The sequence below is a fragment of the Mastigoproctus giganteus genome, chromosome 10 (genome assembly GCF_048544385.1).
Source record: "Mastigoproctus giganteus isolate SK-2022 chromosome 10, ASM4854438v1, whole genome shotgun sequence".
NCBI lineage: Eukaryota > Metazoa > Arthropoda > Arachnida > Uropygi > Thelyphonidae > Mastigoproctus > Mastigoproctus giganteus.
Genome location: NC_143584.1, coordinates 195352841 through 195497019, shown reverse-complemented (window position 1 = coordinate 195497019; position 144179 = coordinate 195352841). Strand labels below are relative to the sequence as shown.

The following is a 144179-nucleotide window of genomic DNA, read 5'->3' as shown; positions in this document are numbered from 1 at the left end:
TCTGTTCAAACTGACCGGAAACGAGGCTCCAACGCGTCGGTTTCTTCAAAGCTATATTCTTCTTGATCAGATATCAGTCAAACTGGTAGAAACGGCGTATACTGTGGTGTTTTCGCTAGTGATATTCTAGTGAACCCTGTGGAAATTAAAAAAGAAGCTGCGTTCTTTCTGTCGGTTGAAGTTGTGTATGTGTTGTGCTTTCATACAGCTAAGTGGAAAAATGTGTTTTCTTGTTTGCTTCACAATGTGTAGCCTTGTGATACAGTTAACATGGAAATGAATATATTTCCAGTGAATAATACGAAAATCTTTAAATGTATGTGAATTATCGTTTTGTGTATTTGTCCTTTGCAAAGCAACTGCACAATTCTGCTTAAACAGTGGAGCAGTCCTGGTGAGTTTTTGATTCAGTTTGACTGTGCGATTCCAAAACAAAAGCTTTGGTGACTATACCCTTATTAAGTCGTTAAATAGTTTTTTGGCTTTTGTAAATGTTATCAGCGCCTATGTTTACTAAGAGTAAGCTAAGTACATTTGAAATTCAACTTAAACTTTCACCTTTAGGAATTTTTACCATTAAGTCGATCCGGAGATTGGGAAAAACGCAGACACGCGCTCTTGCGTTGCAGATATAGTGGAATCATACGTGAAAATGCTTTCAATCACACACACCTTGGTAATTTTCACTTAAACTCATTTAAACAAACATACTTGATGTCGCTGAATAAACACTTTTACTGTAATTGTGACAGCTAAAACGTCGAACTTAAAGTTAGTAATTTTCTCATTAACGTCTTGTGCTAACAACTAAAACGGCAAAATTAGAATCTTAAGGAAAAACTAACTGCAGTCACTGAGAAATAATTTGCGAAAAATGAACACAAACGGACGTGGGAAAAACAAAATAAATTTCATTCAGAAAAAGGGAAATAAATATCAGGTTTTATTTTCAACCAATCAGAAATCGTTTGCAGATACAGTTGAATCAACAATTAAAACGTTTTAGGCACACACACAAACGTCAACCGTTTCCCAATTTGGATCCATCAGAAATCGTATTCACGCCCTGAACATAAAACAAAGGATTCTGTTCGCTTCAGACAGGAAATATCCGTGTTCACCAAATGGATTGTTAACTCCCAAAAGCGATGTTCTGTAAAATAACTTTTTAAGAGTTTAATTTTAAATCTTACCTTGGAATAGATTTCACACATCAAGTTTATACAGAGGTCACAAAAAAAAAAAAAAAACACAATCAGTGCAGAAAAACAAGACAAGACTACAAGGAAACAGAAAAAACCTTGTAACGACTTAATCTTAAATTTTACACATACAAAGGTTACGAAAAATTACAATCATTGCTTTCAGACAAGAGTTTAAGCACACGCGCACATACACTCACAAAGTTTAATGTTCACCTTTTCAAGTATAGATGAAACTTTGGAAGGAAAACAATTGAAAAATGCGGATTTTATTTTCAGGTCTCAGCAACAGTTGGAAACTACAAGGAATTTATCTTCCAACAAATAATAAAAAATTTTCATCCAGCACAACAGTACCATGTCACCGGCATTGGTTCGGGTGGTGGTGCCCTACTGCGGTGGCGGCGGTGGTGTGGGCGGGCGACGGCCGCGGCATCCCTCCCCCCACAGCTTAAGCATCCCCAAAATACACCTTCCCTATTAATCTTTCAGAAAAAAAACGTCTTTCATCCTGCACACATGGTGCTGCAAGCTTGAGATAGATTTTACATACCAAGATTGTAAATAAACTCACAAGACTTCAAGTAAACACGGGTTTAATTTTTCAGGTCTCAGCCACAGACAGAAACAACAAGGAATTTATTTTCAGGTTTCAGCAACAGTTGGAAACAAGGAATTTTAATCTTAAAGGGAAAAAAAAGTTTTTCATCACACTTGGCTTTTTATCCTGCACACAAGATGCGGCATCTGGAAAGCAGATGTGGGGTGGGCAGAGCTGTGGCTCTCCCCACAGCCTAAATGTCCCCAAAATATACAATCCCAATTAACACCCACAATGCATTGCCAAATAATTAATGTTGAAATTTTTCACAAAAATTCACTATGATGTCACAATCGATACATTGAAAACCAACATCTAACACTAACCTAATGGGGGAGGGGGAACCCAGCACAGTCACGAGGTAGGATGCCCACTCACTAATAACAGCAACTCCAGTTCAATCCCCTAACCAAAGGTAAAAAATAATAATAATTAAATTCCGATATTACAACTAACACCATCTATTCAGAGATAAACAAAACTTTTTTATTTTCTGACTCCATCCCTGCAAGAAAAAAAGGGCAGTTCAGATTTCCACTTCTAAGCCAGAAGTATACAGCAGCTGACAAATATTCAAATGGGAGATTGACTAAATTGGGAGTTATATTCCTTCAAACACCTACTGAAATCCATTTCACAAGGTTTAAGAGATGCGGGGAAAAAGAAGGATTTAGCTAGATTTTAAATAAAGGTTTCAAAACTTTTGTCCTGTGAGAGTATATTTTTTCATTGAACATTTTTTTATATGAAATTTTTCTATATTTTTTTTCTTTTCTAGGGAGTGTATCACATATTACGAGAAACATCTCATAGTAAAGTAAAGGCTGTTAAGGAGAGCAAAATAGATCCCAAGAACTTGAATCACTAGTGAAGAAACAGTTTTAAAGAATTCACTAGGAAAATATTTAAAATAAGAGTGAAGATTTCTGATAATCGGAAAACTCGACGTAATATTAAATGACGAACTGGACACTATGCACTTAAAATCCACTGCTTTGACGGATCAAACAAGGCTTTTTTGAAAAATTTTTCTGTACACAGTGAGAAGAACTTAACTTGAAAAACAAATGGAACAATATAAGTTGCACCAATCAGGAATACTTCACAAAAGCAACGAAGCTTTATGAGTATCACCTACCATTTTATTATAATCAAATCACTTCATAATGATTTTATTCGAACAGATTTCTATACATATATGTGATATTTACAGAATATAGATGATACAAGAAAACCCCAAGAATATATTCAGGAGAAATATAAGAGATGTTCAACTTGTACTAGAAAATATCAGTAAAAAGTAAAAAAAGTTCTCTCAATGTTCACTTTGCAAAAAATTATACACCTGTCCAACTTGACTTAAAGGTTTCTCGAACAAGGTATTGCAGAAAATCACAGGTTTCATACTGCACAAATATACTTTGGTCCTCCAAACTGTGAGAATTTCACACTAATAGAAATATTAAAAAATAACCTCACAGATGATTTTAAGGAGAAAACGATCAGATACACAACCATTGAAAAGTTCTCACAGAATAAAACCTATAGACTATCTCAGAATTCATAATGGAGAAAAAGCTTGCAGCTCTCCAACCTGTGAAAAGATCTCACAGAAAAACAGTATTGAAATCCATTTAGGAGCACATACTAAGGAGAAATCTTTCAGATATCCAACACATGAGAAGTTCTCGGAAAGTGAGGACCTTAAATACTGTATCAGAATTCATAATGGGAAAAAGTCTTTCAGGTAAAATCCCCAAGACTAATATTTCCCGGAGAGGAACCATCAAAAACCATCTCAGAATTCATAATAGGGATAGACCTTTCAGCTGTCCAACCTGTGAGAAGAAGTTCTCCTGTACACGAGACCTCAGAAATCATCTCAGAATTCATAGTGGAGAAAAACCTTACAGCTGTCCAACATGTGGGAAAAGTTTTTCACAGATAGTACACCTACAAAACCATATCAGAATTCATACTGGAGAAAAACCTTTCAGTTGTCCAATCTGTGAGAAGAACTTCTCATTGAAAGGAAACCTCGAAACCCACCTCAGAATTCATAGTGGAGAAAAACCGTTCAGCTGTCCAACCTGTGAAATGAAGTTTACACAAACAGGACACCTCAATCGTCATCTCAGAATTCATACTGGAGAAAACCCTTTCAGCTGTCCAACCTGTGAAATGAAGTTTACACAGGCAGGAAACCTCAATCATCATCTCAAAATTCATACTGGGGAAAATCCTTTCAGCTGTACAACCAGTAGAAAGACGTTTTCATGGATAGGACACCTCAAAAGCTATCCCAGAATTCATACTGAAGAAAAACCTTTCAGCTGTACAACCTGTGAAAAGAAGTTCTCAAGAAGAGCAAACCTCCAAACCCACCTCAGAGTTCACACTGGTGAAAAATCTTTCAGTTGTCCAATGTGTGAGAAGAAGTTCTCATTGAAAGGCAATCTCACAACACATGTCAGAATTCATAGTGGAGAAAAGCCATTCAGCTGTCCAATCTGTGGGAAGACATTTTCAAGTAGTGGATATATCCAAACCCATCTCAGAATTCATACTGGAGAAAAACCTTTCAACTGTACAACCTGTAAAAAGAAGTTCTCAAGCAGAGCAAGCTTCCAAACCCATCTCAGAGTTCACACTGGCGAAAAATCTTTCAGTTGTCCAATGTGTGAGAGGTTGTTCTCATTGAAAGGCAACCTCACAAAGCACATCAGAATTCATAGTGGAGAAAAGCCATTCAGCTGTCCAACCTGTGGGAAGACATTTTCAAATAGTGGATATATCCGAACCCATCTCAGAATTCATAATGGAGAAAACCCTTTCAGCTGTACAACCTGTGGGAAGAGGTTTTCACAGATAGGAAACCTCCAAAGCCATCTCAGAATTCATACTGGAGAAAAACCTTTCAGCTGTACAACCTGTGAAAAGAAGTTCTCAACCAGAGCAAACCTACAAACCCATCTCAGAGTTCACACCGGCGAAAAATCTTTCAGTTGTCCAATGTGTGAGAAGAAGTTCTCACTGAAAAGCAACCTCACAACACACCTCAGAATTCACAGTGGAGAAAAGCCATTCAGCTGTCCAACCTGTGGGAAGACATTTTCAAAAAGTGGATATATCAAAGCCCATCTCAGAATTCATACTGGAGAAAAACCTTTCAGCTGTACAACCTGTGAAAAGAAGTTCTCAAGCAGAGAAGTCCTCCAAACCCATCTCAGAGTTCACACTTGCGAAAAATCTTTCAGTTGTACATCCTGTGAAAAGAAGTTCTCAAGCAGAGCAAACCTCCAAACTCATCTCAGAGTTCACACTGGCAAAAAATCTTTCATTTGTCCAATGTGTGAGAAAAAGTTCTCATTGAAAGGCAACCTCACAACACACCTCAGAATTCACAGTGGAGAAAGGCCATTCAGCTGTCCAACCTGTGGGAAGACATTTTCAAAAAGTGGATATCTGCAAATCCATCTCAGAATTCATACTGGAGAAAAACCTTTCAGCTGTCCAATCTGTGAGAAAAATTTCTCACAGATAGGACACCTCCAAAGCCATCTCAGAATTCATACTGGAGAAAAACCTTTCAGCTGTCCAACCTGTGAAAAGAATTTCTCACATAGAGGAATCCTCAGAAAGCATCTCAAAATTCATATGAGAGGAAAACCATTCGGCAGTCCAACTTGTCAGCAAAAGTTTTCACAGAGAGATGCCCTCAGAGAGCATCTTAGAATTCATTCTGGAGAAAAGTTATTAACTGTGCTAGGTTCGTGAGTTTGAGTTCTGAGACACGAGGTCCCAATCACCATCTCATTATTCATACTGTAGAAAAACCTTTGACATCTGAACCTATGGTTAGAAAGTTTCACGGACAGGACACCTCAGAGACCATCTCAGAATTCATACTGAAGGAAAACCTTTCAGCTGTCCAACCTGTGATAAGTTCTCACAGAATCGAAGCCTCAAAAAACTTCTCATTAATTCGAACAGAAAAGCATCCTTTATTATCATTTCAGAGAACATACTCTGGAGAAATATTTCCACTGTCCAAATGTCAGAAGTTTTCAGAAAGGGGGTTTCAGTTTTCAGAATCTTCCAAAATGATATCTTAGTTCACAGTACAGAAAATCTTTCCAGGTGTCGAAAATGTGAGAAATTCTCGAGGAAAAGACAACTCAAAGATCATTAAATTATTTAAGAATTCAGAACGATGAAAAACTTTCCAACTCTCCAATCTGTTAGAATCGGTTCTCAGAGAAAGATCCACAGTCACATCTAATAACACACATTGACGAATATCCTTGCAACTCTCAAGCCTATTGAGAAATTTTCATATATAGGAAGTCTCGTAGTACATACCGAGAAGAAACTTTTTAGTTATGAAAGCTCTCATAAAAGGAACTCTCAGATTTTCTATGGCAATTCATAGGAGTAAAATCCTGCTGAAAGAAATGCATAAAGCAGGAATAACAACCCATTTCTGGATTCAAAATGATTGAAACTGACCTCTTCAATTTTTCATAAAACGTTTCCTAGAAATAGACCTTTCATGAGAGTTCTTTCTGTTTGTATTGGAGGAGAACACTCGTCATTTTAAAGTGTGGATTTTTCTCAGAAATATACCGCAACAATCTCAGTGTACACACAATGGGTAAATCATTCAGCCAGTCTTCATTGTTAAGAAGCTCCCCAGAAGAAAATGTTCTAAGTAAACACTGCAGGGTTCATTACAAGGAGAAAGGAATACTAAATTGTCCAACACATCATGTACAGGTAACAAATCAGAAAATCTTCAAGGAACACTTCCATATTTACATAGTGTTTGATCAAAATTCGTGTACAGGTCACAGTTGTACAGCAATGAATCCAATTGGAAAAAGGAAAAGCATTCAGTTAAAACAAAAAATGCCTTCTATATATGATATTTTGAAGGAATATCTGTATATGTGATTATTATTATTTTTTTTTTGTATATTACTTTCAATAAATATATAAAAATAAATATATGGCTTGTATATTTTTGAAATTCTAATGACCCAGGGCCTATCTATGGGTGGCGCTGCAGCTGCCCCCTTTCGGTACAAAAATATTTATTTTCTCTTTCAATTTAAAATTAATTGAATCCAATTCAATTAAAAAATATATATATAACTGCTGCGTTTCGAAAAAAAATATTTGAAATTCGCTTTGTTCGAAATGTAATAATTGATATTTAATAACAATTAAAAAATTTAGATATTCTATCGAAATCTGAAGAAATCATTGGTGCATTGCAAGCATCCATCTTATACAACGAGTGGACGTCGAACCGAGAGTGCACAGGTCAAGTACACCAAATCATTGAAAAATTCAATTTAGGCAACGAAAGGCCCATCAACCAAGCTGCTGGAAGTGAAGAATCAATGATCTAGTTGTCGTGTGTCTATACTAATGTCACTTTTATCTGTAAAAATTCGAAAAATTGAATTGGAGCGGTGAGCCCTTAACGCAAAACTGGAATATAGAATGGTGGAAAAAGATTATGTAGCCTGGCGATTGTCGATTTGCACTTTCTTTTTTGCTTCCAATATTAGGATGAAAGTATGACGTAAATCTGCTGAGGACACGAACACTGACTTCAACCTGCGTGCTTCGGTTTTACACGGTTTTCAATGGATTCTTTCAATATAACATCACGATTACACATACTGGTCAAAAAAATACGAATCTTTGAATTATGAGAGTCACAGACAGGAAAAAATGCTAATAATTGTAAACAGATGCAAATAAAACTGAATTGGAGTAATAATATGTTTCCTCGTTAAGTATAGTAGTAGTAGTAGTGGCATGTGATGCAAGAAAGCAGGTGTATGAGCTTATGCAGCATCAGCCAAAAAATAAAAAAAAAATCACACCATTCCCTCCAAATGCCTGTCCAGTTCCTCCTTAAATTTATTCAACCTATCAACTTCCACAACGACAGATGGAAGCTTGTTCCAGCAATTAACCACCCGCTGGCTAAAGGCAAATTTCTGCACATCTATTCTACATCTGTCCTTTCTTAATTTGAATTTATGCCCCCTTAGGTTCGTAATCTGAACAAGTGGAAGGATCCCATCAGAATTCAGCGTGCTCAACCCATTCAAGGCCTTATACACCTCAATCAGATCACCGCGCAGGTGCCTAGTCTCCAGCCACTGCAAATTTGCAGAACTTAAGCCTCTCTTGGTAAGAGAATCCCTTCATTCCCCTCACCAATCGTGTTGCTCTTCTCTGTACACGCTCAAGTAAATCTACATATTTCCTAAAATGAGGCCTCCAGACCTGTATGCAGTACTCAAGGCGTGGCCTGACCATTGCCTTATACAGATGGACAATCACCTCCTTTTTCCCTGCTAGCAAAATTCCTATATATCATTGACAAAACCCCATGACCTGCCCTGGCAGCCTGTCTGCATTGCTCAGAAAACTTCATATCTGACTGCACAATTACTCCCAGGTCTTTTTCATTTTCTACCACCTTAAGTGTTGTACCACACAGTTGGTACGTTTCTCTGGCGTTACTTCATAGAAACTGCACAGGATTGTAATAATTTGTAGAATGCGGAAAACGCGTAATCTATTACACCACAAATGATCTAACAGATTATTTAATAAATTAAATAATATGATTTATATTTATAAATAATATCGATATATTTATAAACATAAATAATTGATTTGAAAAAAAAATGGTATTTCTCAATAGCATTCATTCAGGTTTTTAATTACTGAAAATCAAGTGGCTATTCCTCATCTCAAGGGAGCAGAAATATGGCAGAAAAATAATACTTCAAGAGCGAAGCTGTGTGAGTTTAATTAGGACTCTTCTGAAAAAAAAGGGCATCGCGCGTAGCAAATAACATCGGAATTAAACCAAGCGCATAACCACCCAATTTCAACCCCATGGGCAGGGAACAGAAGAAACCGGATTTTGGCAGTCATCTGCCTATACTGAAAAGTCCGATTCCAGTAGTGCCTAAAACGTTGTGATAGGACAGTGGAACAAGGAAAAAATTGCGATCAACCCATGCAAATAGGGTGGTACCATCATGAGGGGAAATGTTTTATTGGCCCCTTGATACCGGTGGAAGGTCGATTGTCATCCATAGAACAGGGAACTTGAATTTTTGTATAAGATTTACAGCACCCTGAAATGTTACACTTTTAGCCCGTAGATGATGGCGACTTTATAGACAATGCAACTACACATGGTGCAAGAATGCTTAGGAGAAAAACTTTGGTTAAAGGATGATGATGTCTGCCTTTAACGGATTGACAACTATTTTTGAGGTGAAAACATCTATAGCGACAGTAGAGTAAAACCAATTGTTAACGAAATTTTTTACTGAAATGATGCAAATTACGTCACTTCCTAAATGGCGCTAACGATGCTAACTCAGTCACTAACGTCAGTAGAGTAAGTTCATACTAAGATATGGAAATGACGTCACTTCCTAAATGACGCCAGCTCAGTCACTAACATTGAATCGGTAGAGTAAGCAGGGTAGTAATATTATGCAAGAATAAAAGCTTCAAAGCCACCGAAGAAGCCTCTCGTGTCGAAAAGGAACGAGTTGAAAAACATGGAGAACGAAAAAAAATGCAGCCTTTAATGAAATCTGCTTCTCAAGATTTTGATCAACATCAACCTTCTACATCGACTTCTCATCAAGAAGCTGGACCGTCGACATCCGGAAATTATATTCAAGAACTTCCTGAAGATTTCGTGAGGTATCGACTACTAATCATGAAACTATAAATCATGCTGACATTAATTTCAAAGACATTTATTACACTTTTTTTTGCAATCTCAAGTGTGTATCATATTTTAACTATCACAAACCTATTGTAAGTAAATTACCTATTGAACATGTATTGCGACCTCAGATTCATGAAACTGTCGAAAAAAAAAAAAAATAAAATAAATGCTTTAAAATGTTCAATACTTCAGTTCGAGTCCCGACGATTAGGTGTGGAATTTTTATGGGCCTTTTTCACAACATGGATCAGTTAATTGGTCTCAAACGAGGTTAACAAATTTTCTGTCCCGGGAATTATTATTATTATTTATTATCATTTTTTTAGGGTTTCCCGTAATTAAATACATTAACCCGTATTTGTGTCTGTAAATTGCGTGTGTTCTCTGGTCGATTTGCCTGTTTTGCTGGACGAAAAAACCCCAGTTTCTGAGGGAAAAAACCTTGCTATCTACGCCTGAGACCGGCTAACTCAGCCACAGAGTGAAAAAAGCCCACTAAAGTTCCTCCCGTCATCGACGGGATTCGAACCCGGGCCTTTTCCACCCGGTGTGGGGAGGACGGTGACGATACCACTGTGCTACCCACGCAGACTGTCCCGGGAATTAGGGATCTTCGTCCAGCGAAAAGAAAATCGATGTCAGAACACACGCAATTTACAGACAATAAACATAGATCAACATGGCCTTAGTCGCTGATGCTGTTAAACCCAATAAAACACTAATACTCTTTCCCTCATGCAATGTTAATGATTTTCTTCGATTGACTGGAAAGAGTTTCGATAGTATTCCTGATAGCACTTTGCACTCCACCTTCCAGTTTGAGAAAACTTGCCCTGTAAAACAGCTTCAACTTGTCGAATATACACTACCCATTCGTTAAATGCTGATCTCCTTTGGGGAAATTTTAACTTACTTGATTTCAAACCTTCTAAATGAGTCCTGTCTAATATCTGGAATAAGGATTCTTCTGCTCCTATGCTTATATTCGACAACACTTATATTTCTAGACAAGATCACATATCTCTATTAGCGATTACACTGACTTCTACTCTCCCTCTTGGCATAAGCTCATCACAAATATTGCTTCCTATGAATCTAAAATACAGTTTCGCCTTTCCATCTCAGCAGTTAGGCTTTTTCCAAGCAACTACTCAATCCGTACAAACCTCAAATCCGCTCTACCATGGAATATTGTTTCCACATCCTGGGTGGTGCACACGAAACCTCTCTCAGACTTTGGCTTCTATAATCCCCCCTATCTGTTACAAACTAGCACCAATTTATACAGCAACCAGTCAGCATCCTTTTACTGTCCTACTTCAAACTTGCAGAACCAAATTTTTCATTTCTTCACCTATTCCCTCAACTGCGGTTATCAGGAACTACCTCCCTTCCCACATATTTCCTGAAAATTCCAATCTTCAAAAGTTCAAATCTAATATCAATAAGTATCATCTTTCATCTTATCAACCTTCAACACACGCACTATACAAAATACTGTAGGTTCTAATACCTTTCCTGTTTTGGGGTTTTCGTTAAAAAAAAAAAAAATATATATATATATATATATATATATACATAATTCAATTTTAGGCCATTGCACACATTATTGCGAGAGATGTTGCTAATAATAAAGTCAAAGGAAATCAAAGGTTTATGGTTAAATTGGGCAACAAGTAGCCCTTACCAGATTAGTAAAATAATGGAAGAATTAAAAATTAATTCTTCTAAAATTAATTTTCTTTATTCATCACAAATAAAATGCCTCTCAACCCAATAAAATCAGTCAAAATTGATCTGGACAAATGTCAAGCTGCTTTTAAAAATATAAGAAGGCCAGAATCGACTTTCATTAAAATTAGTTACTTATGTTTCTCCAAAAGAATACGTGCCGTGTTTTGTTCCTCTGGAAGTGATTCTCTGTTTTATCAATTTAGTGTCAGCATAATAGGATCACTGAACAATATATTCAGCATATTGTAGAGAATTAGATAAATTAGGCAGCGATAAATAGGAATGGGTTCAAATGCCTGCTCGACTCATTAGAAGAGTAAATGCGAATTTAGATATCTGATTGCCTAAATTAAATGTCTGGGCGTGTAGCACAATGGTATCATCACCGTCTTCCCCACAGCGGGTGAAAAAGGCCCGGATTCGAATCCCATCAATGACGTGAGGAACTTTAATAGGCTTTTTTTACTCCATGGATGAGTTAGTCGCTCTCAGGCGTAGATAGCAAGATTATTCGTCTTGTAAAACAGACAAATTGACCATAGAACGCACGCAATTAACAGACATTAAGACACACAGCATAGCAGATGAATTTAATCATTTGGGTGGCCTAAAAAAATACCTAAATTCAATTCCTTATATGGATCTTATTCACGTGATGGCTGAACTAGTAATATGTGAGAGGTGCTATGCATCTGCGTGCCTGCACCTGCCACTCTTCACCAACGGTTGCTTGGAAAGTGTACCATATACTGAAAGTGGTTTTTTTTTTTTTTTTTCAAATTTGCTAAATTTCTTTATTGCTGCTAAGTACAGTACAGATACCAGGGACAATAACACTTGTCACGGCGAAGTGGCCATGAGTTTTTACATGAAGGCACAAAGGGGCACATGTGATTGAAATTGGGAAACAGAAAAATCAAAGGTTTATGGTTAAAAATTACCTAGGAAATTATACACTGAGTGATCACTGAATTATGACCACTCCTATGAAAATTGAATGCAACCCGTTTAATACCTGAGGTACCAGATTGCGCAGTTAGTCGACCTACGTAGCATTGATCAGGTGTCAGTGGTTCAGTTAATAGTAAAATTCCAGCGTGATAGCTAAAAGTAAGGATTTATTGTTCGAGCACCCACAATATGTCCGTTGAGGAAGGACAGATTGCGGGTATTCGACGAGCTGGTTCCTCGATTTCCCAAACGGCTGAACTGATGGGGTGTTCGAGAGCCACTGTAGTTAAAATGACAAGGACTGGCATCAAAATGATCAAACAATGACCTGACGGCAAAACAGCAAAGGTTAGCGAAAGGTTGATGTTAAAGGTGAGCACCGGGTCCGACGATTCGTACAGGCGAACAGACAGAGCACGTTTCAAGAGTTGACTACTCAATACAACATGGGCCAACACGGAACAATATCTGCATGACCAGCATCGCACGCTCGCACGTATGTCTGCGTGAGTAGCACAGTGGTATCGTCACCGTCCTCCCCACCATGGTGAAAAGGCCCGGATTCGAATCACGTCGATGACGCGAGGAACTGTAGTGATCTTTTTTCAGTCTTTTACACCCTGAGACAGACTACGGGGCTGAGTTAGTCGGTCTCAGGCGTAGATATCAAAATTCCCCCCACCCAGAAACTGCAGTTTTTTTCATCCAGCAAATCGACTAGAAAACACACGAAATTTACACAGAAAATAAATATATGTGTAGATGTAATCATTTATGGGGAACCCTAATATCATAATTTGGTTGGTTGGACATTGCAAAGGAAAACAACATCCCTTTATCTACAATACAGAAAAACCGAAAAAGACTTGAAGTGTGTGATACTGGAGCAGTGGTGAAAAACAGGAAACGAATTCGTGGTGTAAAACACGAGGAATTGGAACCAAAACTCTTCCAATGGTACCAACAAATTCGAGCGTGTAATTTGCCAATATCAGATCCGATTTTGGAAGAAAAGGTAAATTATCTAGCTCAGCAACGTGAAATTAGTACGTTATTTTTTTTTCCTAGTTCATAGTTGCATGATGTTTGTGTATTGTCGAGGTAGTATCAGCTAAACCTAAATACCTTCTGTCGGACAGGTGGAGGTGCTGGATCATCTGTTTAGATTGGTGGAATTTTTGTTTACTTGTTAGAATGGTAAAAACAGCAAGTTTTTTCTGTATGTCATTATAAATTGGCAATTTCCTGCAGGAAAAAGAATTTATAATATTGAAATGTGGAACTCCAGCTGGGAGGGTACTGGAGAACTCGGAGAGTTGAAGTTTTACTGATAACCAGAGTGAACGTTTGTCGCCTGATCGCAGTATATTTGCTAACAGTATACACTGAATGACTCAATGTCAACAAATATTAAGTGAGGAGATTAACTAAAGCCTTCGTGGTTATGACAATTGATGAAATCCTCGTTCTTCCCACACCGCGTGTAAAAGACCCGAGTTCGAGTCGCGTTGGGGAAATTTTTATGCGCCTTTTCACAACGTGGCTGAGTTAGTCAGTCTCAGGCGAGGGTAACATGATTTTTTCTCAAGAAAACTGACATTTTCGTCCAGAAACAGAAAATCGCCAGGGAACGCAAACAATTTACACTACAACTATAAACTACAACTGTAAATAAAGTCTAATTTTCCTCAAAATATCATAGAGTTGTCCATTCTCTTGAGAATAAACGAAAACAAATAAATGGAAATGAAAACTAGTTTTCGCTTCCATTTCACAGTAAACAGCATTAAATTCTTAATGTGAAAGGAAACGTGCAGACCATTAACTTTTTAATAGATTAATCTAATTTAAAGAAAGAGTCTAATGTTGTTTGGACAGTTTTTGTCGTATACTCATTTTTTAATTTCAGCACAGACATTATCAAATGCAGTAGTTGTTTCTTTATCAACGTTACTGCAGACCAACACATTCTCTATTATGCTCAATGCATTTTGGGCATCTTTTTTATACATCAATGTGTTATTTTATGTGTGTGCTTCTTTACTTTCGCTGTCGATGGTAACAAAAACCTCATCGTGTTGCTTGGTGCTCAGCAGCTCTTCTGGTTTTGGCATTGCAAATTCGCCAGCAAAATCCATATGCTCCTTCAAATTCCTCCCTTTCTCAATGTTGTTATCACATTCGTCTCCTGGACAACGTTTTTCGATGATATTCTCTCATTTTAATTAACAGTAGAATGTATAATTTATATTTCTGTTCTAAACACAACAGATATTCTAGTTTTCATAGAAAACAAACAACTTTTATTTATTTATGGCTTTCATGCCAGCAACCAGCAGTTTTGGAGAAATTTGTGATTGAAGTTTTCAACACTTTTTATTAATGAAGTTTATTTTTATTGTTATTCATATAGTTTTCTTAGGGAACACCACTAAAAGGCGAGTGAAAATTATACTTCGCTTAATAAAACGTCTTCTCCTTCAGAAAATAATGAACATAATTCAACCATGGAAGACCAACATTGAACAGAAAATCAGTGTTCCGCAAATTCTTTCCAAAATAAGAAATTGCCTGACGCCAATGAGATTTTAAAAGAAGAACTTGAATCGGAAATTAATGAAATACTTTTAACTATTTTTGCTAAAAAAGTTTAAAGCCTAGAAAATATGAACTAACATCGTCCACGATTATCTCAGTACCAGAATAGAATTCGAAAGGGCGTTTTCTGCCGCAAAACAAATACTGTATGTACCAAAATTAGATTCATATTTAACGATCATACTATTGATTGCTTATGTTTCGAGCTCGCTTTATTCGGACAGGTAGTGTGGATGTTTAAACATTACTAAACTTTACAGTAACAATATGTATTTTTTTTGTTTTTAGAATAACTGTACTTTAATGATTTTTTTTCAGAATATATATATTATCGCAATAAAATTTTATTTAAAACGTGAATTCAAGTAATTACAGTACTTGCTTTTTTCCTTACTTTATTGCACCTAATTTTCATCAAAATGTATTGAAAAAAACGTTTGTTTTTGGAATACCGGTATCCCGGTTTCATAAATTAAAAATACCGAAATACCGATATTAAGATTTTGACCGATATTGTAAGCCTTACAGTCCTATCCTAACTTTTTCGCCTCCTATCTCTCACATCCCTCTTCTCTCTTAGCATCGTCTTCTTGCCTTTCTTTGTTCTTACTTTTTCATCAATCTAATACTTCTTAAGGGTTTTTTCTTCCCTCTTATTCGTGCATCACTTGTTTCCAGCCAATAACCCTCCCATTTCATGATTCTTTCCACCGAGGTTTTGGATTTCTGTTTTTACTGAATAGCTACATGAAGTCCCTCTCTGTGGCTCTTGTTTATTTTCAAGCTTCTCCCTCTTGTTTCTTAGTTTCCGATTCCATCGCATGTTCCCCTGGAATTCCCTCTATTCCTCGCCCAACCCATACCAAAACCCCACATTTTATTTTATCTGTTGTCCCGTAATCCTATCCAGCTTGTCACTCTCCCCCGTAATTTATTTCTGTTGCTCTTTGCGCTCTTTCTATTTACTCTTCGAGGGTCAGTGTTTTATCAGGTGGCTATAGCTAGGTCCTTTCATTTTGCCACACAGCCTCTTTCTGAGCTTACCAAGTGTCTCCCTTACTTAATGTTTTTGCTTTCCCCTTAAAAATAAGATTTCTTTATTTGAATTATTTTTAATCTAAATTTCAATTCCCTCTTGTTTGTAAGATTGATTTCTTACATTTGGAAGACAAGGACGATATCACTGTGCTACTGCGCTGACTTTGCTGCTGAATTCTAACTTAAATTGATTAATCTCCCTTTCCTTTGCAAAGGCTGATCCAAGGTGTACATACGAATGTCATCGACCGCATGACCAGCGTAATTTACAGAAATCCCTTTATCGAATGAAACTTCAAATGTCCCCTTTCTCCCTCTCCAATATCACTGCTTGACACATCCATCCCGTCTGTAAAGGAGGGCATATTGTCTCCAGGTTGTCATGGGAAGAAATAAAAAAGTCACATGACATCCACCAATGCAAAGTCCACCAGTGCCGGAAAAGGAAGCAGTTCGAAAGGGAGTGTTTGTTTACACTAACGTCGACAAAGCGGTTGAGTTTCTCAAGAAAGAGTGCAGTTCACCAGTGATGGTATTCAATTCTGCTCCTTTGCATTGGCATTTCTTGAGATTTGTCAGTGTATTTTTTTCTGGATGTTCTGCGATTTGCCAATTAGTCATTCCACATTACTGTCGATGCACATGAAAGGTAAGAAATTTAAAATTTAATTGAATAAAATGGTGAATTCCAGGGTTCAATGATGAACTCGAACTTTAGTTTTTATAAATATTTTCTCAAATACATTTAGTACTTAATATAAGAGTCATTTTGAAAATTTCAAACCTTTGGACTAAAAATCCATATCATCACACGTTCTTTACGTGTTCAATCTCATTATACGTATACATATATTTATTTATTTTGTATAGTATATAGTATAATATGCAAAAATTGTACATCTCCACTTTATTAAATGAACTGAATAATAGTACCACCTATAATATTGAGACATCTAATCGTAGAATTATCATTAAGTTACATCCAGCAATATGAGAGCAGTTCGGAAGCATATTTTCCCACATTGCACAAATGATTTCTGAAGTTTCACTCTGTCAACGCTGTTAAATGGAAATAGCAAATATTGGAAGAGATCTAGACTTTGATGAAATCGGCAACAGTGATGTTCGCGAATTGCTCGAATCACATTCAGAACAATTAAGTGATTCTGCCCTATTGATCAACGAGCATATGACGATTCGGAAATTTGCGAGGAAGAAAATGTTCAAGAAAAGAAGTTAACATTAAAAGAACTTGAATATTTCGTGTAGCTGAAAATTTGAAACAAATAATCATGGGTGCAGGCTCAGATATCAAGCAAAGTATGCAAATTCTCAGGAACATTGAAAAAGATGTGTATTCATACAATCAAATTTATGATGAAAGGAAGAAAGAAAAGTCTGTGCAAACCAGCCTTTTCAAATATTTTACAAAAAAATAAAGTGAGTTATATATTGTAATTTTTTTATTTCAATAAACTTTTGATTACTGCACTGCAGATATTTATAATTATCCTTTGCTTTTATACGACTGTACATTAAATTGCCATAAAAAATGTATTTTTTTAAATATTGATTGGTATAGTGTAGGTCTTGGAACGAATTAGGCTATTTTGTATTGATTATTTACTTCGATTAGCGCGATTTCGCATAGCGCGCCATTTTCGAGGAACCAATTAATCGCGCTAATCTAGGGATTCCTGTATAGCTCTAAGTCAGTTTCATTTTTGGATGCCGAAGTTCTAATATGTCCGATTTTTGTCCGGTGAGCATTTTTCATAAAAATACCACTTTGCTTTATTGTAATTGTTATCAGGAACAATATTTTTGCGATAATCCCTCTGGAAATTTCAGTGAGTGAACTGCATTATAAATTTCAAACATCGCCGTATAGCTTGTCCTTCAATGCAAATGATTACGGTTACTTTCTTTTGAGTGACCACATTCGGCTTCTGTACAGATGTTTTTTCTTTTTTTTTTTTGTTAAAACGTCCTTCCAGTAAAATAACCAGTAGTCGTCTTTATTGGACCTAAAGCAATTCGTTATGTTGAAGGAAACGGTTTTTGTTCCTAATTGATGTAGCACTTTCGGATTTTCCCAAAGGGGATTATCTGAACACAATGTAGATTATGACAGTAAAAAGTTGATAGTTGGCACCCTTGATGGACAGCATTCCGACAAACAAATTTTGTTTCTGTCCAGAGGAGATCCCAAGATACAGAGAAAATACAAGAAACTGCACCAGATTTAGCAGTCACCAGCTTGATTTTGTGAAATTGCACTTCCGCCAAAAACCACAGTGAAACAAAAGAAGAGATAGGGAGTAAAACTATTTTTCAGTGGGGTTATCTTTTTATTGCAACTCACAACAGCATATGACCGTGGACAGTGAATTTATTCGGCTTCTGTACTAGAACAGAATTTCTCCCTTCGTCATAACATCAAAGGAAACTAAGCATATATTTTCTAATACTTTTTGAGCAGTCCATTAGCCGTAATCCGTTAGCTTTGTATTCTTCGGAAATATTACAGTTCTGTAAAGAATACACATTTCAAGAAACAAGCCGTTATTCATGGAGGATGAATTTTTTTTTCTTCTTTTACACACCAGCTTTCGAAGTTTATAACGCAGCTACAAATAGAAATATTTTCTCGAAATTTCGTTAGAAGATCAAACCCTGGAAACTGCTGTTCCGATATTGTTCCCTAAAAACAATCACAATAGAGCAAACTTTTTATTTTATCAAAAGCGCATTGCAGTGTTATCAGTTTTCACACCAGTTTTTCTGTTTCCAGTGTGGCTTCCAATAGACGAATTTCCTTGATTTTCTGTTAGTAGGTGAAAAACACATTGAAGAAAAGAAACATGATCTTTTCGTCTTTCAGAAGCAGTTATTGCTGTTTCGATTTTTTTTTTTTTATTTTTTTTTTTATTTGCCTTCTCGATATAGCTGTAGGGAATGGCGGAGTGAACCGTTCTCCCGCTTCGGTTATAAACAACTCCTCTCTGTAAACAGAGAGGCGCGTTCTCTCGAAAACAACAAACGAGTCGAGCAAGAGTATCGTGTTTCATATGCCCAGGCTAGTTAGGGAGGGGGTTAGAAAAATAACAGTAAAAGGCCTTAAAAAATGCACACTTGATGTCACATTTTTGTCGTTTGCGTGAATTTCAATAGAAATTTTTGAAAATTGAAGTGGGAAAATGGAAGAAAACAGTTCTGGCTTCAGCTATATTTCAGTTGTGTCTGTAAAGTAAAAATTACAGAATTTATTTGTTTTAGTTTGAACTGGGTTCATGGGACCCAAGAGAACAGGAATATGGTAACTTTTTGAGTGGTACCAACAAATGCGCGAGTTTAATTTGCCAAATCAGGTCCGATTTTGCAAGAAAAGGCAAATTATCTAGCCCAGAAAACGTGAAATTAGCGACTTTAAATGCAACAGTGGCTGGCTTCAATCCATTACCTTAGATTCCAGATGTTTGCGGGGAGTCTGGATTAGTTGACAAAAAAAACGCTACAGGCTGGTTGTGGTCTGTACGATCCACTCTTAAAAAATATAAGGCAAAAGATGTTTTTAATCTTGACGAGAGGTTTATTTTATAATTTGCTGCCAAACAAAACATCTGCTGTTCGAAGAGGGTCTTGTCACGGTGGAAAATTAAGTAAAGACTCACTGTTCTGTTATGCTGCAATTCAGAAGGCAGTACAAAACTACGCCCAATTATGATTGGTAAGCTTTCCAAGCCAAAATGTTTTAAAGAAGTCAATCAACTTCCGAGCACTGTTCTCTGGGCAGCCTTAGAAAACATGGTCACCTTTTAACCTTTTCTGTTCCTAAGTTTATTATTATTCTCCAACAGTTAAAGGTTGCCTCATTTACTTTTAATTATGGCATTGTAATAATTTCAATTACCGTCTTGTCGTCCTACCCTGTGATAGTCGCATATGACAAGAGACGGTAGATACTAATTTCATTACACACTCCCCTGTTTATCTCTAGGAGCCCTGTGGCTCCCTTCCGTGCCTCCTAGATAGTTTGTTATTCGTAACACTCGAAAATCCCCTATTTTTTAAATTTTAGCTTCAAATTTCACTGAACACCCGCTAAATTCCAGGAAGGGTTCGACCATAATTGAATGGTCAAAAAGGGAGATATAACCTCCCTTTCTTCGCAGAGGCTACAAAGTCCTCTCCGAAGGAAGGTGACATTTTAAAATAAAGAACACTGTACAGTACTGTATATTAAAATGTCACCTGCAAAATATATGCCATATATTTAGAGATATGTATTTTTACATGCGTTATATATGCCATAATTTATGGAAATGCGTTAATTTGAGGGAACTTCAAATTTCCTCATTCCCAATCGTTGATGTAAGCCGTGGGCACATCCACCTTGTCTGTAAGGTGCTGCAGTTTGCCTTCACGCTGTCTTTGATATAAAAAAAGTCACATGACATCCACCACTGGCAAGATCCACCAATGAAGTTAAAGGACGCGTTGGTGGAGACTGTACTGTTGTTACTACTCTGTGGGTGGAGACAAACAAACACAGCGATTCCGGTTCTCAAGAGAGAACGCATTTGTCTAGTGATATTATTCTCTTCTACTTCCTTTGCAATAGCATAGAAAGTCATTATGTGATAATTTTTTGTGGAACACGTTCGCGATTTGTCTATTTTAGGAATGCCACTTTGCTGTCGGTGGACATAAAAGGTAAGAGATTTATAATTTTATGCAATAAAATAATGAATTGCATAGTTGTTCACGTAACGTGTTATGACGAAGTAGAACTTTACTTTTTATGATTATTTTTTCGTATCGATAAGTGTCATTTTGGAAATTTTGAAACCGTTGAGGAACTGAAAATTCGTATCATCACGTTTTATACGTGTTCAAACTCGTTATTATTGTATGTACAAATTATATTTTTAGATCTTTCAGTTTAATACGTTCAGGGCTGATGCTGACCATTTAAAGAAAAATTGTCTTTTTTATTGAAAGTTTCTAGATCCATTTTTTTGCGCACATCCTTTTCCTTTTATTTTATGTCCTTTATTCGATAAATATTCAGCTAAGGGTGCATACACCACTGGGTAGTAACGTACAGAGTGGACACTGTCATAGACGACAATGTTAATTCCGGTTATATGTTAAAACGCATAGACAGTGGAGCCACCTGTTTAAGCACTTAGAAACAGGTGGTCGGAACATTGCGAAGTTCCTAGAGAATTTTCTAAACTGTTGTGATTGCTGTGGACAATAAATCGATTCACTGATTATTAATATGAGATATTCACAGTTATTATAATACAAAAAAAAAAGACTGTAGGAACGGCTAAAGAATAGCGAAATATATAACTACTTTTCTTCATTCTTCTGAGGATATTATGTGGTTTTTGTAATTTTGGCATATTGGGGATATACTGCATTCCTGAGTTATGTAAAACTAGACTTATGTAAGAAGTCCTGAAACGTATATCTTACATATGTAGGGGACTTACTCTATTTTTGGATTATCCCTGAATTTTCTTTTACCATCTATCTCGGAAAATTGAGTATACTGTATAAGTAAAGGTTTCGGCAAGTTTATATTAACGATTATAGTATAAGCATTGAACGCCAGCGTTTTGTCTTTCCTCGATTCAAATCCCTCCATTTTTAACCCCCTGTCATTTTCTTTCACCCCACTTATACTTTTAATTCATTTCTCCAGTGTAATATGGTAATTTACTTAAGTTTTCACATACTGTATGTATATAAATAATAATCAATAAGTAATACCTTAAAATATTTTTAATGGATTTTATAATATAACCCACACATTTTCTGAAAATGTTGATTGGAAATTAAGATAACAGTCATATGTGCCAGTTTCAATTAACATTGATAAATAAAGATTTTTTATATACACACTACTGGGTTCAGGTGGCTAATTACAGCAGGTTTCAGTACAATTTTGTGAGTACAATAAGGCCTGCACACCTGTCTCACTGTATTGAAACCTTTTATTATCACCCACCTGAACCCAGTAGTGGTTACATAAAATTCTGTATTTATTAATGTTTATTGCAACTGGCACACATCACTGTCATCTTAATATCTTTCTAGGCTTCATTTTAAGAAATGTCTGGCCATTATATTTTAAACTAATTACTTATTTGACCTTAAATCCACAAATTTACATCTGTCATGTTGACTAATATCAACTGTTGTTTTAGGTTCCAATGTTATGAATGAATTGAACTGCTTTTGACTTCAGCTCCAATTTTTATTTGAGCTGAAACAATATTTACTTATTGTTTTATGTCTGGCATCCTATGAACACTGCATCATTTACCTGCTAACCAGGGCCACTAGTAACTTTTTTTTTTTTTTTTAGTACTTCACAGAAATACAAATAATCTGGAATCCATGAAAAAGTTGGAAGACGATTCTCTGTGAATAAATTTTGACAGGTTTTTTTTTTTTTTGCTGAGTTGGTTATTTTCTATAACAAAAGTAATTTAGCACTCTTTGATTTAGATCATTATTTGAGTTAGCATTACAATAACAACAAAAAACCCCATTACACTATTATAATTCAAGTTCTTTTTATTTAAAAAATTTCTCATTACATATGAAAGATATTTGAATTACATGTCGTCTTCAGCAAAATGAAATAGTAATATCTTCACATGCTGTCCTTAATATATATTTATACAAAAAAGAAAGGCATGTTGATTTAATTCATAAAATTAAAAGCAAAACTAAAGACATATGCCCAGGACAAGAAACAAAAATAAATTAATTTAATAATAAAAATAATAACCCCACAGAGACGCAATAGAATCCAGACAGGCCTATCAGTTGTCTGCCAGCGATATACAAAATTATCACCAGCTGCCTAACCAAGAAGATATCATGCCACTTGGAGAGCCAGAACATAATAGCTAAACGTAGTGTAATTGTATAGTGTTAATTGTACGGTGCCAAAAACCCTAGCAGCACGAGATCTCCCAGAGAACATATACAAGGAACTCCAGAACGATGCAATCCTGAATACCTGTAAGATAGAGTTCCTGGGTCTACAGTTACATTACACATAATAACCACCCTATGCAATTGGTAGCAGTCCCTGTTGCAGGGGTGGAACCACCCAATAAGTAATTATCTCAGAACAATACTACAGATAATAAAGCAATTTGTCCCAGTCTGTTATCCAATTATTGATTTTATTATCTGTACACGTATGGCATGACATATTTTGTGAGGTATTGCACTGAGGGGATAAAAGGTTTAGAATTCACTTGGTAGATGATAACACCATGGGAATGTTGCATTATATAGCCTCAGCTTTAAGTGCAATGTAACCCTACATAACAGCCTATCAGCAATAGGTACACAGAACAGATACATACATATTCACTGAGTTGGATAAGCCGACCGGGTGGGTAAAGTGCCTGCCCGGCAACCCAAAGGTCGCGGGTTCGATTCCCGCCTCGGGCTTGGACCAGTGTACTGCAAAAACCTTGGCAGGTGCATTATGGCCACAGAAGCCTATGCGCCAACAACTACCAAAAAAAAAAAAAAAAAAGAGTTGGATAAATGGTTCAGACTTCACTTGATTGTTAATGACTTTTTTTCTTTTGGTAGTTGTTGGGGCATCAGCTTCTATGGCCATAATGCACCTCCCAAGATTTTTGCAGTACTTTGATCCAAGCCCGAGGCAGGATTCGAACCCACAACCTTTGGGTTGCCAAGCAGGCACTTTACCCACCCAGCTAGCCAGATCGGCATTGTTAATGACACTATGAGAACATTGCATATAGCTTCACACACACAAGAGCAATGTGACCCTCCATAACAACCTATCAGCAATAGGTTCACGGAGAATGCATACATATATATACACTGAGTTGGATAAATGGTTGAGACTTCACTTGATTCATAATAATACTGAGGTAATGTTGCATTATATAGCTCTTCAGCCACAAGAGCAATGTGAGCCTACATGTCAGCAATACTGCTCTCAGATAACATATACATACACGTGCACTGAGTGTAATAAAAGGTTCAGACTTCACTTGGTTGATAATGACACTGTGGAACATTCCATTATATAGCTCCTTAGCCACAAGAGCAATGTGTCGCAGATAGCAAAAATTTTATGTTTTCAATGAGTTGTTCTCTAGATACTTTATCAAATTGCTTAGTGATGTCAGTAGTGTCTAATTTAAGATGGCTGTAGAGAGTTTTGGATGTACATTGCCAGAAGGGTATCAAATTAGTGATTGCTGACTTTCCACGACCAAAGCCATGTTGAATTCTGATGTATGTAAGACTTGAAAAAATTGAAGTGTTGTTTATGCACTACTATGTCCAATAGTTTAAAAAGGCTTTTTTTTGCTGGGGAGTGGTCTGAAATCTTATACAGCACACTTGTCACCTTTTTTGAATACCAGAAGTAGTTGCAGCTAATTGTGAGACAATCCCCCAAGTTTCATCTCATACTGACCTAGGGCTAACGTGGATAGAGACTTAAATTTCAAGGAACACTTCCTAAAGGCAAAGAAGAAGACCCATGCTGGTTTCTGGGCTATCTGCCAGGAACTTGCAGGCTGTCACAACATCCAACTGATCGGACAATACATTAATAGATGTCTCACTCCTATACCACTATACTATAGGCATCAGAAATCTGTTTCTCTGCATCTACCTCTTGATGTAACAAATTTCTGTTAGTCTCAGACGGTAGCTGAACCGTCTGAGAGTAAACCCGTTCACCATCTCGAAATCCATTCTCCTAGTGGACCTAGGCATAACCTCCTGGAAGGTCACTATCCTCAAAAAAAATCTGTCAACACTCACGAAGCTGCTAACTTGCCAGACTGATGCTCCACTGGTAGACAATATTGCACTAACAAAAGCAAGAAATAGAAGCCATCGCTCACTTAGGATGAAGCTTGGTCTCCCTAAAAGGAATGTTCCCATGTAACACCATTGAACAGTTCAACACCTTCTCCATTGATAAGGTAAAGTTTGAAGTCAATAAAACATACAGAACCAAAATTATAGAGCAAATCTGGACAAAGTCACCAGGACTGCTGTGAAAATTGAGCAGATTTTTTTTATCAGAAATTTGTATGATATAAACAATTTAATGCAATAATATAATGAAAAATAAATAGATCTGTTAAGTTAGTTGCTGAAGAAAAGATATGTCAACCTGTGTATTTATCTCTCAATTATTAAGATCTATTTTATCTCAAAGTGAATACAATTAAGTAAATGTGATTACAATTAAGTAAATGTATTTATCTACTAATAATTTTTACAATACAATAATTATATTGTAAGCCCACCCACCAGCTTCGAAATGATCATCTGGGTTGTGGTATCCTCTGAAAATAAATAACAGTAGTCTTCTCTGCTACAGAAGCGTTATTTATTTGAAGTAGCGCAATACCAGCTGTCTCATTGTGAAGGCAGCCACAATATGAGATACAATTAAAACGATGCCTTTTACACTACGTACGTAGTTCAAATTTATGGGTAAACTATGTTGTATCTACACCGATATCATATAATTGTAAAGATCTGAAAATTTGTACAAAAGTGTATTTCAAAATATCTGTACATCATCCTAGCCCACTAGCTGTACAGGGGGTGAACCTTGAGTTAATAAACTGATAATAATAATGTTAATTTGATTGAAATGCCCAGTCTCAAAGATAAGTTGCAAATATGAAGCATGGTAGGATTTAGAGTGGTGACAGACTTTGTCCAAAATATGGTTGGTATGTCATCTTTCATATTGTCATTTTTCATATTCTTCAATGCTGAGTTTTGGTCATCCTCATTGATCAACAGATCTCAACCAGGAAAGAAAACCAAAGGATCTGTATGAAATTCATCAGACAATAGAATTCAAGCCGAATTATGGAGCTATATGTTATTTATTATTAAGGTATATGTAGTTCAGAATGGTCAGTTAATCCAGTATTGAGCAGTTGTAATTGCTTTGATACAAATGATCTCTAAAAAAGAAAAATCATGACATAATTTTCCTCTCTATCTTTCTTAGCACATGCTTAACACTTTCCCATTTATGTGGTTAACATGTTTCAATAGTTTTTGAAGGGAAACTGATGTTTGACTGGACAGGTAAGCCAAATTCATATTTTTCATTTTGTTTTTACATAATTTACAAGATAGACTGAATAAGCATTTTTTGGCCATGTGCTTGGTACCCAAATCTATAAAACTGGTTTTAACATGAAATGGACCACCAAATACCAAAAAAAGCAAAATATTTGATTCACTTCTCATTATATTCAGCAAGTCCTTTAATGACCATGTTAATCCATTCTCTCTCTCACATTAACATCTTTAATACAACAATAATTTGTCCATATCATGATCTTTTGGGCCTAATAATAAATCTTTACATGTTTCACAATTATTGCTGTTTAAAATATTTCTAGCTAGGTACGTTGAGGCATTTGCCAATACATTTTCATCATAAATATCCATATCCTCACAGTACCTGGGCAATTATAATTCTTTCACTTTGTCATTAAGACTTTTGCTATGACTTGACTTGATTGCAGAAACAGTAAAGATGCTATGACATATTTCATGAAGTTTTTTATGGAATAATTTAATTGTTCCATTAACTATGACTTCATTTATTATCAATATACTATTCATAAAGTAATAAATTATGAATTAGTTATTAATTAGTTATTCAGTTTTTTTTTTAATGTTTCATTAAACATTTCCTGGTTCTATCACTTCTGATAAATTACCTTAAGTGTTCTTTTGGAAATTGGTACAATCACACTCCAAATTTATCAAACACAAAACGCTTATTTCTATGCATGATGACAGCAGATAATTAAAATAATAGAAAAAAAAAGCTACTTAAAAAAAATATCTAAGTTTGACGAAAACTAGAACTCAAAAACAGTAGCAACTTTATAAGTGTCGGGCATGCACGTTATTACTCTGTGGGTTTTGATTGCCAGAGATCGCCACATTAGTTTCACGTTCTCAAACTGAGGTCAGGGCGCTGGGAGTAATTGAGCAAGTGTCCACTTTGTATCTTACTTCTCTGTGGAGTACACCATCCAAAATGGCAGCAAGGATATGGGGGGAGAAGCAGTGATTAATGGGTTGTGATCTACCAACTCCTGCATTTCCCCTCTTCTCAACTGCACATTACAGGCAGATGTAATGTGATATAACAATATGGCAGGGCTGAAAATAAAGAAAAAGGAATTAGAAAACGACAGTTTTTTTTTTTAAATTAAATAAGGCAACAAAATGAATGTAATTTGGGATCACAATATGTCATGTGAATGGAGCTAAAAAGAAGAAAATGAAAAGGCAAAGTGACAATTTTTTTTTAAAAAACAAAATAAAACTTCACACCACGTGCAACCACTGATTCTTTTCGCCCGTATATTTAAATATGATTTAAAAATTAACAGTGAGAATTGCTGATGCATAAACAACATAAATGCTTTTTTTATTTTTTTTATTTCATTTTTTGGTGGGGCTGCCTCTTCCTACTCCCCACTATTTTTTTTAAAATTTTAAACATAAAATTTTGAATTTTGTTTTGAGAAAACGTAGTGGTCACACACACACACAGGGAAAGATGCATATATATATATATATGGGTCCACATACTTTTTTGATTTTTGAAAGGGTCCGTATATCTGTAGTTCGGGAACCACTGATTTAAGAGATCATCCAGGTCAACGTAGCTCTACATGAACTCATTGGTAAGAACCCCTCTGTACATTAATACATTTTGACAAAGCCGTGTAGATAACAACACCAAATAAATTCCGATATGAGGTTTCTATGATGAGAGAAAAAAATGTGCTGGTCCCAAGGGAACTAGTTTGTTGGTGACTCAAGGGGTAGAATTTTTTTCAGCCTGGTCTGAGCTTGTTGCCAGGAGAGACTGTTTCTACATGGATGGGGTAAATTTAAATAAAAAGGGTGCAAGAATATTTGCTGATGCTATGTAGGCAGTGTTAGGTGGGTTGGAAAACTGCTAGCTTGGGGAATACACAGACTAAAAAGGTTAACAGTGGTTGCTGGCAGAGGCAAAAGTGATTCTTGCACTGCTTCTATTAGAATGAGCAGCAGTTTGGAAAGCAAGGCAATGGAGATTGAGGACTGCTGGAAGTTATAGTGGAACAAATAAATACCTGGGCTGTGTAAGGTTAACTAAGAGTAGAAACAGGTGCATGTACACAAATGCTAGGAGCATAATTAATAAATTTGATGAGCTTGAAGTATTAGTCAAGACATCAAAGGCAGATATTGTTGGGATATCAGAGATATGGTGTCACACAGATATAAGCACAGAATTGGAATTTGGGGAGTACAATCTGTACAGAAAGAATAGACAGGACAGGACGGGAGAAGGGGTTATCTAAGGAAGTGCATTCAATTGATGTTGGTTGACAAGACAATATTTAGTCTGTTTAGTGTGACATATGAACTGGGAAAAGAAAAATGAGAGTATGTGTGTAGTAGTCGTAGTAGTGGCATGTGATGCAAGAAAGCAAGTGTATGAGCTTATGCCGCATCAGCCAAAAAAAAAAAAAAATCCACACCATTCCCTCCAAATGCCTGTCCAGTTCCTCCATAAATTTATTTAACCTATCAACTTCCACAACGACAGATGGAAGTTTGTTCCAGCAATTAACCACCCGCTGACTAAAGGCAAATTTCCGCACATCTATTCTACATCTGTCTTTTCTTAATTTGAATTTATGTCCCCTTAGGTTCGTAATCTGAACGTGGAAGGCTCCCATCAGAATTCAGTGTGCTCAACCCATTCAAGGCCTTACAGACCTCAATCAGATCACCGCACAGGTGCCTAGTCTCCAGCCACTGCAATTTGCAGAACTTAAGCCTCTCTTGGTAAGAGGATCCCTTCATTCCCCTCACCAATCGTGTTGCTCTTCTCTGTACACACTCAAGCAAATCTACATCCTTCCTAAAATGAGGCCTCCAGACCTGTATGCAGTACTCAAGGCGTGGCCTGACCAGTGCCTTATACAGAGGGACAATCACCTCCTTTACCCTGCTAGCAAAATTCCTATATATCAATGACAAAACCCCAATAGGGGTTTTGTCAATGATATTAGCCCAATAGTGTGCTATAGGCCAAATGAATCTCATGAGTATAATGAGCAATTGAGTGGGCTAGTAAATCAGAATGTCTTATAATGGGGGATTTTAACTTTCCAGATATTGACTGGAAATTGTGGATTGGTTACTAGCAACACTAGCAAGACTTTTGTGGATTTATTGGATGACTGTTTTCTACAGCAACATGTTCAAGAGGCAACCAGAGGGAGTAATACTCTTGATCTGATTATCAACAGTGATTATTCATGCATTAAGAATTTGCAGATAAAGGAACCACTGGGTGACAATGATCACAATGTACTGATGTGGGAATTACTTAAACATGTAACTACCATTAAGGCTAAACGGAAGGGATTCTGCTTTCATAAAGGTGACTACAGGGGTCTCAGATAACTTTTAAATTCTGTACAGTGGGATCAACTGATGTTACCTTTGTCGAATTCAAAATGGGAAGCCTTCAGGGACTTAATTTTGGAGGCTACTCAGCTTTTCATTCCAACTAAGAAATACTATTTAAGGTTTAGGCCTAAATGGATGTCAGATGAACTAATGAGACTCATGGCAGAGAAGTAAAATGTATGGGATGCATATAAAATATCAAGAGACACAGAGGCCTATGACAGATATAAAGTAGTCGGTAATCAAGTCATAAAGGAGGTTAGGCAGGTGAAGGCAGATTACGAGAAATCCTTGGCAAAGGATGCAAAGAGTTCTTTACTTATGTAAACTCTAGAAGGAAAGGGTTAAATCAGATTGGACTACTTAACATAGATGGGTTGACTATTGATGGTAATGCTCAGGTAGCTGATAAACTGAATGAGTATTTTGCATCTACATTAACATATGAGGAGTTATTCAACGAATGGGGTACCAGAAGTTTATCAAACTCTAACAGGGAGCTAAGTGATTTTGTAATATCTGAGAGCAAAATGGAAGAGAAATTGCTGAAGTTAAACATAAAAAAGGCACCTTGGGTAGACGGGATCTATCCAGTTATATTAAAGGAGGCAGCAAAGGAAGTAAGTAAACCTTAGCCATAATTATGAGAGCTTACTTGGAATAAGGGGAGGTCCCCATGGACTAGGGATGTGCAAATGTATCACCAATTCACAAAGGAGTTCAAAAGGTGACCCAAGTAACTATAGACCTGTTAGTTTCACTTGTGTTCTGGGGAAAATAATGGAATTACTGGTTAAAGAAGCATTGCAAGGTCATCTAGACAAGACTTCAGTAATAGTTAAGACACAGCATGAGTTTGTTAAATGGAGGTCTTGTCTGACCAATTTGATTGGATATTATGATGTGGTCACAAAGGAAGTGAATGCCAAAAATAATTTTGATACCATATACATGTACTTGAATTTCAGGAAAGCTTTTGATACTGTTGCACATGGAAGACTGCTGTACAAATTGGAGAGGTATGGAATTAAGGGTAAGTTGCTACAATGGATAAAGGAATGGTTGTATGGGAGATGACAAAGAGTGGTAATCAATGGACACTGCTCTTCGTGGACAAATGTTATTAGTGGAGTTCCCCAGGGTTCAGTGTTGGGGCCATTATTGTTTTGTATATTTATCAATGATATTGATGAAGGTATATCTGGTTTAATGTCCAAGTTTGCAGATAACACAAAGGTCGGCAGGGTTGTTAACAACCAAAAAGACAGTATGCTACTCCAACTGGATCTAGATAAGTTGGGCAAATGGGCTGAGAAGTGGCAACTGAAGTTTAACATTGACAAATGCAAAGTACTGTATATGGGTATAAATACCCCAAGAGAAACATACCAACTGTGCAGTACTACACTCGGGGGTAATTGTGCAGTCAAATATGAAGTTCGATGAGCACTGTACATGGGCTGCCAGGGCAGGTCATGGTGTCTTGTCAATGATATATAGGAGTTTTGCTAGCAGAGACAGGGAGGTGATTATTTTGTTATACAAGGCAATGGTCAGGCTACACCTAGAGTACTGTGTACAGGTCTGGAGGTCTCATTTTAGGAAGTATGTAGATTTGCTGGAACGAGTACAAAGAAGCACAATGATTGGTGAGGGGAGCTAAGCAGTGCTCTTACCAAGAAAGGCTTAAATTGAAGTGCCTGGAGAATAGGCACCTGCAAGGTGATCTGATTGATGTGTATAAGGCCTTGAATGGGTTGAGCAAACTGAATGCTGATGGGATTCTTCCTCTTGCCCAGATTAAGAAGTTGAAGGGGCACAGATTCAAACTGAGGAAAGACAGTTGTAGAAGAGATGAACAGAAATTTGCCATTAGCCAGTGGGTAGTTGATTGGTGGAACAGATTTCCACCTTTTGTTGTGACAGTTGATAGCCTAAATAAATTTAAGCTGAGCTGGACAGTCATTTGGAACGAATGGAGGGGTGATATGGGAGAGTTTTCTTTTTCTTTTTTGACTGATGCTGCATAAGCTTGCTTTCTTGCATCGTATGTCTCTACTAATGCTAATACTAAATATAAAATTTATATATAATATTTTGGAACAAGATTATGTGCTCAGTATATGTGATCAGCACCCTCCTGGCAGCTTGCCTTCCCGGGGTGGTTTGCCTCTGTGTTGCCTGATGCACAGGAGTGAGCTCTGCCATTGAGCTGGGCAGCTGAGAGTTTGATGGGATCCTCACATTACACTCTTCCTTATTGACTATAATATGGTGGCTAGTTCAACAATACTGGCGGCAACACAGGGAGTCGTAACTTCCAAAAATCACTAGTTAAATTCAAAATAAGAAGCTAATATATATTTAAACATAAATAAATAATTCTGCATATACATTATGCAGTTATGCATTTACAAATCAGTAATTCCATATATAAATTATTATTAGTTATTATTTTTACTAGCCACATAGTGCAAGGAAGCTTGAGGCTTATGCTGCAACAGCCAAAACAATTTCCAAGTTACCTTGAGAGAGAGAAGGAAGTAGAAAGGAATCACCAAGAAAGAGAAGAATAATGATATCCAGCTCAGGACCATCTGTGTACCAAGCCCATACTCACCAGATGTAACCCCCTTGGGGGTAAATATTTACACAATTGCTAAAGAGGGTATGTTTCCAGTTAATAGCTTACCAAATATTACCTTTTTTTAAATTAGAAAGTTCAATTATGATACAGCAAACACAGATTATTTAGTCAAAACTCTTTGGTATGTTGTCACATTACAGCTGATTCATATTTTAGGAAGTCCATAACAATTTTTGAAGACGTTTCTGGTTTTATCAATTGTTGTAACATACCCTTAATACCATACTCCTCCAATTTGTACAGTACTCTTCCATGCACAACAGTGCCAAAAGCTTGCCTGAAATCCAAATATATGATATCAAAATTATTTTTTGCAACCAGTTCCCTAGAAACCATAGAATAGTATCCAATCAAATTTGTCAGACAAGACTTACCCTTAACCAACCTGTGCTGTTTCTGAATTATTAGCGCAGACTTGTCTAAATCAGCCTGCAATGCATCTTTAACCAGCAACTTAACCCTCCTCAGAGCACTGCATATGGGTACAAGTAACCCCAGAGAAACGTACCAACTGTGTGGTACTACACTTAAGGTGGTAGAAAATGAAAAAGACCTGGGAGTAATTGTGCAGTCAGATATGAAGTTTTCTGAGCAATGCAGACAGGCTGCCAGGGCAGGTCATGGGGTTTTGTCAATGATATATAGGAATTTTGCTAGCAGGGAAAAGGAGGTGATTGTCCTTCTGTATAAGGCAATGGTCAGGCCACGCCCTGAGTACTGCATAGAGGTCTGGTGGCCTCATTTTAGGAAGGATGTAGATTTGCTTGAGCGTGTACAGAGAAGAGCAACACGATTGGTGAGGGGAATGAAGGGATCCTCTTACCAAGAGAGGCTTAAGTTCTGCATTTGCAGTGGCTGGAGACTAGGCACCTGTGCGGTGATCTGATTGAGGTCTATAAGGCCTTGAATGGGTTGAGCACGCAGAATTCTGATGGGATCCTTCCACTTGTTCAGATTACGAACTTACGGGGGCATAAATTCAAATTAAGAAAGGACAGATATAGAATAGATGTGCGGAAATTTGCCTTTAGTCAGCGGGTGGTTAATTGCTGGAACAAACTTCCATCTGTCGTTGTGGAAGTTGATAGGTTAAATAAATTTAAGGAGGAACTGGACAGGCATTTGGGGGGAATGGTGTGATTTTTTTTTTTTTTTTTTTTTTTTGGCTGATGCTGCACAAGCTCATATACTTGCTTTCTTGCATCACGTGCCACTACTACTACTACAAAATTTCCTAGAAGAGTTATTAATCATATGTAGGAAGGAATAGGATGGAATTGATATTTATTATTAATGTATTTAGATGATGCAGTATAAAACATATGTAGAAAGGGATAGAATGGAATCGATATTTCTTACTAATAGTATTTAAATGATGCAGGATTAAATATATCTAGAAAGGAGAGGACTGATATCAGCTAGTATTGGTTTTAACTGATGTATGATTATGATATATATACACATGTAGGTGAGACTAAATCATGTTGTCTTATGTATGAGTTAATTATTTTGATTTTAATCCACTCATGTAAATATGTATAATAAACTGATTTTTATATACAACATTTGTGTGCTTTTTTTGTTGTTCTGAGCGCAAGCCTATCTGAAGGGAATTAAACACATCTAAGAGCTTTTCCCCTTGAACTTAGAATTTTCTGTGAAGTTGTTGTTATTTGGTTTTTAGGAGCATTAGCAACTAAGGCCATATTGCTCCGGGAATATGCGGTGGTTATTTCCTGACCTTTCCGCATCCTCCGTATTTGGTGGTGACGGGCTCGAACCCTGGTCTAATCAAGAAGTGTGTGCTACGCACCGCTGCTCCTTCCCACCTGGCTACGGAGGCGCCTTCTGTGAAGTTAATAGTCAGATGCGCAAGTGGGGAGTTGTTTAAAAAGGGGAACTAAACTATAAAGGATATACAATATAAAGTAAATTAATATATATATATATTAACAATCCTTAATTTCCCACCCCCCACACACACATAGAGGCTATTTTGCCCTGACTATTAACTTCGATATTACCGCGATTTCGCAAACGCCCATATTTCCGGAAATCGAGGGATTCCTGTATAGCTCTTAAGTAGCTTCATCCTTGAATACCGAAGTTCTAATGAGTCCGGTTTTTGTCCGGTGCCCAATTCATAAGAAAACCTAATTGTCTTCAGGAACAAAATTTCGAATAATCCCTCTGGAAATATTATTGAGTGAACTGATTATAAATTCCGAACACCGCTGTATAGCTTGTGATTGAATGCAAATGACTACAGTTAGTTTCATTCGAGTGACAGCATGTTTTCGCCTTGTACAGATTTTTTATTTTCGAAACTCCCAGTAAAATCATCAGTAGTAGTTCTTTTTTGTACCTAAAGTAATTCGTTATGTTGAGGGAAACTGTTTTTGCTCCTGATTGATGGAGCACTTTCGGATTTTCCCAAAGGGGATTATTCCAACCCAATGTAGATTAGGACAGTAAAAGAGTTGATAGTTGGTGCCCTTGGTGGGCAGCATTTGGACAAACAAAATTTTCTGTTTCTGGTCATGGGAGTTCCCAAGAGAGAGAGAGAGAATACTATAAACTATACCCCATTTAGCAGTCACCAGCTTGATGGTGAGAAATTGCACAGTTGCCAAAAACCAAGATAAAACAAAGAAAAAGGTAGGGAGTAAAACTATTTTTCACAGGGGTTATCTTTTTATTGCAGCTCAGAACAGCATATGACCATGGATGGTGAATATTTCGGCTTCTGTACTAAAACAGAATTTCTCCTTTTGTGATAACATCAAAGCATACCAAGCAAATATTTTCTAATAATTTTTGAGCAGTCCGTTAGCTTTGTATTCTTCGGAAACATTGCAGTTTTGTGAAGAATACACATTTCAAGAAATAATCCGTTATTCACTGAGGATGACTTTTTTCCTTCTTTTGCACACCAGTTTCCGAAATTTTAAACGCAGCTATAAATACAAATATTCCCTTGGAAACTGCTGTTCCGATATTGTTCCCTAAAAGCAATTACAAATCGCATCAATCTTTTCCCGTTTCCAATAGATGAATTTTCTTCATTTTCTGTTAGTACATGCATGACACATTGAAATAAGGAGATGACGATCTTTTAGCCTTTCAGAGGCAGTTATTGCTGTTTCGCTTTTTTGCTTCTTATGTCAACTAAGAGTAGCTTGCGTTTCTCTTTTTGCCTTCTCCATATAGCTATACGGAATGGTGGAGTGAAGCGTTCTCACGCTTCGGTTATAAACAACTCCTTTCTGTAAACAGAGAGCTGCGTTCTCTCAAAAACAACAAATGAGTCATGTATCCTGTTTCATAAGCCCCAGGCTAGTTAGGGAGGTGGTTAGAAAAATAACTAAAAAAAGGCATAAAAAATGCGTACAAAGTTACATTTTTGTCGTTTGCGTGAAATTCAATAGAAATTTTTGACAATTGAAGTAGGAAAATGTATAGCGAATTTCAGCTGTGTCCATTGAGGAAAAATTATAAAATTTATTAATCGAACTTTGAACGGATCCAATTGTACAGAAAAATGGTAACTTTTCGAGTAGTACTAACAAATGCGCGAGTCTAATTTGCCAATATCAGATCCGGTTTTGCAAGAATAGGCAGTTTATATAGCTCAGAAACGCGAAATTAGCGAATTTAAATGCAGCATTGCTGGCTTCAAAGATTACTTTGGATTCGAGATGTTTACGGGGAATCTGGATTAGTTGACAAAGAAAACGCTACAGGCTGGTTATGGTCTGTACGATCCACACTTGAAAAATATGAGTCAAAAGTTGTTTTTAATCTTAACGAGACTGGTTTATTTTATAATTTGCTGCCAGACAAAATATTTGATGTTCGAGGAGAGTCGTGTCACGGTGGAAAAATTAAGTAAACAAAGAGCCACTGTTCGGTTATACTGCAATTAAGATGGGAGTATAAAACTGCGCCCAGTTGTGATTGGTAAGTTTTCCAAGCCGGAATGTTTTTTAATTCCGAGCACTGTTCTCTGGTGAGCGTTAGAAAACATGGTCACTATTTAATCTTTTCTGTTGCTAAGTTTATTATTATTAACCAACAGTTAAAGTTTGCCTCATTTACTTTTAATTACGGCATTGTAATAATTTCAATGACCGTCTTATCTTCCTATCCTGTGATAGTCCTATATCACAAAAGACGGTAGATATTAATTTCATTACGCACTTCCATGTTTATGTCTAGGAGCCCTGTAGTTCTCTTCCGTGCCTTCTCGATAGTTTTCTTATTCGTAACACTGGAAAATCCCAAATTTTGAAAATTTGGCTTCGGTCCTGGGGTGTCATCTCCCTTTGTACGGCCTTGCTCTTGAAAACCTTTTACCTGAAAATCTCTGAACACAAGAACACTGTAGTGTACATTAAAATGTCATGCAAAATATATGCCATATATTTATAGCCGTAAATTTTTACTCTCGCTAAATATGTGCCATAATTTATAGAAATGCGTTAATTTGATAGAACTTCAAATTTCCCCTTTCCCAAACTTTGATATAATCTGTGGGCTGATCCAACCTGTCTGTAACGTGCTGCAGATTGCCTTCACGCTGTCTTGTATATAAAAAGTCACATGACATCCACCACAGACAAGGTCCACCAATTACGTTAAAGGATGCGTTGGTGGAGAAGTAAGATACTGTATGTCACAGAGTAGTAACATAGAAATATCTTACTTCTCTGTGAGTTCACCATTTCTGACTTGCTAAATTTAAATCACTGTCAAATTTTGTTGGATAGATATTGAGCTATTTATTTAAGAAATTAATTTAGGTTGAGATCAAATTTCATTAGAGCTGATCGTGTATTTATGGGGATAAACAAGGTTATCCATAATCCCAAGATCGATTTTTGGTTTAATATAGTTGTTGCTAGGTGTTCAGTATAATAATTGGATGTTTTCACTTGTGTAAACTGCTTTCTTGATGGCTGTGGAAATCCCCATTAGTTAGTATTTTAACCATGTCTTTTGTTCACTGCATGATCATGTGTTAATGTTAAGAATTTTAATCATAATATCAAGGGTTTCAATGTTAATTCAGTGGTTTTTACCAAATCAATTGAAAATTATATATCTTTGTATCTGATTGTTGTAGCTGTGACATGTTAATTGTCTTGGCACTGCTGCCAGCTACACGGTTATTGTTCTACAAGATTAATCTAAAAGATTAATTTTCTTAGTTTACAAATTGATTGTCTTTTACACTAATACATTTACTCTTTTCTTCCTACTTTCCTTCTTTTCACGGGTTGCTTTTTTCTCTCATCCCCTTACTTTCTATCCACTTTCCTTCCCCTCCATTTTTTCCATAATACATGTACTTTGTCAATATCCCATTTCCTTTCTTTGAATACCTTGGGGCCCCCAGGCATGCCTGATAGCCACAGTAAGAGTCTCAGCTAGAAAACAAACATCATTAAAGAGGCCTGACGTAGCCCAGTGGACAGGAGCGAGAGTGCATAGCACGCGTTCCTTGAGTGAACCGGGGTGACTACTAAATACGATAAATATCTGTATTGATGATTTATTGTAAACTCTACTGACTTGGTTATCATTCTGGAGTAAACAGAACATTTATTTTTTTTTTTAAAGTGGACCCTGGTGCACTTCCACATGGCCAAGGTTGGGAGTTAGGAGTCATGTTGCCATGCCGCCTGGCTGCAAAGTGGCCAGATGCCACCCTTCAACATAACAAGCCGCACACTAACACACCTACATACATACACTTCCTGGCCTGGCCTGACCTTTGCCTTTTCAGATACTGCAGCAGTATATAGGAGAAACCCTGGAGACCGCAATTAAAACATACCTTGACGCCTTCTGGAAAGTAATCACGGATAAAGGAGGATATATCCAATAATAGATCATGATATTTTGACTGGACAGTGTATAATATTGGCATTATTTACTCATTTTCTTTGAATCAGTATTATGAAATCTCGATTTTCAGTTGAGCTTTTCTTTTATCACTATTATATTTAATGATTAAGCCGTTTAGTTTGTAAGTAGCAAGCCCTTAAATTTTTTACGTAGTCAGCAAATAATAGATTCTTGATAAGTTTTAACAAATACATGTAGATACAACAGCAAGTAAATGGTGGAATATACTGTTATAGATAATGTAACAGGTTAATTGGTGACGTCAAGTATTTCCAGTTTATGTAGAGACATTTAAAAGTAGTTTAATTTTGTACATGCATGAATACAGACCATGTTTAGTAAAAGGATAACGGAATTTAAACATAAATTAGTTTCAATATACAAAACCAAATATATTATATTAAATATGGTAAAAAGGAAATACAGAAAATTTTCACTCATTGACCAAAATATTAGAAATCTTTTGCAACTGGTATCAGTAGAGGATTAAACGTAAGTTATGAGAATGTAAATTGCCGCATGGCGTGAACAAGAGTTCCTTGTATCAGATAAATACTGTAATTACGCTTTCCTGGGGTCGCATAGTCATTCCTGGCATGCACAAGTCAAATGATGTTTCCAATTTTCAGAGAGCTGTTTTTCATGAAGGGCATTTAGCAAGAGTCACACTTCAGAAAAAGTAAGAAATCATGGGGGGTGTTGAAGGCAATCATCTCAAAAAAATTAATTGAATGGAAGACAAAAGCAAAAAATCATCTCTAAAAGTGGGACCGAAATAGAGTAGTCAAATAAAGAGAACACAGTAATTTTAAGCGAGTTGTTTCCCAGAATAGAAAGTCCATGGCAGAAAATGTTAGAAAAATTCCAATGTTCAAGTAAAATGGTCCATTTCCAATTGAACTATGTGGCGTGAGTTAAAACATTCTGCGATTTGGTTGATATATGCTTATACAAAATCGATTTCTTTCTTTTAAAATTCGAACGATTTGACTTGCCGCCAAAACCTAAACTGCTGTGAGGATCAGTAGATAAACATCATGCTATTTGCTGAGTGTTAATTTATACTTATTTACACCAGTGGTCAAGTTAAAGTATGGCGCGAATCAGTGTCGTAACTATGAAAAGTAGTCCCCGAATGCAACGTTTACTGTGGACTCCTTAAAATATTGAGTAATAATATAGGCAAGAATTGTTACCCCTATAAGTGGGCCACTGTTTTGACTTTGTCCCCTGCAGCCAAAAGTCCTTAATTGCCCTGGAAGCATAAGCTAGGTTAATAGCATTTCACAACTATTCACTGCAGTTTCGCTTGTGCTGTGCAGATGGCTAACAATAAACATGCTTCATGTGAAGATAAATATTGTTCATGAACATGACAAATTTTCTCATAAACATAACTGAAAAACTTTTCACATTGTTTCTATTTTGGGCAGGAGGGCAGTTGAGGCCCCTTTCAGAGCTAGACCACTTCTTGTTGAAAACTGGGTACAGTGATAAAATTAGCAAGTGGTGTAAATTCATATATACAAATTTGTATATAACTTATTTTAATTATTTTATTTATTTATTTATTTTCTTGTTTTTGTTTCGACCCGGTTTCAACCTGCAGTCCCACAATTTTGCCCGATTCTTATAGATTCTTTCAACACAACAATGCAACTCTCCAACATATAAAAACTGAAAATGAACTGTCTGAGTGATTCCAATATATAATATCCATTCTGACCACTCCACATCTAGCTCAAATTTAAAATTTAAAATGTACAGGATATATTAGATAGGGCAATTCAGCCTGGCAGTTCCGTGTAAATCACAATACAACAATTATTCTGATGAAAGTGTGGTCAGAGTCAGGAAGACTGGTCTCCATAAAAGATTTAGTATTAGTATTAGTATTAGTATTAGTAACGGCCGCATGGTGCAAGAAAGCCTATGGCTTATGCTGCACCAGCCAAAAAAAAAAAAAAAAAATTAAAAAAAAATAAATCCGATAAAAACAAAAAAATAAATAACTAAATAATAATAATTAATAAAATAAAAAATAAATAAAAAGGAAATTAAACCTATCATCCTATGTGCTTCCCTTACCCGAAAGTACTATCCAGATGACCTTTGAATTTCCCCAAACTGTCGGCCTCTACCACCCATGAAGGCAACTTATTCCAGTAATTTATAACTCGCTGGCTAAAATAGAACTTCCTGCAATCCAATCTAAACATTTCCCCCCGTAACTTGAATTTATGTCCCCTAGTTCTAGCATCATTTATAATCTTGAAAATTTTGTCCTCATTCATTTTACTGATGCCTCTCAGAGCCTTAAACACCTCAAACATGGATTTATTGAAATCCATGCCACTAAGTTTACAGCCTCATGTTTGGGAAAAAGGTAGCTCTATCTAGATATTGAATAAAGGTTTCTAAGTTTATTGGCTGGTGAGTGTACAATTCTTTATTGAAAATGCCTTTTATATGACTTATTTATTATTATTTTTTTCTTTTTTAGGAAACATAGCATATTAATAGAAACATCCCACCCGAAACCTGTTAATAGAAAGAACACCGGATCACGATAACATGAATAACTATTGAAGAGACACTTTTGAAGAATTCAATCAGAAAGAATTTAAAACAGAGGAAAGATTTCTAATAATCGAAAAACTCCATAAAATACTAAAGAAGAGATTCAAAACTAAGCATCTGCTTTGCATATTCTAATAAGGTTTCTGTATACCACACGGCCTGCAGAACCTGACATAAATAAATATAAATGGTACAATGTAAGTAGCACTAATCAAGAATATTACACAACAGTTTGACACATTGTGTCAAACTGCAATATAATTATAATCAAATTATTTCATTATCTGGGTGATAAAAGACATTTATAAATATTTTCTTCCAGAGAATCAATCCTTATGAAAAAATAAGAAGGTATTCAACTTGAACACATACGTCCAGGCAGTAAAATCAAATACTGCTTTATTCTGATGCTTGCTATAAGGATTAATTTACATTTAATCTGAACACAGTTTTGAGTCCAAATTCCTAGTATACATATTTCCAGAAAATAAAATTTCCACAGATATGTTCGTAAGAGAGTGAAAACATTAACCAGTATGAATATTTCTTCCCAGATATTCTCACACAACGTAGTTAAAGGAATTCTCATCAGCGAAAGAGTTTTACCAGAAAAACGTTTCAACAAACCTCAGAATTCATAGTGGAGAAATACATTTTTCTTGTCAAATGTGTGATAAGAATTTTTCAGAGCGAGGAACCCTTACAGCACAACACAAAATTCATAGTGGAGAAAATCCCTTCAGTTGTCCAACCTGTGAGAAGAAGTTCTCACAAAGCAAAGACCTTACTAAACACCTCAGATTTCATATTATAGAAAAATATCTCAGCTGTCCAACCTGTGAGAAGAAGTTCTCACGTAGTGGAACTCTCAAAGCACACCTCCGAATTCATAGTGGTGAAAAACTTTTCAGCTGTGCAACCTGTGAGAAAAAATTCACAAAGAGACATGACCTCATAAGTCACCTCAGAACACATAGTGGAGAAAAACCTTACAGCTGTCCAACCTGTGAGAAGAAGTTCTCATATAGTGGAACTCTCAAAGCACACCTCCGAATTCATAGTGGAGAAAAACCTTACAGCTGTTCAACCTGTGACAAGAAGTTCTCAGGTAGAGGAACTCTCATATCACACCTCCGAATTCATACTGGAGAGAAACCTTTCAGCTGTACAACCTGTGAGAAGAAGTTCTCATATAGACTACAACTTAGAAGACACCTCATAATTCATAGTGGTGAAAATCCTTTCACCTGTCCAACCTGTGAGAAGAAGTTTTCATGTAAAAACGAACTACAAGTCCATCTCAGAGTTCATACCAAAGAACAATCTTTTCACTGTCCAATCTGTGAGAAGAAATTCTCAGAGAGACTAGACCTCTCAAGACACCTCCTCAGATTTCATAGCGGAGAAAAACCTTTTAACTGTCCAATCTGTGAGAAGAAATTCACAGAGAGACAATACCTCTCAAGACACCTCCTCAGAATTCATATTGGAGGGAAACCTTTCAGCTGTCCAACCTGTGAGAAGAAGTTCTCAGATACATACACTTTCAAAACACACCTTCAAATTCATAGTGGAGAAAATGCTTTCAGCTGTACAATGTGTGAGAAGACGTTTTCAAGTAAGTACGCTCTCAAAACACACCTCCAGTTTCATAGTGGAGAAAACCCGTTCAGCTGTCCAACCTGTGAGAAGAAGTTGTCAAATGAGCGCACTTTCAAAAGACACCTCAAAATTCATAGTGGAGAAAAACCTTTCAGCTGTGCAACCTGTGAGAAGAAATTCTCAGTGAGAGAACAACTCTCAAGACACCTCAGAATACATAGTGAAGAAAAACCTTTCAGATGTCCAACCTGTCAGAAGAAGTTCTCACAGAGAGAATACCTTACAAAACACCTCAGAATTCATAGTGAAAATCCTTTCAACTGTCCAACCTGTGAGAAAAAGTTCTCACATAAGTACTCACTTAAATTACACCTCCAACGTCATAGTGGAGAAAAACCTTTCAGCTGTCCAACCTGTGAAAAGAAGTTCTCACATAAGCACAATTTCAAAGTACACCTCCTAATTCATAGTGAAGAAAAACCTTTCAGCTGTGCAACCTGTGAGAAGAAATTCTCAGTGAGAGAACAACTCTCAAGACACATCCTCAGAGTTCATACCAAAGAAAAACCTTTCAGCTGTGCAACCTGTGAGAAGAAATTCTCATTGAGAGAACAACTCTCAAGACACATCCTCAGAGTTCATACCAAAGAAAAACCTTTTCACTGTCCTACCTCTGAGAAGAAGGTCTTATAAAGCAAAGACCTTACGAAACACCTCAGATTTCATATTAGAGAAAATTCTTTCAGCTGTCCAACCTCTGATAAGTTCGCAAGAAGAGCACACCTTAAAAAACATCTGAGAATTCATAGTGAACAAAACCTTTCAGCCGTTCAACCTGTGAGATAAAGTGATCACGGAGACACCAACTTCAAATCCATCTCAGCATTTATACCAAATAAAAATCTTTCAGCTATCCATCCTGTAAGAAAAAAATTCTCACAGAGTGCAGACCTTACCAAATACCTCAGGACTCTTACTGAAGAAAACCTTTGACCTGTGCAACGTGTGAAATATTCTCACCTAGGTGAAACCTTAAAATTCATCTCACTATTCGTATTGGAGAAAAACCTGCAAACTGTCCAACCTGTGAGGATGAAGTTGTCATTTGGTGAAAACCTTAAATACCATCTGGAGGATAATTCTTGAGAAAACCTTAAATACCATCTGGAGGATAATTCTTGAGAAAACCTTGTAGTTGTCCAGTCTACCTGAAAAAGTTCTCAAAGAAAGGACAACCCATGAATCATTTGATAATACATACTTAGTAGAAACCATTCAGATGTTTAACTTGTATGACGTTTTCACGAAATAAAGTTTTATAGTACATTTCAAGGTTTATGCTAGAGAAAAACTTTCAGCTGTCCAATCCGTGAACAGTTTTCAGAAAGAGGGAAGTTCAAAATCAATCCGAGTTCGTGCTGGAGAAAACTTCTGTTGAACTACCTGTGAGAGGGCGTTTTCAGGAAGAAAGCAACTCAATATTTATTTAGAGCTTCATTCAAAATATTTTCAGCTCTCCAATCTTTAATAATCAGTTCCCCCAGAAAATTCAACCATCACATGTAAGGATACACACAAAATAGCCTTCAACTATTAAATTAAACCTGATAAGACCTTTATATAAACAATCTCAAAGTCTTCTCATTGTACATATCAAGAACAAATCTTTTGAGTAATGAATGTTTTGATTAAATGAAAATCACAATTTCTGTGGCAACACATTGTTATCATCAGATCTTGCCGTTCTGAAACATGCAAAAGATGTGCCTGATAAATAAAACTAACAATCCGTGTCTGGATTGGTAATGAGAAAATCATTCATCTGTCCAATTTTTCTTGAAAAGTTTTCAAGAAATGGGCCTCTGATGAGAAATATTTATGTTCATACTAGAGACAACCATTCATCATGACAGCAAGTGGAGTGCACTAACAAATACAGCACAAACCCTCTCAGGATTTTAACACCCTTAAATTTCAAACTTTTACAATAATTACTAAATGTTACTTATGACAGGAATATATAGCTTTGAAAAAATCTCGTTCGCATTTGCAGAACTCTCCTTACTGAGGTACGAGTGTCCATATGTTTCGGAAACGTCTGTATACAGATGAGGGGCCGTGTTGTGTCAACTGTAACATGAGAAAGGGCGATTTTCTCAACATTCAGGGTGCAAGGCATCATGCCCTGAATATCAGTTGTTGTTGTTGTTTTTGTTTGTTTGTTTAGGAGCATTAGCAACTACGGACATATTGCTCCAGGGATATGCGGTGGTTATTCCCTGACCTTTCCGCATCCTCTATATTTGGTGGTCACGGGCTCGAACCCCAGTCTAATCAAGAAGCCTGTGCTATGCACTGCTGCTCCTGCCCACCTGGCTACAGAGACGCCTCTGAATATCAGAGAACTCTGGAAGTATTAATTACTGGAAATGTCATTGTTTTTAGGAGAATCAGCAACTAAGTCCATACAGCCCCGTGTATATTGATTGTAAATTGTGTGTGTTGTGAGGTCAATTTTCTGTTTGCTGGAAAAGAAATCCGAGTTTTCATTGGAAAGTCAATGCTCCCTTCGCATGAGAGCAACTAGTTCTGCCCCATTTAAAGAAGACCCATAAAAATTCCTCCACTAACGGGATTCAAACTCAGGCTTTTCCGCCCTGTGGGGAAGATACGATCTTATCAACTATTCTACCCATGAGTGCCCTGGCACTGTTGAGTAATAACCCTCAATATCATGTATATAGTATGCTGATGCACGGGGTGTCTGCACAAGTATCACTATGGTATCCTCACTGTCCTCCCGACTCCTGGCACAATAGGGCCATGTTCGTATCCCGTTGATGATACCAGGATGCTTTTGGGGGCTTTTATTAGTCTGTGACTGTCTTCATTGATCCGTCTTGGATAGCAATGTTTCCCCCAGAAACCTGTTTTTTCATCCAACAAAACGGAATAAGCCTCTCAATACACCTAAAGTCCAAACAGATCAATGCTGTCACCCTTCACGCCACTACCAAGACCGATACAAATTCCCCGTGCTCCACAGGGTGGCGGCCTCCCCAACTCAACAAAGTTTCCACTGCGACCTATCACAAAATGGCAAATGGAAAGCTGCTGTTTGTGTCCATGATCGCATTGCATTTCCAGAGCTTTTGGGAGGATGGAACATATAAATTAATGGAAATTAGTGAGCATTTTGGAAGAACTCTGAAAAGGGTGAAACCATTCTACAAAACAAAGGCTAGGTTATCAAAGTTATTGCTTCTCGCAGTAACATCGATCTCGTTGATTAGGTCAACTACATTGTCAGATTTGCCAAAGAGCCTCCAGCTCTACCAAACCTAACATATTTCAGTTACTCTCATCCCACTGATTGACTAGAAGATTACCTGAAGTAACCAAAAGTGGCTTGTATTATTGACTTAAAAAGGGTCTACCCACATTTTCTGGTGATAACTCTTCAGACAGCTAACATCATCATGACTGAAAGAAAACGAATAGCCCTAAAGCTCCATGAACTATGACAAACAAAATGGTAGCGGAAAACCAGAGGTCTAGTTACAAACAGGCTTCTGCCATGGGTTGCAATGGTCAAGCCAAAGCCGCCTAAGTGGTAAGACCCCCTCACTTTTTACCACATTCATATTGAGAGGTCTTGGCTCCCCAGAGGCAAAACTAACCTCATTAGGGCTGACTAAGACTCAAATTACACTTCTGCGGAGAGGGAACTCTGAACAATTTATGACATCTGCAGAACACAGCTAATGGCACAAATTGGCCCTCTTCCAAGCAGAGAAGAGCATCTAATCATAGAAGCAGAAAATTATAAAGCGTTTACAACCTTCATGCAGAAGGTATTCTGAATGTACAGTAGTATCCAAAGAATTGCAATTCAGCCCCAGCAATTAAATAATAATCAATAGTTAAAATCATCCGTGTCTCCCACCATGCTCAATCGATAACCTAATTACTCTCAGGACAACAGTATTCTACCCTCTGACATAATAAAACCTGTGTCCCCCTCCCCAGGACTACCCTGCCATGAGTAGAACCCGGGGCCCCACAGATAGTGAAAACTATGTGGGGAGGAAGATGTACAGGTAGCCAGGGAAGCAGATTATCTGAAAAATATCCGTAAGCTTGTGCCAAGGCGATGCAAAGTAGAATGAAAGGCAGAATAAATAGGCTGGTCATTGAGTGAGTTAGGAATTATAGTAAAATGGAATAAATGTAAGTTTTGGTGTAGGAAAGAGGGATTCATTGCGACGGAAAGAGAGTGAATGAGTGTTATGGTGAATGGGAATGAGTGGAAGAGCAAATATAATTTGCTATCAATATTAAACTTGTCATTCTTTTTTCTGTCTCCATTTCACTCTGTGTCACGCAGTAATCCACAATAATAATAAACATTAGTATTTAAATTACATTACACACCATTGCATCCCCCCTGGGGTGGAGAAAGATGAGTAAGTGAAAAAAAAAAAACTATATATATATATATATATATATATATATATATCTTCTAAACTCTAAGGTGGAAAAAGAAAAGTATAAAAATTTGGATCCAAGTGGACTGATAATGGCATTATGAATGAAATACATGTATGTGTCTCCCACAATCTTCGTATGGGGGTTTCCCCACTTCCAGCTAACACATCCCACCCCCACTCTGGGGTTGGTCTGACCTTCCTACCGGATTCAACAGGATATGGAACTGACAACCATCACCGATTAAGACATACTGCAGCTTTGCTGCCAATGCACAATTTGGCGATATGACCTGGGTACTCTAAAACTGGTTCTCTTTAAAACCCCAAGCCCAGGCAGGTGAGGGAGGAGACAGGTCTCTGCCTGCTCCCCACACTGCCTCCATATTCCCCTGCTGCGGCTTGTCCCCACTGACCTCTTTGGGAATGGCTACTCTATCGTCCCCATCCTTCTGTTTCGCTCCACCTCCCTCCCCACCCAAATGAACTAAACCTACAGAGTACAACCCTAACAATACCGCCAAATTCAAATGAGCTCCAAAACATTAAATTCCTTTCTCATAGACCTCTTTTGGCCTTTCCAAATTCTAGTGTTCGTCCTCCCCCTCTTTTAAATAAATATATATAAAAAGGAACTCCCTGTATATATACAGGGAGTTTCAAAAATAAACCAGCCTCAGTAGGTGGTAGTTCCAGGCCTGGATAAATGGTGAGGGTTGGCATCCGGCTGTAAAAACTATGCCAAAATAAAAGACAATCATAGATTGACAGAAAATGGATGTGGAGCACTTAGGGCAAACCCCATACGCGACGCGCAGTCACATTGCCCAGAAACTATGAGAAAAGAGTCAGGGCTACCAACAAAGGACTGGTTCGTTTAAAGAAGTTAGTCTAACTAGAGAGGGAGAAGAAAATAATGAAAAGTGTTAGAATAAGAATATTGAACATCGGGATAATGAATGTAAAAAGTAAAGAGATTGTGTATTTGATGCAAAGAAGAAGAGTGGAGATTCTGTCTACAAGAGACAAGGTGGAAGGGAAATAAAGCAAAAAAGCTCAGTGAAGGGTAAAAGTTGTTCTTTAAGGGAGCAGATGATAGAGGAAGAAATGGAGCAGGTATTCAAGAATGATAAGGAGTTAAAGGATGGAGTGTGTGAGGTTAACAAGAGTGACAGCATTGTAAGCGTCACAATAGTATGTGTGCATGCCCAGAGAGTAGGATGTTGGGAAGAAGAAATGGGACGGTTTTCGGATAGAAATAGATCAAATGGTCAAGGCAATACCTGAGAAAGGGAGGTTGATTGTCATAGGTGATTTAAATGGACATTTAGGAAGAAGCAAAAGAGAGGAAGGAAGTATCGAAGGTGGAGTATTGGGGAAAGAAATGGAGAGGGGGAGAGGATAGTAGAAGACGCAGTGGCATCCGACCTGGCGATGGTTAGCACCTACTTCGAAAAGATAGAAAGCCTGCTGATAACATACAAGAGTGGGGAAAGGATAAGCAAGACAGACAAAGCAAGAGACTGCATCCAAGGACTTCTCATCAATAAAACAGATAAAAGAGGAGAATGGTGACAGAGGACCGGGAGAAGGTTAATGAAAGGTGGAAAGGTTATTTTTAAGAAGTTATTAAATGAAAAAAACCCAATAGCATTATGAGAGGATGGAGAGACGAATGAAAGAGTAGTGGAAGGCATAAGCAGAAAAGAAGTGGAAAGCACTCAGAAAATGAAGAGGGGAAAGCTGTAGGTGCTGATCAGATACCTGTAGAGGTATGGAGAAGTATGGGCGAGAACGTTTTCGACATGGGAAAACTGGCAGCAGGACAGTATACCAGATGAGTAGAGGGGAGGTATTCTTGTGGCAATCTATAAAGGAAAAGTGATTTGCAAGCATGTGGAAACTATAGGGGAATAAAATTAATGCCTCATTTCATGAAGATCTGAGAAAGAATTGTGGAATGGAAGAAGACAGAAATAACAGAGGTAGAGTTCAGTTTCATGCTGGGAAGAGCAACAACAACAGATGTGATCTTTGCTTTAAGGCAAGTGATGGAAAGGTATAGGGAGATGCAAGTAGAGTTGCACGTGATGTTCATAGACCTGGAAAAAGCATATGATAGATTCCCAGACAAGGGGTATGGAGGTGGATGAGGGAGAAGGGTGCATCAGAAATGTACGCGGGAGCGGTGATCAGGAGTTCTCTGTAGTAGTTCGACTGCACCAATGATCAGCCCTCAGCCCATATCTGTTCGATCTGGTAATGGATGTGTTGGTGAGAGATGTGAAGAGTAGAGCACCATGGAGTGTGCTGTTGGTGGACAATATCGCATTGTGCAAACCATCCCAAGGAAAGGTAGAGAGGAATTTGGAGGTAACCGTTTGAAGAGAGAGGTATGGGGATAAGTAGAACAAAGGTAGAATATATGGCATTGAATGGAGAAGATCAGCGTTCTTTAAAACTGCACGAAGAGAATATCTGGAATTGAACGCTGAGAAGCATGGAGGATTGAGTGCAGAAATATAGCATAGAATGCAATGTGGACGGTTGGACTGGATAAAAATAAGTGAGTGGGGGATATTTAATCAGAAAGTAAATTGCAGAATGAAGGGAAGATTATTTAAAACTGCTTAGACCCGAATTGATGTATAGTGCTGAGACATGGGCGATTACAAGGACCCAGGAGTGGAAGATAGAAGTGGCTGGTGAGGATGCTAAGATAGATGTGTGGTGTGAAGAAGAAAAGCAGCATAAGAAATTACCACATCAAAGGTACGGTTAAGGTGGCCCTTTTGAGTTAAAAAATGCAGAAATCTAGGTTGTGGTGGCTTGGATATGTGGAACGAAGAAGTAAGGAATATGAGTAAAAGTGTAGAGGTGATAGGGAAGAGAAAGAGGGGGAGACCTAAGCTCAGATGGAAGGACAAGGTGGCAGAGAATTTAAAAGAGAGAGATGGAGGAAAGAGGAAGCCCAGGATAGGGAGGAATAGAGGAAAAGAAATAAGGATGGAAATGCCGACCACATATGATTTAAAGGTAAAAAGTACGAACTAAAATAAGCAAAGAAGTCCCACTGAACATCGGGCCGCAAATGGACCGTTTTCGAGATACTGTAAGTCACATTTTCTGTTAAATCTTCCATTGACTATATGTATGTATGTATGTATTTAACTGTCGAAGGGTGGCACCCGGACATACATCCATCTCCACCAATTTATCATATAACATATTCTCATAATGGCCTGTTAGTGTAAGTGTGTGTGCACGTGTGTGTAATGTGTTATAAGTCAAACAGGCTACTCTGCCACCAGGTGATAGTCCATTGGGGAATTACCACCTGGTGCCCATCCCTGGCACGAGGAGCTATCCCTGGATCTATTAGCTCTGGCTGTGCATATTGCACCTAAATCCCGCACCCACCAGTAAGGGTGCAAGACTGGTGGGTGCCAGCAGTCCTGCTCCTGGGGTGCCCACACCCAAGAGCCAGCAAAAAAAAATGCACCAACTAGGAGAATACATCTTACTAGTGAGTGCAACAATCCCTCATGGTCATTCCACAAGGCCAGCCAAAAAAAAAAAAAAAAAATTTTTCTCCCTGCCTCCAAGACAGAATGCCTATCCATCCAGAGAAGGATTAAAAAAAAAAAAAAAAACAGGTCTTTACTCAGTATTAGTATACACAGGTATACGTCTCCTGTTATTAAATGTCAACCTGCAAAACCGTTGAAATTCTACAAAATTCCTTTCATTAGACAGCCAAATTAATTCAGAACCCCTAATAAAATTAGGTACCAAATTAAATAAGTCTAATCTAAATTCGTCATACAAATCGCATTCATATAAGATATGATCCCATGTTTCCAACCTTCCACAAACACAGTAAGGATCCTCCACTAAACTAAACTGATGCAACTTACTTTTTAAGGAACCATGCCCCGTAATCAAATATGAGCATTCCATACTTGGATAAAACCAGCGATGCAATTTGTTATTAAAATTAAATTCAACACTAGGTATAAATAAATAAGTTACTCTACCAGTACTACTGGAATCCCAACGGTCCTGCCATAATTTAATTAATTTCACCAAAATTTCTTTCTTCTGTTTGTTGACTGCAGAAGAAACTTCATTAGTAATCCCCAGAAATGTAATTTGTATTCCTTTTCTTATAAAATAACAAAAAGCTCTATACACGACTGTTAAATCCAAAGGCAACACCCCCGCAATCACCTGTAGAGCATTAGTCGAAACAGTCTTACAAACACGCAAAATAGTTAACAGCATTATTCTTTGTATTGATAATAGTTTTTGTTTAAATTTTACATTGACAGTACGAACATACCAAATTGATGCAGCATACGACACAATCGGAATAAAAATAGCCTTATAATATAGATACAAAATGCGTTTACCTAATCCCCAATCTTTTCTGGTAACCCTAACTATAGAAGCAGTGTAATTTTTTATTTTCCTACTTAAATAATTCAAATGTTGGGAAAATAATAACTTGTCATCCAAGATAACCCCTAAATATTTTACCTGGGAAACAAGAGGAATTTGTTTACTGTTTACTAATAATCGAGGTGGTCTGTTGTAGTCTAATTTTCCTTTTAATAACATCATGACAGTTTTAGAAGATGAAATTTTTAGTTTATTTAATGTAGCCCAATCAGTCAAATCCTGAACAATAACCTCCATTCTACTTCCTAATACTGCTCTAGATCTTCCTGTCACGCACAAAACCAAATCATCAGCATAAGCCACCTTATAACAATTAGGGACTGTTCTACTTAACCACTGGTTTAAGACCAGATTCCATAAAATAGGACCCAACACAGATCCTTGTGGACAACCGCGATCAATAATTCTATTAAAAGTTAAATGTTGGGATCTTATAATAATCTGTCTATCCATTAAATAACTTTTAATAATTTGGTATAACAAATTGGGACAATTTAATTCTCTTAATGAAAAAAGCACACTTTGATACCATACAGTATCAAATGCTCCTTCAAAATCTATGAATAATGCTAACACATATTTCTCACCAGAATTTACACTAAAATTAATCAAATCGTGTAGGGCATCCTCTGTTGAACTATTTCTCTTAAAACCATATTGATATTTAAAATGAAGATTTTGTTCGTTGAACAATTTCTCTAGCCTTAACAACAACAATCTTTCCAATATTTTACCCAAATTTGCTAACAAAGAAATGGGTCTATAACCCCTAGGATCAGTCAACAATTTTCCAGGTTTTTGTAATAATTTTAACAGAGCAATTTTCCAAAATCCTGGAAAAACTCCTTTCAATAAACACTTATTATACATATTAACCATTATTTCTGGACACAAGTCAACAAACTTTTAACACAATTATTTTCAATCAAGTCCAAACCTGGTGTTTTATTATCCCCAACCTTAGAACATACAAATTTCACTTCATCAATATTAAACAATTCCATCTCAGATGATCCAGTGTATTGTTCATTCCCCTGTCTAATTTGTCGCTGCTGTACACTATCTTCCCCACAATTGTCATTCAAAAATAAAGTGCTAGTAATAGTAGCAATTGTAGAATACCAATCAGTAGACTCAGCATCATTTGAATACACAGTATTAATTAAATTATTAACATTCAACTTGTTTCTAGTTAACTTAAACAACAATCCCCATGGCTCACTATTTCCAGTAGTACAAACCAATTCTTTCCATGCATTAAATTTGTGTTCAGAGATTGCCTTATGGTATTCTCTCCTCTTAATTTTATACATTTCTTTATACCTTAATGCTTCATTATTACTTCTACTCCTAACCCTCTGAAAAAGCTTCCTCATTCTAAACACTTCCCTCCTTAATACTGATAGCTCCAAAGACCACCAAGGTACTTTATGACCTCTCTGTTTTCTTCTCTTAGCAGCCAAATTTAAAGCATTAAAAATAGAGGATTGAACAAAAAATGCATATTCAGAATGCCATTGACTATAGGAGCACTCTGGGAGTGTAGTCTATTGCTGAGAACTTGTACACGCTGGATATGGTAGGGATGCATTAATTGGCAATGTAGAACTCGCCACACTGCTGTGGCTCAATGCACGCACGCTTTTGCAGAGCAAACTTCCTTGTCGAAAATTCTGGATTTTGTTCTATTCTTTCTAACACCCTTTCCTCAACATCAGGTGTTATGTTTCTGGGCCTGCGTGCTCGTACTCCATGTGCGAAGCGTCCATGTTCACTATGGCGTTGATGTACCCTGATGTTCGGCGAAGAAATGCTTCTTCCTTCAAACGTTCAACCTCGAGTGCGCTGTCGTTGGCTTTACCATACATGAATTGCATGTCCGCGTACTCTGTACCATACATGATAGACAAACAGTTTGATATCCTTGGCCTACAGGAGCCCTATAATTACAGGGACAAGGTCAAAGGACTGCCACACAACGCAAGGATAGTCCAATCAGAACCCTCAACTGACGGAGTTGGGAGAGGGGCTGTAACAAGGGTGTGGGCTGCACTTGCGGTGATGAACCCGACCATAACAGTAACCAAAATAAACAGCCTATGCACAAAGTATGCAGCAACAGCCTGCTTGGAGGGCCCGTGTGGGCAGATATATGCCACCACAATTTACATGAGATGCCCAGGCAGAAACCAGGATATTGCCCCATACTTAAATTTCATGGAGGCTCTCCTAAATACTCTTCCAGGGAAAAGAATAATAATAATGGCGGATGCCAATGCATCATCGCCATTGTGGAACAGCCCCAACCGAGATACAAAAGGAGAACTACTGGAGGAATTAATTATCTCACAAAACTTGACAGTACATAATATTCCAGGACACCCGCCAACCTTCTCCTCGGCCTCAGGAGAATCATATATAGATGTGACCCTCACCAGTAGCTCCCTTGCAAATGCGATAAAAAATTGGGCAGTACACCTATCCTGGTCAACAAGTGACCATGCAGTGATCACTTTCACCTATACAACAATGCAGAACCCTCATGGTAACAGAATCCCCCAGGAGTCTCCCAGATACAAAACAAAAAATGTAAACTGGGACAAGTTTGACAAGCAGGTCTCAGATAAATTCACCAGTAGTCTCATAGATACATTGAAACAACTGCCCGCAGAACAACTAGAGAAAAAAGTAAGGTTACTCCTAACAGAAATATGTGACGTCACATTAAAGAAAACAAAGAGAAGAGGAAACCAGGTGCCTTGGTGGACTAATGATTTGACATCCTTAAGGAGATCAGTTAAAATATCTAGGAAAGATTTAAAGAAAGCCAGGAGAACACACAGACCACAAGACCAAATTGACAGACTTCAAGATATATACAAAGAGACAAGACGCAGGTACTGCAACGAAATACACAGGGAAAAACAACTAGCCTGGAAAAGACTGGTCGAAGACACAATGGGAAAAGACCCATGGGGCCTGGTCTATAGGCTGGTATTTGAGAAAATACGCCCGGGAGAAGTATTCTCCTCAATCATAAGCTCCCCAAACAATGAAACACTGACATGGGAACAGACAATAAATGAAATCCTGGATGGGTTAATAAAGCAGGACATAACAAACCCTGAGAGCCCCACACAGACAACCATCCGAATTCAGCACCTGACTTACAAAGCAACAGATAGAGAGGATGACTTCACACATGAGGAAATAAATGCAGCAATACTCTCCTTCACAGATGGAAAATGCCCAGGATTAGATCTGATAGAGGTAGCAATAATGAAGAGACTGTGGAAAACAAATAGCACAGTACTGGAAATCCTCTTCAACACATGTCTACATGAGGGCACCTTCCCTGCCCCCTGGAAAACAGCAAACCTTAAAGTCCTCATTAAACACCCTGATAAGCCCCCCAACTTAGCTTCCTCCTACCGCCCCATTGCCCTACTTCCTGTCATAGGCAAAGTCCTAGAAAAACTAATAGTAGGCAGATTCCTACAATACTATACCAAAAAAAATCTTTCCTCACACTGCCAATTCGGCTTCACCCCTGGCAAGTCAGCTGTGGGAGCTATCAAACAAGTTCTTAATACTATCACTTCATCGGAATTTAAATATGTCCTAGGTCTCTTTGTAGACTTCAAAGGTGCCTTTGACACCTTATGGTGGCAAAGTGTGCTGGCAAGGTTTCGAGAGGCAGAGGTCTCAATTCCGATCTATCGTCTAATTACAGACTACTTCTCAAACAGGCACCTTGTGGTCTCAAGTGGAGCATGCTCCGTAACAAGACCGGTGACCCGCGGCTGCCCACAGGGATCTGTTCTTGGCCCAGTTTGCTGGAACGTGGTCCTTGATGAGTGGCTCGCAAAAGATTTCCCCCAAATAACTAAAATAGGGTATGCAGACGACCTTGTTCTGCTCCTACAGGGTAACTCACGGCTTGAGCTGGAAACCAGAGCAAAAGAGGCCTTAAATGATCTAATCTCCTGGTGTGCAACAAACAAACTAGAATTGTCTGCAGAAAAAACAAAACAAGTCCTTTTTAAGGGAAAACTCAACAGAAACAGGCCCCCATTAATAAAAATCAATGAACAGAGTATAGGTAGGGAATCCACTTACAAGTATTTAGGAGTCATACTAGATGAGAAACTAAACTTTGTAGAGCACGCAAAATATCTAAGAAATAAAACCCAACAATTAACAGGAAAATTATTGAGAATTGCCCGGAAAAAGTGGAACATAAAATCATCTACACTGGCAATGTATTACAAATGTCTATTCCTACCCATTATATGCTACGGAGCAGGTGCTTGGGCACCCAGCATTAAACACAGCCTAGTAAAAAAATTCTTAATGCAGGCACAGAGAATTTTCCTGCTGGCCTCCTCCAGAGCATGTAGAACCATCTCTACATCAGCACTCCAGATAATATGTGGTAAAATACCAATAACATATGAAATTATACAGGTATATCTAAAATACTATAGAAGACAAGGAACCCCACATTCCCTAGGAGAATATACAACAGATCCAAATGAGACAGATAAGGAAGAAAAAAGAAGATTAAGAGAAATGTTCATTACAGACTGGCAAAGAGAATGGAGAGAAGACACCAAAGGGAGAACAACATACCAGTTCATCCCCCTGGCACAGGAAATAAATAAAAACAATAAACCCTGGTTGAGCCCAGATTTATATACTACCTTCCTCCTGTCGGGTCAGGGAAGCATAAATGCAAGACTGCATGCTCTGGGGCTGGCTGATTCCCCCAACTGCAGATGCGGGTCACTGGAAACCGTACAACATATAATGCTCGAATGCATAAACTACACAGACCTGAGACAACCATTCCAGCTTGTAACAGAAGTGTATCACACTGAGGATTTCCCCAAAGTGCTGGAATCACCAGATAACTTTCAAGCATTAGTAAACTTTGCAACAAGTGCATTCAAAAGAAGAAGAACCCTCCTCGGTATGCCGGAGTAAAGCAAGAGGCAACACACAAGCCCATACCTAAAATTGGGAGAGAGGACACAGCATGGATGGAGACTAACCTACGGAAAGGGACTGATATATATTCTCAGTACCCATGCTAAAAATACCACAATAAAAAGGAATACATGCTGACTGCAGCACTGTCATTTCAGATAGTCATAACAATGGACATAAACTGTACATGTACCATAATAAACAGTACCAGGAACAAAAGACCAGTCAACCCCAACATGGCAAAAGTCTAAGACACAACAAGTGAGTAAGGGAAATGGAGAGTATACCCTATGCCACAGAAATATGACAATAACAAGAAGTAATGATTGCAACATGGAAATCAACAAAAATAAATTCAAGGGCATGGTACTGAACTACATCCTCAGTGCCCATGTTTCAGACAACACGGTGCACTTACCACACAAGTAGTTTAGCACCATTAAGAAAATACATGTTGACTACAATAGTACCTTCCTAGGGAACCTTATATGTACCACAAATTATCAGTACCAGGCTCACTCAGACCAGTTAACCCTGTCAGTGCCTGGGCCTAGGGCACATCTGGTAGGTATAGGTAGCAGTGAATAATTGTCCTAGATCATGGTAGTAGTGAATAAGTGTCCTAGATCACAGTATGAACCACAAACTATTAGTGCCAAGCTCACTAAGACCAGTTAACCCTGCCAGTGCCTGGGCCCAAGGCTCATCTGGTAGGTATAGGAAGTAGTGAATATTTGTCCCAGATCACAGTAGCACTGCAAGAACAAGAAGGAATGATTGAGGCATAGAAGACAACAAGAAGGGAGGAAAGGGAAGGAAAGAGAGTAGAAGGAAAAGGGGAAGAAGAGAGACAGAATAAAATCAAGGGGCAGGTCACTGAATCACATTCCCAGTGCCCATGCCTCAGACATCTCACCCTGCAAGCAGTTAAGTGCCAATGAGAACAAAGCAGGTTGACTGCAACACTGACATCACAAATTACACCAAGGGCCAAAAACTTTGTACCTCACATCAACAGTACCAGGCACAATAAGGCCAGTTAACCCTAACATTGCCAAAGCCAAAGGCACATCAAGTGAGCAGAGGTAATGGGGTGAAATTCCCAGGTCACAATAGGATGACATGGACAACAAGCAAAGATTGAGACATGAACAACAACAAAGAAGAAGGGAAGGGGAAGAGAAGGAGAAAAGAGGAAGAAGGGAAGAGAAGGAAGAAGGGGAAAGGAGGGAAAGGGAAAGAAGAAGAACAAGAGGAAAAGGGAAAGAAAAGACTAATACCAAGGGGCATAACACTAAACAACATACCCAGTGCCCATGCTGAAGACTGCATAGGAAAAGGTACACACAAGGACATATCCAGGAGGAAAGAAAAGAGAGGGGGGAAGAAGGGAAGAAAGAAGAAGAAGGAAAATGGAATAGAGGGGAAAAAGAAAGACAAGAAGAAATGAACACTACCATGCCAGATTGCGTACCAATATGAACTGATCACATCATTCCCACTCTTGGTCAGGATTGAGCCCTGCAAGAGATGGAATAGTACATCCCTCCCACTCTTGGCCAGGACTGAGCCCTGTGAGAGATGGGGTATAGGGATATCGAAAAGTAAATGATAGTCCTTATATTATTATAGTTTAATTTATTTTATTTTATTTATTTTATTTTAATATATTTTACTTTATTTTATTTATTTTAATTATCTTATTTTATTTTACTTTACTTTATTTTAATTGTTTTATTTATTTTATTTTACTTTACTTTATTTTAATTGTTTTATTTATTTTATTTTATTTTATTTCATATCTAAGGGGAAATAAAACCAAAAAGTGTGCCCTGGTAATTCTGAGGGGACCTTCCCTGATGCATTACCCGGCCACACAGGATTAACTTGATGGGACATCAGACGTCCAAAAACTTAACCACAGGACCGGATCAGTCCGTGTCCTCTTAAGATAAAGTAGATCCTGGCTGCCTCCATGTGGCTAGGGATGGGAGTGAGGGGCTGTGACACAAACCTGCCACAGCCCCCTACTGCTAAATGCCAGGTGCCGGCTAACATACAACGCAAACACAAGACTAATGCACACCTAATTACATATTTCATCTATCAGATGCATTTTTTTTTTTTTTTTCTTCTCAAAATTCAAAAACTTAAAAAATTTGAAGAAATTTTTTTTTTTTTTTTTTTTTTGGTGTTAAATATATACGTGAAATTTTGATGCTCTTTTAAGTTCTTTTCTGAGCCGGCAACTTGGCAAAAAGCCTAACAAACGGCGGATATAGGGGGAACCCTGGAAGCCGCTAATAACTTACAAATACACTTTATCTGTATAGACCCATAATATACTTTATCTGTACCATACATGACTATGACAAGATGCGTTCACCGGGGTTGCCCCAGGGCTCTTGGGCCATTCCTCTGGTCCATTGTTCTGGACGAGTTCCTGGGGTTTGACCTGGGTGGAGCCAGACCCTTAGCCTTCGCTGATGATCTTGTTCTGGTGGTGCAAGGTGACACAAGAGCGACACTGGAAGCAAAAGCAAATACAGCTCTGGAAAAGCTCCAAAACTGGGCAGCACTCCACAACCTCTCAATTTCTGGTGAGAAAACAAAATCGATTCGCCTCAAGGGAAAGCTACAAATACGCAGGCCTCCAACAGTGAAGATAAATAACATCCCTATACGTCTCTACACAGAAGTCAAATACCTGGGAATCTACATTGACACCGGTCTTACCTTTCACTCTCATCTGAAGTACTTATCCACAAAAATCCGAAAGTATACGGCTATGATAAGAAGAGTCAGCAGAGCGGACTGGGATTTGAAGCATAAAGCTTTGTCTCTCATCTATAAAGCGGCGTTTCTCCCAATTGTGTGTTATGGAGCCTCAGTTTGGTGTACAAAGGCTATCCTGGAAAAGAACAAGCATAAACTTGACTCAATACAAAGATTCATGCTGTTGTCTATCTGCTGGGCATGTCGCACTGTCAGCACCCCTGCCCTACAGGTTATTACTGAATACTTGCCACTCTATCTGGAGGTGATTAAAAGGGGACTTTACCATCGATTAAAGCAGGGGAATTCCGACACAGTTGTTAAAGCTTCAACTGCAGCTTACCAATGACCTGAAACAAGAAAGAAAACGTATCTTCAAACACCTTCAAGGACTTTGGCAGCATTCATGGGAAACCATGCCCAAAGGAGAAATTACCAGAAGATTCCTCCCATCCATTGACGTGACTTTCCCAAAGTCTCCTTCCTGGTTTACACCTGGTCTGCAAGTTACATTCCTGATCACAGGACATGGGCCCTTTCAACAGAAATTAACAGCAATGGGAATGAAAAGCAATCCATTCTGCCACTGTGGCGAAGAGGAGTCATGGGGACATCTCATGTATGAGTGCCCTGCTTACAATGATTGTAGGCTCAAATTTTTTCCTGAAATCCAGAACCCCCGTAACCATGAAACATACCTGCTTCAGAATGAAACAACATACAAAGCCTTAACGAGTTATGCACAAGCTGTCTTTACCATCAGACGGGCAAAGTTTGCTGAACTTAGAGCTGCTCAGAACAACGACCCTCAAGTGCAAACACAAACTGGGGTCGAATAGCATTTTCCCAACTGATAAAAGAGTAAGACTGAAGATTAAAATACTATGCTGGCATCATCATGGTTGGCACTCCTTGAAAAGCTGACTCCCAGAGAGTGCTTGGCCTTTGGCACTCGCACAGTGGCGTCTGCCCCTGTGACTTTTGATCCCTCTACCCATCCCCTAAGGAGACCACCACAAATTAAGATTGAGAACAAAACAGTTAAGCTGTGCGAACAGATTAAATACCTAGGAATAATCCTGGACAGAAAATTAAATTTCAAGCCACACCTAGAATATATTAAACAAAAGATAAGAAGATATGCGGCCCTCCTCGCTAGAGTCACTCGCAGGGACTGGGGACTCAGACGTACTACCCTGTCTTTGTACTACAAAGCTCTCTTCATCCCTGCCATCACATATGGCTCCCCTGTCTGGTACGCGAGGGCGGCACTAGAAGTGAATAAACGGATCCTCGAAACCATTCAGAGGACCATCCTCCTTACCATGTCGAGAGCAACTAGAATGACTAGCACGGCTGCCCTCCAAGTCCTGGTAGGAGTTCTACCCCTGGATCTCGAAGCTACCCGCTGTGGTCTGCTCTACCATCTTGCCAGAAACACATCGGCTACGATGTATGACCTCACCACTGACATCACTAATGACCGCAACTATGAGAAGAGAAGAATCACCGACCACCTCATCCAGATTTGGCAGAGGAGATGGAGCAACACAGAAAAAGGTGCAGTGATCAGAAGATTCCTCCCCACTGTCACCAAGCTGTACCCTAAGGCGCCAGTGTGGTTTCACCCTGGTCGAAAGACCACCTTCCTCCTTACAGGACACGGCCCGTTTAAAGCTAAACTTCACCAACTTGGTATCATAAATAACGCGGACTGTCCCTGTGGCAACCCGGAGTCCTGGAGACACTTAATGTTTGAGTGCGATTTGTATGACGACCTGCGACTACAGCTAATAACGTCAATCCAATATATCCCAGACAACCAAGAACCCAGACTGCTAGACACTCAAGAGGACTACAAGGCACTCAGTCAATATGCCCAGGATCTATTTTCTAGAAGGAAAACAATGATAGAAATATACCAAAGGCAACCCAACTAGAAAGAATGCAGGAGGTCAAACAAGTAAAAAAAAAAAAAAAAAAAAAACACAAGCAAAAAAACTCACCATACCACAGAAAGACAAGACTTTAGGATGATTTGAATGGCCTACTGTCGACCCAAAACTGCACTCCCTTGTGCGGTTTTTTTTTTTTTTTTTTTTTTTTTCGGGGAGGGGGAGGGGGTATTTGCTCTTCTCCTCTCCTCGCCTCCCCATGTTTTCACTCTGGTGGGGCATGGGCATGCCCCACTGAAAATGGGGGGTCACCTCTCTATCCGACCCCTCTTCTTCCTATTTCATCCCCCCAGTCTTCACCTTCCCCTCCCAACACTTTCTCTTGTACAGCGACTGCCCCACATGTCCAAATTTAAATCACATCAAATTTTGCCCGACCTTTTAGGCTCTCTAGAAATAGTTCTTTCAGCGTAAAACCCCACACAGCGCTTTCTAAATGCAATTTTACTTAAACCGATAACTCCAACTTAGCGATAACTCCAACCTTTATTTTAGGTCCTCGTCACCGAAATCCCAGGAAAGTAAGTGGCAGGACCTGCCAGAGTATAATTAGTCTCTTGGTACACCCGGCCGGCGTCCCCGTCGCTAGGTATGGTAACGCCGGGTCCCACTGGGGGCCCGGCGGCCAACAGGCCGGATGAACAATGGGCACAACAAACTACATACCACATGACCCATACATTATTCTTAAACCTCTGGCATAGGCAGGGTACTGTCACTCGATACAAAGAACATACGCGGAGATGGGAGAAATCCCCGGAGCCGTCAGACCCTCAACATACCTATACCCATCCCCTATTTCTCCTTACTCGGGTGGACTGCCTTCTCTTTCTGTCCACTTTAGCTTGTTCCTCACATTCAGATCCTCCTTCCTCTTGTTCTCCAGGCCTTCTCACCTCTTCTCTTCTCTTTCTCTTTTTTTTTTTTTTTAAACTTGGTCTTCGTCCAGGACGCTCAGGCGACCCTGGCGGAGACCAGCCCAGAAAATAAAGGGCAGCCTGGATACCTCCTAGTGGTGTGTGCGGGCAACGTGAGGTCCAACCAGGGGCCCTGTGGCCAAATACCAGGACACCCAACAGTACCTAACGCCATATGTCATATACAACAGACAACACTTCTCTGGCATTTACAGTAGTTCTGTATTTCTTCACAGCGTACATATGGCGCAGATGTGAGAAATCACAGGTGGTGCCTGACCCTAACACTATGCATAGTATGTACCATACATGACTAGTGGACTGTTCCTCAGTGTGGCTAGACGTCTCTTAGTGTGCTCCAGGATTTATCAATATTTTATGTGTCTTAAGCCATCCCCCCCAAAGTCAAAATGTGTGTCCTTTGAAGATAAGAGCTTCGTGAGTGAATAGATTCCTCTTTTGTCACTGACAGTGAGGGGGGTTGCGCCCTGCTAAGCGTAATTAGAATCAGACGATTTCAGCGATAAAACGATTATTTTTAACAGTAAAACATGGCTGCCACTTTTTTTTACTTACTTACTATCAGTTTATTAACACAAGGTTCACCCCCGGTACAGCAAGTGGGCTAGGAGGGTGTACAGAAATTTTAAAATATACATTATACACTTTTGTACAAATTTTCAGATCTTTACAATACAATTATTGTATAATAATAACTATTAAATAGATATATACATTTGGTTAATTGTATTCACTTTGAAATAACATGGATCTTGATAATTGAAGAGTTAAATACATAGGTTGACTTCTTAATCAGCAACTAACATAACAGATTTATTTATATTCATTACATTATTGCATTTAATTGTTCATATCATCAAATTTCTAATAAAAACTACTCAATTTTTACAGCAATCCTGGTGATTTAGTCCAGATTTGGTCTATAATTTGATTTCTGTAATTTTTATTGACTTCAAACTTTATAGTTTATTCAAACTTTATAGTTCATTATAGTTTATAGTTTATCAAACTATTATATTTTAATAGACTTTGTCAGTGTCAGTAGATTTTGTCTGTTGTGTTTGGTCTCTGTACCCCTAAAACAGTGGTGACAGCGACCTTTGGATCCTTATGGAACATAAGGGTGGCTGCTTGTGACTCTGGGGTTTTTATTTTTATTTATTTTTTTTTTTATGAGAACCCCAAACACGAAAGATATCAAAACCTATAGTACTTAGTACCGTGCATGGGTTGAAGGAGAAGTATGGGGAGAGGGGAGGGGGATGCCGGAAACTTTGCTCTAGAGACTAAACATGGGTTTCACCACTTCAAGCCTCCAATAAGCAAAGTGGTGGTATTTCACCGGTTGATGAAAGTCATCTACCACCTATCAATGGATATGTTTTGTGGGTCAATACCCAGCCGTAAAGAAAATAATGTAAAACTTTGGCATTGCCTCTAAAAAATAACTGAAGTTTCTCCTTGCTGCCATATTGTCTTCCTCGTTCTCGACGACTAATCAGCATCGAGGGCGGGAAATTTTGGCGCATTCTACTTTTACGAGCGCTGCCATTTTAGAGTATTATGGCTTCCTACAGTGGGGGCCACCATTTTGAATGAACAGTTATACAGTGAATTCTATTTAGTGACCAAGGGGTGCTACAATATCAAATTGCAATATTAACTTTACTTGTTACTATGGTAACTGCCCAAGTGTAGCTCATTATACGTACACTAAAGTGCAAAAATTAACGGTCACCTTTGGTTTTGTCTCACAACTGGTAACAATGTGTTCCAAGGATAGTTATATTGTTTTGTATAATATATTGAGTGTACTCTATCACTCAATGGTAATGATATAGTTATTGGGCATTTTTAGGCTATTTTCTTATTATTGGAATTTCTCAGCAACTATGGGTCACTTCAACCTGATCTTAGTTTCTATAATCTTCTGAGGACCCCCTTCAACCTTAGGTTTGGAAAACAGCGCCATCTAATAGGTTTTGAGACCGTTAATATCTCAACAGTTTGTGTTCCCATTCTTTTGGAAACAGTGTATAAATATTCCTTACAGAGAACTCCACCTTGTGACTAAGTTTCATCTTGATTGGATAATAAACCTTCTAGATATAACCAATAACGTAAAACCAGATTTTCATCCAGGTAAAAATTGTTACTTTTAGCGAAATATTCAAAGTTGAATATCTTCACTTCTATTTATCCGTTTTGGCTGAAATTTGTTTTCTGACCTTCTCTCCATCTAACCTTTACTTTGAGTGCCACCTGGTGGCAAAACTGTGTATTTAAACTTGTAATTTCAAAATAAATGCTGCAACTAAATTCAAACAATATGAATAGTGATTCTTCTAGCCAGTGTGGCTCAACAAAAAACTACAATTCTATCATGTGAAACAAATCGAGAAAAACTCCCAAATCCATATGTTAAGTTGACAGATTTCCGTCGTGCGGACAAATCTACTACTAATGTTCCCTCTTGTGTTTCTGACAAAGATAATATGGACTCTCCCTCACAGTTGAATTCACCTTCTGCTCCTGACTCAAGCAAGAAAATTACGCTTGACCTTAGTTCTCCTGAAAACATCATAACTTCCTTCAACTTTCTACAGAACCAGTTTTCTTGTGTTTTATCAAAAGACCTCTCTAATGTACCGGAATTTATTGATATTGCCTGGACCTTCTGGCGCAATGTTGAAAGTGTTGGCCAGGGTCTAGCTACTCACGTTGGGGATTATATTCACAGTAACAAGATACTGAATTCTACTGTACAAACAATGAATGCTCAAATCCTAGAACTTCAGATTGAAACTAACTTAAAAAGTAGCGAAATTATTACACAACTCCAGCAAATAAAAGATTAAAGCATTAAAGTTGAAAACAAAACCACTGAAATTAATACACAATCCCAGCAAATAAAAGATTTAATCATTGAACTTGAAAACCAAACCACTGAAATACTGGACCTAAATGCAACGTTAACTTCTTCTTCGGCTGCTTCTGCCAGGGAACTGACCTACCTGTCGGAGATGTTAAACTCTAAAGAGAATCAGTTAGCTGAATCGGAGTCACAATTAAAACTTTTGGAAAATATCAGTAGACATGATAGTCTAGTAGATTCATTAAATGCAAAAGACAACAAACTAACTGAAATTCAATCTAAACTAACCTCTTTAACGGACTAAATTGAAATTTTAAACATTCAAGTACATACACTTCCTGAACTTTCAGCTTCAGTTTCTCCTGTGATCTTAGGCCCAGATATAACTGCTTCTCGACCACCACTGCTTCCAGTCTCCTCTTCTTCTTCAGAGTTTTGTAAGTACGTGGTTCTTATTAAACCGGACGAAAATTGTCCATTACTCTCTAGTCAAGAAATCGAAACACCTCTTACTAAAGATTTTAAAACAGACTTCAAACATATAAGAATAAAAGCAATTAGGACTCTTCAGGATAGGGGCATCGCTGTTGAAACAGCTTCTTCACAGGAAGCAAACACTATTAAGAATTGTCAGAAACTTAGTGACCTTCACTTAAAAGTCAATTTTCCCAAATTCCATCTCCCTCTGTTTAACTAGTCACATAAGTTATTGTATAATACTTCTTGCCTTCCACTAGTATGGTGGACACATCTGTTGTTCTCTCTTTATTCTTTTCCTCCCGTTTCTAATCGCTTCTCACAACAGTTTCTTCTTTTTCCAGATGCATCAATATAAAGCTAGTAGTCCCTGGCCACCTCCACTTGGTTAGGGGTGGGAGTCTGGGGGTAGAAGAAAATTGCTTCTACCTCCAGACTGTGAAGTGCCAGGAGCCGGCTTACAACATACAACATAACACACACTAACACGACACTAAAGAGTTCATACATTCTATTAGATGCTCTAAACTTTTTTTTTTTTTTTTTCCTTGCCGGCTCAGCAAAATTGCTATTAGAAGACACTGCGGCGTATAGGGGAAACCCTGGATACCGCATATTACACAATAATACTTTGAATACTTTGTACCATATATGAAGGGTCTGCGTGGGTAGCACAGTGGTATCGTCACCGTCCTCCCCACACCGGGTGGAAAAGGCCAGGGTTCGAATCCCATCGATGACGCGAGGAACTTTAATGGACTTTTTTCACTCCGTGGCTGAGTTAGTCGGTCTCAAGCGTAGATAGCAAGGTTTTTTTCCTCAGAAACGGGTTTTTTCGTCCAGCAAAACAGGCAAATCGACCAGAGAACACACGCAATTTACAGACACGAATACAGGTTAATGTAGTCATTTACAGGTAACCCTAATATAATAATAAAGTGCATGTCCCCAGAACCCTGCTGCCAGGAGCCCCTATACCCCCGTATTACTCAAACTTTTCCAAAATCAAAGAACTTGTCTTTTTGTTTTTAATTACGCATCCAAAAAATTAAATAATCGGCTAATCAAATATTAACACCACGTGACATTTTGAACAGCGAAATTCATAACACGCCACGTGGTGCCGGCTTGGTCCCAGTGCCAGGGTGACACGGTTGGAATGCTGTGTGTATCACACATGCCAAGTGATTCCGTGTGTTAACAAATCACGTGACACTGGGCGGAGTCAGCGTACGTCAATCACAGCAGTATCTCTAGCAATCAGAAAGGGTTTCTGAATCTTCAACTAAGAGTGAAGTCGGAAATTATTGAACTATCACTGTGACTTCAGTGGTAGGGAAAATCATGGAGGCAATGATCATGGTTGGAATTCAGGATCATTTGGATAGAATTGAAATTCTCAAGGATACTCAGCATGGTTTTGTAAAGGGAAAATCATGTTTAACAAATCTGGTTCGCTGTTTTGAAAGGGTCACTCACGAGTTGGATTTAGGGAATAATTTCGACATTGTTTATTTATATTTCAGCAAAGCTTTTGACTCAGTCCCACACGAGTGGTTGCTTTATAAGCAGGGTCAGGTTGGAATCAGTGGGAAAATCCTTAGATGGATAGCAGGATGGCTTCAGGGCAGGAGGCAAAGGGTTGTGGTAAATGGCTGTTCCTCAGATTGGGTTGATGTAAGCAGTGGGGTTCCCCAAGGATCAGTATTAGGACCACTGTTGTTTTTAATTTTCATAAACGACATCGATGAAGAGATAGAGGGCGTGATGTCTAAATTTGTAGATGTTAAAATTGGTAGGGTAGTTATTGATCACTGTCAAGCTAAGCTTCTTCAGAGAGACCTAGATAGACTTCAGGAATGGTGAGAAAAATGGCAGCTATGCTTTAATCCAACAAAATGTAAGGTATTACACCTGGGAAACAGTAATCCCAAAATAACTTATTCACTTGGTGGAGTTCAACTAAACCCAGTACTGGAGGAAAGGGACTTGGGTGTTACGATACGGTTGGACATGAAATTCTCTGAGCATTGTAAACAGGTCGCAAGGAAGGCTCATGGTGTCCTATCGATGATCTATCGAACTTTTGCAAGTAGAGATAGGGACGTGATAATCTCATTATATAAGGCTTTTGTTAGACCACACTTGGAATACTGTGTTCAAGTATGGAGACCGCACCTAAAGAAAGACATCGAGCTTCTCGAAAGGGTGCAAAGACGGGTAACTCACCTGGTGATTTCGGCAAAAGGGCGTCCTCATGAAGAAAGACTTCGAATATGTGGGTTGCAGAGTTTGGAAACAAGATACCTTAGAGGAGATTTGATTGAGGTGTTTAAGGTTCTGAGAGGCATCAGTAAAATGAATGAGGACGAAATTTTCAAGATTATAAATGATACCAGAACTAGGGGACATAAATTCAAGTTTATATTGGACTGCAGGAAGTTTTATTTTAGCCAGCGAGTTATAAATTACCGGAATAAGTTTCATGCATGGGTGGCAGAGGCTGACCATTTGGGGAAATTCAAAGGTCATCTGGATAGTACCTTCGGGTGAGGGAAAAGCATAGGATAATAGGTTTAATTTCCTTTTCTTTTATTAATTATTATTATTTTTTGTCATTGTTTTATTCGGTTTTTTTTTTTTTTTTTTTGGCTAAGCATAAGCCAAAGGCTTTCTTGCACCATGCGGCCATTACTAATACTAATACTAATACTAAGGCGTCAGCAATTAGTTATGGCGCAGACCCATTACTGCATTTGCGATGACTCTGCGTGCGTAGCACAGTGGTATTGTCACCGTTCTCCCCACACAGGGTGAGAAGGCCCGGGTTCGAATCCCGTCCATGACGTGAGGAACTTTAATGGGCTTTTTCGCTCTGTGGCTGAGTTATTCAGTCTCTGGTGTAGATAGCAAGGTTTTTTCTGCAGAAACTGGGGATTTTCGTCCAGCAAACAGACAAATCGACCAGAGAACACACGCAATTAACAGACATAAAACACAGCACGGCAGATGAGTTTAATTATTCGGGTGGTCTAAAAATAATAGTTTGGTTAGTTTTTTGCATTTGTGATGAAATGAATTGTGACATGTCACTCAGCACCAGCCGCTTAACCTTCGCAACCATATCACTGTCTATGGATGTTGATGAGCTTGACACTTGTACGACAGCGCTAGAACTGCCATTTCCACTTTTTTACAGTGTCATAGGATGGACAATTCTGCCCATACACAGCTTTCATTTCTTCGTAAATTTCTTGAGCTTTCTTGCCTTGGAAATGCAGCAACTTGATCACTGCTCGACAGTCCACTTTGTCAACCATAGAATCCTTCCTCAGATTCCGGGCTCCACCTCTGGTGTACGATCTCCTAAGAGAATGAAATTTAGCATGTTAGTTATTGAATATGTAGACAACTAATATTAAAAATGGCATCTTCCTACTGTTTTATCTAGTCAGGATACGAACTTTTTGATACTCCCTCGTAATTCCCAATTTACGATCGAAGCATGCCTAATCTATAGAAAAAAGATCACTTGCGGATATATAAATAAATATATGTGGTATTTTATGTGTTTCTAAACGTAAACCAATCTCAACCTGTGAATGGAGAAAGAAAACATTTTTGCCACAATGAAGTATCAAACATTTGTTAAGCATTGAGAATGCTAAAAATAACAATGCATCGACCGGGAATCGAACCCGGGCCACCCGCGTGGCAGGCGAGTATTCTACCACTGAACCACCGATGCTGGTTGTGGAAATACTTTTTAAGTGACTTCTTTAACTGAAGCTGAAATATGTTTTATAGGTCACTGCATATTCCTTTATACTACAGTTCCCCCGAATAATAGTAATGATAGTGGCTCCATCTTGCGTGCATCTTCCACATTTTCCCCTGATAAAACTACTACTTATTGATTAATATAATTATCGATATCCTTGGACATCTTACTGTCTGATAGAAGACTTTTTTCCATTCTTGCTACAGTTTGTACGCTTAACTGATACTCGAAAGTTTGTTCTGCTGCATTTATATCCACAACCATGGTCATGTGACTTGCAACGTTGTGGGACAAACCATTTGTATGCACAGCAGGGGTGTATCTAATAAAGTGGCATCACAGTGTATATCTAAAGCAAAGGATTGTTTATTTTGATTTTCATATTATTTTAAGGAAAACTCAAGAACCAGAGGTATTAGAACCAATACTCCTTAGTACCTTGCAAGGGGTGAAACTTAAAAAGACGAGATGAAATACTTGTTGACATTAGACTTGAATTTTTGTAGATTGTAATTTTCAGGAAATACGTGTGAAGTAGGATGTTCCAGAAAATCAAAGTTGAAGGAATAAATGAGTTGGACAGTAAAATGATTTCCGCTAGTTGTGGCATGTGTCCCTACTGCTTTAGGAGAGCGGGAATTATAGACGCCAATTCAGAAGAACAGTGCCCATTGAAGTATCTGTAGAAAAGGCATGCACAGAAACAGAACGTCTCTGAGGCAGAGAGACTCTATTAGAGATGAGTCATTAATGAGCCTAAGTGGCCTCTTTTGAATGGAATCTAGAAGTCTGAAAAGTGGTTTTGGGGTGGCACTGTCCCAGGTGTGGGAAACAATATTCCATAGTAGGACGAATTTGAAATTTTTACAGAGTGAACAGCTGTTTTGAAGAAAAGTAACGCTGAGAGCGAAAAAGAAAATCCAGTTTTTTAAATGCAGAGGAAGCAATATGTGCTATGTGCACACGACAAGGAGATTAGAACTCAGGATAATCCCAAATACAGATAAAAATGGTATGTGATGTTATCTAGATATCTAAGTGTCATCGAAGACAAGCATAAGAACAAAATACAGTAATCTTTTTTTGTGAGATATAAGAGAGGACTGAGTTTTAAAAGGATTGAAGTCAACTAAGTTATCTTTGACCCTGGAGAATAACTTTTTTCTAAAATATTCATTAATTAATATTTTATCAGCACGGCCTTCTTACTCTTTTCTGTAAGGAATATTTTATATTTTAGGATGAAGTAAGTTATTATTATCGCTCTTTTATATTTTTTCTCCCTGATTGGGGGTTCCATCTCGTTATGTCTTGTTATGTCTGGTGTTATTGTTGGTCGAGGAACTCTCTGACTATCCTACAGGTGTTCAGGATGTATTTTCTATAGTTTCTGGTGCTGGTTACCTGGTCTTCGATGGCGAGAATAAATCCTTCAGTCTCATAGAAGAGCGTCCACTCGTGAGCCATACATTGGAAGCAATTTTATCTATGTAATCTTTATGGAGATCACTGCATACCAGGCAGGTGAAGGTTTTTACTAGAAACAAATGAGAAAGAAATCCTGGATGATTTACAAGATTGGTCTAGAATAAACATATATTAAAAATTTCTGAGACGAAAACTAAAATTATGTTATTCAATAATAAACTGGATTATAAACAGACCTAAACTTCATATCAACAATGCCCAAATTCCTATGTTTCTCAAAATAAATATCTTGTTCTCTTAACTGATGATAAATTTTCTTTTATTCCCCAAGTAAAGAACTTAGCTGACGAGATTAAGAAGTTTACTGTCAATGTGATTATACTTTCCAGAGCCGAATGGGGTATAAAGCATAAACTTTGACATTATATTATAAAGCTATATTTTTGCCAATTGTAGTATACACCCATGAGCCAAAGGATTATGATCAGCGAGTCGTTATGCAAATTTCTGCAACTGCAGCTGAACTACGGCGCGTGTGGAGGGTTCGGACATGGTATAAAAAACACCTGATACTAAGCTCCGTTAATCACTGTTATGCTTTTTCTTCAGATGGGAAAGGCAGCGACTTAAGAGAGTTTGACAAAGGCCAAATTGTAATGGCCAGACGAATGGGTCAGAGCATTTCCGAAATGTTGGACGACCACGGCTCCTCGATGCTCGAGGTGGACGAAGGTTCTCCCGGATGGTACGTGGCAAGAGAAAGGCGACTGTGGCACAACTCGCCGGAAATTGGAATGCTGGTGACGGGAGTAATGTGTCCCAACACACAATACATCGATCCCTGCTGAAAATGGGGCTGCATAGCCGCAGGCCACTCCCAGTGCCCATGCTAACCACGACTCACTCGTGACAGAGCCTACAATGGGGACACGTGCATCGAAACTGGACCTCGAGTGATTGGAAGAAGGTAGTCTGGTCTGATGAATCACTTTTCCTGTTGCACCATGTGGACGGCCGGGTACGTGTGCGTCGTTTACCTGGGGAAGTGATGGCTCCTGGATGCACTGTGGGACGAAATTAAGCCGGTTGCGGCGGTGTCATGCTTTGGGCGATGTTCTGCTGGCATACCCTGGGTACAGTCATCCATGTGCCAGGCACGCTGATGTCTACCACCTACCTAAACATCATTCCTGACGAGGTACACCCTTTCATGGCAACGGCCTTCCCTCTGGTAATGCCGTCTTTCAGCAGGATATTGCGCCATGCCACACTGCCCGTATTGTTCTAGACTGGTTTACGGAACATGAGGAAGACTTCCAGATATTGCCCTGGCCTCCAAACTCCCCAGACATCAATTCCATTCAGCATGCATGGTTTGTGTTGGAACAGCAACTCCGATCTGCGGCGTCACAACCACTGACCTTACAGGAATTAAAGGATCTGCTGGTTATGTGTTGGTACCAGATACCACAAGACACATTTAGAAATCTTGTAGCGCCCATGCCTCGCCGGGTACGAGCTCTTTTGGCTGCATGTGGAGGACCAACATCATGTTAAGTAGGTAGTCATGACGTTTTGGCTCATCGGTGTATGCGGCTGCCATAAGGTGTCCTACATTTACTCACGACACAGTGAAGGCCAAACTTTTATCATTGCAGAAAAAGATTATATTGGCAACACACATGTGCAGCAGAACAACATCAACCAATGCATTACAAGTGATCTCAGGTTGTATTCCGATTAACCCTTTAAGTTAGAATTCATACCAAGGCATGATTTCTAACTTAAAGAAAGGTTTGCAACTCAAATCGTCGACATTGTAAATAATCCGGCCATGGACATTCGGCAGGAGAAAATTAATATTTGGACAATTTCACTGACAAGTGAAAATGCAGATGGCAACCAGCCAAGCAGGACCCACTACCAGGGAGTTTATTGATGATGCAACATTTGCTGTAAATAAGAAAGTTATGGGATGGTTTTGCCTTTCAATGACAACGTCACATTTAATTACTGGACATGGTTCACTGTGGGATAAATTGTGTAAATTTGGACTTGAACCTGAACCTTTGTGTTTCTGTGGGGCAGTAAAAGATTGAAGGCATGTTCTGCTTTTCTGCCCCTTAAATGCAGTACAAATAGCAATACGGTTGTTCAACATTAGATTATCTGCTGTACATCAAAAATCTTCTGGCCCGCCGTTCTTCCTTCCAAAGCTTTGCAAAATAGAAAATCCTCCAAAATAGCTCCCTCGTAGCAGTATCTAACACACGAGTATACAATAAGTTGAGCAAGGTTTGAAATATCTGTGGATTCATCTAACTGTATTGCAAAATTTAGACATTCTCTCAATCGATTTAATCAATTGAATTTGAATTTGTCCGCTATAACTGTAACGCGCCCCGAGACTGTGTCTCTAGACAGAGAATGGTTTTTAAATCGTTGCTGTACTTTTCTCCATGCATAATTGAAATCATTTTTATTGCAGCAGGGAATAAAAGATATTCAGGAACGGTATGTGATTTAAATTTTTTTCATATTAAAAATATGAAACTTCGAATGGTGCTCTTAAAGCTTTATAAGGAACTGTCGTATGTTTCTTCGTGAAAGACGTCTTTTAAAAAAGATTCGTTTTTTTTACCCAATTGTTCCTAGTAAAATATACTGTTTTTTCTTCTAAAAAACAACGATAATATAAAAAATAGCAGAAGAAAAAAAAACACATTCAAGTTGACATGAAAGCCGAATCAAGAAGCAGAATAAAGCGTGCGTGCAAAACACGCATATTCTCACCTCTGGCCTTCAGGCAATTTGTGCTGTTGGAAGCACGAATTAAGAGCTAAAGGAAATACCGTCCAGCGATTAAGTAGTACTGTACTGAGAAGTGGTACTAGTCAGCTGCATTCTCTGTGTATATATTAATTGGCCAGTGAGAAAATTAAGGAGTCTTCCCTACATGGAGTAAGAAAGCCACCTGCGACACACATTTAACCATCCTAAAAAAAATGAAGTGGCAGTAGGGTTCATAGTAACTCAGACCTCGTTCGAGTCTACACCTATAGTATTGAAAAAGAAATTTTTACAACAGGTTTTTTTTTTATTTTTATGTACACCTAAACTAATTTTATTCAAAAATTGCCACTACCCCGTTAATTTATCCCTGAACCCCTCCTGAGGGTCGCGCCCCACATTTTTCGCGCCACCACCCTATTACACCACCTTGATAAATTTTAACCTGAAAATCACTGATACCCGCTGAATTCCAGGACGTGTTGGTCCTCAATTGAGTGCTCAATTTTAAAGCGACAGGCCTCTCTTTCAATTTTTATTTCGAATCAAACAAAAAATAAAGTACTTTTATTAGGGTTTCTCTGAAAGTTATTTCGTGTACCCATTTGTATTGTGTCCATAGCTTGTTCTCTGGTCGATTTGCTGGACGAAAAACCCCGGGTTCCCGTGCTGTATTCTCGCCGAGATCCGAGAAAGGAACGGCATGTCACATGACCAGCTTATGTGTATTGGCGTCACGTGACTAGCTTTCAAAACGAGTCGGTTCTGTGGACATGTGTGTGGCAGGCACGCGGCCGGTGGAAAAAATGTATTCACTTTAGCGCTACTTCGCATGTAAACAAGAGGGCGCCCGCATTTTGTCAGACTATTGGTTGGATAACAGTGGAACAGCGAAATTGATGTACATGCTGTAAGACTGCCGGTTGCTGAGTTCGAAGAAAATCACGGGCATAACGCCATTGTGTGATGTGTCCAGGTTACTACGGGAATGCGCAGTCTGGTCAGTTGTTTCCGCACATAGTCACATGACCAATTTACGCAAATTACGTCACAAGCGACGTCATACACATCACGTGACCTCTTTGGAGAAGCAGCTCCTGTCAAACACGGCAATTAGGCCACATCCTCAAAAAATTCAAGGTAAGTGTACCCAATTGTAAACTTTAACCGATTTGGTTCAGTACAATTCTATGAGTACACCTGTCTCACTGTATTGAAACCTTTCATTTTCACCCACCTCAATCTAGTAGTGTTTACATAAAATTCTGTATTTATTAATGTTTATTGCAAATGGCACACATCACTGTCATCTTGATATCCTGGTAGGCTGCATTTTAGGCAATTTCTGGCCATTATATTTTTAAATATTACTTTTTTGACCTTAACTCCATAAATTAACATCTCTCATTTTGACTGATCTCAACTGTTGTTTTAGGATTCGATGTAATGAATGAATTGAACTGCTTTCAACTTTGGCTCTAATTTTTATTCAAATCTTTTCCTTTATTTATTTATTGTTTTATATGTCTGGCATCCTATGAACACTGCATCATTTCTGTGCTAACCAGAGCCACTAATACATTTTTTGTTTTTTTTGTTTTTTTATACTTCACAGAAATACAAAAAATCTGGAATGAATGAAAATTTTGGAAGATAATTCTCTGTGACTAAATTTTTACTGTTTTTTTTGCTGTGTTAGTTTTTTATTTAACAAAAGAATTTAGCATTCTTTCATTTAGATCACTATTTGAGTTAGCATTACAATAACAAAAAAAAAAAAAATCGCATTATATAATTGAAATTCTTTTTATATATGAGTTTTCTCATTTCATATGAAAGGTATTTGAATTAAGTGTAGCCCGATGCAAATTGAATTAGTAATATTTTCACATGAAATATCCTGTAATATATATATAAAAAGGGCATGCTGACTTAATTCATAAAATTAAAAGCAAGCCTAAAGACTTATATGCCCAGTACAAGAAACAAAAATAAATTAATTATTAATAAAAATAATAACCCCACAGAGACCCAATGCAATCCAGATAGGCATATCAATTGTATCCCAACAATATTCAACATTATGACCAGATGCATAACCAAGAAGATATCACACCACTTGGAGAGCCAGTACATAATAGCTAAACATAGTGTATAATGTTAATTGTATGGTGCCAAAGACCCTAGCAGCACTAGGTCTCCCAGAGAACATATACAAGGAATTCCAGAAAGCTGCAATCCTGAATCCCTGTAGGATAGTCAAAGTTCCTGGATCTACAGTAACGTGACACATAACAGCTATCCTGTGCACCTGGAAGTAATACTCGTCGTGGTGCGGATCTACCCAATCAGTAATAATGTAAGAACAACAATACTATTACTAATAAAGCACTGTGCCCCAGTCCATAATCCAGTCATTGATTTCATAACCTGTAGAGATGGCATCACATATTTCGTGAAGTATTGCACTGAGTGGGATAAAAGGTTTAGAAATAACTTGGTAGAAGATGACACTATGGAAACGTTGCATTATATAGTTTCAACATTAAGAGCAATGTGACCCTACATAACAGCCTAGCAGCAATAAGTACACACAGAACAGATACATACAAATACACTGAGTTAGATAAATGGTTCAGACTTCACTTGATTGATAATGACATTGTGGTAACATTACATTATGTGGCTCCTGAGTAACAAAAGCAATGTGACCATTCATGACAGCAATAGGGCTCACTCCCAGAGAACACATACATACCTATACACTGAGTTGAATAAAAGGTTCAGACTTCAATTGATTGTTAATGACAATGTGGGAACATTGCATTATATAGTTCCTGAGACTCCAGAGATCAATGTGACCCAACCTAACAGCAATAGGGCCTGAGACTCCAGAGATCAATGTGACACAACCTAACAGCAATAGGGCTCCTAGAGAACACATACGAACATATACACTGAATTCGATAAAAAGTTGACTTCATTTGATTATTAATGACACTGGGAACATTGCTTTATATAGCTTCTCAGACACAAGAGCAATGTGACACAACCTAACAGCAATATGTTCCCAGAGAACACATACATATACATAGAGTTGAAAAAATGGTTCAGGCTTCACTTGGTGGATGATGACACTGTTGGAACATTGTATTATACAGCTCCTTAGCCACAACAGCAATGTGACTCTAGATAACAGCGATAGGACTCCCAGAGAAAACGTACATACACATGCTGACTTTCCATGATGAAAGCCATGTTGATTTTGATATATGTAAGGCTTGAAAAAATTGAAAAGTTGTTTATGCACTACTGTGTCAAATAGTTTAGAAAGGGTTTTTTTGCTGGGGAGTGGTCTGAAATCTTATACAGACCACTTGTCACCTTTTTTGAATACCAGAAATATGTTAATCTGATTGAAATGCTTTGGTAAATGCCCAGTCTCAGAGATAAGTTGCAAATATGAAGCATGATAGGATTAAGAGTAGTGACGGACTTTTTCCAAAATATGGTTGGTGAGTCATCTGGATCATTTGTATTGTCATTTTTCATATTCTTCAATGCTGAGTTTTGGTCATTCTTATTTCATTTCATTTCACTTCCTGGTTGAGTTCTGTTGATCTCAACCAGGAAATGAAACCAAACGCTCCATATCTATAGTTTCAATCCTTCACAAATGTTTGTGAAGGATTTCACAAACATTTGTGAAGGATTGAAACTTTTTCCACTGCACAATCTAAGGGCAGTGCAAATGTCGGCAGCAGTTAAGAGAAGATCTGTTGCTCAGGGTCTTGTTGTTGTCTGGAAGTTCTTTTGCACATGTGATGGCTAGTTGGACTGGCTTTGAAGTGAAGAGAGACACCACATCAAACAAGGCCATTGTCTGATCATCTGAAAGGGATAAGCTGCTAAGTTGGTCCAATAATTCCCCACTGTTTGAACTGGTATGGGCAGTTTTCCCCACCAGGGGCGACATCAGACCAGGAACATATTTAAATAGTTTCTGTGTCATGGCACCAAAACAGGAGACAATAGGTCAAAAGGGTACACTTTCCTTGTTCACCTTTGAAGTCTGCGTGGGGAGCACAGTGGTATGGTCACCGTCCTCCCCACACCGGGTGGAAAAGGCCCGGGTTCGAATCCCGTCGATGACATGACGAACTTTAGTGGGCTTTTTTCACTCCGTGGCTGCGTTAGTCGGTCTCAGGCGTAGATAGCAAGGTTTTTTTCCCTCAGAAACTGGGGTTTTTTCGTCCAGCAAAACAGGCAAATCGACCAGAGAACACACGCAGTTTACAGACATGAATACCGGTTAATGTAATCATTTACGAGTAACCCTAATATAGTAATTTTTTTTTGTTCACCTTTGAAAGCCATCAGAACTGTGGAATTTGGTACCTGGTAGCATGTAGATACTAATGTATGGACACAGTGATCTTCTCTGATCAAATTCAACTGGAAATAATGCTGTTTACTCCAGACTCCCATCATCCTAGAATCCTTGCGAGGGAGGAAAGCATGGCTTCATAGATGAAATGTCTTGTAGAAGTTATTGGGCTTTTGTGTTGTCGGAAAGGTTCAAAATGACCATTCGACAGATGGTCCATTGCAGTACTGCAACGTGCCCATCCTTTGATCTCTAATCTCAGTCAGCATCAAATCTGTGCCCTCAATTCGTTGAGGACGCCTCTGTAGCCAGGTGGGCAGGAGCAGCAGTGCATAGCACACACTTCTTGATTAGATCGGGGTTTGAGCCCATGACCACCAAATCCGAACGATGCGAAAAGGTCAGAGAATGACCACCGCATATCCCCAGAGCAATATGGCCTTAGTTACTAACGCTCCTAAAAACCAAAATAAATCAACTCATTGAAATGAAATGAGTCAATTATCACTTTGCAGGCAGAAAAGGGCCATTGAACAGTCACTTTGAACGATTTCAACTACAACATGAAAGCTGTATCACTTCTACAAAACACCTCCATCTATGAAGCCATGCTTGTCTCCCCCATCAGGATTCTAGAATGATGGGAGTCCAAAGTGAACAGCCTTGTCTACAAAAAAAAACAAATTATGATATTAGGGTCCCCTGTAAATGATTACATCTACCCATAATTATTTTATATGCAAATGGAGTGTGTTCTCTGGCAATTTGCCTGTTTCCAGGACGAACAACCTTGCTCTCTTTGCACGAGACAGATCAAATCAGCCAGGGAGTGAAAAAGGCCCACTAAAGTTCCTCGTGTCATCAACGGTTCGAACTCGGGCCTTTTCCACCCGGTGTGAGGAGGACGGTGACCATACCACTGTGCTACCCATGCAGACAAACCTTGTCTACAGTTGGTTTTTCGATCGGGGAAGATCACCAACTTCCTATGCTAGTGCCTATTGACACTAGGGGTAAAATTTCATAGCTCAAATGCTGCCAATGGTCCACAAGGAGGTTGCACCCTTGTGACTTATCATCTCCTGTTGTGGTTCCCTGACATACAAACTATCCAACTTTGTTTCCAGTCTGCTCTCGCCCTTAGTGGGCAAAACTGCTCTTACCATTTCATTTCAGATGATCAGGTGATGGCCTCGTTTGATGTGATGTCTCTCTTCACTTCAATCCCAGTCCAACTAGCCATCACATATGCACAGGAGCCTCTAAAAATTAGCAGACCACGAGCAGCAGACCTTCTCTAACTGCCAGTGACATTTGCACCGACCTTAGATTGCACCTGACTGGTGTTGCCATTATGTTTTGGTGAGTCCATTTACCAGCAAATACATGCTACAGCCATGGATTCACCAGTTAATTCAGTCATGGCAAACATTGCATGAAATAGCTGGAGGGTGGTGCATTAGTGGGTTTACCAGATCCCATAGCCTTTTATGTGCTGCTACATGGACAATGTGTTCGTAGTCATTCGTCAGTAGCCGGGAGATCAGCTCTTATGTTACCTCAACTCTCTGTCACCCTTCATTCAATTCAGAATTGAACTGGAGTCAGGCAATGCCCTTCCTTTCTTGGATACCATTGTCACGAGGGTTCGCATTTAATGACTTCTGTCTTCCACAAGCTGATGTGTGCTGGACAATTCGCCAACTAGCAGTCACCACATGCACACGGCACATCCGTAGCCAGGTGGGAAGGAGCAGCCGTGCGGAGCACACGCTTCTTGATTAGACCGGGGTTCGGGCCCGTCACCACCAAATACGGAAAGGTCAGGGAATGACCACTGCATATTCCCGGAGCAATATAGCGTTAGTTGCTAATGCTCCTAAAAAGTAAACAACAAACAAACAAACCACATGCACGCAAGTGTCTTTTCAGCATGGCAAGAGCCATACTAACCTGCACCTGGGCCCAATCCAGTTCTAAGGATGAGAAGTACACTGAGATTATTAAGATTAAGGCAGATATAGCAAAGTGTGGATACCCTCCAGTGCCCTGAATAGATGTGACCTACAGGCATATAACAATATTGCAAACCACAGGGCTAGATGCAGTGAGGACCCCACCTCGACTGCATTTATCCTGTACTACCTGAACTTGCCACAACAAATTTCTAGGGTCTTATGGGCTCATGGTATAAAATGTTTACAACTTCCAGGGAGAAAGTTATGCTCCCTTGTTTCAAGGGTTAAGAAACCAATTCCTTCCCCATTTCAGAGTGGATTAGTGTACCGTATTTCCTGCCATTTTTTGCACTGGCTGCTGCATTGGGGAAACTGGCGAAGACTTTGTAATCGGATCTCTGAGCAGGAGAAATCCATCCATTTGGCAGATGTGGATCGCTCAAGAATTGGTGAGCACTTCTGGTCTACCCAGCACAACATTGACCTACACCGCAATGTCGAGATTATTGACTGATCCTGCCACTTCATTTAAAAGTCTATCAGATTAAAAATACTGATAGACTTTTAAATGAAGCCGATTCATATCGGCCGATAGCACTCTTATCAGTGATAGGAAAAACTTATGAGAGATTGTGTATGAACCGTCTAATGATGAAGGATCAATATAAGAATATGACCTCAGAAAACCAATTTGGTTTCAAAAAAGGGGTTTCAACTGAAGATGCTATTTATAAAATAGTACAAACGGCTGAATTAAGTAATGATAAATATGTTTTGGGAGTTTTTATAGACTTTAAAGGAGCATTCGACCACCTTTGCTGGGAAAGTATTTTGTCTAGAATTTATAAAATTAGTAATACAACATTATATAATGTGTTTAAAGATTATTTTTCTGAAAGGAAGGTAGTTGTTAAAAATAAGTATAATCAGATTGTCAAAATAGTAACAAGAGGATGTCCTCAAGGTTCGGTGATTGGCCCCTTTGCCTGGAATATGGTATTCGATGAATTTTTAAACATGGACATGCCTAGCATAATACGGATAGCATATGCAGATGATTTAGCTATAATAGTACAAGGTAATGCTAGATCAAATATAGAGAGTAAGGCTAAAGAAGCTTTAAGAATGTTGGAAGAGTGGACAAGAAAACATAAGTTACAGATTTCTAAGGATAAGACAGTACAGATGCTGTTGAAAGGAAGACTGAGTAGGAATAGGGCCCCGACTGTAAGGCTGGATGGGGGTGCTGTCCGATATGCCAGAGTAACTAAATACTTGGGAATAATGATAGAGGAACGCCTCTTTTTTGTAGAGCATGTAAAATATTTAAAAAATAAAGTTAGAACCTTGTACGCCAAGCTCCGGCGAGTAATTAGGAGAGACTGGGGAATCAAAGGAAGATCCCTTAATTTATTATATCAATGTCTCTTTGTACCTATTATAAGTTATGGTGCTGGAGCTTGGGTGCATAGAGTTGATAAAGTAATTGTGCAAAAATATTTATTACAAGCGCAAAGGTTCGCTCTTTTAGGAATTACGAGGGCATGTCGGACAGTGTCCACTGAGGCCTTGCAGGTGGTGTCTGGGAGGATTCCTGCGTATTATGCGGTCTTAGTCTCTGGGCTGTCTTATCTAACTAAAAGAGATATCAGGAAAACTGTACTTGGTGTTAGTACATGTCAAGATGAAAATAGGATATATTCTGGGGTTGATGTGAGAAATGAGAAGAAAAGATTTTATGATGAGATCAAGATCATGTGGCAAGAAAGTTGGGACAATACCGGAAAAGGTAGACAAACTTATATGTTCTTACCAAATGTAGAGATAGTTAATCCTAAAAAGAAAACATGGCTGCAATTTGGGCTACAGGCCATGTTCTTAATGACAGGGCATGGCTTGGCGTTAAGGTTATTTCAGCTGGGATTACGAGATACTGGTATGTGCCCATGTGGAGGGTTAGAAACCTCAGAACATATAATGCTTGAATGTAGTCTATATGTTGACATAAGGACAGAATTAGAACTCTCTATAGGCTTCCTGGAGAGGGAGGCCCTCTATGTTTTGTTCACTGATAAATGTACATTCTCATACTTTAATAGATTTGTAGAAAGAGTTTTTAAAAGAAGATGTCAAATTCAGATGACTGATGGTAGAGCCACACCTCCTCGAGGTAGGGATGGTAACTCGGGCAATTAAGATTTATGGATTAACATCTAGATAAATTCCTTCTTGCACGAGGCTAAGTGGCAAACGTGAAAAGTTCAAATTTTGTTTAAAATTAATGTTGTCGTTCGTTTCATTACTAAAATCGATTTTGAATTTCATATTAGGACACTATACCCATTTTAGAATATTGCCACGGATAGGCCTAGGCCTAGGGAGTGGATTCTCAAATGGATGCCAAAATGGAATGATCCTGCCACTATTGTCACCGTGTCTTGTTGGAATCGGTCCGCATCTTGTGGTGTAGTGGTTCCTTTAACTGGAACAGAGGATATCGCATCAACCCCATCACTGAGACAACCATCCTCCTAGCTGTCAAACGTTGGTGATCAGAGCATTCCCAAATATTGCAGCTACAACCTAAAGCCTCCACTTCAACTAGCTAATTGTTGCAAGCAACTGTAGCATGTGAATTTCACCATGCATGACCACCATGGCAAACAGATGATATTCTGTATTTTTCCAATAACAGTCACAGATGAAAGAAGGATATCGTCCCTCCGAGAGCTTTTCTGTTTATTTCTTTTGTTTTTTGTTCCTAACCTAGTTTATTAAACAAATTTTAACTACAATCTGTTTTTTTTCCTAGTGGCACAATATTGTTCCTTTAATAATAAATCCTGGGTACGTAGGCCTTTTTTCACATAGAGTTAAAAGTAGTTAATTACTGTACACCAATGAATAGCCCTTGTTTTGAGAATGAGAAAACAAATGTAACTAAAAATCATTTTGTATGTACAAAACATATACTATGTAATATAGGAACAGAGAAAATTTTCAATAACTGGCCAAAAAATTAGAAATGTTTTGCATCTGGTATCTGTAGCTAATTAAATGTAAGCTATGAAAATGCATGTTGCCACATGGCATGAACAAAATTTCCTTGCTATCAGATAAAAAAAATATACACTTTTGGGGGATGCATAGTCAATTCGTACATGAACAAGTCTGGTAATCTTTCTGAATTTTAGAAATCTGTATTTCTTGGAACACGTTTAGCAGAAGTCATAATTCAGAAACAAGAAATTTCTTGTGCATCAGAAGCAACCATTTCAGAAGAATAAAATAAGTGGAAGACAAGTAGAAAGCAAATCTAAAACGAATTCATGTGACAGCAATTCGATATTCTAAGAAAGAGACCACAGGAATTACAAGTGAATTGTATGTCAGAATAGAATGCAGTGCAGAAAATGGAAGGGAAATTCAAATTAGTCAAATAAAATGGCCCATTTCCAATGAGCAGGGTGTTTAAGAATTAAAAGAATAGCAAGTGATTTCTTTCTTTTAAAATTGACTGATTTCGCTTGCCGCCGACGGCAACAATAGAATGATGAGCAGTAGAAAAGGCCATGCGGTGTGCTGAGTGTTAATTTACACCTTCATCGAACAAATGGTACTGTGAAAGCATGGCATGTTCATCATGAAGCTAAGCAACCTGACTTTAACTTGTCCATCATTCAAGCAGATGAATGTGGTATTATAATATTGAGATAGGTTCTGTTGTTAAGAACTGGGACCAGTCATACCGTTACTATATTATGTAACCTCAAATATACAGGGTGAATCACTACCAGTTCGATAAACTTGCAGGAGGTGTAGAGGGTACAAAGACGAATCAGAATCACATACCATTGCAGGGTCCAAAATGCCTTTATCATGCGGTAGAGGACATTGAATGGGAGATCGTGTGAACAACGATCCCGCTAGAAGTCAGCATTTGCGAACCGGTTCCCGAGGCAGTAGGATGGACGAATATTCAAACGTTGAACTGGCCGACATGCACCTCACATATGAAGCTGCGGACTGTAACGGGCGTGCCGCTCTGCGCTTGTACCAGGAACGTTTCCCGCACGATTTTCGAACGCATGCACAGAAGGTTATGTGAGACTGGTTGTTTCACAAGAGGTACCATGAATCGAGAGTAAACGACGAGGATGCCAGACAATGAGAAGAATGTCCTATGTCTTGCAGAAGGCAATCCAAGTACGAGTACTCGGGCAATAGGCCAACGATTGGGTATTTCCCAATCCGCTGTATGGAGGATACTGTCAACAAATGAAATGAATTCATACCATCTGCAACGCGTCCAATCATTGGAGCCTGCAGATTATCCGCTCTGGAGGACTTTTGCTACTTGGTTTATTCAACAGAAATGGTTCGCAAATGCTGACTTCCAGCGGGATCGCTGTTCACGCAACCTCCCGTTCAATGTCCTCTACTGCATGACGAAGGCATTTCGGACCCTTTCAAATTTTTTGGCTGGTGACAGTATATCACTTCATTGAACATGTCATTTATATGACTATTTTCCATTTTATTTATTTATTTATTTATTTTTTTAAGTAGGAAGAATAAAGCATATGAAGAGAAACATCCAAAGTGAATGCTGTGAATGGAAAGAACAACATTGCAAGGACATGTAAAAATTACTAGTAAAGAAACAAAATTAATGAATTCAATAAGAAATTATTGAAAGTGTAAATTAAAAACATTGTGACAATTTCTAATAATCGAAAAACTGCATAAAATTCGAAAGGAGAGATTCAAAATTTAGCATCCGCTTTGCCTATTTGTGTGAAGATTTTTCTGTGGACAGTCCTACAGCCAGCAGAACCTAACATGCATGAAAAATAAATGGTACTATACAAGAAGCACCAACCAAGAATATTACACAAAAGACACTTTGAGTCCAACAACCATTTGTTTATAATTGTCACTTCATAAAGAATGTGGGCAAGCAGAGATTATACAAGAATACCACATTCTTGTAGAATCTTGTATACAAGATTATACAAGAATGTGGACAAGAAGAGTTTTATACAAATTTTCATCCACAAAAGAAACTGATTTGAATCATGCAATAAGATGAACCAATATTTCTTCATTTATGTGTAGACAATAACTTTAAAAGCTTATTCACTAGTCAAAATAGGTTCTCAAGTGTTTCCCATAACTAGCCAGCCTTTTAGTCCTGTTATGTTTTAGAATGTCTCACTCAACACATTTGGCAGTTAGCAATATTGACCAATTCACTTGCAGTGAAGCTTGTGGTAAGAAAGATCAAAGGAAGAATGCTTGAAACGCATTTTTAACTTCATAATAAGGGGAGGGGAGATATTTTTGTTGCAAAATTTGCTGGAAGAAGTTTTCACTGAGAATAAATTTTGAAACACTCCTCAGAGAATATAATGAGAAGAACCTTTCGGTCTTCCAAGCTGTGAGAAGTTCCCATAGAGAGAAAAGATCAAAAATAATCTCAGATATGATACTAACTTAAACATTTAAGCTTTCAAAACTATGAGAAGTTATGACGGAGAGAAGACCTACGATTCTGTCGTAGAATTTCTAAGGGAGAAAAATTTTCCAATGTGTGAAATGTTCTAACTCGCAGAGAGGAACTCAAAAACACCTCAAAATTCATAGTGGACAAAAAGGTTTCAGCTGTCCAACCTGTGAGAAGAAGTTCTCACATAGAAAAACCTTAAAACACATCAGAATTCATAGTCTAGTGAATAAAAACTTTTCAGCTGTGCAAACTGTGCGAAGAAGTTTTCACAGAGAAGATACCTTACAAAACAAATCAGAAATCATACTGGAGAAAAACCTTTCAACTGACCAACCTGTGAGAAAAAGTTCTTATGGAGAGCAGACTCCAAATCTGTCTCAGAATTCATAGCGGAGAAAAACCTTTCAGCTGTCAAATCTGTGAGAAGAGGTTCTCCTCAAAATATGAGCTCCAAATCCATCTCAGAGTTCATACTGGAGAAAAACCTTTTAACTGTCCAACCTGTGAGAAGAAATTCTCACAGAGAGGAAACCTAATAACACACCTCAGAATTCATAATGGAAAAAAAAATTTCAGCTGTCCAACATGTAAGAAGACGTTCACACAGAGAGGAACCCTCACAAGACACCTCACCACTCATAGCGAAGAAAAACCCTTCAGCTGTCCAACCTGTGAGAAGAAGTTCTCACAAAGAGGAAACCTAATAACGCACCTCAGAATTCATAATGGAAAAAAAAATTTCAGCTGTCCAACATGTAAGAAGACATTCTTACTGAGAGGAACCCTCAAAAGACACCTTACTACTCATAGTGAAGAAAAACCTTTCTGCTGTCCAACCTGTGAGAAGAAGTACTCAACGAGAGCAGACTTCAAAAAACATCTCAGAATTCATAGTGGCGAAAAACCTTTCTGCTGTCCAATCTGTGAGAGGAGGTTCTCATATAGTAGAGTCCTCAAAACACACCTGACATTTCATACTGGAGAAAAACCTTTCAGCTGTCCGACTTGTGAGAAGAAGTTCTCACAGAGAGGATGCCTCATGAGACATGCCAGAATTCATACTGGAGAAAAACCTTTCAGCTGTCCGACCTGTGAGAAGCAGTTCTCAGAGAGAGCATACCTCACGAAACATGCCAGAATTCATACTGGAGAAAAATTTTTAGCTGTCCAACCTGTGAAAAGTTGTCGGGAAGACGACATTTCGCAACACACACACAAGAATTTATAGTGACGAAAAACCTTTCTGCTGTCCAATCTGTGAGAGAAAGTTCTCAGTTAGAGGAATCCTCAAAAGCCATCCCAAGAATTCATACTAGAGAAAAACCTTTGAGCTGTCCAATCTGCGAGAAGAAATTCTCGCAGACAAGCCAACTTACAACACACCTTACAATTCGTAGTGGAGAAAACCATTTTCTGTCCAATCTGTAAAAAGAAGCTCTCAGAGAGGAGACCTCACAAGGCACCCAGAATTCATCGTGGAAAAACATTTCAACTGTGAGAAAAAAATTCTTACTTTGTGGAGACCTGTCAAGACATCTCTGAATTCAGAGTGGAGAAAAACATTTTTGCTCTTGAACTTGTGAGAAAGCGTTCTCAAGGAGAGGATACCTTAAAGCACAACTTAGAATTCATTGCACAGAAAAACTTTTCAGCTGTCTAACCTGTGAGAAGTTCTTGAGGAACCGCCCACCCAATCCAACTCAGAGTTTGTACCAAAGAAAAAGTTTCCAGCTGTCCAACCTGCATGAAGGATTTCTCAAACTCAATTTCTGTTGTAGTTATTAACTATCAGATCTTGCTGTTCTGAAACCTGCAGAATTCATAGTGGAGAAGAAACTGTCAACCTGAGAGTTCAGTTTGAGTAAAAACCTCAAATACCTTATGGGCGTTCATTCTGGAGAAAATGAGCTTTTCAATTGTCCAATCTGCGTGAAAACGTTCTGAAAGAAAGGACACCTCAAGAATCACCCGATCATACTTATTTAGGAGAAACCATTCAGATGTATTCCATGTAGTAACACGTTTTCGTGAAAAGAAAGTTTCATGAGACATCTCAGGGTTCATGCTGGGGGAACCTTTCAAATGTCCAATCTGTGTGAAATTTTCTGTGAGAAAAAGTTCAAAAATCATCTGAGTTCACACTAGCGATAACTCTCTTGACCTACCTGTGAGAGGACGTTTTCGACAAGAAGGCGTGTCAAAATTTGTTTATTGCTTTAAAATTAAGAAACTTTCCAGCTCTCCAATCTGTAAGAATCAGTTCCCTACGAAAATTAACAATATACATAAGAGCACACGCTAATGAATAAACTTGCAAATATCAAAACTACTAAGACGTTTAAACAAATAATCTCAAGGTCATCTCATTGCACATATCAAGACGAAACCTTTGAGATATTAAAGGTCTCATTAAACGAAACTCAATTTCTGTTGCAGTTATTAACTATCAGATCTTGCTGTTCTGAAACCTGCAGAAAAAAGTGCAGGATAATTAGAACTAAAAACCCATGTCTGCATTCGTAATGAAAAAAACCTTTTCAGCTGTCTAATTTGCCCTGAAACGTTTTCAAGAAATAGGAGTCTCATAAGAGATCTTTGAGTTCATACTGGAGAAAACCATTCATCACGAGAAACAGCAGAGAGTGCTGAGTAATATCTCAAACCATCTCACTGTGTGTACAAGAGAAATCCTTGACCCATTGCTAAAGCAGGATAATTGACTCAATCGATAAGGAAAATCATATCGAAAATTACTGGATAAAATGTATGAATTTTATAAATAAATATCAACAAATAATTTAAATCCTTCTCTTTATAATACATAATGGTATAAATATATAACTATAGTTGTATTTTGGGTAAAAATCTAATAATCAGACGAATAATGATTAAAACTGCTTTCACAATTGGTTTGAAATTTGAGCTTGATTTACCTTTAAAAAAATGTAGCGAAAACTTCTTTCACGTTGTTAAATATAATCAGTTCTTATTCTTTAATAATAATATTTATGTCCACTTTCCAAAAATTAATAAACTGAATGAATTATAATCAATAATCTAATTAATATTTTAAGTGTGATAATTTTTTAATCATGACATTCTGATAAAATGAAGACATTTTATAGTTAACTATTTCATTATATTTTGAATGTTTTTCATGTAATTTGTAATCCAACTAACCCATACATTTATTCATCTAATCTAATAATTTTATGCTATAGTAGAACAGAAATTATTTTACTTTAAATTTGGCTCATTTTCAATGTTTGAAGTTTACGTTTATGTGTTGCTTTTAATACATCAGTTTTCTTTTTACAATAATTATTGAGCAAAATATTGATAATGGTATTAATTAGCAAATTTAAACTTATTTTTCAAAAATTACCATTTTTGCAAACATCATTCGTTGAAAATTCAATAGTTTCAAAGAAATTTGGCATAAGTAATGATAAGAAATTACTTATTTCCAGATGACCAGCAAGATTCTCTTTGCTGGTAATCTGGAATTTCGCTCATTCAAGAGCCTACGAATAGTAGGCTCTTGAATGAGCGAAAAGTAGGAATGCAGAATGCTGCAGAAACTTGTAGGCATATTTGAGATATCGAAAACACCAAAGACGAAAATATTAACACTTTGGTGGAATATCTGTATGCATTCTTTTCACATTCTAACAACTGTAATGGTTCCCATTGCACACCGATGCTCTCTCGCTATTAATGTTTCCTGCAATTGAATTCAGTAAAGTACAAACAGCGTTTTTGGCAGTTAATGGTATCTGTTCTAAGATGTCAGTAATCTGATTGAAACTATTCACCTTCACAGGAAGTTCAATAGGCTTTGACTTTCCTCAATTATGAATTTTAGCACTCTGTACAAATACCGACAACATCAAATCTTCCCTGATCACGACTGAATAGGGAATGGAAGGTGTTGATTGAAATATTAAATATAAAAACAGAATACCGTTATTTTTTGATTTTTTGAAATAATTTGCCATCACTCAGGTACTGTATGTCTATTCAGGCACTCTTCTAGTTGTGGGAACTTATGAAATTCTTCAGTTTTTCCTAATCATCTTTACTCTTAATACTATTTTCCAAGGCCTTCTCAAAGTTTTTTTTTCTTCTGATCTTCGCTTCTTTTCGGGACTGTCTTGTAAATGCCTGTGATGACAAATAGTTTGGACAGTCGGAAATTGTGATGGAACAGCTCCTTGAATTAATTTTGATGCTTGAAATCTACGGTGATTCTCTTATTTTTTCAAATTTAGATGCCTATCTAACTATCTGGGATGGCTTGAAATGGATTTTACATACCTGTAACGATATGAATAATATAAATAAAATGTTACGCTCTCTTCCAAATTTCACTTTACTTATCTCAGAGTCTTAGACGATTATTATTTGCTTTTACAACTAAGAATACTTCAATCTGCTTACACAGGGTTATAGTTTATCAGAGGTTGCGTATAATTACATTTCGTATATTTATCTGCACTAAAAGTTTCAATAAATAAAATTAATATTACGTATCGTACAAATATTGAGATTTTTTGATTTCTTAAACAAGCATGCACGCACTCTTCTTCAGTTTATCCAATCCATGAAAGGAATATTTTATTTATAAATGAAACCATATAACCCGAAATTCTGAAAAAGATTATTCTATATTCTGATAAGAATATATCTGTTTCATATTCTTATATATTATCGTTTCATTATTGTTAAAATATTCCTATTTAAGATTAACGTACCACAAACTTACCTTTGTTCAGATGGCACAAAGTCTTTCCTTGGATGATATTTGAATTTGGGGAAGGTTGAATAAAACCGGGGGTGTGGGGGCAGGAACCCCTACACAACTGGGAGTCTGGAAGCAGAGCCCCCAGAAAAAAAAAAAAAATTTAATTTTCAAATGCCAACTGATGAAAGTGACTTGGCCACTTTCCCCCTGTCCTGAGCAACTCATTGGCTGATTAGGAATACCTAATTTCCGTATTTTCTTGAGTATAAATGTTTCTTCTGTGAAAGTAAGATGAGCTTGGCTGAGCTCAAGGATCGTTCAGATGGTTATAAGTGGGTCTACAGAACGAAAGGTGGGGTGGAGCAACACTCATTACATTAAAAGATCAATGCGAAGGGGGTCGTGGTTTTCTGAGAGCAAGCTCGGTATCATCGATGTGCTTCAAATTTATTGTTGGGTTATGAAGGCGCCCGTCGATCTTATCAACAATGAGCTTGGTGTCGGATCCGCGACCATGAGTAATTGGAGAAGTTTTTGCCATGAAGTATGTGTGCTTTTCTTTCGAGAAATTTCCTTTTAAATTACCTTTCTTTTTCGGCTTTTCAGCTCTATCCGACTTATTCAAATGTCACGTGACATTTGTGATCCAGAAAACCGTGCATTTTTATAATTGGATTTTTAAATTTATTGGATTTATCCTTTTTATTCAGCCGCCATATTTGTTTCTGTGCTACATGCCATCTGCGTGTCACTTGACATCCGCGGAGCGAGAAGAGGAGGAGGAACGCAGTGGGTGCGTAGAGTCACAACCCGTCAATCGCTGCTTTCCCCCTCTTCTCCTCCACACCATTTTTTGGCAGCTGTAACCGATATTTAATCTCTACCAATACATTTTATGAAATGAAATAGCACAAGACACAGCCACCTTGAAACAGCAATGCTCATAGGAGCTTAGCTCTGTCTCCTAGAATTACTGTAGTTCTTGAACTTTACCCCTTGGCCCATTTAGAACAACGTTTATCCACTGATGGCGTAGTGATAAGACATTATTATTACGTCGGGACGGGAGAAGCACAGTAGAAAAAAGAAGTTCATTTTCTCAAGAAAGAGTGCAGATCACAAGCGGTGTTATTCACTTCTGCTGCCTTAGTAACGGCCTTTCTCGAGATTAATCAGTGAATTTTTCTGAAATAATTTTACAATTTGCCAGTTATAGTGACGCCACATTGCTGTCGATGAATAGGTAAGAAATTTATAATTTATTGGAATGAAATAGTGAATTAAAGAGATGTTCTTGTGAAGGGTTAGGGCGAAATCTAACTTTTATTTATTTTTTAATTATTTTCTGTGATGATAATTGTTATTTTAGAAATTTTAAACCTTCGTGGAACTGAAAATCCATATTATCAAGTCTATGTGTGTTCAAATTCGTTATTATATGTAGATTCGTTATTATATGTAGATTATATATTTAGATATTTAGAGTTTCTTATTGAGGTGGCCTCCGTAGCCGAGAAGTTGGGAGCGGCAGTGCAGTGGCCTTTGAGTAGACCTGGTTTCAACCCTCTGAATGGTAAATTCGCCCAATCTTCCAACCTCCACTGGTCCAGCAGGGCACATTATGGTCCATTTCCCTCATAACGATTCGTTGAGGTGGCTTCCATTCTAAAGTGAATTTTTCATGTTCACAGTTTGCCATTTTACCTTTTCGTTAATTTCTGTAGCTGACCAGACCGAGTGGCTTTTCATTGATTGTTTCTAGATTTCTTTTTTACGTACACATCGTTTTCCTATATCTTTCTTCTTTTCTTTTTTATTTTATGTTATTTTTTTCTTTTCCCTTTTTCTTCTTTCCCATTTTGCTTCTTTTATAGAGCGAATAGAGACTCGAAGATTTTAATTAATATTATTTTAGGTATTAACTGCAGTTTATTTTTATCACAGCTCAGTTAGATTAATAGTAAATTTTCCATATGTTTCACGGTTAAATATATTTCTCGGAATAAATATCAATGGACAATTGTCATCTTTTATGGACAAATCTACTTTTTTCCAGTTAATTTCTGATTGTAATAATGATGTACTGCACAATACGCACCAGGATACAAATTTCGTTATGTTCATTAATCATCAGATTTGGTAATCCTACAGTATGGTCACAGTCTTAATTGCAGGTTTGGTGACAAGTCAGAATACGATTCACATCAGGTTAGAGCTGACCATGACCATGACCCTGTACAGAAGGATTACCAGACAATGAATGGCCATATGGGGCAAGCAAGCCTAAGAGTCATGCTATTACACAGTATAGTATTTCAAGTGTATTCCAAGTGTGGTTTTATTACCAAAATTGAAACGGATTATTTGCTGTGGGACTCAACTTGACCAACATAAAAAATGGTAAAATGTACCACTCTAAAAATGCATATTCAACAAATTTCCAAGCAACTTCTAAATAAAACACAATGTAGAGAAAACACGGTATTATTTTCGCTCTCATTTAGAAGGCCAGATGGAAGAAGCTCCGAATATGTCTGCGAAGGGCAAAAGACAAAGACCTTGTAGAGCAGTAATCACTTAGAACAGAAATGGTGATTTCTTTGTACATGTTGGTATCGTATCCTCCAGTTGGGCACAGGATGATAATAGAGGGCGTGGTTAAGTAGGCACTTCTGTTCTCTTAAATAGTGGTCAACAGGAGGGCATGCAGCTAGTCAAAAGAATAATACATTTTAGTAGTTATTTCTTTCTATAAATGTATTATAATGCTCGATTAGTGAAATACAATCATAATATTCAAAAATAAATGTTGACAAACAAATAAATAACTTTCATAAATAATTAATATTTAATAAATATTTAATCATTACATACCTGTTTCCACTGCGGTGTCATTTTAGCTAAACAAATTCATTTTGACTAATCAATAAACACAGTAAATTCTTCAATAATGCAATTAATATCGCAATACTTTTATTTTCTCTTGAAGACATCAGATTTTCCATCTTGCTTAAGTTATGAGAGATATTCCTTGTTTCTTGTATTCTGTCAGATAAGTCATATTCAAATCTTGAATATTTTTATTTTTCAAATAAAATTTTTCATTTCCACCGTTATATTAATTCAATAGGAATTAAATTCCAATGGTATGGCAGTAATTCTAAGTGCTCATGGAGTATTCTATCCACTGAGTATGTACTTGGAATGTTTAAATGACTAATAATTCACATTTAAGCATAATAGGTTGAAATTGCTGCGCCGGTAGCACAGTGGTTTCGTGACCGTCCTTCCCACACGGGTTGGAAAAGGCTTTGTTCGAATGCTGTCGATGACCGGAGGGCCTACACGGAGTGAAAAACGCCTATAGTGGGCTTTTTTCACTCCGTGGCTGAGTTAGTCGATCTCAGTCGTAGATAACAAGGTTTCCGCCCCAGGTACTCGAGGTTATTCGGCCAGGAGAACAGGCAAATCGATCAGAGAACGCGCGCCGAGATGTCGTCTGTACATTAAAATTGTTCGCACTTCTGTGTAGATCAAATAGTAAGAAAATTTCGGAATATACTGTTGTGGTAATGTAAGGTAACTGCATTTTCTGTTTACTAGCTGATAGTTAATATTAGTTCAGTTTTATGGTTGAATGATTTAGACCTTGTTTTTAAGAAGTTTGACATAAATATAAATTTAGATAATTTTGAATACACAGATCTTTAAATATTGTATTGTGTATTTAAAAAAAAAAGGAATAGAGAATTTTCGCTCACTGTATAACAAAATATAAACCTTATGCAATTGGCAATAGTAGCTCCTTTAAAGTAGGCAATGTGAATGTTCCCATATAGAATGATTACATCTACTTTATCAGGTAAATACTGAATGCTTTCCTGGAGATTTTTCATCAATCAGTTCATGAGATGGAACGACAAGGTGGAAATGACTTGAGTTCAAGTACCATTGATGACGTGAGAGGAATTTGTATTGGACTTGTAGTAGTAGTAGTAGTAGTAGTAGTAGTAGTAGTAGTGGCACATGATGCAAGAAAGCAAGTGTAGGAGCTTATGCAGCATCAGCCAAAAAAAAAAAAAAAAAATCACACCATTCCCTCCAAATGCCTGTCCAGTTCCTCCTTAAATTTATTTAACCTATCAACTTCCACAACGACAGATGGAAGTTTGTTCCAGCAATTAACCACCCGCTGGCTAAAGGCAAATTAGTCCATCCCAGGCGAGGACGGGTTGTTCTTTTCTCAACGAAACTTTGGTTTTCGTCCAGGAAGAGAGAAAATCGACCACAGAACACGCAATTTACAGACAGTACACAAGGTGCAATATAGTTTTAGTCGTTGATTCCCCTAAAACTTACTACAACAACAACCAAGCATGTAGAAATCAGATGAAATTTCCGATTTTCAGAAATCTATTGCCCTTAGAGCACATTTCACAGGAGTCACAATTGAGAAACCCACAAAATGATTGGAGAGTCTGTAGCAATAATCTCAAAAGTATACATTGAGTGGAAGAGAAAATCAGAATGCAACTGTAAAAGGAAGAGTTAAGGCAAAAAATTGATATTCCCTAGAAAAAGACCGCAGAAATTGAAATCGAATTTAGCGTCAGAGCAGAAGTCCAGTTTACGGCCAGTATAGATTGCAGAGCGATAGTCTCCAATGGATTTGTAGTGTACTTTTCCAATCTTTTACTTTAAAAGCTCATAATCCCTATGAGCTTTTCAAAATTCTTGAAGAAACTTAATACAGGAAGAAATCACACGGGGCTAAGTCCGATAAAAAAGGGGAAAGTGACAGAACTGTGGCACCCATGGCAGTAATTACTGCCTGCACCATATAATAGATCTATAGTGCCTGGCATTATCTTGATGGGGAACCACTCCACACCAGAAAGTTCGGTCATACCGGAATATGGCTGTTCTACCAAGACACTCATTACCACACGGTTCAATCATCTCTTTAACTGTTTCCGATGCATTTAAGACCCCCGTCTGACACAATACGGAATCACATAACATGTTCAATCTGTTTATCCGACATGATAGTTACTTCAAAAGGATCGTCAGTGTCACAAAGCTAAAAAAAAATCTCTTCAAGCTACAATAGCTCTACAAGTGAACATTCTCTGTCCAGAGGATGTTCAAACAGTACAACAACAGTAAATTAACAAGTATAATACGTGAAATATTTGAAGCATACAATAAAGGTCTCAAGATATCAGTGATCAGAAATAGGGAATTAAGAAAGAAACAAAGAATTGCTCCAAGAAGAACCAGCATTATGGAATTCTAGCTTCAGGCAAAAGGTACAGAAAGAATTCTACTAGCAAGATTATGCCTAGCGCATATACGCCAATGCCATACGTTTTTTTTTCTACTGGGGGAATGGCCCACTTCTATGCATGCATTGTTTGTCATCACTTACTGTTAAACATACCTGTTAGATTATACATAATGTTCCAATATCAAAAAACAATCTTTTGCTCTCTCTCTCTCTCTCTCACGTTTCCAAGAACCATTACCACTCTCCCATATTGTTGCAAATAATGGAAATCTAAATGAACTATTTACCATTCTTAAGCCTTCCTCTGTTTCCAGATTGAAGATTCACTACATGAAATTATAAGATAGGAACATGCATATTTTGGCGGAAGTTGCCCTTACGACCTATCAACTTCGATACTAATATTCACATTCACTCCTCAACAATTTACGTTACGAATGTCAAAGTTTAATTTTCTATCCAACTAGAAGGAAACTTTAACTATATCAAATATTCTTGACACTGATGTCGGTTTCGAAGAAATGTTTATTTATTTGAAACGCATAGATTTCTTTAATTATCTCTGATCGTAATATCATGTACAAACAATCATAAAGAAATCATGAACAGTCACAATATGGTAAGAAGTCCTTGTGCTAACGGAAAAATTCCATTTTGCCGCCAAACAAAAAGCTCCGTTTTTAATCGAAGAATGTGCCAAAAGTTGAAGAATCTGCAATTTATTCTTCGTGTGTTTTTCTAAATGCAATTCTTTCCTTAGAAAACTGGAAAGATTCGACAGGAGTCTTTTGCCAATGGCAAGACTGAATTCTGAACACAAGAAAAAGAACACGTGATCTAAAAAGTTTAAAAATACCAATTTTTTGGCACCAGCAACCGTGCCTAGGCCTCCTAAAGCGATGCTTATAGACTGTCTTTGTAGAGATAGTGAGGAAGCATGGTGTGGGGACAGGTGAACGTGGTGGCCATGCAATGGTAAACAAATGACTCTTTTTGCAATAAAGTGATGCCGGAGAAGCTGCTCCACTGGTCATGAGATATGAAGAGGAGCCCCACTTGCATAAAATTGTCGCATCTAGGCATCTTCTTTGCTGCAGTTGAGCAATAATGTTAACAGAAAAGTTACAGAATACGCTTTCGATGTTCGCGTTCTGCCTTTATAGCTCTCTGCTGCTGGGAAAATTAAATTAACTCAGATTTATGCAAATTTTCTGCTCTCTTAGGCGTTTTATTTTTTTAGTTTGGATTTAAAACTTTAGTGTAATTCAGTTTTGTTCTGTTTTTTTTCCAAAGAGTACCATTAAAAGTTTATAATTTCATTACGGTTTGACTTATTTTTTGTTGGTACTTTTCATGTCTTTCCTCTTGTACAAGGCCGTATTATTCCCTATCGGTATATTTTGGAACTAATATTTTTTTCAAGGGATCCCTCTTCCCATTCCTTGAATAGTTTACGTACTAATTTTGGTAGCATTCCGCCTGTAACTTAGAGCTACAGAGAGTTCTGAACAGGGATACTTAAATTATGGCCAACCTGTATATATATATATATATACCTTTCTCTCTTGATGTTATTTATAATTGCCAATTTTTTTTTTTTTGTTTTTTTATGTAACCTCGAAATAACAGCTTCTTGATTTTTCTGTATTTTAATGTCAGGACATAGAAACACGCCACATAACAGAACTGCCATGTCAGGCCACAAAACGTTTTCTCTTAATTAAATTATTTAAAGGTTCATCCACGTCAACAAAGCTCTACCTGAGTTTATTCGTAAGACCCCTTATGTACATTAATAAATATTGACAAATACATTTAAATTACAACAACAGGTGTATAGCAGTTCGCTTGTATAGCAGGATATACCATTCTGGATAACGAAACAAAGTTAAAAATAACAACGTTGTGTTACTGGGAAAAAACAGATTAAACAAGCTGTGGTTAAAATTTCTTTAATAAATTAGTTTAGGATCAAAAAACGAAAGTAATAAACAGAAAAGCTTTCAGATGGAGGACATCCGTCTTCGCTTGTAATTGTGACCGTTATTATGAAAACGCAGAATATGATGTGTGTGGCACGGTGGTCAAAATTGTATGTTACAATTACCTTACAATTCTTTGCCACAATTACCTGGTTGAAGTTGAGGCTTGAGATTGTAGTTGCAACACTTGGGAATGATATGAGTGCCAACGTTTGTCAGCTAGGAGGATGATTGCCTCAATGATCGGGGTTGATTCGTCATCCTCTGTTTCGATTAAAGGAACTGCTACTACACAAGAAGTGCAAATGTTCCAACAAGACACGGCGACGGTAGTGGCGAGTTCAATCAATAATCTGCGTTGGGGAAACTGACAGACGACTCAGAAATCGGGTCTCTGAGTAGGAGAAAGCTAATCGTTTGGCAGACCTCGATGAATCAACGATTGCTGTGTCCTGTTGGAATCGGCCCACATCTTGTGTTGTTGTCAATCCCGGCCTTATGCATAGGTCAGCTAGGCAGCTCCCTAGGGCCTTCAATTCAAGGCGCCCTCCAGTCACAGATGCAAATGCAAGTTCTTGGGTTAAATAATAATGATCGAGTAATAATAGAGTTCCGATGAATGGAATTGCTGTTAACTTAAAAGGTAACTGTTTTAAGAGTTCTTCGTCATCGATAAATTTCTCTTCCTGGCAACTTTTCTAAAAACACCACTTTCTACGCCACCCTATTAGCAGTATTTGGTAAGTGAATCTAATTTTTATGTTACAAAATTTTGTTTAATTTTCGTACTTTGGTAATCAGGGCCGCATTTATACTTTTGGAGACTTTAAGCGCAATGTTATTGAGCGCTTTAAAACGAGGCCCCGTCGAGAGTGAGGACCCCAGCTTGAACCTTACGGTAAATGTGGCTCTGTTGGTAATTCGAGATGATACAATCATCTAGGAATGACGAGCTATTCGTATGGTTAAAATAAAATTAATGATTCAGTCTTCTTTTTGAGGCACAATTTTTTAAATAAATCGAATTACATTTCAATCGCAAATCCGCATTCATCAGTGGCGAGATACTCCTCGAAAGATGCAGAAAAAAAATTGTAATAGAATTTTTTGGACGTGAATATTTACCATTTATATTCTTATAAAAACAGTAACTACGGAAAAAAGGTTAGGAATTCAACATATTCGTATAATATCCTGTTTTAAAACAATTTTACTGGATTTTGAAATGAATTAAGTTTATTAGCAAGGAAAAGTAAAGAAATATTTCAATAATATTTAATTAAAAAATGGGGATAAAATAATTATAAACAAGACTTCTTGCAAGTAAACATTGGTATTAGTTGAAATGTTTTTATTATATAAATTTTAACAAAAGTATATTTTAATTTTAATTTTATTAGATTAAACATGCTTTCTTTTCAGGATTCCTTTAATTGATTTGATTTAACACACCCTTAAATGTCTTACATCGGAGGAAGAAAGTTTGAATCAGAAACGAAAGAGAAAAATGTTGCAGGAAGCACTGATTTCAAGACAAAAAGGCTTTGAAGTATTTGCCAGCAACAACAGAAGATATTGGATCCGAAAAAAAAACACCATTGAAGCTCCACGATTTGAAGAACGCTTGGAAACAACTCCACTTACAAAACCACCAGTAATGACATTAGTTCCCTCTACATCCTTAACAGAACCTCAGTTTGAAAAATCAGAATCATGTGCACTTGACTGGAGTGATATTGGTAGGTGGCCAGTAACTCTGAATAATAGTCAACTAGTCTCTGTGATTGATAAAGGTCCATGCATGCTCGTAACAACGGGAATTTTTTGGGACTGGTGGAATTAGTTGCGAAATTTGATCCTGTTTTAGGTGAACACATCGGGAGAATCAACAGTTCTGGAACTCATGATCATTACTTATGTAAAAGTATGCAAAATGAATTTATTCATCTAATTATCAAGAACGTCTTAGAAAAAAATAACAGCTAGTATAAATAAATCAAAATATTACTTCGTGATTTTAGAGTGCACTCCGGATGTTAGCCATCAAGAGCGAATGACTGTAGTAATACGTTTCGTTGAAATAATTGGGAAATCATTGAACGGTTTGTAGGATTTTTACCTGTTGATGAGACAACGGGATCTGTCTTAACAGAAGTTTCCTTGGAAAAGTTGAATAAACTACGTTTACCAATTTCCGATTGTCGCGGTCAAGCTTTTGATAATGATTCTAATATGAAAGGTTGTAACAATCGGAGGGCATTTTATGTTTCTTGTGGATGCCACAATTTGAATTTGATTTTATGTGACATGGCTGGGTCATCAAATTCTGCGAAGTCATTATTTGGTGTTATACAACAAATCTACGTATTATTTTCCGCATCTACACAAAGATGGAATCTTTTAAAGGTACAGGTAAAACATCTTACAATCAAGGAACTATCAGATACAAGATGGGAATGCAGGATTCAAAGTGTTAAAGCTCTTAGATTCCAAATAGGTGACATTTATGACGCACTAATTGATGTTTCTGAAACAACCGTCGATTTCAAATGCCGAACAGAAGCTCTTTCTGCCGAACAGAAGCAAGAAAACTTAAAAGTTTTAAAGTTCTCGTGATGCTATGCATTTGGTATGATATTCTAATTCAGGTGAGTCTTGTGAGCAAAGTTTTTCAAGGGGAACACGTGCAATTACAGACAGTATTGGTACTTTTGGAAAGAACAAAGACATTTTTAATATGTTATAAGGAAAATGGGTTTCAAACTTCGCAGAGAATAGCCAATAATGTTCTGTTAGATCAAGCAATAATGTCAATTACTGAACGATTTCAAGAGCTGGAAAAATTTAAAGAATCATTCGGATTTTTATTTGATATTCATAGTTTAAACGTTTTAAGCGACAAAGAACTGCTAAAAAGTTTTGTAATCATTTGCAATTGTTTCTATCTGATCCAGAAAATGGAGCTGAGAGTGACTTGGATAGCCAAAATCTTCTTACTAAGCGTAGGACCATGTCAAATGTTTTACCTTCACAATTATCACCTTTAGAGGTAGTGAAATACATACATAACAATAGATTGAATGAGGTATTGCCAAATACCTCTATCACTCTACGAATTCCAGTGACCATTCCTATGAGAGTAGCTTCAGGTGATCGTAGTTTTTCTAAGTTAAAATTAATAAAAATCTAAGGTCTACAATGACTCAAGAAAGATTGGTAGACCTATCAGTCATTTCAATTGAAAGTGAAATTTGTCAAAATTTAGACTAAAGTGAAATAATAGCAGAATTTGCAAACAAAACAGCAATACAGCTGTTTATTTAAAATTAATTATATTGACATTTACATTATAGAATTGTTTTTTATAAAACATTTCAATAAATTTTTAATAAATTCAATCCTAACTGTATTATTTATTTTATACAATAAGTGAAAATATAAAAAATGTTACAACTCATAGATAATGCCCAAAAATAACTTTTGTCTCGGTCTCCAAAACTGTAAGGCCGGCCCTGGTTGTCGTTGTTCCTTTAACCGAAACAGATGATGTCGCATCAACACCATCACCGAGACTACCATCCTAGCTGTAATCAGATCATTCCAAAATATTGCAACTACAACCGCAAGCCACCACTTCAACCAGCTAAGTGTTGCAAGCACCTGTAGCATGCGATTTGAGCCTTGCATGACCACCATGACACACACATGATCTTCTGTATTTTACAATAACAGTCAGTCACAAATGAAAGAAGGAGATCATCCGTCCGAAAGATTTTTGTGTTTATTACTTTTGTTTTTTGTTCCTAATCAAATTTATTAAACGAATTTTAACTGCAACTTGTTTGTTTAATCTGTTTTTTTTTTTTTTTCATAGTGGCACAATATTGTTACTTTAAGAATGAAACCTGGTACATAGGTCTTTTATAAAATACAGTTAAAAGGAATTAATTACTGTAAACCCAAGAACAGCCCTTGTTTTGAGGAGTACACAAATGTAATCATAAATTATTTTGTATAAACTAAACGTAATATGGGAATACAGAAAACTTTCAGTGACTGGCCAAAAAATTCGAAAGGTTTTGCTTCTGTTATCTTTATCTGATTAAATGTAAGTTATTAAAATACATGTTGTCACATGGCAAGAAAAAAAGTTCCTTGCTATCAAATAAAAAAAATATACCCTTTCTTCGGGCACACAGCCGATTCGGACATGAATAAGTGTGGTGATCGTTCACATTTTTACAAAGCAGTTGCTCATGGAGAACGTTTAATTGGCATCAAAACTGTGTTCCTCAAACTATTCCTGCACAACAAGTGCCTGATTGCTCGAAGCAATGTCATCTTGGAAGGCACCATCGCCAAACGGAAAAAAAGTGTAACATAGCGGCGTCTACACATCAGCAAGCAGTTGGCGATAGCGGAGAACACTGATACTTTTGCATTTGTTCCACATGCAAAAGAGGTCCAAGTTCCTGCCAGTGAAACATGAGACACACCATACAACCGCGTCCACTAGCCTGCACATTTGATACCATGCATGATGGATCAAGAGCCTCATGTTGTTGACGACAAATCCGTACACGACCATCCACGGTGTGGAGTAAATAACGTGACTCATCCGACCAGCACACCTTCTTCCAGGCTTTTAACGTCCAACTTGCATGCTCTTTGCACCAGGCGAGTCATTTACGCTGATGGACCTTGGATAGGGGAGGATGCCGTAGGGTTCGTCTGCTGAACTTAGACAATAAGTGCAAGCGTGCGATGCATGATCACGCCAGATATTGTTCCAAGTTGTACTGGGTAGTCAACTCTTCAACAGTGCTTTGGCGTTCGCCGGTACGTGTCGTCAGACCCGGCGCTCAAATCTAACATCAACCTTTGAAGTTTTGCCGTACCATTTTACTATTTGTTTTACCATTTTGATGCCAGTCCGGGCACACTTCAACTACGGCTGCTTTCGAACCCCCAACCAGTTCATCCGTTTGAGAAATCGAGCACCCACAAACTCTACTTATTCAAAGTCTGATAAATCCTTCCTTTTGCCCATTACGCTCTGAATTTTATTACCTACTGAACCACTGACACCTTATCTATGCTACGTAGGTCAACTAACTCCGCATTCTCATACCTCACGTGGTCAACGGGTCGCTGTCAGTTTTCATAGGGATGGTCATAATTCAGCGATCAAGCACATTGAAATCCATGCCACAAAGATTTAAATTTTGCAGTTCGGAAAATATAAATATCGAATAAAATTTTCAAATTTTTTTGCCGATGAGTGTATATTCACTTCATTGAACTTATACGACTATATTCTATGTTTTTTTTTTTTTTTTTTTTCCATAGGAACAATATAGAATATGAACAGAAACAACCAAAGCAAATGCTTTGAGTGGAAATAAGAACAACATAACAAGGACATGTATCACTAGGAGAGAAATAAGAAGAAACACCACAAGAACAGGTATCACAAGTTACGAAACAATTTTAAAGAATTCAATAAGAAATTATTTAAACCAGAGTGACAATTTCTAATAATTGACAAACTCCATAATATTTGAAAGGAAAGATTCTAAATTTAGCATCTGCTTTGCCTATCTATGTGAAGCATTTTCTGTGGACAGCCTGCAGAACCTAACATATATGAAAAATAAATGGTACTATATAGTTAGCACCAACCAAGAATATTACACAAAAGAAGACATTTTATGAGACCAACACCATTTGGTTATAATTAAGCCACTTCATAAAGAATGTAGGCAAGCAGAGAGTTTTATACAAATTTTATTCCATAAAAGAAACCGATTCAGAAGGTATTTGGATTGATTCATGCAATAAGCTGAAGTAAAACAATAATGTCTAGATAATAATGTTAAAAACGTATTCTCTAATCAAAACAGGTACCAAAAGTGTTTGCCATAACTAGCCTTGCCTCTTAGTTCTGTCGTGTTTGAGAATTTTTCAATCAACACATTTGGCATTTAGCAATATTAGCAAACACATTTCTAATGAAACTTGGGCTGAGAAAGTAGAAAGAAAGAACGCTTGAAACGCATTTTTCAAGAAATGGGAGATAGTATAGTTGCGAACTTTGTTGGAAGAATTTTCCACAGAGAATAAATTTGGAAACACACCTCAGAGAACATTATGAGAAGAAACTTTAGATCGTGCAAGTTGCAAAAAGTTCCAATATACAAAAAAGATCAAAAATCATGTCAGATATGATATTAAGGTAAACGTTTCAGCTGTCAAAACTCTGAGAAGTTGTCATGGAGAGAAGTCCTACGATTCCATAGCAGCGTTCCTAAGGGGGAAAAAATGTTCTCACTCATGAACAGGAACTCTCACAACACACCTCAGAATTCATAATGGAGAAAATGCTTTCAGCTATCCAACCTCTGAGAAGAAGTTCTCACATAGTAGAAACCTTAAAACACACCTCAGAATTCATAATGAAGAAAAACTTTTCTTCTCTCAAAATTGTGGGAAACATTTTTCACAGAGGGGACACCTTACAAAACACATCAGAAATCATACTGGAGTGAAAGCTTTCAGCAGTCCAACCTGGGCAAAAAAAAGTTCTTATGGAGAACAGATTAAAAATTCACAGTGGAGAAAAACCTTTCAGCTCTGAAACCTGTGAGAAGAGGTTCTCGTCAATGGAAGACCTCCAAATCCACCTCAGACTTCATAATGGGAAAAAAACTTTCATCTGTCCAACATGCGAGAAGGCCTTCTCAACCAAAGGAAGCCTCACAACACACCTCAGAATTCATAATGGACAAAAACCTTTCAACTGCCCAACATGTGAGAAGGCGTTCTCAACCAGAGCAAAACTCACAATGCACCTGAGAATTCATACTGGAGAAAAACCCTTTAGCTGTCCAACATGTGAGAAAACGTTTTCATAAAGAGGACACCTCACAGCACACCTCAGAATTCATACAAGAGAAAAACCCTTCAGCTGTCCAACCTATGAGAAAACGTTTTCACAGAGAGGATACATCAAAAAACACCTGAGAATTCACAATGGAATAAAACCTTTCAGCTGTCCAACTTGTGAGAAAAAGTTCTCTTTCAAGGTTCTCCTCAAAAATCACCTAAGAGTTCATAATGGAGAAAAACCTTTCAACTGTCCAAAATGTAAGAAGAAGTTCTCAATTAGATCAAACCTCTCAACACACCTGAGAATTCATACTGGAGAAAAACCTTTCAGCTGTGAAATCTGTGAAAGGAAGTGTCCGTCAAAGAATCATCTCGAAATCCATCTCAGAGTTCATAATGGAGAAAAACCTTTCAACTGTACAACATGTGAGAAGGCGTTCTCAACTAGAGGAAGCCTCACAACACACCTGAGAATTCATAATGGAGAAAAACCTTTCAAATGTCCAACATGTGAAATGGCGTTCTCATACAGAGAAGGCATCACAACACACCTCAGAATTCATACTGGAGAAAAACCTTTCTGCTGCCCAACCTGTGAGAAAGAATTCTCAGATAGATCAACCTTCACACGACATCTCAGAATTCATAGTGGTGAAAAACCTTTCTGCTGTCCAATCTGCGAGAGGAAGTTTTCAGATAGCGAAATCCTCAAAATGCACCTCAGAATTCATACTGGAGAAAAACCTTTCTGCTGTCCAACCTGTGAGAAGAACTTCTCAACTAGATCAGACCTTACAAGACATCTCAAAATTCATAGCGGTGAAGAACCTTTCTGCTGTCCAATCTGCAAGAGGAAGTTCTCAGATAGAGAAATCCTCAAAACACACCGCAGAATTCATAGTGGAGAAAACCTTTCAGCTGTCTGATGTGTGAAGAGTAGTTCTCGTGGAAATGCCACTCGAAATCCGGGTTTGTACCAAATAAAAAATTTCGAACCTGCGAGAAAAATTCTCAGAGAAAGGATTCCTGACACAAACAAACCTCAGAAATCATAGTGGTGAAAAACCTGTCAGCCTGGAAACCTTTGAGTTCTCTTTGAATGAAAACCTCAAATACCATATGTGCGTTCATTCTGGAGAAAAGCCTTTCATTTGTCCAATCTCCATGAAGAAGTACTAAAGGAAAGGCCACCTCAAGAACCATCTGAAATACATAATTAGGAGCAAGCATTCAGATGTATTCCATGTGTTAACATGTTTTCGCAAAAACGAAGTTTGACGAGACATTTCAGGATTCATGCTGGAGAAAAACCTTTCAAATGGTCAATCTGTCATAAATTTTCGGAAAGGAAAAGTTCAAAATTCATCAGACTGCACATTACAGATAACTGTTTTCTTGACCTACCTGTGAGAGAACGTTTTCCGCAAGAAGGTGTGTCAAAATTTATTTATTGGTTTGAAATGAAGAAACTTTTCAGCCCTCCAATCTGCAAGAATCAGTTCAATCGGAAAATTCAACAAATAGATGTAAGAGTAGAAGCTAGTGAATAACCTTGCAAATATCAAAAGTGTTAACACTTCAAATAAATAATCTCATGGATTTTTCGTTGTACATATCAAGAAGAAAACTTTGAGGTATGAGAAGTGTCATTTAACGAAACTCACGATTTCTGTATAGAACTAACAACCCATGTCTGGATTCATGAGAAAAACTCTTTCGCCTGTGCAATTTTTCATTAAACCTTTTTAAGAAATAGGATTCTTATTAGAGATCTTTGAGTACATGCTGGGCAAAAACCATTCATCACGACCGCCTGTGGACACTGCTGAGAAATATATCTCAAACCATATCAGTGTGCGTACAAGAGAGAAATCCTTCAGGCATTTCCATTCCTAAATCGGGATAATTGAATCAATTGTCCCGATATTTTTTATGTTAAAGCGGGACAATTATAACTAAAAAAAGAAACCTACATTTAATACTGTTTATTAAAATGAAATAAAAAATAAAAATATGTAAATAAAGAACATATCGAAAATTACTGGTTAAAATGTATGAATTTTATAAATAAATATCAACAAATAATTTGAATCCTCGTTATAAATATATAACTATAGTTGTATTTTGGGTAAAAACGTAATAATCAGATGAATAATGGTTAAAACATTTGATTTGAAATTTCAGCTTGAATTACCTTTAAATATATCTAGTGAACACTCCTTTCCCGTTATTACTCCTTAAACCATCTTATGCAAGAACAAATTACGGATACCAGAACTACTATAATTAGGACTGTAAAATTAATGAACATGTAGATATTCGATTCCCCTCGAATATCACTTTTTGCACATTTATTTTTCTTTTCCTTAGGAATTAATAGTGAAAATTAATAGAGAAAATCGGGGAGGTCGAAAACTTAAATAAGTTGAAGGAATAACAAGACAAGCATTTGAGTGAATGGATGGGTGAAATCACAGCACAATGGGAAGGAGAACACATAAGTCAAAGGCTTTTTAGGGGGTCAGTACCAATAACAACATACAGTTTTGAAGTTGTACAGGTATTATACAACAGATAAATCTTAAAAATAAATCGGAAATTTTAAATTTCAAGAGTTCAGGAAAGTTATTCGAATCAGTCATCTCTGGCGATGTTTTCAAATAGGAGCTTCTTGTGGAATGTCACCAAAATTATTAAATAAACTAGTCAAGTCATGTGGGAGAAGGATCGCATGAAAAAAAAAAGTAATTCGAAGACCTACCGACAGGAGATAATATGGCGCATTACAAAGTATCATCAAATAAATAACAAAAAACTTAATGAAATTAAAATTTTTATTTGCGCTCCTTAAATAAAACAGAAATAAACCAAAGGAACTTTCTTTATTTTCCTCAATCCGTTTGGATACAAATAGTTTTTCTACGATTTACCCTTTCCACTTAATTTTTTAAGATCTGATACCAACTAGTAATAACTGAGATAAAGTGCAATTTTCCATCGCAATCCTCGATCAGCAACAATATAGAAGCTTAAAATTGTCCTGAATTAAGAATAGTAAAGTTTAGGGCTACATTGCTTCAGAAACGTAGCTTCAGAAAGACTCTACAGTAGTATAGAAAATGGCAAAAGTGCAAAACACTTCCTATTTGGGCACTTTCCTTTATGCTTAATTCAACTATAGAGGCGGTTCATAACAAACAACTTTCGTTTTCTTTTGTTGTCCATTCCTCACGGAGGCTGCATGATGTTGACCATTTCCCATGTTAGAAGCTCCTGACAAACATACTTTTAACATAGTTGAGCACGCGTTATATTCTGGTTGTAGACTGCCAAAGCAGTCAGGGCTCAAACCTGGGGATCTCCTCTATTGCTAAGCTGGTGCTACGATAACATCTTCAGATTCTTAAGCAAACACTAACCGAAAGAACCAATCAGCCAAATTCTATTTATATTACCACCATTCTACACGTAATATTTCCTTTCGGTGGGTGTCTAAATATTCTAGTAAAAATAAACATTTGTCTGCAATTAGACATTCAAAGTATAAAATCAAAACAACGAGAAATAATGCAATGTTATTTATTTTAGAAAAATTGAATATATATATGAACATGCATAAAGAGGAATCTAGAAATTCAAGTAAGGCCATATTATCTTGATATTAAAAACAATAGCTCTCTGATTAGCAGCTTTTCTCTAGGCACCATTAATTACAGACCTGTTAGTCTGACTTCTGTTCTTAGGGGAAAAGATAGTCGGTGGTTAAAGAAGCAATGTAGGTTCATCTAGACAAGACAGCTGTAAGCGTTCAGATCAGCATGGGTTTGTTAAGGGGAAATCTCGTCAGACTAATTTGATTGGATACTACGATGTGGTCACAACGGAACTGAATGCAAAAAATAATTTTGATATCATATACTTGGATTTCAAGAAAAATTTTGATACTGCTGTGCATTAAACTCTGCTGTTCAAATTGGTGCAGTATGACATTTTGAGCTAGTTGCTGCAATGGACGAAAGGGATGGATGAATGGCAGAGACCGGTAATCAGTGGACAATGCCCTTCATGAACTAAGGTGATTACTGTACACCTGCAGAGTCCAGCGTTGAGCCCTTTGTGGTTTCCTATATTTATCAATGATACTGATGAAGGTATAATGTCAAAGTTTGCAGATGACCCATTGGTTACCAGGGTGGGAATGATAGTGCGATTTCTAACAGAATGTTCCATTTTTCAGTACTCGTGCTAGCAAAAAAGACTTGTGGGTAATTTTTCAGTCAGATATGAAGTTTTCTGAACAGTGCAGACGGGCTGCCAGAGTAGCCCATGGGGCCTTTCAATGATACACAGGAGCTTTGCTAGCAGGGATAAGGATGTGATTATCCTTTTGTACAACACAATGGTCAGGTCACACCTTGAGTACTGCATACAGGTCTAGAGTCTTCATTTTAGGAAGGATGTAAAGCTTCTGGAACGAGTACAGAGAAGCGCAATGAGATTGGTGAGGGGAAAAAAGGGATGCTCATAGCAAGAAACGCTCCATTTCTGCAAACTGTATCGTTTGAACACTAGGCACTTACGACGCGATCTGTATGAGGTGTTTAAGGATTGGAATGGTTTCAGCAACCACAATGCTGATGGGATTCTTCAGCTTGCCCAGATTACGCCACTGCAGGGCATAAATTCAAATTGGGGAAAGATAGTTGAAGAGTAGATGTCCGGAAATTCACAAAAGTCTGACTAGTGTGAGTGACCAACCCACAAGTTCCAGTCGATATCTGGGAAGTTAAAATCTCCCATTATAAGACATTCTGATTTATTAGCCCACTCTATTTCTCTGTACAATTGTTCATTGTACTCATTCGAGTCCTTAGGCCTATAACAGACTCCTACATTTATTTTTGCTTTCACAATGCTTATCTCACACCAAACTGACTCAACTGTGCACTGTTCATCTATATCATAGGTTCCCAAAGTGGGCGGTAACGCTCCTCAATGGGTGATGAAGCCTTCTAGGCGGTCTATAGTGGGTTCAGAAGCAATTGGGGGGCGTTCAGGCGATCTAAGGGTCGGTGGCTACTTATCGGTATTTTTATCTCCTCGGGACCACTGGACTCAGTTCAAAGGTCAATTAATAAGTTCTATAATTTTTACCCTATGGATACAGCTGAAATTCGCTATAGGTGAAGCCAGAACTGTTTTCTTCGATTTTCCCACTTCAATTTTCAAAACGTTCTATTGAATTTCACGCAAATGACGAAAATGTAACATCAGGTGTGTATTTTTTTTTGGCCTTTTACTGTTAATTTTCTAAACCCACCCTAAGTACCTAGGGCCTTTCAAACGCGACAACTCGAGCTACTGTGAGTTGAAGAAGCAATAAAGCGAAACAGTAGCAACAACTGCTTTTGAAGGTGAACAGATCGTATTTCCTAGGGAGTTTTTTCCTCCCAAGTGAATGAAAGGAACTGGAAATTTCAGGAAAATGAACCCTGTTTTCCTTCATTCGGCAAACAGCTACTCTGTCAGCGCAAGAGTAGTGAAATTACATTTGCAGCTCAGAATGGCATTTAAGCAAGCAAACACTTTACCGAATTTTTCGGGCGTGTGTTTGAGAATGAAAATTCCAATTTTCCCTGAAATTTTTTGATGCTATCAAATGCATATAAAACAATCCGTTACTCTTAGCATATGTAAATATATACATTTTTTTTTCGTTTGCACACCAGGTAAGATGCATGCGAAGTTCCTTGGACATCAGTTTTCGAAGTTTATAACGCAGCTATGAATAGAAATACTTTCCTGAAAGTTCGTAAGAAGATCAAATATACATCCATGAAACTGCTGTTCCGATTTAGCCCTCTAAAAACAATTACAATAAAGCGAACTTTTTTTTTATGAAATGCGCATTGTAGTGATCAATTTTATGACACTCTTTTTTTTTTTTTTTCCATCCGTTTCCAGTATGGCTTCCAATAGATGAATTTCCTTCATTTTTTGTTAGTAGATACAATACAGTATTTGAAATACGGCTTTATTCAGTCCCCGAGGAACCAATTCTTACCTATGTGCTTGATTTGCCAAAAAGTATTTTGAATGAATCGTTCTAGACTAAAACAGCATTTGACTAAAATGCATGCTGACGAAAAGGATAAAGATTTGTCCTATTTTCAAGTACTAGAAGAAAAATATTTTAAATGTCCAACTATATCAAAACTTTTTGCGTCGTCCACTAAACAAGATAATGAGGGATTACAAGCTTCTTATAATTCATTATTAATCGCAAAAGTGGGAAAACCACACACAGTTGGTGAGGAATTAATCTTGCCGGCAGCAAAAAGAAGTAATAAACACTGTGGTTCCTAAGCCAGTGTCAGATATCATCAGGAAAATTCCTTTGAGCAATAATTCAGTGCAAAGAAGAATCGATGAAATGGCTGAAGACGTTGAAATATCATTGCGCGATTATTTGAAGAGATGGCAATTTTCCATTCAACTTGATGAATCAACTCTCCCAAATAATGAAGCACTACTCTTATCATACGTACGATTCATAAAAGAAGAAGAAGTTTGTCAAGAACTATTATTTGCTAAACATTTGGAAACAAAACAATTTTGGTACAAAGGGAGAATCTATATTTAATACCATGAATAAGTTTAATCAAAAGAAAGACATTCCTATTCGTAATATTTGTAGCAATATAGTTCTGTAATATAGTTTCTGAAGCCAGAACTATATTTGTAACATAGTTCTGGCTCCAAAAATCAATACCGACACTGTACCCTGGAATATGGGAAATAGTGCAGAAATTTTGAATTGCATTTCCATATTCTTATTTGGCTGAGCGTGGGTTTAGTGCTGTAGCGAATTTACTATCTAAGGAAAGGAACCGATTGCATGTAACTGAGCGTGACGATTTACAACTGTTTTTAACGAAAGTTGAACCCGATATTACAAACTTTTAAAAATGCATCAGGCTCACCCTTCACATTAATTTGTTATTTTTTCTTTCTATTTTTACTTTCAAATAAACAATTTAGAAATATACACTTTTCGAATTCATTTGATGGTGTTTTAATAATTACAATTAGATTCTTACTAACGCATTTGCAATCTCTTAATATCTATTCCGAATTTTCATGTTTAAACCATTGTATGAAACGGTGCATAATGTTATTCGAGCACACACTTTACAATCTTTACATATGGGCTGTTTCATCAAAATCGGAATAGCAATAACTGATTTCAAGAGGAAGCACATATTGGCCACTACTGTTTCAATAATTTAACGGCATAAGCGGTAATGTATCATTAGTTGCTATTTACGTCGAAAATATCAAATGGCTTGAACGCGGAAAACTATTATAATGGGGGGCGTTAAAAAATTTGTCTTGCAAAGTGGGTGGTGGCCCGAAAAAGTTTGGGAAACTATGCTCTAAAAACAGAGTAGTAACACATCTTACTTCTCTGTGACTCTAAAGTAGGGAAGATTGCCCTTCAGGCTCTCTTCAGTAAACAAATCCACATGACGTCCACCAATGGGAAGAAGGTCTACCAATAGCAGAAAAGGACGGAGTGCGGGAGAAACACAGTAGACAAAGCGGTTTATTTTCTCAAGAAAGAGTGTAGATCACAGTGGTGTTATTCACTTCTGCTGCCTTAGTAACGGCCCTTCTCGAGATTAATCAGTGAATTTTTCTGAAACAATTTCACAATCGGCCAGTTATAGTGAAGCAAAATTGCTGTCTGTGAATAGGTAAGAAATTTATAATTTATTGGAATGAAAAAGTGAATTTCAGAGGTGTTCATGTGAAGTGTTATGGCGAAGTCGATCTTTATTTTTTTTTAATTATTTTGTCACGTGCTGTTAATATTTGAATAGCAGATTATTTAATTTTATCGATGCGTAATTAAAACCAAAAAAAGAAAAGTTGTTTTGTTTTCGAAAAGGTTGAATAATACGGATATCGGGGGTGTGGAGAAAAAAAATAATAATAATCCCCCTATTTGCGTATTCGATTGTTAGTGACTTACTTTTGGGTTTCCCTTGGTTGAGACGGGTGTCTGTTGTATTGGCTGATTTTTTTTCCTGCGAAATATTAGTTCGAAAATGTTGGGTTATTTAGAAAATATAATTCGATTGATCAGATGAGTGGTTTTCTGTCGTTTTAGTTTCTGTTGATGGGCATTGGCAATTTTCATTGTCGCCGCCATTTTGTAGGGTGCACCATCAACTAAATCTTTACCTAAAAGCAGCAATGCAGGGCACACACACCCTTTGAGTAGACCGGGTTTTACCTTCTCAATGGTAAATTCGGTGATCTACAACCCTGCCCTGGAACAGCGATGCAATTTCTGGTCCCTTTCCCTCAACAGGAATTACTGAGGAGGCTTCCATTCTACAGTTGCTTTTTAATGGTTGCAATTTGTCTTTCTTCCTTCTCATTCATTGCTGATGCTGTCTAGGCAGGGTGGCTTTTCATTATTTTTTATTATTTTTTTTTTGGTTTTGGTACTTGTTGGCGCATCGGCTTCTGTGGCTATAGTGCACCTCCCAAGGTTTTTGCAGTACTTTGACCAAGCCCGAGGCGGGATTCGAACCAGCAACCTTTGGGTTGCCAGGGAGACACTTTACCCACTTGGCTAGCCAAGTCGGCTGGCTTTTCATTGAACGTATCTACTTTTCTGTTTTTCGTACACATAATTATTTTATTTGTTTCTGTTTCTCTTTGTTTTTTTTGTTATTTTTTTTTCTTTTTCTTCTTTCCCATTTTGCTTCTTTTATAGAGCGAATACGGTCTGGAAGATTTTACTTAATATTATTTTAGATATTAACTGCAGTTTCTTTTTATCACAGCTTAGTTAGATTCATTTTTCCATATAGTTTAATACAGAAGACAAATTATTTATTTAAGGTGAAATATATTTCTCAGAAAAAGTATAAAAGAACAGTAACCTTTTTCTGGACAAAATTATTTAATTTATTTCTTTCCAGTTAATGTCGGATTGTAATAATGATGTACTTCGCAACACGCACCAGGATAAAGATTCTGATATGTACATTAAACATCAGATTTGCTAAACCGCCGATATGTTCAAGGTCCTTTGAATTAAGGGAGTCCCAAGTTGCAATCCACTTCTAAATAAAACACAATGTAGTGAAAACACGGTATAATTTAGAAGGCCAGTTGGAAGAGGCTCAATATGTTTGCTACAGGAAATAGACAAAGACCTTGTACAGCAGTAAGCACCTTTAGTACAGAAATGGTGGTTTTCTTGTTCACGTTGGTATCGTATCTTCCACTTCGGTACAGAACGATTATAGAGGGTGTGGTTAAGCAAGCACTTCAAATTCTCAGATAGAGGTCAAGAAGTTAGGAGAACATGCAGATAGTCAAATGAATAACACATTTTAGTAGTTATTTCTGTTAGCTATCACGTTCATTTCGACTGAACACTAAAGACTCAGTAAATTCTTCAATAATGCAATTAATTACTGTCTCAATACTTCCATTTTTTCTTGAAGACAAATCAAATTTCCAATATTTCTTCAGTTATGCGAGCTATTCCCTGTTTCTTGTATTCTGTCAGATACGTGATATTCAAATCTTTTTTTTTTTTTTATTTTCGAATAAAATTTATCAGTTCAGCGATTATTAATTCAATACGATTCAAATTCCAATGGTATGGCGGTAATCTTAATTGCTCATGGAGTATTCTGTTCACTGAGAATATACTTGGAAAATTAAAATGACTATAATTCACATTTAAGGTGAAATTGCCTGCATTGTAGCACAGTGGTATAGTCACCGTCTTCCCCACACTGAGTGGAAAAGGCCTGTTTCGAATCCTCTCCATGAACCGACCACCTTTAACGGTCTTTTTTCACTCCGTGGCTGAGTTAGTCGGTCTCAGTCGTAGACAGCAAGGTTTCTGCCCCAGGTACTCGAGGATATTCGGCCAGGAGAACAAACAAATCGACCAGAGAACTCGCGCAATTTATAGACACAAATACGTGTTTATGTAATGACATCCGGGTGACCCTAATGTAATAATAGGCTGAAATTGTGGTCGCCCATTTCAATGTACATATACTGTATTGCAATTATGGTACAAGGCAAATCACCATCTCACAAACATCATCAAATATTCGTCATAGGTATGTATACGTCTGGGTTCTCACAGAATTTCGGTAAAGCGTAATTTTTAAGCATTTCGTAGTCTGCTAAATATGAAAGTGATCTCCAGATGCTACTGTCTGATGTGAAATCCATAGAATGCCATTGGAATACGCCGAGTTATAGATCCAGGGTGTGGATCCTCCATGACGGAGTGTCGCAAATCTGCGGGATGTAATCGATGCCAACTTGACTAAGAACAAAGCCTGATCACTGCGTGTTTGACAAACGGGCTAGCCAGATGGGCAAAGTGCCTTTTTTTTTTTTTTTTTATGTGAACCCCAAACACGAGAGGTATTAGAACCTATAGTACTTACTACCGTGCTTGGGTTGAAGGTTGAGAAGAAGAAAGAAAATATTTGTTGACATTGCACTTCAACTACTGTAGACTGTAATTTTCAAGAAATACGCATGAAGGAAGGTTGTTCCAGAAAACGGCAGTTGAATGAATAAATGAGGAAGATGAAAAGTTGGTTCTGTGGGTTTCAAGTTGGACAGTAAATGGATGTTGGCTGGTAGCGGCACGTGTTCGGACTGTTTTGAAAAATAGAGCGGAAATTATAGAAGCCAATTCAGAAGAACAGTGCCCATGGAAGTATCTGTAGAAGAGGCATGCAGCAGAAACAGTACGTCTATGAGAAAGCGAGTGGAGAGACTCTGTTAGAGACGAATCATTAATTAACCTAACTGCCCTCTTCTGCATGGAATCAAGGAGCCTGAGAGAGGTTTTGGGGGCACCACTCCAGATGTGAGAACAATATTCCATGGCAGGGCGGATTTGCGATTTATACAGAGTGAGCAGATGTTTGGAAATAAAGTAACGCCGAGAGCGAAAGAGAAAACCAAGTTTTTTAGATGCAGAGGAAGCAATATTTGTAATGTGCTTATGCCAAGAGAGAATAGAAGTCAGGGTAATCCCCAAAAGAGATATATCATTTTGCCTAGAAATCGGAGTGTCACTAAAGATAAGCATAGGAGCAGAAGAATCCTTTTTGCGAGATATAAGACAAGACTGAGTTTTAGAAGGGTTGAAATCAACTAAGTTGTCTTTGCCCCACTGGAGAGTTACCTGAAGATCGGCATTTAAGGAATTGGTAGCAGATTTTCGAGAAGTTGAAGCTGATTGAGCAGGGCAAGGTTTCTCAAACTGGAAAGTGGAATGCAATGTGCTATCATCGGCAAAACTATGGATAGGATTTCCAGTCAATGGAAGAAGGTCATTAACATACAAGAGGAAAAGAGTGGGGGAAAGAACAGAACCTTGGGGGACACCGGCATTAATGGAGAAGTTAAAAGACAGAGAGCCATCTACCATCACCCTCACTGAGCGATCAGAGAGAAAACTGGATAACCAATTATAAAAAACAGTTGGCAAACCATAAGATGGAAGCTTGTTTAGAAGACCTTTATGTCAAACACGATCAAAAGCTTTTGAGATGTCAAGAGCAACTACTTGTGTTTCACCGAACTTTTCCATTGAATTAGTCCATAAATGGGTAACATAAGCCAGAATATCAACAGTGGATCGACCCTGACGGAATCCATCCAGGCGATCATTGATCAGACGGAAGGTTTCTAGGTAGTTTAAGAGTTGGCGGTTAATTGATTTCTCCATTACTTTAGAAAGAGTAGAAGTAATTGCAATGGGACGATAATTGGATGGGAGGGATTTGTCACCCTTTTTAGGAACTGGCTGGTTATGAGCAAATTTCCAAGCAGAAGGAAAAACACCATTGGAATAAGAAAGTGAAAAAAGGCGGCAAAGAATAGGAGTAAGTTCAGGAGCACAGGTTTTGAGAACAAGTGGAGAAATAACATCAGGACCTGGAGCTTTCTTAGCATCAAGATTCATCAAAATCCTTCTGATATCCTTTTGACGGAAGACCACAGGAGGCATTGAATGGACCGTGTTGGGAATGGTTGGAGGTGTTTTACCAAGATCATTAATACATGAGTTGGATGAAAAATGGGATGCTAGAAGGTCAGCTTTATCCTTAGCTGAAGTGACAACAGAACCATCTGGTTTAGACAGAGGTGGGAGCAGAGATGGGCAAAAGTTGCGGCCAATAGCTTTGGCAAGAGACCAGAATGCTCGGCTACCATTAGGGCAAGAAGCAAGTTTTCTACTCTTAGCCTGTTCAAACTCTAGTTTGGACTGATTAATGACTGCTTGACAATTGTTGCGAGCTTTGGTGTAGGCAGAAAATGAAATTGAAGAATTAGAAACAAGCCAATTACGATATGCAACATTCTTCTCTTGAACAGCCTTAGCACATTTATTGGAAAACCAAGGTTTAGATAAAGGACGAGATTTTAAAGTGGAGTGTCGGATAAAGGATTCCATTCCTGCAAGAATAATTTCACTGACACGATCTGAGCAAACGTTGACATCAGAAGTTTGGAAACAGTAATCCGACCAAGGAAAAGAAGAAAAGAAGTCTCGGAGGTCATCCCATTTTGCATTCTTGTAATGCAAAACAAAACGAGGTTGGGAATAGCCATGAGATAAAGGCTCCATTGGAGAAGAAACAATCACCAAGTTGTGATCTGAAGTGCCTAAAGGACCTCTCATTTCGACCGTGTACTTAGAAGGGTTGTTTGTGAGAAAAAGATCAAGTGTATTGGCTGTATGATTAGGATTGTCCGGTATTCTTGTAGGTAAATGAACAATCTGTGCAGGGTCATTAGTAATTGCAAAAGCCTCAGCATCTCGACCTGCTGGGTCGGTGTGACTAGAAAACGGAAGCCAGCTGGAGTTGTGAACGTTAAAATCACCAAGCAAAATTACCTCACTGTTAGGAAAATTGGACTGGAGAAAGTCAAGTTGCAAAGAGAGGAAGTCAAAAAGCTCCAAGTGATCGGTGGAGTTGGGAGAACGGTAGAGACAACAGATGAATTTGACACAATGAGGTAGAGAGATTTTAAGCCAGAGAAGATCAAAGAGAGGAGATTCCAAATTGCCAAGTCTCTGACAGAGAATATCAGAATGGACGTATGCACAAGTACCACCTTTGAGGCGAAAGGAATCATACAGCGAATAATTTGGGCATCTGAGTTGAGCAGTAGTTGAATCAACCGATAACTGAGATTCTGTCAGAAAAAGTACATGGGGTTTGGCGGACTGCAAGTGGAAATGGACATCGTTGAGATTAGAATTTAGACCACGTATATTTGTGAAATGAATTAGGAAGTCCTTGGGAGGTTTAGGTCTTTTCGCAGATAAGCTTGCTCTATTAGTTGGACAATTCATGGTGTATTCAATAGTAATAAAAAGTGGGTGGGACATGCTGTATGAAGTATTGGAATTTTTGGATATGGCGTACACCTGGTAAGAATATACCCAGATCCTGGACATAACGTGGCCTCGACAATGCTCCCCGCATACACACTACTCGGACTCCCTCCAGTGACTATCTGGCAGAGTAGAGGTAGCAAGATTATACACTAGTTGATCCCGAAGCCCCCTAGAGAGTTACCAATAGGTTCGGTCCGGTGTACTAACTAGCGGCCGGCCTGCGAACACCGTTTTAGAGAACACCCTCGAAATGTAAGGAATATTGGATCTCGCCACGATGTTCATCATATCCTCAAAAGTCATCAATCATACTGCCTGCCTGGAAAACCAAAGGTCTTATGATCAGTGAAAATTCAACAACTTTAGGAGGTGCATTATGGCCACAGAAGCTGATATGCCAACAATTAACAAAAAAAAAAATATATATATATATATATATATATATATATATGCGTGTTTTAATCACCATAAGTGGGCCATAAAAGTTTATAATTCGTGTCATTTATGCCTTGCTTTTATATATATGAACATGAAAATTAATAAATTAATCAATAAATCCTTTTTATCGTGGTGAGACAAATATTACAATGACCTCGATAGTTCGATCAACTAATTAAAGACAAACTGAAATCACCTACCATAGAAATAAACTCTGTTTGAATTTCAATGTTTCTTCGGTTTTACATAATCCTGAAAATCAATAATTTTCCATTGTTTTCACCCGAACTGGATTACACGAAGTTACCTTGGAATTTCTATTATAAAAGCGAGATCTTAATGTGTTGACCATTATCGTTCATCCTTGCGATTTTTATTTTGGCTTTTTTTTCTGAGTAATAACCCATTTTTCACGTTGCCAACTAATAAGAGATCCATCTTATAACATCATCATTCGAAAACATTGTGCACACCCCTGACAGGCCACAACGTGTTTTATGTTAATAAAACCACTTATTGGAACACTGAGTTTAATGTAGCTCAGCCTGAAAACTCATTGCCAAGATGTCTTCTGTACATTAAAATTGTTCACTCTTCTCTGTAGATCCAATAGAAAGAAAATTTCGGAATATACTGTTGTGGTAATGTAAGATAACTGTGCATTTTCTGTTTACCAGCTGATAGTTAATATTAAAAACTGGGTCCTGGTTAATAATAAAAACTGTCTCTTATTAAAAACTGGGTCCTGGTTAATAATAAAAACTGTCTCTTATTAAAAACTGGGTCCAATCATACCATTAATATATCATGTAACCTCAAATATATACACTAAGTTAACATTGAATTATGATCAGATACCTAATAATTTGTAGGTCCTGTTTGGCCCTGAGCACAGGAGGTATCCGACGTGGCATTGATTGAACAAAATTTCTGAAGACTTTGGGAGGTATGGCCAAACAAGCTGTGTTTAGTGCGGTCAGCAATGCAAGTACGGAGGTGATTGGTGTGTCCAAACGCCTGATATGCCTTTCAGTAGTGTCTCACAAGTGCTCTATGGGATTTATATTAGGGTAAGTTGAGATACCAATCGATATGCCGGACGTCAGAACTGTGTTCCTCAAACCATTCCTGCACAACAAGTGCCCGATTGCTCGGTGCAATGTCGTCTTGGAAGACACCATCGCCAATCGGAAAAAAGTGTAACATAGCGGCGTCTAAACAGTCAGCAAGCAGTTGGCGATAGCCGAGAACACTGATACGTGGTTCCACATGCAAAAGGAGTCAAGTTCCTGCCAGTGAAACATGAGACACACCATACAACAGCCTCCACAAGCCTGCACATTTGATACCATGCATGATGGATCAAGAGCCTCATGTTGTTGACGCCAAACCCGTACACGATCATCCACGGTGTGGAGTAAATAAGATGACTCATCCGAGCCGCACACCTTCTTCCAGTCTTTTAACGTCCAACTTGCATGCTATTTTTACCAGGCGAGCCTTTTACGCTGACGAACTTTCGATAGGAGAGGATGCCGTAGGGTTCGTCTGCTGGACATAGACAATAAGTGCAAGCGTGCGATGCATGATCACGCCAGATATTGTTCCAAGTTGTATTGGGTAGTCAACTCTTCAACAGTGCTTTGGCTTTCGCCTGTACGTGTCATCAGACAGGGCGCTCAAATCTAACATCAAACTTTGCTGTCCTTTGAAGCTTTGCCGTCGGGTCTTTGTTTTACCATTTTGATACCAGTCCTGGCACACTTCAACTATGGGTGCTCTCGAACCCCCAACCAGTTCATCCGTTTGCGAAATCGAGCACACACAAACTGTACTTATTCAAAGTCCGATATATCATTCCTTTTGCCCATTACGCTCGGAATTTTATTACCTACTGAACCACTGACACCTTATCTATGCTACGTAGGTCAACTAATTCCGCACTCTCATACCTCACGTGGACAAACGGGTCGCAATCAGTTTTCATAGGGATGGTCATAATTCAGTGATTAATCACATTGAAATCTATGACACGAAGATTTAAATCTTGCAGTTCGGAAAATATAAATATTGAATAAAATTTTCAAATTTTTTTGCCAATAAGAGTATATTCACTTCATTGAACATGTCACTTATACGACTATTTTCTATGTTTTTTTTTTTCCATAGGAACCATATAGAATATGAACAGAAACCAACCAAAGCAAATGCTTTGAATAGAAAAAAGAACAACATAACAAGGACATGTATCACTAGGAGAGAAATAAGAAGAAACATCACAAGAACAGGTATTACAAGTTACGAAACAATTTTAAAGAATTCAATAAGAAATTATTTAAACCAGAGTGACAATTTCTAATAATTGACAAACTCCATATAGTTTGAAAAGAAAGATTCTAAATTTAGCATCCGCTTTGCCTATCTGTGTGAAACATTTTCTGTGGACTGTCTAACAGCCTGCAGAACCCAACATATAGGAAAAATAAATGGAACTATACAATTAGCGCCAACCAAGAATATTACACAAAAGAAGACAATTTATGAGTCCAACACCATTTGGTTATAATTAAGTCACTTCATAAAGAATGTGGGCAAGCAGAGAGTTTTATACAAATTTGAAACCATGAAAGAAACCGATTTGAACCATTCAGAAGGTATTTGGATTGAATCATGCAATAAGCTGAAGCAATATCTTAAACAATAATAATATCTAGACAATAATGTTAAAAACTTATTCTCTTGTCAAAACCAGTGGTAAAAGTGTTTCCCATAACTAGCCTATCCTCTTAGTTCTGTCGTGTTTGGGAATTTTTCACTCAACACATTTAGCAATATTAGCAAACACATTTCTAACAAAACTTGGGCTGAGAAAGAAGAAAGGAAGAACGCTTGAAACACATTTTTCAAGAAATGGGAGATATTGCAGTTTCGAACTTTGTTGGAAGATTTTCTACAGAGAATAAATTTTGAAACACACCTCAGAGAACATAATGAGAAGAAACATTAGATCCTGCAAGCTGTAAAAAGTTCCAATATACAAAAAGATCAAAAATCATGTCAGATAAAATATCAAGGTAAAGGTTTAAGCTGTTAAAACTCTGTGAATTAGTCATGGAGAGAAGTCCTACAATGACATAGTAGCATTCATAATGGAAAAAAAAATTTCAGTTTTCCAAAATGTGAAATATTCTCACTCATACACAAGAACTCCCACAATTCACCTCAGAATTCATAGTGGAGAAAATGATTTCAGCTATCCAACCTCTGAGAAGAAGTTCTCACATAGTAGAAACCTTAAAACACACCTGAGAATTCATAATGAAGAAAAACTTTTCAGCTGTCAAAATTGTGGGATGCATTTTTAACAAGGGTGACACCTTACAAAACACATCAGAAATCGTCCTGGAATAAAAGCTTTCAACAGTCCAACTTAGGCAAAAAAATTTCTTATGGAGGACAGATTCGAAATTCATAGTGGAGAAAAACCTTTCAGCTCTGAAACCTGTGAGAAGAGGTTCTCGTCACTGGAAGACCTCCAAATCCAACTGAGACTTCCTAATGGAAAAAAACCTTTCATCTGTCCAAAATGTGAGAAAACCTCAGAGAAGGGAACCTCACAACACACCTGAGAATTCACACTGGAGGAAAACCTCTCAGCTGTGAAACCTGTGAGAAGAGGTGTTCCTCAAAGAAAGACCTCGAAATAAAACTCAGAGTTCATAAGGGAGAAAAACATTTCAACTCTCCAACTTGTGAGAAGTCCTTCTCAACCAGACCAAGCCTCACAACACACATGAGAATTCATAATCGAGAAAATTGTTTCTGCTGTCCTACATGTGAGAAAACTTTTTCACACAGAGGACACCTCACAACACACCTCAGAATTCACAGTGGAGAAAAACCTTTCAGCTGTCCAACATGTGAGAAGGCGTTCTCAACCAATGGAAGCCTCACAACACACCTGAGAATTCATAATGAAGAAAAACCATTCAGCTGTCCAACATGTGAGAAAACGTTTTCACAGAGAGGACACCTCACAACACACCTCAGAATTCACAGTGGAGAAAAACCTTTCAGCTGTCCAACATGTGAGAAGGCGTTCTCAACCAGAGGAAGCCTCACAACACACCTGAGAATTCATAATGAAGAAAAACCTTTCAGCTGTCCAACATGTGACAAGGCGTTCTCAACCAGTGGAAGCCTCACAACACACCTGAGAATTCATAATGAAGAAAAACCATTCAGCTGTCCAACATGTGAGAAAACGTTTTCACAGAGAGGCCACCTCAAAACACACCTCAGAATTCACAGTGGAGAAAAACCTTTCAGCTGTCCAACATGTGAGAAGGCGTTCTCAACCAGAGGAAGCCTCACAACACACCTGAGAATTCATAATGAAGAAAAACCTTTCAGCTGTCCAACATGTGAGAAAACGTTTTCGCAGAAAGGCCACCTCACAACACACTTGAGAATTCATAGTGGGGAAAAACCTTTCAGCTGTCCAACATGTGAGAAGGCGTTCTCAACCAGAGGAACACTCACAACGCACCTGAGAAGTCATACTGGAGAAAAACCTTTCAGCTGTGAAACCTGTGAAAAGAGGTTTTCGTCAAAGAAACAACTCGAAATCCATCTCAGAGTTCATAATGGAGAAAAACCTTTCAACTGTCCAATATGTGAGAAGGCGTTCTCAACCAGAGGGAGCCTCATAACACACCTGAGAATTCATACTGGAGAAAAACCTTTCACCTGTCCAACATGTGAAAAGGCCTTCTCAAAAATAGGAAACATCACCAAACACCTCAGAATTCATACTGGAGAAAAACCCTTCTCCTGCCCAACCTGTGAGAAGCATTTCTCAAGTAGATCAAGCGTCACACGACATCTCAGAATTCATAGTGGGGAAAAACCTTTCTGCTGTCCAATCTGCAAGAGCAAGTTTTCAGATAACGAAATCCTCAAAATGCACCTCAGGATTCATACTGGAGAAAAACCTTTCTACTGTCCAACCTGTGAGAAGAACTTCTCAAATCGAAAATACCTTACAAGACATCTAAAAATTCATAGTGGTGAAGAACCTTTCTGCTGTCCAATCTGCAAGTGGAAGTTCTCAGATAGAGAAATATTCAAAACACACCGCAGAATTCATAGTGGAGAAAACCTTTCAGCTGTCTAATTTGTGAGGAGAAGTTCTCGTGGAAATGCCACTCCAAATCCAGGTTTGTACAAAAGAAAAAACTTCCAACCTGGAAGGAAAATTTCTCAGAGTGTGGAATCCTGACGCAAACAAACCTCAGAAATCATAGTGGCAAAAAACCTGTGAGGCTGGACACCTTTGAGTTCTCTTTGAATGAAAACCTAAAATACCATATGTGCGTTCATTCTGGAGAAAAGTCTTTCTTGTGTCCAATCTCCATGAAGAAGTACTCAAGGAAACCATGAAGAAGTACTCAAGGAAACCACACCTCAAGAACCATCTGAAATACATAATTAGGGGAAACCATTCAGATGTATTCCATGTGTTAACACGTTTTCGCGAAAAGAGACATTTCAGGATTCATGCTGGAGAAAAACCTTTCAAATGTTCAATCTGTCATAAATTTTTGGAAAGAAAAGGTTCAAAATTCATCTGACTGCACATTACAGATAACTGTTGTGTTGACCTACCTGTGAGAGGACGTTTTCGCCAAGAAGGTGTGTCAAAATTTATTTATTTCTTTGAAATGAAGAAACTTTTCAGCCCTCCAATCTGCAGCAATCAGTTCAATTTGAAAATTCAACACATATATGTAAGAACACAAGCTAATGAATAACCTTGCAAATATACAATCTCAAGGATTTCTCGTTGTACCTATCCAGAAGAAAACTTTCAGGTATGAGATGTGTCATTTAACGAAACTCGCGATTTCTGTATAGAACTAACAACCCATGTCTGGATTCAGGAGAAAAACTCTTTCGCCTGTCCAAATTTTCATTAAACCTTTTCAAGAAATAGGACTCTTATTAGAGATCTTTGAGTACATGCTGGGGAAAACCTTTCATCACGACAGCCTGTGGAGAGTGCTGAGAAATATATCTCAAACCATATCAGTGTGCGTACAAGAGAGAAATCCTTCAGCCATTTCCATTCCTAAATCGCGATAATTGAATCAATTGTCCCGATATTTTTCATGTTAAAGCGGGACAATTGTAGCTAAAAAAAAAACTACATTTAATACTGTTTATTAATATTAATAATAATACTGTTTATTAAAATGAAATAAAAAATAAAAATATGTAAGTGAAGAACATATCGAAAATTACTGGTTAAAATGTATGAATTTTATAAATAAATATCAACAAATAATTTAAATCCTTCTCTTTATAATACATAATGTTATAAATATATAAGTATAGTTGTATTTTGGGTAAAAATCTAATAATCAGATGAATAATGGTTAAAACTTTGCTTTAACATTTGATTTGAAATTTGAGCTTGATTTGCATTAAAAAATATCTAGTGAACACTTCTTTCCCGTTATTACATATAATCAGTTCTTATTGTTTAATCATGATATTTATGTTCATTTACCAAAAATGAAAAAACTGAATGATTTATTATCAATAATCTAATTAATATTTTAATGCAGTAGGGTGGGAACTCCTTAATCGGGTGGGAGGTTGTTTGTCAAAGTTAAAAGGTCAAAGGCGCCGGTATCAGAAGGGCGCCAAATCAGGTCCGTGTCAAGTTATATCGCTACCCCTGGCTAGTTGACGTATTGCGGCCCCTATTTGATATCGCACCAGGATGGGAGCAGAGGGCACAGGGAAAATCAATTTTCTCCAAATGGGGAAGCCCTAAAATTTGCCTCGCTCGCCCCATCCAACTTACCAAAAATTTGCAATTGAAAACATCCAAAAAAGAGCAATACAATACGTTTGTTTTAAAAGTGAATTAGATTGCAAGGGGTAATCCTACCAAGAGTGGTTTCTATTCTTAGGACTTGAAAAGCTGAAAGAAAGATGGGAGAAAGCCGACTTGCTCCTTTTTAACCAGCGATTAAATGATTCCAAAATTTCCCTCACCTCATCTCACAAATAAATTTCAACGCACCGACAAGAGTTTTGAGACTCCATCCCCAACTTGAACCATCCTATGCAAGAACAAATTACGGATACCAGAACAACTACAACTAAGCCTGTAAGATCAATGAATAAAGTAAACTTGTAGATATTCGATTCCCTTCGAATATCACTTTTTGCACATTTACTTGTTCTTTTCCTTAGAAGCTAGAGAAAATTGGGGAGGTCGAAAACATAAATAACTTAAAGGCATAACTAAACAAGCATTTGGAGTGAATGGATGGGTGAAATAACAGCAAAATGGAAGGCAGAACACATAAGTCAAAGAGGGTGTTCCCTTGAAAATAAGATATCAATACCAATAACAACATACAGTTCTGAAGTTGTAAATGTCTTATACAACAGATAAATCATAAAAATAAATTGGAAATTTTAAATTTCAAGAGTTCAGGAAAGTTATTCGCATCAATCATCTCTGTCGATGTGTTCAAATAGGAGCTTCTCTTGCGGCATGCCACCAAAATTAGTAAGTAAAATAGTCGAGTCATGTGAGAGAAGGATCCCATGGAAAAAAAATAATAATTCCAAGACCTGCCGATAGGAGATAATATGGCGTTATATAAGATGAAAGACATTTCAAAGTACCATAAAATAAATAACAAAAAACTTACTGAAATTAAAAATTTTTATTTGCGCTCCTTAAAAGAAAACAGAAAGAAACCAAAGGAACTTTCTTTGTTTTCCTCAATCCGTTTGGATACAAATAGTTTTTCTACGATTTACCCTTTCCACTTAATTTTTTTAAAGTCTGATTCCAACTGGTAATATCTGATATGAAATGCAATTTTCCATCGCAATCCTCTACCAGCAACAATATAGCAGCCTAAAATTTCTTGAATTAAGAATAATAAAGTTTAGGACTAGATTTAGAAACTTAGCGGAATCGGCCCTAGATTTCTTCAAAAACTTAGCCGAATAAAAGAATCGAATAAAGTTTCTAAATTTTTAGCCAGTTCGTGCATTTTGCAATGAAAAGATAACATAAACCAATAATTTTTAAGTAATAAAAGAGTCTACAGTAGTACAGCAAATGGCAAAATTGAAAAACATTTCCTATTTGGGCACTTTCCTTTATGCTTATCTCAACTATAGAGCCCATTTATAACCAACTACTTTCTTTTAATTTTGTTGTCCTTTCCTCACGGAGGCTGCATGATATTGACTACTTACCATAACCTCCTGACAAACCTACTTTTAACATAGTTGAGCATGCATTATATTCTGGTTGGAGTCTACCAAAGCATCATTGCTCCAACCTGAGGAACTCCTCTGCTGCTAATCTGGTGCCACGATAACATTTTCAGATTCTTACTCGAACACTAACCGATAGAACAAGTCAGCCAAGTTCTATTTATATTACCATTATACACTTAATATTTCCTTTTGGTGGGTGTTTAAATAATATAGTAAAAATAAACATTTGTCTGCAATTTGGTAATAACAGAATGAGACCAAAACAATGAGGAATAATGAAATGTTATTTATTTTAGAAAAACTGGATATAAATATGAACATGCGTAAAGAGGAATGTAAAAATTCAAGTAAGGCCATACTGTCTTGATATTAAAAATATTAGCACTTTGATTAGAAGATTTTCTCTAGGCACCATTAATTACAGACCTGTTAGTCTGACTTCTGTTCCTAGGGGAAATAATAGTGGTTAAAGAAGCAATGTAGGTTCATCTAGACAAGCCAGCTGTTAGCGTTCAGATCAGCATGGGTTTGTTAAGGGGAAATCTCGTCAGACTAATTTGATTGGATACTACGATGTGGTCAAAATGGAACCGAATGCAAAAAATAATTTTGATATCATATACTTCGATTTCGAGAAATATTATGATACTGCTATACATTAAAGTCTGCTGTTCAAATTGGTGCAGTATGGCATTAAGGGCAAGTTTCCGCAATGGACGAAAGGGATGGTTGAATGGGAGAGACTGGTGATCAGTGGACACACTGCTCTTCATGAACTAATGTGATTACTGTACACCTGCAGAGTCCAGCGTCGATCCCATTGTTGTTTCCTATATTTATCAATGATACTGATGATAATGTCAAAGTTTTCAGATGACCCAATAGTTAACAGGGTGGAAATGATAGTGCGATTTGTAACAGGATATTCCATTTTTCAGTACTCGTGTTAGTGAAAAAGACTTCGGGGTAATTTTTCAGTCAGATATGAAGTTTTCTGAACAGTGTAGACCGGCTGACAGAGCAGCCCATGTGGCCTTTTCAATGATATACAGGAACTTTGCTAGCAGGAATAAGGAGATGATTATCATTTTGTACAAGGCAATGGTCAGGTCACACCTTGAATACTGCATACAGTTCTAGAGTCTTCATTTTAGGAAGGACGTAAAGCTTCTGGAACGAGTACAGAGAAGCGCAATGAGATTGGTGAGGGGAACACAGGGATGCCCATAGCAAGAAACGTTTTAGTTATACAAACTGCATCATTTGAAGACTAGGCACTTAAGAGGCGATCTGTATGAGGTGTTTAAGGGCTGGAATGGTTTCAGCAACCACAATGATGATGGGATTCTACTACAGCTTGCCCACTTTACGCCATTGCAGGGCATAAATTCAAATTGGGGAAAGACAGTTTGAAGAACAGATGTGCGGAAATCCACTGAAGTCTGACTTGTGTGTGAGTGACCAACCCACAAGTTCGTGTCAATATCTGGGAAATTAAAATCCCCCATTATAAGACATTCTGATTTATTAGCCCACTCTATTTCTCTGTACAATTGTTCATTGTACTCATTCGAGTCATTAGGCCTATAACAGACTCCTACACTTATTTTTGCTTTCGCAATGCTTATGTTACACCAAACTGACTCAACAGTGCACTATTCATCTATATCATAGGTTCCCAAAGTGGGCGGTAACGCCCCCCCCCCATTGGATGCTGAAGCCTTCTAGGGGGGCGATTGTGGATTCAGAAGCAATTGGAGGGCGTTCAGGCGGTCTAAGGTTCGGTGGCTCCTTATCGGTACTTAAGTCCTCGGATCTACTGTACCCAGTTCAAAGGTCAACTAATAAATTCTATAATTTTTACTCTATGGACACAGCTGAAATTCGCTACAGGTGAAGTCACAACTGCTTTCTTCGATGTTCCCACTTCAATTTTCAAAACTTTCTATTGAATTTCACGCAAATGACGAAAATATAACATCAGGTGTGTATTTTTTTAGGCCTTTTTGTGTTAATTTTCTAAGCACACCCTAATGCACTACTCCTGTCCCAGCAAAGCTGAACTTTTGGAGAGCGGACTGGCAACTATTAGGGCGTGAGCTCGATTGCATTGATGGGTTCTCCTTCCCACGGATTAATGATCTTGACGCAGTCACCGATTATTTTATTAGCACAATCTCCTCTATCATTCTAGAGTTCGTACCTCTTAGTAAAAATTACAGGAATAGATTCCCTCATTGGATCACGACAGACATAATTGCAATTATACGAGCCAAAGAACAGTGGAGAAAACACTTTAAGAAAACACATGATGAACCATGTATGGCACTGTTCGAGGAACACATAAGTAACGTTAAAAGGATGATCAGAAATCATTACGCTCGTTATATTCAATCAATTCAACACAGTTTCACAGTAAATGGAGATCTGAAGCCATTCTGGAACATTCTAAAGAATTCTAATAACTACTCAACAGGAACCAGGATCATTGATTCCGATTCCGATGGGAAGCCTATAACCTGTGACAAAACTAAAGCAGATCTTTTTGCGACCTTTTTCTCCTCCTTTTCAGAGAAAGCAGCAGCTACTGCTGCTTCAGCTTATCAATTTCAAATCATTAAGGATGATACACTGAATAATCTCTCGGTGGACACAGACGATATCATTCAAGCGCTTCGGAAACTAACAAAAGATTTTTCTGCAGTCCCAGATAAGATTCCACTTATCTTGTGGAAGAAATGCTTTCCACAACTTAAATATATAATATTGCATATATTCAATCTTTCCGTTAAGTCTGGTATCTACCCCACTCACTTCAAAACTGTTAATGTTATTCTTATCCCAAAGAGAAGTACAAACCACTCACTAGAGAATTATCGTCCCATCTGCCTTATGAACTCGCTGGCAAATATTCTGGACTCTGTCATTCACCACCGATTAATGGAATATTTTCATCACTTTATCTGCGACTGCCAACATGACTTCACCAGGGGCGGATCAACTACCACTAATCTTCTCGCTATCTGGCAACAGGTTCTAGACACCGTCGATCGCGGGGGACAGGTTAATGTGATCTACATAGACCTTACTAACGCTTTTGACAGTGTCCCGCATAATCAACTTTCTCAAAAACTAAGCCACTATGGAATACTTGACCCTTTATTATCCTGGTTGATGAGTTATATCTCATATCAAAAACATAGATTGATCATCGGACAGGAAGTCTCAAGAGAATTCTTTCCATCGAGTGGAGTACCACAGGGATTATCTCTTGGGCCTCTTTTATTCACCATCTTTATCAACGATCTACCGCAATTTGTTGAGAGAGGTGGTATCAAGGTACTGTACATTTAATTACAACAACAGGTATATAGCAGGATATACCATTCTGGATAACGTAACAGAGTTAAAAGTAACAACGTTGTGACACCGGGAAAAAACAGATTAAACAAGCTGTAGTTAGAATTCCTTTAATAAACTAGTTTAGGATCAAAAACCGAAAGTAATAAACAGAAAAGCTTTCATTTGAGAACATCCGTCTTCGCTTGTAATCATGACCGTTATTGTGAAAATTCAGAGTATGATGTGCGTGGCACGGTGGTCATGTGTGGTCAGAATTGCATGTTAAAGGTTCTTTGTCCCAATCACCTGGTTGAAGTGAAGGCTTGCGATTGTAGTTGCAACACTTCGGAATGATATGAGTGCCAACGTTTCTCAGCTAGGAGGATGATTGCCTCAATGATCGGGCTTGATTCCTCATCCTCAGTTCCGATTAAAGGAACTGCTACTACACAAGAAGTGGAAATGTTCCAGCAATACACGGCGACGGTAGTGGGAGGATCAGTCAATAATCTTGGTAGGGGAAACTGGCAGAACACTCAGAAATCGGGTCTCTGAGCAGGAGAAAGCTATCCGTTTGGCAGACGTCGATCACTCAACGATTGCTATGTCTTTTGAAATCGGCCCACATCTTCTGTTGTAGTTGTTCCTTTAACCGGAAAAGAGGATGTCGCTTTAACCCCTTCACCGCGACAACCATCCTAGCTGTCAAACATTGTTAATCAAATCATTCCAAATTATTGCAACTACAACCGCTAGCCTCCACTTCAATCAGCTAATTGTTGCAAAAACATGTAGCATGCTATTTGCACCTTGCCTGACCACCATGACAAACACATGAAATTCTGTATTTTTACAATAACACAGTCACAGATGAAAGATCATCCGTCCGAAAGATTTTTGTGTTTATTACTTTTGTCTTTTGTTCCTAACCTAATTTATTAAACGAATTTTAACTGCAACCTGTTTGTTTAATCTGTTTTTTTTTTCCTAGTGGCACAAAATTATTACTTTAAGAATGAATCCTGGTACATAGGCCGTTTTTAAAATAGAGTTAAAAGTTATTAATTACTGTAAACCACGAATAGCCCTTGATTTGAAGCGTACACAAATGTAATCATAAATTATTTTGTATAAATTGAACGTAATATATTATGTAATAAAGGATAGAGAAAACTTTCAGTGACTGGCCAAATAATTCTAAAGATTTTTCTTCTGGTGTCTTTACCTGAATAAATATAAGTTATTAAAATGCATGTTGTCACAGGGCACGAAAAAAAGTTCCTTGCTATCAAATAAAAAAAAATATACCATTTCGTGGGGCTCATAGTCAATTGGGACATGCACAAGACTGGTGATCATTCTCAAGTTTACAAAGTTGTTGCTGATGGAGAACGTTTAGTTGGCGTCACAATTCAGAAAACAAATTCCTCGTGCATCGGAAGCAATCATCTGAGAAGAACAAAATGAGCGGAAGACAAAAATAGAAAGAAAATCTAAAATAAATAGATAGGATTGCAATTCGATATCCTAAGAAAGAGACCACATGAATTACAAGTGAATTGTGCGTCAGAATAGAACTCAGTGCAGAAAATGAAAGCAAAATGCAAATTAGTCAAATAAAATAGCCCATTTTCAATAACTATGTGGAGGGTGTTGAAGAATTGAAAAAACAGGACGTGAATTCTTTCTTTTAATCTTGAATGATTTCGCTTTCCCCTAACGCCAAGAATAGAAGGATGAAAGGCCATGTAGTGTGCTAAATATTAATTTACACTTTCATCGCACAAATGGAAGTGTAAAGGCATGGCGTGTTCATCATGAAGCTAAGCATTCAGACTTTCTTTTATCCATCACTCAAGCGGATAAACATGTTATTATAATATTGAGATGTATTGAGATAGGTTCTCTTATTAAAAACTGGGTCCAATCATACAATGATTATATCGTGTAACATCAAATATATGCACTGAGTTAACATTGAATTATGATCACCTACCTAATAATTTGTAGGTGCTGTTTTACCCTTAGCACTGGAGGTATCCGACGTGGCATTGAGTCAACAAAATTTCGGAAGACTTCGGGAGGTATGGCCAAACAAGCTGTGTTTAGTGCGGTCAGCAATGCCTGTACGGAGGTGATTGGTGTGTCCAGACGCCTGATATGTCTTTTAGTAGTGTCTCACAAGTGCTCTATGGGATTGATATTTGGGGAAGTTCAGATGCCAATAGATACGCTGGACGTCAGAACTGTGTTCCTCAAACCATTCCTGCACAAGAAGTGCTTGATTGCTCGGCGCAATGTCATCTTGGTAGACACCATCGCCACTCGGAAAGAAGTGTAACATAGCGGCGTCTACACAGATAGCAAGCAGTTGGCGATAGCGGCACCAATGATATGTTGTTCCACTTGCAAAAGTTGTCCAAGTTTCTGCCAGTGAAACGAGACATACCAGAAAACAGCCTCCACTAATCTGCAATATATCCAAACTCCACCAAGCACCTACTGCTACTCCAGGAGCCACTTCTGATGCAACTTTATTGCACCAAGACATATCCAAACTCCACCACACACCTAGAGCTGCCGTTCCAAGAGCCACTTCTGGTTCAACTACTTTGCACCAGGACATATCCAAACTTCAACGGATTCTAGTCTCATTCCTGAATAATGATACCAACCGTTTCACTAAGACAGCAGGTAATTATGTCCAGGAGCTATGGTCAAGTTTGGAGATCATTACTACTCAGTTGTTAATTGACAACGAAAAGATGAAAGCAGTGAATGAAGAGCTGCGATCGAGGACCGCTGTGCTGCAGAGGGTAGTAGACACGTTTTCCAAGCTTCCTGTTGCTGTTGGTTCTGAAACCTGTTCTTCTGAGAACCACAGATTCTCCTGTCCTTCGACTGAGGCCACCCCCTACGCAAGCGTCGTTCGCAAAGGACAAACCCTGACCGCTACTCAAGAAAGCAAAATACTGCGGACCCCAGTTGCCATAAGAAACCACAGCACTTGCTGCTTTTGAGGGCCAACGAGACTTCGGAGCTGAAAACGAGCAATGATATAAAAGAATTGGTCGCCAAAACACTCAAGACTGATTACAGAAGTATCAAAGTAAGATCACTGAGATCTATCAGAAACCGGGGTGTCCTTCTGGGAACAACTACACAAGAGGATTTGTCTAGTATCTCCACCTCCAACTCCTTGGCCACTGCAGGTATTGTCATTACCCCACCCAGGAAATCAAATCCATCGCTACTGATTTATGACACGTCTAAAGACTTATCCAATGAGGCCCTCATTGAAGACCTTTATTACAAGAACCTGGCTGACTCTGGGTTCTCTTGGGAGGAAGTAAAAGTTGAAACCACAGTAAGATTTGCCATTAAGGCCAAATCCAGTTTGACAGACCACCGTGTTGTTAGTCTCTCTCCACGCCTCTACAAGTACATATTATCAACTGATAGAATCTTCCTTGGCTGCAATGCACACAGATTCCGCCCATTCACAGTGGTAACAAAATGTTTCCTCTGCCTGGGTTATGGGCACACCTCCCAGAATTGTTCCCACAGCTCCCCCTCTTGAGGACACTGTGCTCACAGTGGACACGTTAATGCTGAGTGTCCCCATCGAGATGAAGAGCCTAGCTGCATAAATTGCAAAAGGTGAAGACGGGAACATAACCATTCTGTCCGGCACATCTCCTGCCCAGAATACCAAACAGCATTAGAACTAGTACGGCAAATGACTGCTAATGTTTAGTCCAACCAGCTCTACTCTTCGAGATGGTTCCATTGCTAGCCCCCTCCACTATTCTGAAAATTCCCCTTCCATACCTGGACCCCGGAGTCTAAAGATTATGCAAATCAATGGACATAGGTCACATACTCTGGCAGACGAAATCCGCCTTGCTGCAGAGAGCCACTCTGTTGACATCATTTTGATTGAGGAGCCGTATGTCACTAGGACCCATTCTCTTCTCCCTGCAAAAATCACCGGGTATTCCATTCACACCCGCATTATTCAACCTGCCCAGGCAGATCCCAAAACATGCATTGTGGTGCTTAACAGAGATCTGGATGTCTTGGTCATTCAGGGACTCTGCAACCAGTTTGCAACGTCCATCCAAGTCACATACTCTGAACAGTCCTTCTACCTGATGTCACTCTACTGCCCACCATCAGCAGATATCAATGACTCCCTTAACTTCTTGGAGTACGCCCTGGACTTCATCGGCCCCGAATCACTCCTCATAGCCACAGATGCCAATGCAAAATCACCATTCTGGTTTAGTTCTACTACCGACACCCGGGGAATGCTGGTTGAGGACTTCATCATCAGCAGGAATCTAACAATCCACAATCAGCCTAGACAATATACAACTTACAGCAGCTCCATTGGAGAGTCAAACATTGATCTCACCATTTCCACAAGGAAACTTAGCCCTCTAATCTCAAATTGGGAAGTTATTCCCAACTGGACAATTAGCGATCACAGAGTTATCCTGTTCTTCATAACATTAACTACAACTATAAACACCAATGAAACTAGGATTCCGGACTTTGTTAGATTTTCCATCAGAAATGTTGACTGGGAAGCTTTCGAAAGATCTATTGTCTCAGATTTCCCTCTCACGGATCCAACCCAATACAGTGTCCGCACTGTTGACGAATTAGTTACCACCTTGCAGCAAGCTGTCCTGAAGGCCTCTTATAAATCTGCCAAGAAGAAAATCTTCCGTCCCACTGTATGCCCTTGGTGGACTCAGGAACTCACCTTGCTTAGACGGTCCGTCCACCGATCTCGCCGATTTTACCAGCGACACCGTGACTGGCCAGCCCCAGAAGTAGCACGACTATACAGCGACTACATCGCTAAGAAAAATGAATACACAAAGGCTATTGCAACTAGGAAGAAGGCAACATGGTCTGACTTTGTCAGAGAATCTGGCACGACAAATCCGTGGGGCCTGATCTACAAGATCATGCGGGGCAAAATCTACAATCCGGACATCTTCATCACAGTGATTGCACACTCCGGGGAGACCTCCAACTGGCAGGACTCAGCCAATCACATCCTGGATAAGCTATTTCCACCAGACGACACTGCTCAGGACTTGTCTGAGCATACTGCCATTCGTACTGCAAACAACAGTTATGAATCAGATGAAACCACAGAACCTTTCACCTTGGAAGAGTTATCAGCAGTTCTCCAAAATATTAACATCCAAAAATGTCCAGGATTAGATCTCATTGAATACAGTTTCATCCTCCGTCTTCACAAGCTTCGGCCAGAGTATATACTGTTACTGTACAACAAATGTCTTCAGGAGGGATGTTTTCCTGTGGACTGGAAGATCTCGCTACTGAGACTAATTAAGAAGCAGAACAAAAACCCTACTGACCCGCGCTCTCACCGTCCAATTGCGCTACTTGCAAACTTTGGAAAAATACTGGAGCACTTATGGCATTCAGGACCACAGCTCTCTTTCAAGCACAGAATCTCCTCTCCCCCTGCCAGTATGGTTTCACTCCAGGACGATCCTGTGAGGAGGCTCTCTTTGATCTATTTCTGCACATAGAAAACTCTGAAGCAAAATTTGAACTTGCCATCTTCATTGACTTTGAGGGCGCGTTTGACACTGTCTGGTGGGACAGTGCTCTGGCACGCCTCCGGACAGCCTCCTGTTCCAGCCATCTCTATAGACTTTTTCAAAGCTATTTTTCAGATAGAACAGTAATTCTAAAGTCAAAATACCATCACGTCTCCAAGCCAATCACCCGGGGGTGCCCTCAGGGCTCAGTCCTGGGACCCCTCGTGTGGAATATGATCCTACAAGACTGGCTTTCCCGCTCCTTTGCTAATACCAAGATTGTTGCTTTTGCGGACGATCTCACGATAGTGGTGTCCGGCCGCTTTCGCAAAGCCATAGAAGACAATGCTAATCGGGTCCTTGACGACCTCTCTTCCTGGGCTGCACTAAATAAACTACGGATAAATCCAAGCAAGACTAAAATGATGCTGTTTAAAAATAAGCTGGACCTCAGGCGGCCTCCGCAAGTTAAAGTCTCTGGGGTACAACTTCCCATTGTCACACAGACCACTGTGCTAGGGGTGGTTCTGGATCACAAATTAAGCTTTCACCCCCACCTCATCCATCTCAGCTCCAAGGTGAAAAAATTTTCAGGCTCAATCATCAGAATCACCAGGAATGAATGGGGCCTGTCCAAGCGGTCGCTTCAGCTGTACTATAAAGCCGTCTTCCTTCCGATCGTGACGTATGCTGCAGGTGCTTGGTTCCACCGAGCTAGATTGGTTAATATGATAGGCAAATTAGGCTCTATACAACGGACAATGCTTCTGGCTACCCATAGGGTATGCAGGACAGTATCCACTGCTGCTATCCAGGTCTTAGCTGGGACCCTTCCACTGGACTTGTATGTAACCTTCTGTGGCCTGACCTTTAGAATCAACAAGAAAATTCCAACCAAGAGAAAACAATCAGAGAAAACACACTGTTACAATGAGATGATAAATATCTGGCAGACAAGATGGGACAATTCCACCAAGGGAGCAGTTACAAGGAGATTCCTGCCGGATGTGACTTTCCCCTCCTCTAAGTCGGCACAGAAGTGGCTCTCTCTAACTCTTGAGACATCGTTCCTAATCACTGGGCATGGCTCATTGAACGAGAAGCTCTTCCAACTAGGCATAATACCCATAGGCGTTTGTTACTGCGGGGCCAAGGAGAATTGGTTCCACCTTCTCTTCGAGTGCACTCTCTATGAGGACCTGAGGCAAGACCTGGCAAATACCATCCCTCTCACTGAAAACCAACTGGACATTCCGTTACAGAATGTCCAGTTGGTTTTCCTTGCTGCCTTCCAGAACTTCTCGACACAAGTATTCACACGCAGGAAAGCCTCCTACAGAATAACGCAGGCTACTAATGGGGATCCCCTGACAGCAGCTTAAAAATGTTATTTTTAATTTATTTTATTTTATTTTTTCTTCGTGATAACGTACTTTTTCCCCCCTTCATTCCTCTCCCCACTAGTGTAGCTTCTCTCTCTCTCTTTCTCTCTTTTTTTTTTTTTTAATTACACCACGGGATTTTTTTTATTTTATATTTTTTATTTTTTTTTATTAGTATTGTTTTTTATTTTTATTTATATATTTATTTTTTTATTTATTTATTTTATTATTTTTTTTTTATTTTTTTTATTTATTATTATTTTTTTAAATTATTATTATTATTTTATTTTACTTATTTTTTTTCTCACTCCCTCTGGAATGGGCCCCCAGAGGAACCTGGTCCACCTTTTGACAACATCAGGTGGGTCAGAGTTTCTTTTGAGACGGTACGTGTTTTATTGGGACTGGCCCACCTTCCCGTGGTGTGGACGAGTACCCAGAATCATCTGTCCAGGTGACTGATGCTTCTGGGTAGCCAAGAGGCCAGAACAGAACAACAGAACACACACATAATGCACACAAATCTACGTCATTCACATTCTGGCCCATTTGTAGTGATACTGCTCTTCACAGAGATACGAGGCGAAGTTGAACAGACGTTCTAGGAGCCGCCCTTTACAAAACACATGTCCACATGTCCACTAATCTGCACATTTGATACCATGCATGATGTATCAAGAGCCTCGTGTTGTTGATGCCGAATCCGTACAAGACCATCCACGGTTTGGAGTAAATAACGTGACTCATCCGACCAGCACACTTTCTTCCCGTCTTTTAACGTCCAACTTGCATGCTCTTTGCACCAGGTGAGTCATTTACGCTGATGAACCTTGGATAGGAGAGAATGCCGTAGGGTTCGTCTGCTGGTCATAGACAATAAATGCAAGCGTGCGATGCATGAGCATGCCAGATGTTGTTCCAAGTTGTACTGGGTAGCCAACTTTTCAACAGTGCTTTGCCGTACGCCGGTACGTGTCGTCGGACCCGGCGGTGAACTCTAACATCAACCTTTGTCTAACCTTTGAAGTTTTGCCGTCGGGTCTTTGTTTTACCATTTTGATGCCAGTCCTGGCACACTTCAACTACGGCTGCTCTCGAACCCCGCACCAGTTAATCCGTTTGGGAAATTGAGCACCCACAAACTGTACTTATTCAAAGTCCGATATATATCCTTCCTTTTGCCCATTACGCTCGGAATTTTCTACCTACTGAACCGCTGACACCTTATCTATGCCACGTAGGTCAACTAATTCCGCACTCTCATACCTCACGTGGTCAACGGGTAGCTATCAGTTTTCATAGGGATGGTCATAATTCAGTAATCAAACACATTGAAATCCATGCCACGAAGATTTAAATCGTACAGTTCGGAAAAAGTCTCCCTAAATATTGAATAAAATTTTCAAATTTTTTTGCCGATGAGTGTATATTCACTTCATTGAACATATCACTTATACGACTATTTTCCATGTTTTTTAGTTTTTTTTCCATAGGAGTAATATAGAATATGAATAGACACAACCAAAGCAAACGTTTTGAGTCGAAATAAGAACAACATAACAAGGAAATGTATCACTAGGAAAGAAATAAGAAGAAATATCTCAAGAACAGGTATCACAAGTTAAGAAACAATTTTATATATTCAAAAAGAAATTATTTAAAAGTGTGTGACAATTTCTAATAATTGACAAACTCCATAAAATTTGAAAGGAAAGATTCTAAATTTAGCATCCGCTTTGCCTATCTGTGTGAAACATTTTCTATGGACAGTCTTACAGCCTGCAGAATCTAACATATATGAAAAATAAATGGAAGTATACAATTAGCACCAAGCAAGAATATTACACAAAAGAAGACACTTTATGAGTCCAACATCATTTGTTTATGATTAAGCCACTTCATAAAGAATGTGGGAAAGCAGAGGGTTTAATAATCCATTTTAATCCATAAAAGAAACCAATTTAAACCATTCAGAACGTATTTGGATTGAATCATGCAGTAAGCTGAAGCAATATCTAAAAAAGAATAATATCTAGACTATAATGCTAAAAACTTATTCTCTACTGAAAAAAGGTGCTAAAAGTGTTTCTCATAACTAGCCTAGCCTCTTCGTTCTGTTATATTTGAGAATTTTTCACTCAACACATTTAGCAATATTAGCAAACACACTTCAAATGAAACTTGTGCTGAGAAACAAGAAAGGAAGAACGCTTGATATTGCAGTTGCGAACTTCGTTTGAAGAATTTTCCACAGAGAATAAATTTTGAAACACAAATCAAAGAACATAATGAGAAGAACCTTTCCATCTTGCAAGCTGTAAATAGTTCCCATACACAAAAGATGGAAAATCGTGTCAGATATGATATTAAGTTAAACGTTTCAGCTCTCAAAACTCTGAGAATTTGTCATGGAGAAAAGACCTACGATTCCATAGTAGCCTTCCTAAATGGGAAAAAAAAAATTTAAGTTTTCCAAAATGTGAAATATTCTCACTCGTGAACAAGAACTCTCGAAACACAGCTGAAAATTCATAGTGGAGAAAATGCTTTCAGCTGTCCAACCTCTGAGAAGAAGTTCTCATATAGAAACCTTAAAACACACATCAGAATTCATAATGAAGAAAAACCTTTCAGCTGTCAAAATTGTGCGAAGCATTTCTCATAGAGGAGACACTTCACAAAACGCACCAGAAATCATACTGGAGTAAAAGCGTTCAAATGTCCAACCTGTGCGAAAAAGATCTTATGGAGAACAGATCCAAAATTCATAGTGGAGTAAAACCTTTCAGATGTGAAACTTGTGAGATGTTTTCTTCAAAGCAAGACCTCCAAATCCATCTCAGACTTCATAATGGAGAAAAACCTTTCAACTGTCCAACATATGGGAAGGCGTTCTCAACCAGAGGAAACCTCACAACACACCTCAGAATTCATAGTGGAGAAAAACCTTTCAGCTGTCCAACATGTGAGATGGCGATCTCAACCAGAGAAAAACTCACAAGGCATCTGAGAATTCATACTGGAGAAAAACCTTTTACCTGTCCAATATGTGAGAAAACGTTTTCACAGAGCGGAAACCTCACAACACACCTCAGAAATCATAGTGGAGAAAAACCTTTTAGCTGTCCAACATGTGAGAAGGCGTTCTTAACCAGAGAAAAACTCACAAGGCACCTGAGAATTCATACTGGGGAAAAACCTTTCAGCTGTCCAATATGTGAGAAGGCGATCTCAACCAGAGGAAACCTCACAACACACCTGAGAATTCATAATGGGGAAAAACCTTTCAGCTGTCCAACATGTGGGAAAACGTTTTCACAGAGTGGACACCTCAAAACACACCTCAGAATTCATAATGGAGAAAAACCTTTCAACTGTCCAACATGTGAGAAGGCGTTCTCAACCAGAGGAAACCTCACAACACACCTCAGAAGTCATAGTGGAGAAAAACCTTTCAGCTGTCGAACATGTGCCCATGTTTCAGCTGCCCGTGACCACTGAATACGGTGCTGTTTCTTGTATTCTGTCTATCTTGTGAACTCCTCTGACCATTTGGTCGTCCCGGAGTATAAACAGAAAATTTATTTATTTAATTTATGTGAAAAGGCGTTCTTAATCAGAGAAAAACTCACAAGGCACCTGAGAATTCATACTGGGGAAAAACCTTTCAGCTGTGAAACCTGTGAGAAGCGGTTTTCGTCAAAGCAATACCTCCAAATCCATCTCAGAGTTCATAATGAAGAAAAACCTTTCAACTGTCCAACATGTGAGAAGGCGTTCTCAACCAGAGGAAACCTCACAACACACCTCAGAATTCATAGTGGAGAACAACCTTTCAGCTGTCCAACATGTAGAAGGCGATCTCAACCAGAGGAAACCTCACAACACACCTGAGAATTCATAATGGAGAAAAACCTTTCACTGTCCAACATGTGAGAAGAAGTTCTTAACTAGATCCTACTTTACAACACATCTCAGAATTCATACTGGTGAAAAACCTTTCAGCTGTCCAACCTGTGAGAAAAAGTTTGCACAGAGAGGAAACCTCAAAATATACATCAAAATTCTTACTGGAGAAAAACCTTTCTGCTGCCTAAACTGGAGCAGCAGTTCTCAACTAGATCAGACGTCACAAGCCATCTCAAAATTCATAGTGGTGAAGAAACGTTTACTGTCCAATCGGCAAGAGGAAGTTCTCAGACAGAGAAATCCTCAAAACGCAACTCGGAATTCATAGTGGAGAAAACCTTTCAGCTGTCTAATCTGTGAAGAGAAATCGTCTTGGAAATGCCACTCCAAATCCATCTCAGAGTTTGTACCCAACAAAAACCTTCCAACGTGCGAGAAAATTTCTCAGAGAAATTAATCCTGACACAAACCAACGTCAGAAATTGTAGTGGCGAAAAACCTGTCAGAGTGGAAAACTGCAAGTTCTCTTTGAGTGAAAACCTCAAATACCATATGGGCGTTCATTCTGGAGAAAAGCCTTTCATTTGTCCAATCTCCATTAAGTGGTTCTCAAGGAAACGCCACCTCAAGAACCATCTGAAATACATAATTAGAAGAAACCATTCAGATGTATTCCATGTGTTAACACGTTTTCGCAAAAACGAAGTTTGACGAGACATTTCAGGATTCATGCTGGAGGAAAACCTTTCGAATGTCCAATCTGTCATAAATTTTTAGAAAGAAAAAGTTCAAAATTCATCTGACTGCACATTAGAGATAACTGTTCTGTTGACCTACCTGTGAGAGGACGTTCTCGGCAAGAAGGTGCGTCAAAATTTATTTATTGCTTTGAAATGAAGAAACGTTTCAGCAGCCCTCCAATTGGTGAGAATCAGTTCAATCGGAAAATTCAACAAATGCATCTAAGAGCACAAGCTAATGAATAACCTTTCAAATATCAAAACTGTTAACACTTCAAACAAATAATCTCAAGCGCTTCTCGTTGTACATATTAATAAGAAACCTTTGCGTTATGAAAGGTATCATTTAACGAAACTCACTATTTCTGTAGTAATTCTTACGTCTCAGATCTTGCAGTTCTGAAACCTGCGAAAAGAAGTGCATGAAAAATAGGACTGACAACCCATGTCTGGATTCATGAGAAAAACTCTTTCGCCTGTCCAATTTTTCATAAAACCTTTTCAAGAAATAGGCCTCTTATTAGAGATCTTTGATTTCATGCCTGGGAAAACCATTCATCCCAACAACACCTGTGGAGAGTGCAGAGAAATATATGTCGAACTATATCAGTGTGCGTACAAGAGAGAAATCCTTCTGCCATTTCCAGAGCAAAAGCGGGACAATTGTAACTAAAAAAAGAAACCTTCCGTTAATACTGTTTATTAAAATGAAATGAAAATATGTAAATGAGAACATATCGAAAATTACTGGTTAAAATATATGATTTTTATAAGTAAATATCAATAAATAATTTGAATCCTCTTTATAATACATAATGATATAAATATATAACCAGAATTGTATTTTGGGTAAAAATCTAATAATCAGATGAATGATTAAAACTTTGATTTCACATTTGATTTGAAATTTCAGCTTGATTTGCCGTTAAAAAAATGCAGCGAACACTTCTTTCCTGTTATTACATATAAAAAGTTCTTATTGTTTATTAGTAATATTTATGTTCACTTACCAAAAATGAATAAACTGGATGAATTATAATCAATAATCTAATTACTATTTTAATGCAGTACGGTGCCCCTTTGCATTTTGACAGGTCAAAGGCGCCGGTATCACAAGGGCACCAAATGAGGTCCGCGTTAAGCTATATCGCTACCCGTGTCTAGCTGACGTATTGGGACCCCTATTTGATGTCCCTTCAGGATGGGAGCAGAGGGCGAAGTGAAAATTAATTTTTTGAAATGGGGAAGCCCTAAAATTTGCCTTGCTGCTCTGGTATCCCCATGCAGCTTAGCGAAAATTTGCAATTGAAAGCATCCAAAAAAGAGCAATACAACACGTTTGTTTTTAAAGTGGATTAGATTACAAGGAGAAGTCCTACCAAGAGTGGTGTCTATTCTTAGGACTTGAAACGCTGAAAGAAACAAGAGACAAAGCCGACTGGCTCCTTTTTAACCAGCTATTAAATGGTTCCAAAATTGCCCTCACCTCATCTCACAAATAAACTTCAACGCACCGACAAGAGCTTTAAGAATCCATCCACTCCTTAAACCATCCTATGCAAGAACAAATTACGGATACCAGAACTACTATAATAGGAATGTAAGATTAATGAACAAAGTAAACTTGTAGATATTCGATTCCCCTCGAATATCCCTTTTTGCACATTTACTTTTTCTTTTCCTTAGAAATTAATGGTGAAAATTAATAGAGAAAATAGGGGACGTCGAAAATTTAAATAAGTTCAAGGCAGAACTAGATAAGCATTTGGAGTGAATGGATGGGTGAAACAACAGCAAAATGGGAGGGAGAATGCATAAGTCAAAGGCTTTTTAGGGGGTGTTCCCTTGAAAAAAGATATCAATATCAATAACAACATACATTTCTTAAGTTGTACAAGTATTATACAACAGATAAACCATAAAAATTAATCGAAAATTTCTATTTCAAGAGTTTAGGAAAGTTACTCGAATCAGTCATCTCTCGTGATGTGTTCAAATAGGAGCTTCTTGCGGAATGTCACCAATATTACTAAGTAAACTAGTCGAGCCATGTGGGAGAAGGATCCCATGAAAAAAAAAATTAATTCCAACACCTGCCAATAGGAGATAATATGGCGCTACACAAAAGGAAAGACAATACAAAGTACCATCAAATAAAAAGCAAAACACTTAACGAAATTAATTTTTTATTTGTGATCCTTGGTTTGTTTCTTTGTTTACCTCAATCCGTTTGGATACAAACAGTTTTTGTATGATTTACTCTTTCCACTTAATTTTTTTTAAGATCTGATACCAACTGGTAATATCTGAGATGAAGTCCAATTTTGCATCGCAATCCTCAGCCAGCAACAATATAGAAGCCTAAAATTATCCTGAATTAAGAATAGTAAAGTTTAGGGCTTGATTGCTTCAGGAACGTAGCGGAATCGGTCTTGGATTTCTTCAAAAACTTAGCCGAAAAAAAGAATCGAATAAAGTTCTAAATTTTTAACAAGGGTGCATTTTGCAATGAAAAGATAACATAAACCAATAATATTTAAGTAATAAAAGAGAAAAGAGTCTACAAGTAGTATAGAAAATTGCAAAATGTGCAAAATATTTTCTATTTCGGCACTTTCCATCATGCTTATCTCAACTATAGAGGCGATTTAAAACAAACTACTTTCGTTTTCTTTTGTTGCCCTTTCCTCACGGAGGCAGCATGATATTGACCACTTACCATAACCTCCTGACAAACCTACTTTTAACATAGTTGAGCATGCATTATATTCTGGTTGGAGACTGCAAAAGCAGTCACTGCTCAAACCTGAAGATCCCCTCTGTTGCTAACCTAGTGACACCCTAATATTAATGATTAATAATAATGATTTCAGATTCTTACTTTAACACTAACCGAAAGAACTAATCAGCCAAGTTCTGTTTGTATTACCATTCTACACATAATATTTCCTTTTGGTGGGTCTCTAAATATTCTAGTAAAAATAAACATTTGTCTTCAATTACATATTAAAAGAATAAAATCAAAACAATGAGAAATAATGAAATGTTATTTAGATTAGAAAAATTGAATATATAT

General features: G+C 38.0%; 3 protein-coding genes, 1 long non-coding RNA gene and 1 other non-coding gene across 5 annotated transcripts in view; 4 read left to right on the top strand and 1 right to left on the bottom strand.

Moving 5' to 3' along the window:
- Positions 1-5825, top strand: part of LOC150079707 (uncharacterized) — a 20843-nt gene extending 15018 nt beyond the window's left edge. Inside the window, exon 2 of the mRNA XM_090383174.1 lies at positions 3442-5825. Within this exon, the coding sequence (XP_090239300.1) occupies positions 3442-5580 (2139 nt within the window). The 3' untranslated portion in view covers positions 5581-5825. The remainder of the gene's footprint in view (positions 1-3441) is intronic.
- Positions 5826-41135: 35310 nt separating this feature from the next.
- LOC150079706 (uncharacterized) lies at positions 41136-42896 on the top strand. The gene has a single exon (XM_090383173.1). The coding sequence runs from the start codon at positions 41268-41270 to the stop codon at positions 42894-42896; it is 1629 nt and encodes a 542-aa protein (XP_090239299.1). The 5' UTR covers positions 41136-41267.
- Positions 42897-68837: 25941 nt separating this feature from the next.
- Positions 68838-68908, bottom strand: TRNAG-GCC (transfer RNA glycine (anticodon GCC)). The gene has a single exon. It is a non-coding gene; the product is annotated as a tRNA-Gly (tRNA).
- Positions 68909-72307: 3399 nt separating this feature from the next.
- On the top strand, positions 72308-87078 carry LOC150079703 (uncharacterized). Its single transcript, XM_090382318.1, has 2 exons — positions 72308-72324; positions 85395-87078. Exons 1-2 carry the CDS (start codon positions 72308-72310, stop codon positions 86239-86241), a joined length of 864 nt encoding a protein of 287 aa, XP_090238444.1. The 3' UTR covers positions 86242-87078.
- On the top strand, positions 74023-84150 carry LOC150079704 (uncharacterized). Its single transcript, XR_016547568.1, has 2 exons — positions 74023-74299; positions 84071-84150. It is a non-coding gene; the product is annotated as an uncharacterized LOC150079704 (long non-coding RNA).
- Positions 87079-144179: the final 57101 nt, after the last annotated feature.

What these genes read in the sequence shown, in the direction of transcription:
- LOC150079706 (XM_090383173.1), top strand. Translation starts at nt 41,268, where the DNA reads ATGTGTGATAAGAATTTTTCAGAGCGAGGAACCCTTACAGCACAACAC.